Source organism: Hetaerina americana, unplaced genomic scaffold (assembly GCF_022747635.1).
Source record: "Hetaerina americana unplaced genomic scaffold, ioHetAmer1.1.p SCAF_11, whole genome shotgun sequence".
NCBI classification, from domain to species: Eukaryota; Metazoa; Arthropoda; class Insecta; order Odonata; family Calopterygidae; genus Hetaerina; species Hetaerina americana.
This window is the reverse complement of record NW_027286181.1, coordinates 6891682-7035860: the sequence shown is the minus strand read 5'-3', so window position 1 is coordinate 7035860 and position 144179 is coordinate 6891682. Positions and strand designations below refer to the sequence as shown.

The 144179-nt window shown below is 37.4% G+C and overlaps 4 protein-coding genes across 7 annotated transcripts; 1 reads left to right on the top strand and 3 right to left on the bottom strand.

Annotated features, from left to right (window-relative positions):
• Positions 1–8893: 8893 nt before the first annotated feature.
• LOC139700783 (aldehyde dehydrogenase X, mitochondrial-like) lies at positions 8894–22152 on the bottom strand. 2 transcript variants are annotated; one of them, XM_071599203.1, is made up of 11 exons: positions 22024–22152; positions 17269–17373; positions 16921–17022; positions 14950–15115; positions 14317–14507; positions 13995–14211; positions 12217–12401; positions 11884–12048; positions 11232–11389; positions 11034–11108; positions 8894–9334 (listed from the first exon to the last, which is right to left on the bottom strand). In XM_071599203.1, the coding sequence occupies exons 1-11, from the start codon at positions 22057–22059 to the stop codon at positions 9262–9264; spliced, it is 1473 nt and encodes a 490-aa protein (XP_071455304.1). In that variant the 5' UTR covers positions 22060–22152; the 3' UTR covers positions 8894–9261. The 2 variants fall into 2 exon arrangements, with proteins under 2 accessions (XP_071455304.1, XP_071455305.1); XM_071599204.1 differs by lacking the exon at positions 22024–22152 and adding an exon at positions 19048–19170.
• Positions 22153–37935: 15783 nt separating this feature from the next.
• Positions 37936–79255, bottom strand: LOC139701072 (uncharacterized). Its single transcript, XM_071599647.1, has 7 exons — positions 79226–79255; positions 76017–76141; positions 74275–74356; positions 71314–71469; positions 54815–55108; positions 44281–44481; positions 37936–38912 (listed from the first exon to the last, which is right to left on the bottom strand). The coding sequence occupies exons 3-7, from the start codon at positions 74324–74326 to the stop codon at positions 38572–38574; spliced, it is 1044 nt and encodes a 347-aa protein (XP_071455748.1). The 5' UTR covers positions 74327–74356; positions 76017–76141; positions 79226–79255; the 3' UTR covers positions 37936–38571.
• Positions 66169–128538, top strand: LOC139700901 (E3 ubiquitin-protein ligase MARCHF8-like). Of its 3 annotated transcripts, none has more exons than XM_071599350.1 (6): positions 66170–66483; positions 114299–115315; positions 116369–116463; positions 121427–121607; positions 122865–122990; positions 126925–128538. In XM_071599350.1, the coding sequence occupies exons 2-6, from the start codon at positions 115226–115228 to the stop codon at positions 127576–127578; spliced, it is 1146 nt and encodes a 381-aa protein (XP_071455451.1). In that variant the 5' UTR covers positions 66170–66483; positions 114299–115225; the 3' UTR covers positions 127579–128538. The 3 variants fall into 3 exon arrangements, with proteins under 3 accessions (XP_071455453.1, XP_071455451.1, XP_071455452.1); XM_071599351.1 differs by having other exon boundaries at positions 66173–66483; positions 126928–128538; XM_071599352.1 differs by lacking the exon at positions 122865–122990 and having other exon boundaries at positions 66169–66483; positions 126928–128538.
• Cds (CDP-diacylglycerol synthase) lies at positions 101270–114113 on the bottom strand. The gene is made up of 10 exons (XM_071599349.1): positions 113867–114113; positions 113562–113692; positions 113074–113170; positions 111221–111397; positions 110845–111047; positions 110522–110678; positions 108517–108669; positions 106215–106346; positions 105894–106028; positions 101270–105260 (listed from the first exon to the last, which is right to left on the bottom strand). The coding sequence occupies exons 1-10, from the start codon at positions 113936–113938 to the stop codon at positions 105168–105170; spliced, it is 1350 nt and encodes a 449-aa protein (XP_071455450.1). The 5' UTR covers positions 113939–114113; the 3' UTR covers positions 101270–105167.
• Positions 128539–144179: the final 15641 nt, after the last annotated feature.

The following is a 144179-nucleotide window of genomic DNA, read 5'->3' as shown; positions in this document are numbered from 1 at the left end:
AACGACTGTGGTATGTCTTCACTATCTGATTTCTTCATGTTACCAAGCACTCTTTTTGCATCGGAATATAATCTTTCCACAATATCTGCCGGCAACAATTGGTATCAAAAAGATTGTTCTTTCATCTCTTGAGAAAAGAATGTTTTAAAGTGACATTTCACATGTCATAACTCAATTACATCCATTGAAGTTCCCACATCATAAAATAATACCAAAAAAAGGATGAATTTACAGATCATATTTAAACCTGCGGTGTCAATTATTGTTTGTCATTGAAATTTTAAAAATCATACGATTATCGTTTCTTACCCTTAAGTGTAAGGCTCGAAGAAAAAGCAGTGCAGTGCTACAGTTCTACTTCTAGCACGCGCTAACGACTAGCTACATGTATTGCTCAGCACTTTGTATTATGCAGGTGCATTATCACCATGAAAACCTCCTTCGAATACTTAGAGAAAAAATTCAGAGCACGTTTTTAACTGTCTGATATGCTCTATCGCGCCACTATGTTGGAGGTGAATAGAGAAACTGGTCGAAAATGATTCAGGAAATAACGCGCCTGGAATGGCAAAAGGAATCCTGGGCAAGTTGAAATTTGTTAGTGAAAATTGCATTACAAGTTGGATTGGAAAAGTAAAAAAAATAAGATTCTATAGTAATGTTACAGAGCTGTAAAAGTCTGAGAATGTGTTCTTAAGTTGGACGGAAATGGGGCAGAAATTTCCAAGCATTAGCACATTCGCAGCAAATATTTACATCACCGAAATTAAAGCGAGAGTCACGATTCATACCATCGACAGGCATTTAGCTGGAAGGCGAGCTTATTTCATTGTCTGCATTCCAAATCGGTTTTGAACTTGAAAAGCGGAAAATAAAAATGAAATACTTACATTTTAAATAGGGTGAACGCTATTCATTTCTGCATCTACATCTACTTAATACCCCGCAAGCCGCCTCAAGGGTGTGTGGCGGGAGGTGTTAGGGTACCACCCGTAATTAAGAAAAAAACGCATGCAAAATCCACCAATTTATACAGTCCACAAACAAAACATGGTATACATTCATGCAAAAACCCTTACATCCAACATACAAATGCATACACACAAACTACCAAGTAACATACACATGCACCTACAAATATACCTGATGTCTTTGCACCGTTTAACTTTGTCCCGACTTGTAATTAAATGTTTTTAATATTTCTAAAGTAACTACGGTTTCTTACTATTATGATTTCTGATTTTTCGGGGAAATAATGAGTATTTGTATCTATCTGTGCTGGAATATATCTCCCTTATTTTATCTTTGTGGTCTGATCTACCTAAATAGTGTGGGGCCATAGTCATTCCTTCAGTGTCATCGTTAAACTCGTTTGTTCTGAACCTTTCTAAAAGTCTAAGTCTCGCTTGTTCTCTTCGTATTTCAAGTGGCTCCCAGCCTAAATCCCCTAAGAGAACTGTCTCACTTGTGTTCTTATTATAACAATTTTTAACGAATCTGGCAGATTTTCTTTGGATTTTATCTCATTTTTTTCGCCAATTCATTCCCCAGGATCCCAAATACTTTCTGCATATTCAAATGAGGTCTAACTTGAGCAAAATAACACCTCTCTTTAACGTTTTCATTACATTTACCCACCACCCGTTTAACGAAGCCGAGTTTCTTTAAAGCTGATCCGCATATTGTCCTGATATGTGCTCCCCATGAAAGGCGTGGTGTTAGAACAACCCCCAAATACTTAACTTGATTTGCCGTAGTTAGCAATGAATCCTCTATTTCATAGTTTATGCCTTGTTCGTCACTTTCTTTGATCCAACATTTCAAAACTGCGCATTTATCTACAGGTATATTAAGCGTTTATCCCCATTTATTGCACCATTCCGAAATTGTGTCTAAGTCTCTAGAGAGTAGCTCACAATCTAGTTGGATCCTTATTTCCCTGTATACCACCGTGTCGTCTGCAAATAACCTCAGATTGCTACTAATGTGTGCGCTTAAGTCACTAATGTATATTAAGAATAGAAGCGGCCCTATTACACTTCCCTGGGGGATACCTAACACGCGTAACATAATCTAATTGGCTACATGTGGATCAAATTCAACTTTCATCGATTAAGTATATCTATTATATGCCTGTCTTGATTTAAAACTAATTTATACATAACAGGGCTCTTCGGAATCGAAATTTTTATACGTGGATTGAATTACTCCATTATTCTATTAGATGCAATAGACACTTTCATTGCTTGACTTTGGGATGTTCATGTTATGGTAAGCAGTAATAAATCGGCTTTTAATACACTGATTAAACAACTCAGTCAGAGAAATCCATTCGAGAAATGAGGCCGGGATTGGAACTCGCGACCTTCTTGTTAGCCAGCGGCCTTTCATCTCCCGGCGGGCTAACCATAGCCGCTTTCAGTGTGCGCTCTCAGGGAATGCGGGCAAGGGAAAAAAGGTGACCCTAACTCGACACTATCACGTAATGGGCGCCACTAGGAAACCAGGGATCGCTTCGCACCTCCTAAAGAAGACCACATAACCCGTAATATCTGATCGCCTTGTTTTTCCTTAAGATCGTGAAAGACGATTACCTCGGTCCGAGTGCTTAAAGCTCCGAAGGCCGCGGGTTCCGATTCGATTTTAAATATTTTTATTTCCGTTATACAAATTTACAGAGAGATAAACTCTGAAGTAAATAACAATAAGATAACAGAACCCCCGTTTTAGGATAAACTCCACCTCGGGGTAGAAAAGTAACAAAAAGTATAGAGCTAAAAAGAGGTAGCGGTGACGGAAACGCATTGGCTCAGGTATTCACTTCTCTGACCCGTCAGGGATCCGCAGTTATTATACCTGCTGCACGCGGGGCGTCTGGACTAGACTAGAGAGGTTGTCTGCTCCGCCAGGCATGGGAAAAAAAGAACTCGTTCTCCCTCTGCTCGTGTTACAGGGCTTGGGAATGGGGCAGGGGGCGGCGAGGGGGTGTTCGAGTGGAAAATGCGATGGGCATCGTTTGTGGGATTCTCCCTCGGTCGGTTCACCGAGGGAGTGATCCCCTCGAGGCAATAACATTGGGATAGGAATGCAGCTGGAACGACCACGACGTTTAAAAACAAACAAACGAGACACCTGAGGAAACGTTCAGCCACGGCAATATGTAAAATATGCCGTTGTTCTCTTCGGCTTCCGGTTTTCAAAAGCGTAAAGTTACTTGATGCATGCAAGTATTTAAGAGAACCCAAAAACGTTGTTAATTCCACATAAAAACAACTATATTACGGGACTCAAGTTTCGTTACCATGTATTATCTTCAGGTGAGTTACAGAAAAGTATCCACATTACATAGTACCCTGAAAGCCACCGCTCGGGTGTGTGGCAGGGGGTTATTAAAAACCAGACTACCCATGACACAAAAAACCTTTACCACCTACCAAGGTCGGACAACGTTGTTCTAATCCCTTATCGTCCGTGGGAAACATGACATTTGAATCTATCTGTTCTTCATTTCATCTCTCTAATTTTATTAACATGATCTACCCTACTGCAGTACGATAGGGGTAATAATACATTTTCAACATCATTGCTGAAGAGACGTCCTTCCGATTCCCGCAAGAGATTTAATCTGCAATTTAACCTTTGCTCCGTAAGTGATTCCAAGCCTAGCTCTTCTAATATTTTGGATACGCTACTCAGTTTATCATGAAGTTTTACTAATCTAGTTCCTCTACGCTGCACGCGATCTAATTCGGCAATTAATCCAACTTCATCAGGATCCCACATCCTAGCAGAGTTACACGAAAAAGCAACTTTTTGGCTTAGCATATTTAAGCACATCGGGTAATCCAATCTTCTAACCTTACACCAAACATTTTTTGTAGAGTGCCTTTCCCGAATAGGAAAGGCGCGAATGGTAGTTATATATGGTTAGTTACCGTTACCAGCCCACCGTTCCTCAAGTTAAGATAGTAATACAATCGGCACAGTTCTCTCTCTTACGTCATTCAGCCTCTCCCACAAGTCACTGGCTTTATGTTGTCTGCGTGTCTTCAGCTCGGCGGTAGTGTACGCCTGATAGCATTACTGCCGCTGATCCGCGCCATTGACCTTGGGAAGTGCATGGGCAGCTCCCTGCTGTACGCGGAGGCTTCTGGCAATTCTTATCGCATGCGAAATCTAACAGTCGGGTGAGAGACTGAAAACTACTCGAGATGATAGAATACGCACTAAAAACTAAAACTCATTGAACAATGTGCCAACCTGTCTTTCGTTGTAAGGGCACGCCACCATATCACGGTATAATAATTATTTGGCAACATATTTCGAATTCCCTGCTTGTTAGCTTACCAATTGTTTGTTAGGTAACGAACCTTTTGTAGATGCTACAATGATTACGTACCCACCAAATTGAACCAACAGTCCAAGTGCGCAATAATCTGTCCAAATGCTATTGTAATTTTAAATAATTGTTCCTAAGGTCATCTCTCAATTTCAGTTATCTTCCTATTTTTGAAAGAGATTCACCTACTGTTACTCAGTAGTTCTCGCCATGCGTGCATAAAATAAAATGCCTTAATGTACTAAAATCTGGACATTTTGGCAATTTCATAAAAATTCGCACGAACAAAACTTTTACGGAAAAAAATTCAGACAAATGTGGCCAAGAAATGGCAACCCTAGCTGAGGTCCCAGAGAAGATGTTTCTTGAACGACTGACCTTTGTTTTTACAGACTTACTACAAACGCAATTGATCGCGCATTGGCGTTTAAATTTTGTTTCTGCCCCCAATACGGAGGAACCTCTCTTAAATCTCTTTGGCGTTGCATTATAACAATTTTATCAATCAGATGCGTACTCCACTGCTGGTTATCCCAAAGGATAAGCACTTGAAAAGAGAATTTCACATCTACGGTACTTCAGTATCTGAGAGCGACGACCAGGGACGTTTCTTAATACTACAAGTAAATATGTCACCCAAAAACAAATGTAAATATAAAATAAAATTTCCTAATTAACATCCTCCGAAAAGTAGAGTTTGTGCGCAGTTGTTAATATCTTTCGAAGAAACTTATAAGCGAACCTCAAGATGCCACATTTCCTCAATATACTTCTGACACTTACGACTTTTTAAATTATATACATTCATTAGAGTCCCGGAATGTTTCCGCCCAAAAACTGCGGACCTTATACCTGCGGACTCTTCCTAAAAGTGCCCAGACTAGTCATCATTGCTCGGAATGCATCAAACAATTATAATGCACAATGATTTAATCGCAAATTTTTCTATAGCCGTGATGACTAGATAGGAGAAGGTAGATCCGATTAGAGGGTTTGCTAGGAGTAATAGTTGAGATTTACCTTCACCTATCCAGCCAACATTGGTTTCAAGCTGCACGCATGTTGCGGAATTTCCCTCAAGAAATGTCAGCCTTTCTTTCAGGTCCAACTTCTTTTCAGGACAAGTTTCAAGATACGACATTTTCTACCGATGTTCATAAACTGAATAAGTGAAGTGACTCCTTGAAAAAATTGAATAATAATTATCGACTCCATATTAGTTGATATTTTCCCCAATTTTCAACGATCCTCATATAGCGATATCTGGGGAAGATTTCTTATGATCGTAACACCAACGCGCAGTCGAATCTCCTCGTCACCAAGCTCCCCAACACGGAGATGTTGTTTAGACGATTATCTCCATCAAATAGAGAGTTATGTCTATCAAAAGCAAGAACTTTAACAGGCGGCACATTTCAGTTACTTTGCAGTGATAAACATCACTAACTATTGATAAGCCTATGAAGGAGATAAGGGTACATTAATACTCGTACATATACATTAACACTTGTCAGCAGTCGACTTAAAAGAGGTTGTTGAAACAAGTCAATAACATAGTAATGTTCCGAATATATTCAACAAATTCAGGCGAGATGTAGTGGAGGTTCGTAATAATGAGAACAAAAAAATTTTCACTTTTCCACAGATTTAAATTTAAATCCGAGGAAAAGTTCAAATTTTGTTTTTCACATAATAGCAATGTTGCACTCACTACGTTTCATACGCATATGAAAGTGGAACCTTTTAGGCAATAGCCTAACGTTCTACCCACAAAGCTGGTAGTAGAAAGTTGTATCTTAGCTTAATGGACACATACTGCTCCGAAATATTTTCTTTCATGTTTTCAAAATCAAAACCACTACATTATTTGCATTTCATAAATGAGTAACGTAAATGAGCCGTGTAATGCATGAGAATGTATTCTTGAGTTAACTAAATTTTACCCAGAACCATGTACAATTAAATCTGACCAAAATATTTAGAACAATGATTCATTTGAAGAGTGGAAACAAGCAGTTTTTCAGTCTGCAGCTAAAAACTTCTCTATGGGCCTACATTTAGGTAATTTTTGCTTAAGTGAATATTTTCCTTTAACTTAAACAGCTTCTTTTTCTCATGAATGTAGTATTTCTATAGATTCATTTTGGGATTGTATGGACCTCAGGACCTAGAATTCCATAAATTATTGCTGTGATATTCTGATTCGTCTTTGCATCCTAACCGCTACAGTTTTTGGTTTTGAAGGAATTCGTATACATCCCTAAGTGCATGCAACTAACTTATGTTTAATATTTGTGTATAAAAATCGTGGACTTTCATTCTAGAAAAATACAAGAATGTATGCATTAAATTGTACCTATTTGCTTAAATCTGTAATTATTCTTAAGTCTACTGCAAAACTGGTGTCCTGCTAGTAGGTCAAAGAGTGGCATTAGACTTGGGAGATACCCAGCATGGGCACTTTGAAGGACAAAAAATTGCTGAAATAGAATGCTATGAACTTATATGGGGCATAAGTCTCATTTAAGAAGACTGTTTTTGAGAAGGTTTGCCTTTTGCCTCCAAAATTATAACACAATCCATTCTCCGCAACCATGACGACAGGAATCACCCTTTTCAAACTTCCAGCAATGGTTCAAATTAACAGTCACTTTGCGGGTGTGAACGAAGGACTCCAAATGGGCATTGGGGTAGGAAAGCGATGAATCTACTACACTTCACCAATGATCTGGTTTGCATTGCTTCGTTAACTGTCCCCATCGCATCTCTGTACAATAATCCTATGGAATTGAATACAGGTACCATTAAATTTCTCTTTGGCAGGTGCAAGAACTTAGAACTATGGGTTAACTCATAAGAGTCACCCAGTTACATGACATGGTCACAATACCTTCAGGAAGGTGATACTGGCTATTATTCATACTTATTGATATTAATTAGCTGCAATAATTAGCACAAAAATATTTCATGAGACAAGCATTCATCCCCTGCTAATACCTGTAATGGGAACTTGAAAATAAACCCCTAAGATTTGACGAGGGGAACACACTAATTCCCTGTTGATGTGATATTAAAGTTGAAAGACATTAAATCCGTAACACATCTAGGAGAAAGTTCATTTCCATCAACTCCCTTTCTAATAAGCAAACATCTTCCAATGAGTATCTTCAGGTCACATTGCTACAGCAGATCAAAAACACCACATTCTGTATCCACTTCATTATTAGAAATTTTTAAAAGAGAACTATTTTTACATTTGTGAACTTCAATGGCATACATAATGTAACAATATTTCCCCATAAAAAAATCCCAATAACCAAACATTAGCAAATCACTGTCAAAGCATTAATAGTTAAGGGGTTCCTCACATACAGGGTTCGTCCGGAAAATAAGTGTACTGATTTTTTCCCGCCGCTCCAGGCGCGCCCAGCACCGCTCTGACGGGCTGCGATTGGAGGGGGTTATGTTGGCAAGCGACGCTGAAAAAGGCAGTCGGCTCTGAGCTGTGACGTAGTGAGGAGCTCTGTTAACGCGAACCTCCACGCTCGACCCACGTCACGGAACGCGATGCCGAAGCAGCGTTATTCCATCAAATTTGCGGTAAAGCTTGGGAAATCGTCTACCGAAACTGTCGGTATGATTAACCTGGCTTACGGGGAGTCAGCCATGTCCAGAAACAAGATCTTTCGGTGGCACAAGATGTTCGTGGAGGGCAGAGAAGAGGTCGACAACGAACCACGGCCTGGACGCCCATCAACGACACTCACCGACGAAAATGTGCGAAAAGTTCGCGATGTACTGAACTCTGATCGTCGTCTTAGTGTTCGGATGATAGCAGAGCAGTGTAATGTGCCAAAAACAAGAGTGCACGAAATTAAAAACATCTGGCGAGCGATCAAAAACATCTGGCGGCTGCATCACGACAATGCGCCGTCTCACACCGCGCTTGTCGTGTCGGACTTCTTGGCCAAGCACGGCGTGGCAACGCTGCCTCACCCGCCCTACAGCCCGGACTTGGCACCACCGGACTTCTTTCTGTTCCCGAAGATAAATAGGAGTTTGAAAGGAACGCGATACGGGACTTTGGACGCCGTCAAAGAGGCCGTGACGACGTGTCTTCGAGAGGTTCCCGATGATGCCTTCGCGGGAGCGTTCCAGGAATGGGAACGCCGCTGGAACAAGTGTATCGACTCACAAGGATCCTATTTTGAGGAATATTAGCTTAAGATATGTAAAAGTGTAATACATTTTTTTTCCTGAGCTCAGTACACTTATTTTCCGGACGAACCCTGTACAAGCACTCCAAATACAAATAAGAAATCATCTGTTTCACAAAGAGAGAGTAAAAAAGTAATAATCATTACTAACGTTATTATTTGGCACTCCCATTTTCAGAACCTCAGAGGACTCCATTTTGTATTCCCAGCTTCCAAGTCAACATTTAGTAAATCTGAATTTGCACTCCAGGGTTGTAAACATGTCAGTAGATATATCAACACTTCATCATCAATTTTAAGGAGTATGAAGAATAATAACAACACAGATTCATACATTCACTGGAAATTATTTATTGATGCACAAGATAAATTGTATCCCATGCAACTCTATTCACACATCAAACTGTCCACATTGTAAAATCATAATTCTAAACTAGTTCAGTGATTAGCTTTTACAATATCCTTACAATTGCAAATATGCGAATTATATAAAGAGGTAGATTATTTTAGATGCAGAGCACCAATTAATGAATAAATGTTTATCAAAATACATCATCTCTAAGCCCACGAATGAAGACTGAGACAAAATAATTTTCCCGATCAAGAATAGTTTATGAAAGGTATACCATGTGCTTCCTTTCTTTGTGCATGCTGCAAACGTGGCTCATTGTGCAGTATCATGGAACCTTATTTTGAACCATTAATTTATGAGTTCTTCTGGGGAATACGAATGGTAATGGTCTTCACCTCAAGATATTCTTTCAAACCATCTTCACCCCTGAAAAAAAAGGAAGTTCATCTTTGAGTTAATTTCAATACAATTAAACTTCATGGATACCAACAGTTTTTGGGAAAATGAAAATTTGCCATGGCCTAGATGCCAGTACAGAGAGCAGTTGAATTTATGCATCAATTTACACTACTCCTTGGTTCAAATGCCAACATTAATACTGCATATCCATATATGCAGTGGTCATAGTTATCCACAGTGCTATAAAAAAAGTCAAAAATGTTACCCAGTCATATTATTATATAACTTTATATTGCAGTGATAATCCACATCCAGTGAATATATTCAATCTGTACTTTTTTAAACAAGGTAATACATAGAATCATTGAAAAGTGTGGGGTAAACTTTATCAATAAGCTCAGCTTACACACCAGTATTATTCATATTTCACCATGGGAGAAAATTTCACTTGCTTAAACATATACCTATACATAAATTACATTCTGGGGAAATAATTTTTTTCCTGTGACTTCCTTGGTACCATGAATGTTTTCACAATTATTTATACTGTACACATAGCTATGATTTAGTGCACAGTAGGGAGACACTAAAGTAGTCCTTGGGTTCCTAGAAAATCTAGAATTTACATAAGAATTGCAGGCATTGGCTACAACATGACTGTCTAACAGAACAGATCTCAACCCAACCCATGAAACCCCACAATTCAACCAAGGAGTGGAATGTCAATAATAATGCCAGGACAATTGCCTAATTACAACGAGGTTTATACAATAATAATAACACAGGTTTCCATGAGATTTACAATATATACGTCCAAAGTCTGATAAACTTAAAGAGAAAACAACCTAAAGACTGAATAGGAAATAAAAATAGGAAATCACAATTTTACAACAAGGGTATCCATATGTCAGAACTAAACATCAGTTGTAGCTGTTCAAACGTAATTCATATAGTCACCATAATTTAACATCGAGATTGCAATTGATTCTTGATCTTTAGATGAAATGCTCAAAAACCCAGACAGTGGATCTCAGTACAAAATCCTCTTTTCCTTGTATCCTAACTTCCTATTTTTAACCTCAGTGAATTTGCCATTTGGTTCTTTCAAAGAGTTTTGCGCAAGTATAATTTTGGAAATCAAGTAATGGGTGTTAGAACATAATTTTCCATTTTTGGTTTGTATTTATACGTGATGGAATATAGATAAAATGACCTTATAGTCTCCTAAATAAGTGCAAAAATGTAGTCGTTGAGATTAAAAAAATTATTTGAAATCCCAGGACCAGAGGAGCATGCATGAAATAATTTGTGAATGTGACAGAGAGGCAAAAGAGGCTAGTAAGGTTAGGACAGCATGAAAGAAATTAATGACGAAGTATATTTCCTGAATCAACTTAAAATTACACTTCGCTTAACTCAAAAGAGAGCAACCGGAAGGCTATTCATGTATGTTAAGGCACTAACAAGTGGATTATACTCGTTAAAAGGTCTGATTACTCTTCATATTTCCTTTCTTGTATGTAATGGCATTTTCAAATTCTATATTCTTCTCTTTATTGTACAAGTCTATGCAGGCCGACAAAAGTTTAAATAATTGTGAGAGAATTATCTCAAATTATTCACGACAAGTTATACTGAGCTAAAATTTACTGACTACAATTCAAAAAACCTGACTGATTGATCCCTTTCAACTTGGACAAAATAAAAAAAAACAGGTTCAACTTACATTTCTCGGCCATGCCCAGATTCTTTGTAGCCACCAAATGGTGCCTGCACAACTACAGCATTGTAGCAGTTAACCCTAAAACATATGAGTGTAAAAGATCATGATACTTTAATTTAGAAAAACTTGAAACTTTAACCATGCCAGCGAAGGATTATTAATCACCAATACAAACACACATTCACATTTAATTAAACTTACCAAACAGAACCAGCCTTAACGGAATGAGCAAAGGTAAGTGCAGTGTCCAAATTCTTTGTAACTATTCCAGAAGCAAGACCATAATTAGTTGCATTAGCTCTCTCAATCACTTCCTCTAATGTTTTAAATTTAAAAATTTGTTGAACTGGTCCAAATATCTGTGAAAAAAAACAAAATGAAAAACAACAATGCCTAAATAGCCAGTACATTTATAATTCTGCCATTTTCCAAGGGCATTACAAAACTAAGGAGAAGGGAAGGATATGTTGGGTCACATTCATCCGCAACGGCCTAGAAGACCACAATTACCTCACGAAATCAAGAACTCAATTTTTCGCAATGTATCAATTGGTAAATTTTCATACCAAGTAATGTAGCCACCGAGATCATCAAAGATTGGCATCACTTTTTTTCTTTCACTTTAGACTTTTAAGATATGAGGTGTCTTTTATTTCCAGGGTTAAAAGCTTTGTAAAACAGTAAGTATCCTATTTTGACTCAAACTGTTAAATTGAATTGAAACGTTTGGCCAAAACTGCTTTATATTTTAAATAACTAGAACATGTTGATAATTGTCTTCAAAGAGGACAACAATTAATAGTTAACATTAAAGTATTGGAACTACAAAACAAGACACTCATCATCCACTTACCTCTTCCTTTGCAATTCTCATGTTGTCAGAGACACCAGAGAATACAGTGGGCTTGATGAAGTAACCATCTCCAGGACAAGCTTCTCCACCACACTCGACAACAGCACCCTCTTTCTTGCCACTTTCAATTAGTTCAAGGATCTTCTTGTATTGTACTTCATCAATCTATCGAAAAATAGATAATAACAATGAGTTTTTCATAGAAATAGCACCTTTATTCGGTAAACAAGATCTTCAGTTCACTGAAATACAACAATCAAAAGCCCAAGCATCATCCATTACACAAGGAGTGGTTCATCAGTTCACAAACTTCTCATTTTCCACATTTATTACCTGTGGTCCTTGTATGGTTCCTTCTTCAAATGGGTCCCCAACTTTGCGAGCAGCTGCTACTTCCTTTGCCTTCTTCACAAACGCATCGTAAATTCCTTCTTGCACAAACGTTCTAGTGCCAGCACAGCAACATTGGCCCATGTTCACAAACACTGCATCGGCACACAGTTTCACAGCTTCATCCACTGAAATATATTAATTGATCGTGGTAGGACCAAGTGACTATCTACAGTACAAAGGTATCGACCCAAGGTTTCAAAATTGATCACCTTAAATCAGATATGATACTGGGAAAAATGACTTCCCTAAGCTCAAGGGAAGATCCCTTTAAATTATACTATTTGATATTAGAATGTGCTAATATATATGTTTTTTTAAAAACGAATGAATTGAGTTAACACTATGCAATTATGATGGCACTGAAAAATTTTCATTGGGATATGTTGGCAATTAATTTGCTAGTTAACCCATTACTCAAGAATAGATGCATAAATGTGCAGAGTATATAAATGAATGACAATTTAGCTTGGCAGTAAGACATTAATAGAAATGGTTGTCATAACATGTGCTACACTGCAATAATCATTTTGATTTTTTAAATAATTGTTCACTATAGTGAATTGATTTACAGAATTTTTCCCAACGAATTCATCATTTCTGTATATTTTTATCATGGCAGAAGATTTCATATAATTTAATGTTTAAAAATGTAGCACTCCTGATGCATGAATGCACATGGAACATAGATTCATATGGTATATTTTAATAATGGTAGAAAAGTATTAGATACAGTTCATACAACTGGCCATAAAATCAAAAGATGAACTGTGGAGTCCTCCATCATTTCATATGTACAGAGCCTACACAACTGAGCAGATGTTGCAATTATAATTACAACTATGTCTATTAATCTCAAAATCATTTGCAATCACACACATGCACATTGTTTAGCTTCATTAACTGCCTCTGTAATGGGAAACAGAGAACCAATGGGCCAAAACAACCAAAGTTTATCATATGAGCTTGTGATGAAACCTACACATTCTTACATACGTTGCTACTAGTCCAAATTACTGTTTGCTTTTCTATTTGCAACTATTATTTTGTATCCAAACTCCAATTGCATTTGTACTTGCGCCTGCCTGGAATATTTGCAAGCAATGTGACATGTTCCATGCATGTCTTTTAGGAATCAATAAACATCAAGCAACCAACCAATCAAGTGAATTATCTCTATTTGCAGGTGAAAATTGTACGTAATATTCTGAAGTAATACCATTTCAATGGGTTTTATTGCACTAATAATTACTCTTTTCTATATAACATTTGCATGAGTGGAACACACCTCCATGGTATTGTTCTTATTATGTGCAATAATCACCACAATTTGGCAAGTTTTCTAGCACAGAAAATAAGCAAACAATGATGCTATTATATAGGTATGCCAATTTTATTAAATTTTGATCAATCACTATGAAATTAATAAAAACGAATGTGAAATAAGTGGAAGGATATACCCATTAAGTGCAATTTCTCTGGACACGACTGTTTACACCTATATATTATTTCAAAACAGTCCAGCACATACACAATCCACAATGAGGTTTAAGATTATACGAGTTTCCTTTAATGATTGAACTGCATTTAGAACTCATTGATTCTATAGAATTCAGCCAAAATTTGTAAAGCCGTAACTCTCTTTCCATTGTACACCGATCAAATCTTCTCCAGAACAAAGCAGACTCCATTTAATTCGCTAATTAAAGACAAAAACTTACAGTCTGCATCATCGAAGACAACAAGTGGGCTCTTTCCTCCCAATTCCAGGGAGACTCTCTTGAGGTTGGATGTTCCTGACTGAGATTGGATGAGATGGCCAATCTCCGTGGATCCTGTGAAGGCAACTTTGTTGACATCCATGTGCGAGGCCAATGCAGCACCAGCCGATGGACCATAGCCAGGCACCACATTTATCACTCCAGGTGGGAATCCAGCCTATTTAAGGGACACAGATTGAGGAGCATTGACCACAGTATTAAAAAGTCAATCATGCACACTCAGGTTTAACTCAAATTAAGAAAATGAAAATAAGACATTTACCTCTTTGGCAAGGGCTGCCATGTAAAGGGCAGTCAAGGGAGTCTGCTCAGCTGGTTTGAGCACAACAGTGCAGCCTGTGCAGAGGGCAGGTGCCCACTTCCAAGCGAGCATGAGCAAGGGGTAATTCCAAGGAATGATAGCTCCCACCACACCAACTGGCTCCACACGTGTCATTGTCATGAAGTTTCCATCTGAGGATTGAGTGTACACAAAAAATTAATGGCATTGAATTAAGTTGCTCACTTCTAAAAATTCACAAAAATGTTACATCTAGAAGCCACCCTCCGAAGAAAATAATAAAAAATTTCAAATGCAAAATGGACAAAAATTTGACAAAAGCAAAAGACTTTTGCCACTGGCAGACCAACTTAAATGAACATCCAAAAGGGTGCCATTCAAATGCACTGAAAGCAAAACTAATCACATGATTATCATGTTTAATTAATCTTTCCAAAGGTAAAAAAAATCGTAGTACGTTAAAGGCATGCACTTAGGCGACGGGACCATTTTTTTGCAATGGTATTTTACAATAAAACTGAAATATGATTCACATATTATTCCCCTTAGTGGCATTATTTTTTATAACATAGTGCATCACATTGCTGAATAAAATTGAGAACAATTCCTACATACCAACAGGAATGGTTTTTCCATGGATCTTATCACACCACCCAGCATAGTATCGAAGGGCATGGGCTGAATACTTCAGGTCACCAAATGCATCAGCATAGGGCTTGCCATTATCAAGGGTCTCCAAACTTGCTAAATATTCAGCATCACGATCCATGAGAGAAGCCAGCTAAAAGAGAAGAAATTGCATGTTAAATTATCGAGTTATAATCATGAATTCATTTTTCAAGTACATACTTATATAACTTGTTTTTGTAGAGAAAGGAAGATATTTGTATCTTAATATTTGAGACAAAATTAGAATGAATATAATCATATAGATGCATGAACTTCAGCAAGCTTCAAAGGTATTCCTATATTTAGATCACAATGGTATGGATTGCTCAGTAAAGAAAACTAATCATGGCAGCCTCAAGTGTATATTCAATGAATAATACAATTTTTATTACCTTATTGTTTAATGCTAAGCAAATTCTGACCATGGCTGCATGCAAAATATGCTTGTGCCTCAAGCCTCTGTACCAAAGTGTAGTAACTGATCACAGCTAATATTGTGGAAACAATTTCATGTTAAGGACCACTGGTTGCTTTGCATGGTTTGAGGTCAATTCTTAATGGATAATAGAACAAAATATGCTCTAAAACTGGCTCCTGTAATTCCTTGAATGATTGTCTAGCAAATAAGGAATCCTGGGTAATGCAGTGATTTTTGCATTAACTTTGCCAGCAAAAGGCCTCCAGTTCCAATTTCCAGTCAACAAACACTTTCTGAGATCAATTACATTTGAATGTATGGAGCTGATTTGCTACAATGCAAATGTAGTCTCTTCAATGTAGGTGTACACTTGAATGGTAAATAACTTTTGCTGTTAGATCGTGAAACAAACAGAAGGTAATGGATTTATGGGTTAGTCTCAAATCTAGATTGGTTTACGCTTTATCTGATGGTCTCACTTTCACTCTTATATTCACACGGGTATCTCTTTTCATCACAGATCTTATCCATTAAATGAAAAAATCTAAACTCACCTATGTTAAGGGATTAACACTTCTATACATCATTAAGTTCAAACACAACCGTGCTGAAACCAGATCTACACATGCCTAATCTCATCTTTCATGTTTGATGAGCAAACATCTTACAGGTGCTGAAAAGACCATGAGTAAACTCCCAAGTGAGGAAGTATTGACTGAAGCATTTACAGCAACTTGGCTTGACAAGGTTTGCAAATAAAGTTTAGCTATCTTTCAACTGAAAAATGGCTGACCTAAGCAAGTAAACCTGAGTGCAAATGCCGATTTCTGCACACACAATGCATGGCCACCACTATCTAGGGCGAGATAAGTATATTGCCATATGTTACGGATAAGGTTGGACAAAATATATAATAGTAAACGTATGATTTAACAATAAATTAATTCAAGCGGGAATTGGTATGGTATTCACATGTAGACCTTCATAATCAATCAACTCTAGATCACACCTAATATATAGGAATTGAGGTCTTACCAATGTGATAAATAGACAAGATTTTATTACACATTGTTCAGTAAAAATGACATTCAACATTAAAATAAACCTCTCTTCATTTCTACATGCATACTTCATTCTGTGCAATATGCCAACTCTATTTCCTACCCCTTCCATCTATTTAAATTTTCTTTCAACCTGTTTCAGTAAACTTTTTATGCATACTTTTATGATATTAATAGTGTAAGTAAAAATATTAATTCTCTAATTAAAACCACCACAAGCAGCATTATCTCACATACTCAAATTAATGCAACAATTTCAGAGTGTAAAAATCACTCGCCTTGACTAGGATTCCGGTCAAAGCAAATGATTTCTACACTGAAATTGTTGCATTGAAATGCATAATAGCAGAGGACTCCATTACAAGTTACTGGTGCGGTATCTCCTGCAGTTTCTAGGAATACTCAAATTACACCAGTATTTTAACCATTAAGTCTTACTTTGAGAATCATAGCACCCCTAGCAGATGCATCCATTGTCCGCCAAGGGGATCCAAGTTTAAAGGCATTTCGTGCAGCAGTTACAGCAAGATCAATATCAGCCTGAAAATTTAGAAGTCAGAAGGTTAGAAAAAGTTTATGTCGCCAATTTAGAACTAATTTAACAATAAAAGCAAAGATTTTGAACTATTCGTATTTGATAAAACAAGATCGTTTAAACAGTAACTATACACTATGTCACAGCTGATATGATCAGGGGAGAAATAAAAATTCCATTCTCAAAATTGAATACAATAATACTGGGAAATTTCCTTGAACTTAAAAGTTACCTATAATCAACTAGAATACCTTATCTCCTTCTGAAACATCAGCTATCTTCTTTCCAGTGGATGGATTGAAGGTTGAAAAAGTCTTTCCACTCAAAGAATTGACAAATTCATTATTAATAAAAAGCTGGAAAAAACCACACATCATCATTAATAATATTTCAACAAGACACCAATTGAGAATTTCCAATTCATCACATTGAAATAGATATTTTAATTTCAAAGATTCTAGAAATGCTAAAGTCACCACCTTATCTCAGTCTAAGAAACTGGCTCCCATATCCTGATGCATGCATTTAAAAAAGCCATTGGGCTCAGTGTGCTTAAACTCTTGACTTCACCTATCTTCGGGTTGACAATAGTGGCTATCACAGTTATTCACCTCTATGGCCATTATTCCATTAGAGGGGAATTACTATGCTTGCAGTAATCTGACTGCATGCCAAAATTAACAACTGCCACACCATCACAATCCACCCGTTTGTTTTGATGGGTGAAGGTTGAGCTCATCAAGCCTATGTCATTTGCAATTCACATTCAGGGCATACAGCCCAGTTCCTACCCACATCCCCATTGATTTCCCACAAAGCTCGAGTACCCAGAATATGACAACACTCAAATTTTTTAGATGGGAGAGAGTAGAGGCTTCAACACATGAAGCTAGTGACATTACTCACATGGCGACCACATCACCCAAATTAACTCTTGAAGAAACAACATACCATCTTGAATTTGAACTACCTACATTCATTTAAAACACAGCAAGCCCTAATGTTTGCACAAGATGGGAGAGAATCGACAAAAAGTCTTTGCATAAATTAAAAATACAATGACCATTGGTCTAATTTATTTTATCAAAGCTACTAATAAATGAAATCCTGTTTACATTCTTAGGAGCTAAAAATTAGTAACTATTGAAGAATAACTCATCAAAACATGCAATCAAATATTGTATCCTTTAGTCAACTCAATACTTTATGCACCATATGTTCGTGTCATTTTCTCACCATAGTGTTCCAAAAAGAAATAATTAAGAAGATGAATTACAGAGGAACGCAAGGATGATTTAAGGGGAACACATGATATAGGTTTCAGTGCAAGGAGCTGTGGAAAAAGGAAAAGAATGGTAGGCAACAAGATAGCTTTGAGTGTAGTATGTTCCTAAAATTAAGCTTTAACATCAGACAGCTGAAATATTTTATTTCAATGCAGAGAGATCATAGTATTGAGTTCACCATTAAAAGTGCATGGCAAATAGGAAATGAATGTTCAGCAGAGGGTACACTACACCCCGAGCACTGCAAGTTTATAATGGCGGCAGCACACTGGACTGAGTTACACTTTCTGGACCTCCAACTCAATCTCTTTATCAAGATTTCTTAAATATCTTAGATTGCTAGGTCACAATTGAGGCATTTCTTGTGCTCCCTCTATCATTATGGAGAAGCAATGCTTTTATTAAATCTTATCTCACCATCAACTTATAGTGCACATACTATAGTGTTTTGTACAAAGGATGATTCTCAAATTTCCTCCCCCTCTACAAAAATTTTCCAAATGCAAAAATCATTCACCTTGACCAAATTAAAGCTGAAAGTGGGGTTTGAACTTTTCCTCTCAACTAAAATGAGTTGATAAATCCCAACATACTTCAGGTGAAATTTAGCAACAACCCTTTCCTTTCTCTTCAAAGGAATTATTGAAAAAAGAAAAATTGACAAGACAAATGTTGAGGGTATTTTACAAGAATTAAAGAAAATTTTCCTTTATTATAATTTAAATGCCGTTGATATCAACTTACATCTTTAATGTGCATTTTGGAGCATCAGAAGACCCCATTTCTGATTTCCATTTTGGTGCGACTTGTGCTGGCAACAAATTAGACATTCTTTTCACCTAAGGGGATGTAACACAGCTGAGGAAATGTACACCATCAGGGAGAAGGGGGTAATTTGGAAGAGGTGGGATTTTCAAGGTAAGTGGGAAGGCTGAAGAGAAACCCACTATCAGAATTAGCCAACGTTACGAAAGAGTGCCATCAGGTCCACAATCTAATTCCTCATTTGATGGGAAACTGACACGATTTGCATTGCTTAGGTGGATACAAGCATTGTCACCATGGACTGCATTAACTATTAAATAAATACCATCACAATGTCAGCGTGTAATGCCAACACAATGCGTCCATCACTAAAATTCTCTTTATGACTATTATAACCTTCTTCAGGAAACCCTCAAAGTAACATTTGAGGTTTTGGATGGGATTCCTTTCCTTAATATTAATAATATATGCATTCAAGGGCAGCGCCCATTTTTAAGTATAAATAACAGAAAAAATAAGCATAAATTTCAAAATACAGTTTATAACATGGATGGATGGAGACCAGGGATAATGATTACTTAGGGAATTATCTGTTTGGGTCCAAGAAGGGGAGAGGCACGCATGATGCAATAGCAGTATTGAAGTCACCGCTAGAGATGAATACAATCAGGATTTATTTGTCCAATAAATTGTGAGAAGAGGCTTGATAGGGTGAACTGGGTAAAATTAATGAATGTTTTCGAGGAAATGGGAGTAGATTAATACAATGTTTTGAGGTGTCACTTCATAGGAGCGATTCATATTGGAAAAGAAAATACTTTGTTCTTCTACATATGTATGTGGAAGATCAAAGTATATTTTCTGATAGGAGTATATTGGAGGGATAAGAGACTTATCTGTAATCAATACATTTCTCAGGCTGCTCAGATGTGACTGGTGAATGGAGAGTCAGGCTGGGAAGTATTAAGAAGAGAGCTAAGACAGGGTTACCCATTATCACTTGGGCTATTCAACATATGTGGCAGAAACTTTTTAAAGAGTCATGGGAAGAACTGGTGATAGGAGTGAAATCAGGTAGCAAATTCAAAAAATCAGTTAGGTTTGTGGATCAACATTTAGTTTGGCACTCAGCCAAGGAGTTGCAAGCCTTGCCGAGTAAATTGAAAATGGGTGCAATAAGTATTGGATGAGAACAAAGTAAACTATACCAATGTTATGAAGTTTTTGAGAAAATAGCAGCCAAATTAAACGTTGAAATAGGATTGCAGAAACTAAGCCAGGTGGAATATTTTATCTATCTTTGAATTATTTTTGGCCAAGATGGCCAGTGTAGATGAAATATAAGAAGAATACTTGAATTAGTCTTGGATGCTTTCACAAGGAGGAAGGAATTCATGACAGAGATGCTAATTCAGGATGTTAAGGAAAGACTCCTCAAAACTTTGACAGGGAGCATGATTTTCTACCAGTCTGAAACAGTCACTGAAGCAAGATAATATGCATAGATTGTAGCCTTTGCAGGTGTGGAGAAGGATGGAAAAAATTAAAATGGATGGATAGGAAATCAAACGAAGTATTAGCCATGGTGAGGGAGGAGCAAGTGTTGTTGCGAGAAATCCAAAGTAGGCAGGAAAGATGGTTGTAGAGCAATTAGATTAGAGATGGAATGCTGCAGACTGTGATACAGCAGAGGATATTAAGTTAAGCGGAGTAGGATTAGGAAAAGGATAGGGGGGTTAGATTGAATGAAGGGAGGAAGAAGTATGTGGAATTAAAGATCATTTTGTTTGAGTGAGGTTTCCAGGTTTGTCTTGTTTAGGCGAGGTTAAGAAATGTATGAATGTACAATTGGTGGGCATTCAAAAATCTACGTTAGTCTACCAAAAAAAAAATACAAGTTATGAATAAGTGACATCAAAATGTAAAAAAAATATAATACATGAATTGTTTTGATATTAAATTAGAAGAGGTGTTTAAAACTTATCTTACCAAGGAATTAACTATATTTTCCTATTTTCTCATGTCATCATCAATATACATGCTTTGAATAGACCAACACCTTGAATGTTCTCACTTCGGTATGATGGATGGAATTCACGGTCGTGTATATCCACTGGTGACAGTGAATATTTTTTATGAATAAATGAAAATTTTTACCCTGCAAAAACAGAACCTTAAATTCTGAGGATTGACTTTCGTCTGCAATTGGCAGCGTAGACAAAAGGAGGATTAAGGAAATATGAGGCAAACTACATTAAATTAATGAAGGTATGACAAGCTAGATAAGAAAAATTACGTAGCCTGTCTCGTCCAAATTTTACCAAATACACGTTGGCATTACTGGAACATTCGAATTTTATCCTAAGGAGGCCATCCTTCTACGCTCTATTTATGCCATCGAAGCCTTTTTGTATGTTATCACTTTATCGTGTAAACAAACAAACAATCAGCCAGCAATTGGAGTGACCCCAAGACCGTGAAGCAACTCATGCTATGTACACAATTCACCTGCCTTTGAAGCATGAAATTATAATACACTGGTAGCGCCAGTGTATTTTGAAACAATTCGCCCCTTTTTCGCCTACATCGTGCAATCACGTGAAATGAATGCCGTCATTAACAAATCACGAGGCTGATAGGGCAAAGCGATCGAGGTGATAAAATATTGAATGAAAATTTCTGAACTCCTTTTGTCAGGCGGGATAAAATTAACAGTCGCATTATGATCTAAAACTAACTAACTATCTCACCCGCTTGGAGCTCAAAATGTATTGTGAAATGACTTCATTTAATTTAGTACGATTCCCTACGACATTTGGAAGCAGAACCTGATCTCTACCTTGAAATGACATCGTATTCCTTAGATACTTTTTAACATTTTTCATTGCATATAAAAACAGCTATATTTCCATACCGGCGTGCGAAATAAAGAATAAAAACTACTGAAGGGTTTACCTGAGTGTATTTGACCTCGGGGTTTCGAATAGGCATCGTGAATAATTCAAATCCAATTCCCGGTGGTACACTACACAAACGGTTGGCTGCCGGTAGACGATCGGAGTAGATGTTAATGAAAGAGGATCGGATGAGGCGAACACGACGATTTTATTATTCGACTGGGACAAACTACCGCGCACTCTATGGAGACCGAAGTGAGATATTTATCACAATAAAAATTTTTCGGTGATTGTGGATGTTTTGAATGTATTCGTTTCTGTGGAGCAGAAGTGAGGAATAATGAATGTCCCCATTGAAGAACTTCTCCACAATCATGATGAGTTTTCAAAATGAGGAGGTATTTAGAGTTAAGATTAAACGAAAACATCATCGCCAGAATTAAATCCAAAGCAATTTGGTGGCTTACATTTAGTTACTAGGCGGAGCACAATCGAAGAATAGTATTTATATTCTCCAGGATATTGTATTGTAAATTAATTTATGTAATTTATAATTATTGTTAGCCATTTAATCCCGTATAATCTTCTGGATTTGTTCTTATTTCAAAATGGGAATATTTTCGCTTTATTGTAGCAATATAGGAGAGTACCTACCAGCTGTGCTGTGTGGTGTTAGTGTTTGTAACGTTCATGTCTTTCGAAATCGTTTTAGGTACAGCCCACATGGTTGTGTACCATGTTTATTTTTATCAGCATCATATAGTTTGTTTAGAATGAATGGCATGCTATTACTTTTTCTCTATTGTGTTTAAGTTTTACTATTTCGCATTTAGGTGTCATGTCAGTTTCCTGTAAATAGTAATAGTAATATGGAATTTCTCCGATGGTACGTAGGTGGTTGGGCCAATGTAAACTTCTCTGTGACAATATGCTATAGTTAGTCGGGAGAACTGGGGAATATTATTCCAAAAGATGTTCGTTCATTGGAAGGGCTCAGCATCGCTGTACAACTAACTCTTTTGGGCATAATTTACACGCATTTCCTGGACAAAACACCCTTCCATGAATAAACTTTGATTTTAACTATTTAATGTTGAAAAATGAATTTTCTAATTTTTTCCAAAGTATATTCAATAGGTTTTTGACAGCAAAGTTCTGGAATGTAATAGTTACATCCAAATTAACCAATGTTTCTCTGTGGTCGGAAATTTTACTAATATATGCAAGCCCATTCTTGTAATTATGAATAGTACACTCTGAATATGTCATAGCATTATAACCGATGTCTAGAAATTGGTGTATATGTGCTGAGAAAAAGGCCAAAATAATAGTCAGAATGTTCTACCTTGGTGTACAATTGGTATGTCGTACCCATTTATTTCAACACAGCTAGCATTGTTCCCTCGTAATAATTGCTAGTCATTCTAAATAAGTAGTTTATAAACCTGAATAGAAGTCATTAGATATTATTTACTTATTAAATAAAATTAAACCATCCTAGTTAACCCCATCTTCTAGGTAAACTTTTTCTCCCCCTAAAAATGGTATATTTCATCTTTTCTCTCAAACTCCAGTTTTAGGGAAAAACGGCCTTGCATAACCTTACTTATCTCAGTGATTGGCTTATGAGACAGACAGATTCACTATCTTATCTGTCCCTCCCAATTTCGATGTCATGCATTTTTTCTATGCCTGTGATGTAATCAGAAGGTGTTGTTCAGGTGTCAGTGGGAATAATGATGTTAGCACTTTTGAATGACTTTCCTGGCTGTTTCATGATGCATATGTCCTTTTCTTTATGAATTCATTCATATATAGAGCTCTACCAGTTAATGTAATGAATGATGCTGATATGCATTTGAGGCATAAGAAATGATGAGATAGCATACTGAATAATACAATCGGTTTCCATGTTGCATACATTAGCAGATTTGAATAAATGAACACTTCTACCATGTATTTTTCATCTTTGCCTTGTTGTTTTCAAAGCTGTAAAATTGAAATTATATTTAAAATACTTCGCCTTTCCACATAAACCACTGTAAAAGCTGTAAAAGGTAGTTGCACTTCATTCTGAAAAAATGGTAAACTGTTTAATCTCTTGGTGTCATACTTTAAGAATTAGCTGTTGCCGGAAGGCAGCTGTGTTGTAAAGATGTACAATTGAAAATTTTCATGTTTGTTTGTAGCTATGAGTTATAATCCAAATTTCCTTTTGTTTATAAATGTGCTCTCCTGAAAATTACTCAAAAAAGTTCTCAATATTTTTCAATGTCATATAATATTTCTGCGCAAATATTGATATTCTCTAAGAAAATTGATGCACTTTATTTGATTCATACCCTCTTTATCCTGTGAATTTATTGCCAATTATTGATACAGGTGTTTAAGTGAATGTTTTTGCTACCTTGGTGCTGCTTGTATTTTCAAAGTCAGAGTTGTGAGGTGACAAGATGGAAACAACCTACTTGGAAGCACTCTTAATTGTTTAAAACAGAATAGCACTCTTATTTAATCATTTCTCCTCCTATTTTCCACAGTAGTATAATGGTTTTGGGAAGATTGCTGTGGGACCCTGTTACTACACACCACTGTGTTCCTATGCCCTATCTAACGTGACACAAACTATCCACACCCTTCTTTAGCTCGGCATATTTTCTACCTCACTTAATTCCATTCAAAATGCATACTCCTTTCCTCCCTCTACCTCACTTCCCCTGGATTCTCCCTCATGTCACAGTCTTTAGCATCCCATTGTCTCTCAATTTCTCCTGTGTTCTGCCTTCCAATTTCTCCCTACAACCTTCTCTTTTCCCCTACCATGCGTAGAACTTCATTCTTTGTTTTTATTTTCATCCATTTTATTTGTTATATTCTTTGCTTCACTCACATCTTGAAAGCCTTCAATCTACACGCATCCTCCTGTCTTAATGATCTAGTTCCAGAGCCTTACAAAATGAAGATCCATATCAAAGTTTTCACTGGTCTTTTCTTGATATCTTCCCATGCCGTTCCTGCCATCAACTCCTGCCTCTTTATAAAAGCTTATTTACCTAATGTAATTCGTCTTTTGATATCCAAACTACTCTGTAATCCTGTAAAATGCCTCCTAAATAAATGAACTTTTCTAACTGGTCTAGTTTATTTATCCCGACTTTAATGCTCATCTTAGCCCTATTATTTCTTGAGAATCTCATTTCCTTTGTTTTATAATGATTAATTCTCATCCCATGCAATGCATTAATTATTGACTGTAACTCTTTGCTGTGCTACTAGGTTTCTTCTTTAATCCTGTGGGTTGTGCAGAAGTATTTGGGTCTCCCTTTCCCTCATCCAATTTCATTGGGCACTCCCAGGTTCTCCATCCCATTGGTGACAAGGGAAGTGAAGTGAACCTGGGTTTCTAAATATCTGTCTCCCTTGATATCCAACAATCCATACATTAATTTTTCAAAAACACTACATGTCTTTTAAGTTCTGTGTCTTAAGTTTAGAGTCAGAGTAGGTATATTTAATGAAATTTTACAAACAAAATAAAGGCTGCTCTGTTATGTAGATGTAGGCATATAAGTATGTAAAACCAAACCAACGTTACATAATGAAAATGACAGTTACATAATCATCATTCAGTGGAGACTGGTTATTACATAGACTGATATTATTAGGTGTACATATCTGTCTGTCATAATAACCCGTAGTTTGCTTAATTGCTTAGAACCTTATTTTCATTTTTCTGTTTTTGCTGAATGGATAGTTAGTATCTATAGATTTTTGACTTTTTTCAATAAAACTATTTGCTTTTAACGAAAAATGCCAAGTTAGCTGTTCATGTATCTAAGAGTTTAATTTGGATTAAAAATTGAATGTTATATAAATTGTTTAACAAGTTTAAATATTTAATGTATGGAGTTGTGTCCAAGATTATTAGGCGGCTCTGGTTTTTGACTGAGTGTAATCATAATTAGTGTACTAAAAAAGTTCACATGCACTTGGAAGGCATGCAAATATGCATTTAAAATACACAGTGAAATAATTTAACATTATTTTGGAATAAATCAATTTCTTATATTAATCAGTTTTGTGCTACAAATCAGGATTTTTTATGCATAAAAGTTACTTTCTGTATTTCAGAAATCAAGAGATATGCTATTTATTATCATAATTAATCAAAAGGATTGGTGTAATCTGGAAAGAATATTTTAAGCTCTGGTAGCAAATAATCTTCATATATCCACTTACAACTAGCTAGCTTCAGTCAGTTTATTACCTTTTAACAGGGCAAGAGCTTTTAGCACTAGAGGTCATTAATATACGGCAACTTCCATAGATAAATGCAAATAATTATGGTAATAACTTGTACAGTAGTCCCTCCAACATGCAGAATTCCTCCCTCACCATTTGGTCTCCTGTCTGTACATTTCACCATTGCCATCCATGGTGTTCTAAAAAATCTATCTTGAGTCCATGATTTGAGGTTAACACTTGTGTCAATTTAAAAAAGACAGTGATACATATCATTTTTTGTGACAGTGGTGTATAAGTTAATGATTCTTTTTCGAATTTTCCCTCTGATACTGGTGACCATATTCTGCCAATTATTATTAGCTTCTTGTTCGCACTTCCCTGCCCTCCTCCACCCTTCATTCTTCCATGTTAATTTGCATACTTCTCAATGCAACAATTTCAGAGTGTAAAAATCATTCGCCTTGACTGGGATTCGAACCCAGATCCCTCAATATCCGGTCGAGTGCTTTAGCCACTTAAGCTACCGAGGCGTCCTCTTAAACTCTGAAATTTTGGGGCTTTTAAAGGAACAAGATGTTGTGACGAAATACCGTACATACAATGTCACAGGCATTTGTAGTCGTGCGCGAGGCGCCACAGTCCACAAGGTTAAAGCCAACTTTAAACACTTATGGTGTTTTACTTTGACAAATTCCAAAGAAACTGCAGGAGATGCCGCAACAGTAACTTCTAACGGAGTCATCCGCAACAATTTCAGAGTGTAAAAATCATTCGCCTTGACTGGGATTCGAACCCAGATCCCTCAATATCCAGTCGAGTGCTTTAGCCACTTAAGCTACCGAGGCGTCCTCTTAAACTCTGAAATTTTGGGGCTTTTAAAGGAACAAGATCTTGGATACAAGAACGAGGGATATTGAGGGATCTGGGTTCGAATCCCAGTCAAGGCGAATGATTTTTACACTCTGAAATTGCTGCGGATGACTCCGTTAGAAGTTACTGTTGCGGCATCTCCCGCAGTTTCTTTGGAATTTGTCAAAGTAAAACACCATAAGTGTTTAAAGTTGGCTTTAACCTTGTGGGCTGTGGCGCCTCGCGCACGACTACAAATGCCTGTGACATTGTATGTACGGTATTTCGTCACAACATCTTGTTCCTTTAAAAGCCCCAAAATTTCAGAGTTTAAGAGGACTCCTCGGTAGGTTAAGCGGCTAAAGCACTCGACCGGATATTGAGGGATCTGGGTTCGAATCCCAGTCAAGGCGAATGATTTTTACACTCTGAAATTGTTGCATTGAAATGCACATTAGCGGATGACTCCGTTAAAAGTTACTGTTGCAGCATCTCCCGCAGTTTCTTTGGAATTTGCATACTTCTCTTCATCCTTGACACTATCAGATCCTTGATCTACCATCTTGCATCTCCTTCATCTTGTCTTTCTTTTTTCTTTGATAGGAGAAGTATTGGAGGGTGCACTAAGGGAGGAAGGTAATGGAAATCAGGGAGATCTAGGCTTTAAATTCACATCATTTAGATGAGTGGCAATCTTTTCACTAATTGGCAATGTCTTTTACTTGCTCTAAAGCATCCATTTTTTGTTTTGCCTTTGCAGTTAATGTAATAGTTGAGGTCAGTTTCTTTCAGGTGTTTCGCAATTATTGATATGATGTTTCGTACTTAGAAGTATTTTTCATATTCTTCAGCTTGAATGAAAAAAATCCTCTTCATCTTGAGTAACGGAACTGAACTCACAAGTCATATCGCAGACCACACTCATGCAATCCTTGTCATTGGCATTTTGGTTTTTAGTAAAGATTTTGATAATATTAAGTGGGTGGTCTATAAAGTAAGACTCAGGATGTATCTTTGGGGATTCTGTTGGTATGTATTTGTATCCCATGTATTTTGAATGCCCTTTAGGGGTTTCAGGTTAGTGTCCATCTGGAGAGATTTACTCTACCTGATAGCAAGCTTTTTTTATATATCATGGAATTATGTATTGATAAAATCCTCATTGTTAATCATGATCATTCCGATATTCTAAATTGTTTTCAGTTCATGGCTGAAGTTGGTTTTTTGGAAGTTATTTGGTTGATTAATATTATTAATCTGTGGATCCTTTTGTTGAAGCTTGCTAGTTTATGGGATGAGGGGTCACATGATTTGTGATTTTCAATCCGTTTGTTTTTGCCCTGATTCACATTAAACATGAGAATCAGATGCTGGACCAAAATATTTACACTATAAAGCCAGATCAAATCTGCAGAAGTTTGATTGGTGACTCTTTTTTTTTCAAACGTCTGAATCATGAGGTCAGAATAGAAATTCTAAATTTTATGCTCAATATCATTTTCATATTAATTTTTTATCCCCCTTGAATTCGAAATATTTCAGCAATCAATGTCATGTTTTTGACTGTTGTGGTACGTTTCTAATTCTGTATAGTTTGTTATAGTAAAATCAAGTTTTCCAATTCAAATTCAATATCACTGGTAAAAGCATATAACTTAGAAGTACAAAGTTTGCAATATTTAAGTGCCTACAGATGAGAATCTTCCCTGAGCATGGCTTAAAGTCTAAACCTATCATTCAAATTGGTGTAGTTTCAAACTCTCTTGACTTTTTTGTTAGTAAACCTTGATGAATGATATTTCTTATAGATGAATGTGATTTTCCTGGAAAAAGTGGTCCTCAAAGCTATAGCTGTCTTTGGCTGCAATTATAAACCACTTGCACAGTCTGGGAAAAAATTAATTGTTTGTATATGGTTGCATATGATGTACCAAGGGTTGTATCAAATTGATACATAGGGTGGTTACCCTGTGAGAATTTTGTTAATTCGAACAAATCAACATGCTGCACAGTTTTTAAAACCAGGTTACCAAACCTTAATTCCATATTACTCTAATGAATGTTGATTTATGACTAGGGTTTCCTTTTTTTGCTGCATTGGGTCCATATTTAAGAATGGTCACATCATCAGAAACCCACCATGCTTGAAGTCACTCTGATGTCAATATGAGGATGGGAACTGAATTGCCATGTTTCTTCATGAAATAAAATCTGAAAACCTGTCATAAAGACTGGCAAATTTTTTCTAATTTTTAAAGTTTGGATAAAGTACCTGTGAAGTACATTGCAGAAAGTTAATATATTTTGTTTTTGTAACATCAAAGGAAAAATAATTTTTGATATTCTATAATGTAGTCATTACTTCTTTAAACACATGATGTAAAATATTGAACAGCCATGGGGATGCAATTCAAGGAGTCATAGGCAATTTAAAAAGATAGGAACCACAGAGGAGGTAAAATATGCCAAAATTGCATTTGCCTCTATCACTTGCACTGTTGCTGAAAGGCACTAAGGTACATTATACATATAAATTTTCTTGTTCCATTATTATAATTAGGATTCTGCTATTTAAGTTAAGTTTTGGATGGACACAGACTAAACAACTACAATTTTCTTTGCCTATCGTAACAAAACAGGAATTTAACTAGTGGCACTACATTAAACATGTGCTTTACAAAACCACACTTTATGCCAAAGTTTCAACAAGTATTTTCTTTACATCTTTTCTTAATATCCTTGTCATCATTTCCTTCCTTCTGGTGAAAGCTTCTTTGCCTAAACCAATTCTTCTGATGTCCCTACTGCTATGACTATCTTGATCAAAAGCACTGCCAAGATAGGTAAGATACTCAGCTTGGTCTAATTTTTTCTCTCCTATTGTAATTTTCAACTTGGCCTTCCTTCTCATCCTCATAACTTTTGTTTTGTTTACATTGATTCTCATATCATACCTATCACACTGATTTTGAAATTAGCTCAACAATGTTCGTAACCTCTTGGCTAACTAAAGCTTGATCATATGCAAATGTATCTGATTTTATGAATTCTCCACCAATTTTCATTAAAATCTCAGGTTCTTGCCCTGCCTCTTTTACCAATTTCTACTCATATTAACTGAAAAGCACAGTTGATAATGGACACCTTTCTGTTAATCTTCTCAACTCAGCCCATCCCAACTCTTTACTTGACACTCAAACCTGAGCAGCCTGAAACATGTACAGGTTACAGATGTTACCTATCCTCATGGCTTTATTTGATTTTAATTATCTTATAACCCTTCCCATTTCACAGTCAATTATGCCTGGACCTTGGCTATCTCTATCCATGTCATATTCTTTTCCTATGTCTAAGCTTGCTCATCTAGTATCTTTACCTATATAAAACATGGAATGTGTGGAGGATCGATATGATCCTCTATACATTCTTTCCATCCCTCTTGTATCATTCCTGGTTCAATTAATAATATTCCTGACTTATCTGTGATGGTTTTCAAAGGCTTTCCCTTTTTACCTCCTGACAGTACATTCACTTTGCTGTACAGTGGACAAATTTCACCCTTTTTGTGTAAAGTTCCCATATCCTCACAGTGTTTGCTGCCTCACTTCTTTTGCCTTATTAGTTTCCCCACCTCAGTTTTTATTTATCTATACTATCTTCTACCTCATGCTGTGTTTACATTCTTACATTTCCTTCTGTTATCTATCTTTCCAATCATCTCATCTGCAATCCATAATTTTCTTGTCCTTGTCCTATGTACGTTTCTTATAGTTTTGTTCTTGGGTTTTAATGTCTCATTTTTGATATGCAATAATTTTTATTCTACTGTACCCTTCTTCCTATCCTTACTCAAGATTTTCTCTGCAACCTGCTGATACTCCTTTCTAGTTTTTCTGGTTAATGCTTCTTTATTCCAATTTCTAAACCATCTTCCCTTTTTTACTGCTTTGAATCAGATGCTACACTTAATTAGTGATAAATTATGATCTAAATTTGCATCTGCTCCCAGAAATCTATGAATGATCAATTTGAACCTAGATTTGTGCCTAGCCATAGTATAGTCTGACTGATATCTCTCTGAATTTCTGGGAATTTCCATGTATACCTACATCAGTTGTGCTGTTTAAACCAGGTGCTTTCTATGAGGAAACCCTGTCTCCTGTAAAACACTCTTGTGTTCTCCCTGTGGTCATTTCTTGTTCATAAACTGTAGTCCCCTATCTCCCTTATTCTATCATTTACTTGTAGCTTATGAAATCTGTAGAACAGGGCAAAAAAGAAACTTTGCACTTCCATATAAAGATTCAATACTTCACACCGTTAATACTTCACATTGTGAAGTATTAAATCTTTATGTGGAAGTGCAAAGGTTCTTTTTCTACCTTCATCATGAGGGAGTTCCATAAAGTTAAGTCTGAGACTTTTATGCTTATCTGTAGAACAGATTTGGATATGAAGCCAATGTACATAATACGTAATCCTCCCATTGGTCCAAATTTTCAATTATTCATATTTTTTTTCTTGACCTCTGCCATCATTCATGTCTCACACCCATAGAGAAGATATCTCTTTGTGTGGATCTTTATAAATTGTTTTTTAATTTCATGGCCTAGAGATTTTATCCTTTATTGACTCTATGACCTTGCTTTATTAATTCATGCTCCCAAAATTACAAAGCCAAGCTTCAATTCAAGGTTTTGATTTCCATGTTGTATAGCTGTATACATACCTTTTTGTCTTCCCACCCCTTACACCTATAATATTGATTTAATTTTTTAAAGAAACTCAGGAAAATGCCATAACAGTAACATCAGGAGCATCACCTAACACAATAACACAAGAAATTGCGCTGTGAACAAATCTTTTTAGCTACACCAGGATAAAACTTGGGTCCCAATCTAGGCAAATGGTTTTTATTCAGTATAGTTTCTTTTGTTGTATGTAACTCTTGCTTGTCTTCAGGTTGGATTTATTCCTTGCCATTTTCAGGTCAACAAGCTACGGCATTCTTCTTCAAAACTACAAATATGTCTACAGGATAAGGTATCATGATGATTTTATCTTTTTTGGTTGTCCCCTTCAAAAACAATTTCTTTCATTTCATTCATCTGTTTTGAATAGAGACTTCGAAGATAGTGAATGAGTATGCACATCTTTGCCATACCCACAACTTTATTTTTTGTGTTGCAGACCGCTGCGTTGATAAAATCTTAAATTTGAAACAATAGCAATATTATTTCAAATAATGATATAAATTCATCAAATGTCTTTAGAGGAAAGTATAGGCTACTCCCAGAGATAGCTGTAATATATGAGAACAGCTATCTAATAATTCAGCAGCAATAACAAAATACCATATTTTTAGATATTTGGCATTAGTACAATGAACAAATATCATTGGGGAATAAAATAAATGAAATAAGTTCTGAACTCAATTTCATAAAGTACACTATGCAAATAAAATGCTCTAGAAAGAAACCAACAGTGAAGTACATAATTTCCGGTTGAAAGATTGAAAAAATGCGGTTTTAACATGGTGGGTGGGTTCTTTTTTGTTGATACTATAAACTGTGGCACTGTTAAGATCTCTTTGACTGGGTATCATAAGTTGGTGATAAATTTAAATAATCTGAGTTTTATAATTGTAGAAAATAATGGCGACGAAAATATGGTAGGCTAACTTTAGAGAAGGATTATTTATTAATTTGCTGAGAAATTTTCGAAGTTTCAGTTTATCATTCGCGTAAGAGGAAAATTTCAGCCTTTACTCAGCGGTTGCCTTTAAATCCCTCCTCTGGATATATCCTTCATGGGTTGCCACGATGATTGCCTTTAAAAAGCTTGACCCTAGCGAATTAAGAAAGTGACCTTGGCGTCCACGGTCATTCAAACGATTGAGCTTTGATTTAATGGAACCAAAGCGTGGTCCATTGGCCATCTCAGATCCGCCGCATTCACAGTTTTGTTGTACCTCGTATAAAATAGACTAGTATACTCATTTCGATTGGTTTGTTTTGACTTCATCTATTTTTCTTACAAGGCCATCGTTAAAGTAGGCGGTATCTTTTTAAATTTTTCTAACTGCTATCATGTGTAAAGGTCAATGTACTTGGGGAGTTGGGCCCTGTAATATACTTGCATTTTAATTAGAATGCCTTATCTATAGTTTTTTATAATTATTCGGCGCGAGTGGGAAACGTTTAAATATATGCGAAGTCTATACAAAGTGTCGATTGTTTTTAAATAATATGGTTTTGTTTAGAACGCATGAAACATTTCTTTGAGAGAGAGCCAGCGGATTTCATTATTATTAATTTAAATTAAGCGTTACTCATGAGACTTTAGTTGGACGAAGTTTCTGCATGTCCCAAAATATCTTGATCGATTTTCTATATTTATAAGTGAAATATGGCTTATATACTTATTTCAGTCAGTAGAATATCTCCACGTTATTATTAATTCTGATTCCGAGAAAAGTCATCAAATATATTGCGTTTGAGTAGGATAATTTTGGAATATGTTTTACTGAAAAGTGGTCGTTAATATAATAGAGACGAACACTTGGAATTTTCCACTCAATAAAGAGTTATGTACGGCTATATTCGATGTACTTCATCATTTTCGGGTGAAGGACTCTATAAATTGAAAGCTTCATTTGAAAATGGTGTAGTACATTGAGACTAGTCGAAAATAACTCTTATATTAAGTGGAAAATTTAAGTCTCTGTTATTATGGAACTGCTCCACAACATCGCCCTTGAATCTGTTATTTATATTGATTGTTAATATTTTTGGGAAATAATGCTATATTCTCAGATAGGCCGCTATATTGCCTCTTCTTGCCTTTAAAATTTCGAACGAGGTTGACTCGACTCGACCGATTTGTATTCTTCGGAAACAAGCTAAATGAGTTCCTAATTAAAGTAACTTTTCAACCACCTAGTGTCTTTTTCAACGGTAATGCTATTTTGTAATATATTGTAAATTTAGTGATAAAATCACCGTGCGTAGAACTGAATATATTTTTTGCCTGTTTGTTTTTTATGTGGAGTTCAACGCGAAAGAACAAGAGATGAATATTTTATGAGCTTCAAGAAATCCATGTCGTGTGTGTATTCATTTGTAACTTTCAAATAGTTTTTATACTTTTAATTTATGGCAAATATCTAAAAGCCCTTCATAATTTTTCAGCAACTGAAATTTATATTTGAAAATTGAAACGATTCCATCTACAATATATCAAATTACATATTATAAATGTGGTAGCTCAAATTATATTCTTTAAAATACCGAATGTGGAAATTTAGTTTGAACGAGAAACTGGTGCAGCATTGAGTGAATTTTCGATCCAGCACGAACCATTTTTTGAACGTATCCGTCCTGCCGCCCCTGACATCGTGAGTACCCACATGCTGCACTTTGATACCATGTGCAGTAATATTAAGGGGTAACAAATCGTCCCGGTGTAATGTATTTCTCCTCATCTATTCTGGCTGCATGAATATTAATTATCCGATATTGGCAACAATTTATGCATTGTAAAATTATTCCTTGGGCAATATAGCGTGACCAGGGTCAGCGAGTCAGGTGGGCGAAACTTACTTTAAGGTTTCGGGCGCGAATTCCGTATTGGTCTTAAAGAGGTCTTGGCTTTGAACACGTCTTCGGAACATATTAAAAACCAGTTCAATATGCTTTAGCTTTGGAAAATTAATCATTGTGCCAACTACCGAGAAGATAGAACGGATCTAGTACCCAAATCCTATATTTGTGAGGCCGCGAAGTAATGTTTGTAAAAATTATGCATTTGACTCCACATCCACTGGTTCTGTTTCTGTAACACTTCAAAGTTTTTGAAATATCATTATGAGTAGCAGAAGTAAGATTTCATTTATAATGAAAATCACAATCTCAGATTTGATGTTTTGTAGGCAATTTAATTTAAATTATGTCCGTTTGTGGTTGAATTAGCATCTAAGTTTTTCAGGTATTAAGGAATATTTTCATCTTTGTGCTTGCGAAGGAAGTATGTGTGAAGGTTGAGATTTGACAAATCCACCATGTTCACGCGCCCCTTGAACGTTATATTACAGTCATGTTTGAGAGCCAGAGCAAATCTCTTCGGGTTAATCATCCTGATGATGTCTTCATCAATAATGCAGGGGTAATTGCTTATTTAGAAGCGAAACCCTCTTCCTGAAAGCTACCTGTATCTGCACAAATTCGCATAATTTTTGATGAGTGAGGAATCGCCTCTCTTTGAGATTCATCCAGTTGCCGTCGGAATTTCCTCTCAATTTAAAGGGTATTACATTGTTTATGAGTATGCATCACTGCCTGGTGCGTCTATCATGAGTGCTCGGGCACCAGCTAACCCCTCGTGAGCAGTCAATTATGTATCTCGCCTTCGGCCTGCCTCGGGGGTTGGAACTCATCTCCTTGTCGGAACCTTTTAACCCTGCGCCGCCCCCTTTAACAGGAAGGTCGAGGTCGTTCCCTGTCGGGACCCTAATAGCTTTTGTCGCGTCCACTCATGCGTGCAGGGGATCCGTCCTTTTTGCCCGTCCACTTGGCCGCCTCTTGACTAGTGCTGCCGCCGGGGTGCCAGAACACTTGACGGGAAGTGGGAAACTTGATATGGTATCCTGGAACGGCATTCTTGCCGCATGTTCGTGTCGCGAAGAAGTAGCACCTTCTTTTTTTGTTTTGGCGGAGGCGATAGAGATCCGGGACGTGATCTCCCAACGATCTCAGTATGCAATCCCCGTGCGGCGACTTTTATGCGAATGCGGCGAATGGGAAAATTTGGCAACGTAGACCAATGTGACGTGGTTCGCTTATTGATATTTCTCCCGGACTTGAACCCACTTAGTCATTGATTTCCATTTTAGAAGCCCAATGTGTTAGGTTTGGGAAGTAAGTAGGTTCCGGTAATTCGTCGCTAAATCGATTGCAGTGTGAATGGATGGGAATCTCGTCATCGATTGCAGCTTTTTTTCCCCAAGCAAAATTTCGACTCGAGAATTAGTTCATGTACTGTACTTGGTTTTTATAAGGTGTCCTTCGAGATTCGAAGAGTCGACAGACCATGAGCGCAGGGGAGGCGGGGAGGAGGAGGTCGTTACTTGCCCCGTTACTCGTTAGGTGTCTGGTACTATAAATTAAAGATTCAGGAGTGGTGTGGTGGAACCGTTTCATCATAACCCTTGCAATTTTCCACTTAATAATTATTGAGCGGAAAATTCCAAGATGTTTCGTATCTGTTTCTGGTATTATCATAAATTTAAAAGGTAGATGCTTTTTATTATTTTTTTGGTGCTTTCCTACCACCACTGAGCCTATTTTCAAGGCTCATTGTTTAATCCTATCACCTGACAACTTTGTCAGCTTCTGAAGATGCTCTGGGTAGGTAAACGTCGAATATTTTGAAAATATGCCCAAGCAGAGAATTCCGAAAACAATATATAGCGAAAACACTAATCGATAAAAATCTTCAATCGCAAATACGGTTAATTTTTCTAATGCAATCGATTTTACATAGCAAGAATTTATGTTAGAAAAAACAACACCCCTGGGTAAAAGAGAAGCGGGGTGAAGGCTAGGTTATGATTAAAGATGAATCCTCCACATGATTTCAACTTGCCGGAGCCTATGCGCCATGTTTGGGTGCAGCTGTCAGACATACTATATGTTGCGGACTACTTTTTTATCCATGCAGTCTCCTATGTGTATGTATAAATGTGGCATACAGCAACAGTTGCTGCCACATTCGTTCAATAAATTAACCGAGAAAAAGCAGCGGAATCGTGTCGAGTTATGAGCTCATCAAAACTTACATAGTTTTCTCCTATTGTTCATACTTTGTTTGAGTGCATGCCTGGGACGTATCACATGCTCCATGATTTATTCTATAGAAATTGCTTCATTAGATATGTATTATTATCAGCGGAATGACACGAAATGTTCGGCGACGATAATTAATTTGAGTCATGTGTGCGAGAGAAAGGATGTGAATGCATCTCCGCATACATACGATCCGAAGTCAACCACCTTAAGTTTGTATTCCAGGAGCGTTCTACTTATGATTCGACATTGTCGCTGCGCTGCGCTTTCTTTAGAAGCTTCTTTTATCATGCTACTTATGGTGACTCTGTCATAGGAATTTTAAGTTGATGAGTGATTATTAGTCCGCCCAAGCCCCTTGACCATACCGACGCTCCTTAGATTATTTCTCCGACGGGCTGCAAGATTTTATAAAATGCATTTTCCTTTTATTAATGATGCAATAAAACTGCTTCATTTGAATTCTTCGTCGTTATTTTGGACTTTTTAAATTCTCAAATCTATAAAGTTCATCCTACCATGAAACTTACGGGACTTTGCCAAACCTAAGACGAAGCACTAGGCATGGTGGGCGAGGAGAGGGGTTTGTTGGGAGAAATCCTATGGAGGCAGGGAAAATGGATGAAGGGCGTGTTGACTGGCAGTGGGATGCTGAAAACTGTAATAGAGGGGAGAATGATAGGCAAACGAGGAAAGGGAAGGAGCAGGATAGGGATGTTGGACGGGATGAAGGGAGGATGGAAGCACTCCGAGATGAAGAGGGACCTGATGTAGAGTAGAATGCTGGATTTTGTGTCTTTTTAGGAGTCACAAAATATTTATTTGATAGTTGTGTCCATCCAAAAACCTACCTTAATCGGTAGATTACCTTAAAATAATAATGGGCGTGGATTTGACTGAATGTTGTCGAAGCACTCGAGTCAAGCTGTATCTTAATCATCGAAAAAAAATATGTAAAACAAACTCCAGGAATTATATAAATAATTTATTTTACTTAATGCTATAATAATATTTACATAATTTTTGTCGATAATGTTATGATACATTTGATAATGTAGTGGGATAAAGTTGAGAAATATCCCATCAAAAAAGCTAAGGAATTGATTCATCCTGCGTAATGAAAACTATAATATTTATTTACTAAACTAGTGAAGCGAGACGAGCACTAACACCTTGCGACCACAAGAAGAAGCAAATGAGGGAAAATAATGAGAAGTAAATTTTCATACATTAAATTGTCTTGCTTTTGAGCTTATTTAAGCTTAATTGTGAGATCGCGCAGTGCCTCATTTAGAGCAAGTTAATTGTGGCCGATATCCAAAGGATAGTCAAGTAAATTTAAATACTCCTTGGACAGTTTGGTGCGATTTCCATCTTTTTAGTTCCGCACAAAATATCTCGCTCTTGATTTGCCGAGTTGGCCGCGATTACTCGCATACTTGGAGTTATCTCTTTGTGAAACAACCTATGTTGACCAAAATCTTACTCTTACGCGACCAAACCTCTCTCTTTATTCTTTTTAATCCATGATGTAAGGCAAACTCGGCCTTTCGTCATGTTCCTTTGGGCCCATTGATTTTTCTGCGGCTTTATTTCCCACCAAATTTACGGCCAAGTCTCGTCTCACACGGAGTCGTGGGTTGCGCCGCAGTCAGAAATACACAAATTCTCTAACTGGAGGCTCCTGCACCGATTTCAGAGAGCAGTCTTCGTTCCCTCTCCCACCTCCGGATGGCGTTGCCAGCCGGGCCCTCTCCCTCGGGGCCACTGTCCTCGCAGATGTATCGGAGGCGTGCCCCGCAGTCGGCCCCCTCGTACACGTATCTCCCAGAGGGCCCCGTTGGTTTGAAGGACATCTTGAGACACCTGCCGCCCTTGCCCGGCGCCACAACGCCTCCTCCGTTCCCACCCTGCAGGTCCCCTGGGGACAGCGGGGTGGACACGGGCCGGCCGCTGTGTGACCAGATCCACAGGAGGCCAGGGTTCAGCCCTCCCGTCCAATAGTCAGCGCCTGAGGGTATGATATCCGATGCGTTATTCCGCCATCAATTCCACAACCGTCGGAAATGTGTTTTAAATCGGCGTATCGCACTCAGGAAGGAAAATTGTTTAATATGAGGATACAATTTAAACTTAGTTCGGCAGAGATTTACGAAATAAATCTTAAAAGTCACCCCCGACAACTTCTGTCTTTTACACAAGTGACAGAGGATTGTAATATCGTTACATAGCAACAGTTATCACAAATTGAATGAATCTTGTTTTATCTCTAACGGCGTAAGTATGTAGATTCTGGTAATTTCAGCAAATGGGCGTTTAGAGGCATAGTATTCAATAATTGGCGGCGTGACAGTTCTGGCAATTCTTACCATATTCATATCATTTACTAATAACTTAGGTTAAAGCAACTTACCTGCAGTATCATCATTTTTGTATATCATTTTTTCATATCCAACTATTGACAGAACGATAAGCTAGGTCTGCAGTTCGCCGTATGACTGATAATATGTATATTAAAAATACCTTGGTATTTTTATTTTGCCGTATGACTTAATGTGTATATTTAAAATACATTGGTGTTTTTAGAACCCCCTTGTTGTGAAAAAACTGACTTCAATAAACTTTTGGATATAGGTAAAGAGAAGGTCTTGGAATTTGGATTTTGAATTCCTAATCTCTCTCGTATGCATCTAGCATATACTCGTATAAGCTTAGAAAATTATTATATCTTGCATACGTGTTCTTTCTCCTTGTTGAGTATATTCGTCAAATAACATTTTTTCAGCCGTTTGGTCATTGCCCACTTTTGAATGACATCGGTTTTACTCGTATAAATTCAAGAAAGACTTATACTTGTCTAAATAAAATTGTATTCGAACCTTACATATTTTTCTTAGCTTCAAATACTCATCACTACTGAACGCATCGCGTATGAGTTTGGTTTATGTTGCCAAGGATATGCATCCTTGGCCTAATAATTGTCCTGTTACGTGTTTTAAGGCCGACCACGGGCTGTCCTTCGCTTTGCGCAGGAAGAGTTAAGTTTCCTCCTCTCATTCGTATGAGTTCGCTCTGCCTGTATCCACGCTGAGGACGACGAACTCGATCTAATTAATGGAGGAAAACAGCAAATCGCGGAAGCACTGCTAATCACGGACTCTGGGCGCAAAAACAGCCTCTTCGCGAGGGATTATTCATCTCCGAGAAAGGGAGCATCGGGCGTGTAAAACGGAATGCTGGCACGCTTCGTGACTTGGAAGCGCTGGAACGATTCATAATGGCTCGTAATCTGCTTGATTCTGTGATTACACCTTTTCCCATTGAGTTTCAGATTGTGAATTGGGTCAAAATGATAAATGAAGAGGACGCGTGGTTATAGTCCTGGTGATCGCACCGTTGGCGTACATTAATCGCAAGGATGCCAATAGAACGTTTTAATGCATCCATTAGTGTATTGAATCTGCGTCTCCCGTTCTGTTTCATTCGTGAAATGTTCATCTACATCTACTAAATACCCCGCATTCGCCGCAAGGGGGTGTGGCGGGGTTTTTTAGGAAACCACCCGTAATTAAGACGAAAAACCGTATGTAAAAACCATAAATTTATACCATCCACAAACAAAACATTGTATACATTCATGCAAAAACTCTTTAACCCCACACACATGCAAACACTCAAAACTACAAACTAACATACACATGCACCTACGAATATACATTATGTCTTTGTAATGTTTAATTTTGTTCCTACTTTTAAATTAAATGTTTTTAATATTTCTAAAGTGACTTCGGGTCAGGCACCTTAACCGTTCATAAAGACGTTAAAATTTAAATGAAATGTCTTCCTTCTTAGTGAAGCTGATAGACAAAAGTGTTTTCACACTTAAGTGAGTCGTGACGAAATCATAGAAATTTGATTGGGAAAATGGTAATCTTTGCGCCCAATTCTGAGTTCTTTTTTCTAAGTAAAACAGTAACATGCGTGAGCTCAGTAATCCCGCCAAAATCAGTGACAGTATTATTATTATGGAACTGAGTTAGGAAAAATATGCATGCATTCGTATACTTGTATGTTAGTTACTCTCTGGCATTTTTACGCACTGATTCTCGTGCTACACATAAATTGTCGGGGTAGCCTAATGAGTTAATGGGGTATCCGGGAGTACTAAACCGTGGGATCTAATCCGGGTGATGACTCCGGGAAACCCTCGCCTAAATTTCAACCGATTGTGCGAGTGCGATTTTATGATTACGAGAACTATTTGGAAAGCCTCAGGTGGTACAAATAAGAGGAAGTCGTGGCTTATCCCAAACAGCCTTTACCCTGCGTAAATTTCATACACCAGTGGAATCAGTTCGAAGAGAGCTCCTTTTTTCTGATTTATAAAAGCAATTAAATATTCGTACATGAATAGATATCCTCTAGATTTGGATTGACACAGATCTCTAGAAATGTTTCACTGTCCTCTCTTGAAACGTCGGAATATTTCTTTTGCTGGTTATTTTATTACATATGCTTCATATTTCATCAGATATTACTTATTGGAGTGCAAAGTTTTTATTCCTTATCAAGGTTAATAGAAAACTGAATAATTATAACTTTGATGGTTAAATACAAAATAACTATATTTATCCGTGATAGTTACACCTAGGCTCAACGTATCAGTTGAAGATATTGTCAGCGTACAGTCAATAATGGGCTAATTTTCAGAGCTACGAAAATTCGATTGATTTTCAGTTTTTATAGATGGAAAAAGTTTAGTTTATGTATTATCAGGATGGCATCCTTGCATCCGAAGCACTCCTTGATGTTTGAGAGTATCTCTGCCACGTTAGAACTCTCTATTCTCGTGAAAGGAAACTTCATAGGGTGATTAGAAATTTCCGCTACCTAATTTTGTCAAACGCTGACTAATGAGAATGCCAGAAAATAAGTTAAATAATGCAGTAAATGAGGAAAAAATAGAGACAGTTATAATAACTGCTTAAGACCAGATTAATTCACAGAATAGAGACTTATGTTAGAGGTCATATTTACTATCCGAAAATTCTCATTCCTTTGCGAAATATCTTTAAGACCTGATCAGCAGATTGTATTGTCGTCGGAAGTGAAACATGTACGCATACTCTTACTTTATTTTGGCTCAAGTAATGTGTTTTTGGTTTAATAGATTCTACTATTTAAGTTGGATAGTGATAGCTTTATACTTCAATTTACCCTGGAAGGATCTGTGCCATGAGACATATGGAAGTTTGTGGCAACTTAGTAATCCAGGGAATGATTTAGTGCCGTAAATAATTTTATTGAACCTTTAGCCTACATTTTGTTGCTGGCTGTCCTCTTAATCGTTGTATAATTTTGATTTTAATTACAGCCATGAGCTCCTTTCAGTAATGGCTACCTTTCACGTGAGTCAAGCGGTTCTGCTGGTCACGTGCGCTGTGATCAAGCACCTTCTTCCTAGAGGCATATTAAGGATACGCGTGGGAATATTAATTATCTAACTATGCTAATAAATTATTAATAATACGTTTAAAATAAAAGTATTAATTGGCATGTAGCTAGTCATGGGGTGTTGAAGAACGTGAAAGAGGGGAGAATGTTAGGCGAGGAAGGGCCAGGGATAGGACAGGGGTATTGGACGAAGTGAAAGGAGGAAGTATATGAAGTTGAAGAGGAGCTCCTTTAAGTGTAGAATTATGGGTTTCATTTTAATGGAAGATTTTTGTGGAAATTGTTGCTGTATGTACCGTTTGGTAGCTTGTGTTCCTCCAAGCCTACCCTAACAGGTAGATTACAGATGATAATGACTTAGGTTTGAAAAGTACTACGCGTTATCACTTATTTGTATTTCATTGAGAAAGTTGCTTTCAAAACATTTTGTATAGAAATATTTAATATCCATTACAGGTGATACCAAATGATTAATGTTTTGCTTTGTTGAATCATCATTTAAATCTATTCTTAAAAGAGTCATCTTCGTCAATTCCTCGTTAAAAAGCAGATGGAATGTCAGATGGCACGTATATCTGAAAATGAAATTTATCATCATTATTTGCTTGTGGACTTTGTCTATCAATTTTCTATCGAAATCCGTTGTAGTTTAACGTGATCATTATTTGCAAATCCCATTATGTTAGATTCATGTGGAAAACGACGAGCAGATTGCTATGAATGCAATTCGTTCTCATTTTTGTACAAATAAATAAGATTTTCCTGATGTGCCAACGCTCTCGTGACCCACCCGTGCAGATTCGGATCACTATGGATAGCTGTCATTCTCTTTCCGTGACCGACGGGTAAACGACTCCAAGGAAGCATCTGGTTAATAATGCTAAACGCTTAGCTGTATCCTTTCAACCGAGATCAAGTGAGAGGAGTCTATCGTTGCCATGGGATCTACACCGGCCCTACGGCTCTCGCAAGGCGCCTGTTCTGCCTCACGGATGCCTAGACTCAGACCGCCGTGCCGCATTTTGCGAAGCACTAATAAATTAGCTAATTGATCCCACTCGACGAGTCTATTGTCTCGCTCGCCTTTCACGGGCATTTAGAGAACCAATTGCCTGCTCTCATTGGAGAAGGAGGTAACTGGTGAAGGCTCACTTCTGCTCTTCCCTCCCCCCCTTACTCCTTGATCACTCGTAATGTTCGCTCTGGGTCGTTGATACTGTATTCTTTAAGGTGCCATTATCACCTCATTACATTGCTCTTATGTTAGAGTGCCACTAAACGAATCAATGGACGCAAATCTTTCATGGTGATAACGACCTGCAGATAAACTAGAAAAGGAAGAAAAATTTTAGACTCACTCGACCGTGTACACATTTCCGTGCTGCTTTCGGCACCTATTGTCCCTCTCCTCACTTCTTTCTTCCCCCTCCCTTCCCCCGTGTCGGACCGCGAGGATCCGTTTTCGGCTTTCCATTCACGGTCGCGGAGACGGTCCTGCAATTCCACCGGGAGGCGATCGGAAAGAATCTGAAGACTGAAAAGATTGCATCGGCACGTTTTTATTACGAGGGAGCTTTTGCAGCGCGCTGTTCGGGAAGCACGATCAAACACCGACATTCCCGTTGAGACGAAAGGGAGAAATTCACTTGGCGGTCGACGATTTTCCGTCATTGGTGCATCCGCAGCAACCGGTGAATTCGAGATCGGAGAGGACCCGTTTTCGGTTATCGATTCGATGGGATCGGGTCAAGTGAACGCTATCAGTGAGTGATGCGGAGCGTAGACAGTGTTGTTTTTTCTCTCCCTCTCGCCTATTCTCTCCGTTTTGACTCCTCGCGGGAGGAGGTGGGTGGGCGATAAGGGACCTCCCCGAGCCAGTCCCGTTGAGTATGGCTCTCTGGCCGGAGACCGGTTGACATTCTCACCTCGCAGATCCGTGCGACTGGTGATCGTGGACGCCACAGCGGACCCTTCCTCCGTGGTCTCCAGCTCAGCAGGCAGGGCCCCCGCCTTCCGGCACTCCGTGTTCGCCGACTTCCAGTCCACGGGCCGCCTTCCGAAGAGGTAACAGTTGCGGCCCGCCCGGATGAAACCTTCCCGGCAGGGGGCGACGCCCACGTATGATGCTGCGGAAGAAAAAGGAATAACAGCATGCGGTAAAAATGAAATTCTATCCTCACCCACGTAGCTCCGATCGAGAAATGAATTTCCGTCCCAAAGAGACTCAAGTCCAAACTCTTTCAACCGTTTTTTCCTTTGATAATTGGGTGTTCTGGGTTTAATCCATTTAAAGAGAGTAATATGGGTTTCTGCAATTCGGAAAATCATTTAAGAACTTGCGGATTTCTGTTGATTTCTTGAAATGTCTAATGATCGAATAATGTATGGATTTCTAGGCACGAGAGCCATGTGGAAAGCATTACGTGTAAAAGAGAATGGAACTGGCCCCACTTTCCCGAATGTGTTAATTTCGCGTACCTATGGGTTTAATTGGATTTAATCGTATTTCCACGCTCATTCATCAAAATAAGGTTTATTACTACGGTTTTGGATAAGTTATGACTGAATATTTTAGCTATAAATTAGCACTGTTACATCTAAAAATGCTGATGTTTAAATCAAATTACCATTAATTAAAATAGTCGAAATTCATAAACTTCCTAGATTCCATCTATGAAGCAAGATAGCGTAAAAATTTACTGGCGGAAATCATTACTTCATCAAGTCATAACTTGTGATAAGCAAAAGGTCATTTGCTCACAAATACAAATTATAAGCATGCTACTTGGTGGAAAACTTAATTTGAAAAGTTTCTTCTAGATTATGTTTAGTGAAAATGTGACAGCGCGTTATTTTGAAAAATGCAGCCTCCCAAATGTATTAGCTTCAACTACTTTGACCTAAGAAGCGTAATATGCAAATGATCAGTCGTCAAATGCGTGATTGGCATGCAGAAATTAGAACGAGTAAGAATTTTAATGATGCTGTATTACCAAAATATTTGTATCGTAAGGGTCAACATTAAAAAAAAACATGATTTATTCGTCCTTATTTAGATTCCATTTCAGCGCTAACGAATTTCAAAATAAACTGGAAAGGGATATCATTATTTGATATAACCACGTTTATTTTACGTATCCTTCTTAGAAAGAGGGTGGCGGATGTTTCTTGAGTCTTCTGTTCGAATCGGACGAAGCAAATATTCCCTTGATAGTACACTTAAAGGAAAATTACGCATGCAAATTCTTCGCTTGCCAATAGCAACAATGAGGTTATTCGTAAAATCTTTCGGTAGAAAACTTCGTAATTTTCTTTGACTTGTGGTAATAATTTTGAATGTTTCCTTGCATAGTTCACGCTGAAATGCACAATACCGTGGTACTTAAATTTTGGTATTCCAAGAAAAGGTCTTATAAGTCTCAAAGTCCCTCAGCCATGCATATAAGTGTTGATAACATTGACTTACAAACGAAATCGACTGGGTGAATTTTTTTTCAACCTTCCCGATGAACCTAAACGATACATTTATGAATCATAAAGCTTGCATTTATTCCTCCATGAGAATGATCTCTTTTTTTGTATCTTTTTGAGCTCCCAATATTCTCAAGGGCAAGCTCGAGGTTTTTTGGGGTCCCGGGCGGTCACCGCCCGCCCCTGTGTTCTCCATCCAGGGCCGACGGCGGGCTCGACCGTATTATGGTTGAACTTCTTTTGGCTCCCCTACCCCATCCCTCAAAGTGTCTCCTCAATTTTGCATCAAGGCAGTCACCGCCCTAGATGGCGCCAGGCTCGCCCCTCGCTCTTTGGAGCCATGGACAGTTCCCGACTTCGTCCTTACGGTAGAGTCCAAGTATAATATATAACCATGTGTCGTTCTATTTATTCATATCATTGACTTATTTATTGCTACAGATTTCATGTTATATTTAATGCATATAAACTTTTTTGTGAAAAAGTAATTAGAAATTGTACAACAAAATAAAATTGACGAATTTATAAATTCAATAGATTTATGCATCTTGCGAGAGTGAAAGTAATTCTTCATTTGTCGCTGTACCGTTCGATAGCGGGTGGCCATCAAAAACCTACCTTAACCGGTCCATTATCGATAATAATAAGATACTAATAATATGCGTGTAAGCTGGGTAATCCTAATTTTTTCATTAAGCCGATCCTGAAAATGGTTGGTGATGAGCTCGCCGTGTTAACTCCAACCATTCAGGTACGAAGGGTCTTTTAAGACTCCGCTCCCCCTCCCTAGCGTATGAATGCTTTTTGCCATGCACTGATTTCTGTGTAGTAGGACTTGCACGAACGTTGATATATGATCCAAGGAGTCAAAATTCCCTTTAAAACAATTACAATTCATTGCATGAGCTAAATGCCACTTGCTAAATGCCTTGCTTTATAAAATCCTTTATAAAATTGATGCATCTTATCTCATTTCGACCTTAAATTTACTTCAGTAATGTTAACGATCTATGCTTACTTGCCCAATCGTAACGGCACCAAAATGACTTCTTTGATGAAGTAATTTTGGCGTTGCTTAATATTTTCAGGGACCTTGGAAGTGAAATCTGTGCCCTACGCATGTCATTATTGTAATATAAACCACCAAGGCAGTAATCAATTCGAAGGTCGGTTTTTTAGATGATTGTAGAGTTCACCCAGTACTAAGCCTAACGGCGGGTGAAATTCACACATCTGTGTAGGGGACAGTTCCTTTCCCTGTGTTGGTTTCCCAGGAAGATCTGGTACCCGAAAAATCACATACGTAGCATGGGTGGAGCTGCAGGTGCCCAGATAGGCTTGCCCGGGAGGGAACCCGGGCCCTCCGGTCAGTAGATCAATGCTCTATATGGTAATATATTAATTATAAAATGAATTTTTTTAAATTAGGGATACTTGACTTCGTAAGAGTTAAGATGATCAATTTAAGAAACTCAAGTAATTGATTCTAATTAACTAAGCATTATTTTCAAGCAATTTAAGGAGATGTTGGTAATTTGACATGTGTACATGTTATATACACATACCCTAATACTTTTCGCTGGAATGGGTAACTCTGATTTCGAGTGAGACATAAAGTTAAAGTAAAATCGCCAATTTCAGATGCTGGAATAGCTAGGACGATTTCCAATAAGGAAATGAGTAAGAATAATGTTGGCTATACAAAGGTGCCTTAACTCTATGAAATTCCACTTTAATGTGGAAAGATAAAAATCAGCAAGAACTTTGTTTTGAATGGCGGAAAGTAATATGGAATGTAATTGATGAAATTACACAACTTGTTTCTAAAGTAAAATAAAATTTCCAAAGACTCGAAATTCTCTTGTAGAAGCAAAACTACTCGTAAATTAAAACAAGAAAGCGCTGTGTCTCTACTTATGGAGGTGCTGTTAATTTCTCACTCGTTCGTGTAGTAAATACAGTTTTTGGTGCAGATGGGAAGGAAGATATGATAAATTAAAAAGGCTTTAGTGTCAAGGCCATGGTAATGTGGGAGAAACGTTTGCTAGAATAGGTGCAAATTATCGAGGCTAGGAATGTGATGTAGCGTATTAAAGAATCCTAAGATAAAGAGGGTAATCTCTGTTGAAAAAATGCTGCGGTTCGTTATAAAATAAAAACGGGTAAGAAAACACTGAATTCACAGGAATTAATGCTGAGCGTAGCAGATGACCTATCCCATATTCTTGAAGATAACCCGGAGAACGTCGGAAACTTAATAATATTGTTAAAAAAACTGGTATTTTTAATCTCATAACAGTATAATATTTGAATATGTTTATAGTATTTTTTATGGATACGTCCGATTTCTCTTTAAGTACTAAGGATATGATGCATTCTCTTTGGGCTCTTTAAGTGGTGCGAAATGGCTATTGTTATCGAGGCACCCCCACTGACTCAGATACCTAACTACCGACCTGCAAGCACTTCCAAACGGAATCAGAGAAAAGATGATCGCTGACGTTCCCATGATACTTTTCTTAGTTGTCTTCCACGATTCAAGCGGAAAAAATATCCTCAATTAATAGATGCAAGGACCGAAAATTGATTTAAACTTCGTAAACTACATTTCTACTGCAAGTTATAAATATCAGTGGGTTCATATAAAACTATGAGACTGATTCAATTAATACCAAAGACCAATTTTCATTTTGATTACAAAGTGACAGTTTTAAATATTCAAGATCATCTCGAAAGGCCTTAAAAATATAGGACAGGTAGGCTGACGTGCATTACCTCCATTTAATTTTTCGTCGGCTCCATGAAGATTATTAGGAAGGCAACTTACGTGGGTAAAGCCATTTACCCTCACGCCAAATTTGTATGGTTTTGGAGGTTAAATGGATCCTATAGGGTAAAAAAATCTCTGAAAATTGGAAATTTCTATTTTAATGTTTTAACCCATCTTTGGTCTTGAAGATCGCATCTAAGAAAGCATTGCGTGGATAATAAGAAAAATTTTGAACGGCAAACCTATTCTTCTTTCCCTATATAAATCATGAAAAGGGGACAGAAAACTCTAAAGAGAAATTTTAATTTTGAAAACTTTAGATTTCCGCGATCGCATCGATTAAAACGCATGCAGTTGCTCAAACGAGCTCTGTCACAGCAAAAAATTTAAATTTTTAGCGCTCTTTAGGAAGTCTCACAATGGCAAAGAAGTTAACTAGAGCCACTTAATTTAATATATTGTTTTCTTAGATTGAATGCAATTCCTATTGTTTAAGTTCCTGAGTTTAAAAAATATGTCGCGTAAATAAATTAAAATGTTGAAAAATTAACGTTTTTCTGAAATAAAGCTTTTCCTATGGAGCGAATTATTATTTATTATAAAGTAATCCACCGGTTAAGGTAAGTTTTGGATGGACACAACTATGAAAAAATATTTTGTGACTCCTAAGAAAACACAATCCAGCATCTTACTCTACATCAGGTCCCTCTTCATCTCTGAGTGATTCCATCCTCCCTTCATCCCGTCCAATATCCCTATCCTGTTCCTTCCCTTTCCTCGTTTGCCTAACATTCTCCCCTCTATTACAGTTTTCAGCATCCCACTGCCAGTCAATACCCCCTTCATCCATTTTCCCTGCCTCCACAGGATTTCTCCCAACAAACCCCTCTCTTCGCCCACAATACCAAGTACTTCCTCATTTGTTTTCTTCTCTGTCCATTTCACCTTCTCCATTCTTCTCCAAACCCACATTTTAAAAGCCTCCAGTCTACGTCTATCCTCCTGCTTCAATGACCACGTTTCCGCGCCGTACATAGCTACGCTCCATATCAAAGTTTTGACGTGGCTTTTCTTAATATCCTTACTTAACGTCCCTGTCATCAACTCCCTCCTTGTTAAAGCCTCTTTGCCTAGCGCAGTCCTTCTCCTTACGTCTCTATTACTTTGACCGTGTTGATCCAAAAATATTACCAAAAAATATATCGTGAATAAGGCATTTTATTTTTTTCACGTCTGGCTGTTACCAAAGAGAAGTCAACTTCAAAACTGTTCGCTCTCCGTAAAGAGGATTGGCCCTTCATTTTATTCGAAGCAAAGTATTTGATTCTATAATATGTTTGTATTTATTTATATTTTATGTGTATTTGAAATGCGATGCATATTCTCTTAGAACTTCTTGAAATTTGAGGTGTCCGCAGTGTATCATATATCCATTTCATTCTCATAATGAACCTTTTTCGCTTATCTACCATACCATTTGGCGCTCTTTCGATACATTCGTGAGAATGCGTGAAGAGAAAAATACATGGGTCACAACGATAAAATGAATATTCATTTCAAGACGATAGTGGAGCTCATAGTGGTGTATATTATCAGACATAAGTCAATAATGCTACTCGCGGACATGGCTATACATTTCCCTTCGCTTAAGCTGAATATTATCTGGGTGCTTCAGGTAAATAAATTATACGTACTTATCTTCAAAGCTTAGGTGTTCACTCTGATTTTATTTTGTGTGATAAAGTGGAATTCCATAGTGGTGTGCTTTTTCTTTGTTGCATTGGAAAAGTGAGAAAGTGTCGCTACGCTAACCTGTTTGGCTAAGGAAGATTAGCGATGGAATTTTGACGTGCAAATGAAGAATAGTAAACTTAAATTATGTCATGCCTTATATTTGATGGCATATGAAAAAATTCAATTTTGAAATCTTTTGTACTTAAATTGATCAAAACTTAATGATTTTTACCAGCTGACATTTTACTAATATTCTGTTCTTGGGTTTAGATACTGCATTCAAGGATTTAATATTTTTGAGGTAGTTATTTATGTAACCCATTGAATTCAATGGTTATCAATACTGTAGTTTTGTTGAGTTTGTCCATTATTTACTGTGTCCCCGAGCATTGAGTAATTTGTCGCAGGTGGGGTCATTGCACTCGGAAAAATACGTTGACAACAGCGAATTGAGTCATTTGGTATCGACCGAGATGACATGGGTGATAAAGATAAAAGTGAATTTCGAAATGGGAAATTACCGAAAAACGAACTCCGTTTACTCACTCTCTCGGGAAGGAGAGGTGTGGTGCAGGGAATGCTGGGAGGGATATTAAAGATGGCGGTTAAGGGTGGAAATTTTGAAAGATCGGAAAGCTAACATATACGCGGATTCTCGAGTTCTCACCTCTATATTGGTGGCTGAATCGGGTAGGGATTCTAGGATGCTAAGAGCAAAACACTGGTTATTTTATTTGTGTTCTATTTTGCCGTCCCATTATTATACTGCTCGTGTGAGTGTTTCCGTATTATCTATATATATATATATATATATATATATATATATATATATATATATATATATATATATATATATGTGTATATATATATATATGTGTGTATATATATATATATGTGTGTATATATATATATATATATATATATATATATATATATATATATATATATATATATATATATGGGTCGCGGTAGTCCAGGATTAGAGCGTTGGACTTCTTACCGGAGGGCCCGGGTTCGATTCCAGGGCAAGCCCCTCATGGCACCTGCAGCTATGTGATTTTTCGGGTACCAGATCTTCCTGGGAAACCATAACAGGCACAAGGAAAGGAACTGACCCCCCTACCCTGATTTGTGAATTTCACACGCCGTTGGCGGCGGTGTAGTCATAGTACTGGGTGAACTCCACCATCACCAACTAAACCGGCCATAGGGTTGATTACTGCGTTTATTATTTCATGTATGTATGTATATATATATATATATATATAAATATAAATATAAATATAAATATAAAGGCAGACGGCTGCAATTCGCAATTCACCATTAAAAAAGGCTTTGTCCTAGTGCAACCCACAATTATATTATGATTTTATAACGCTCACTTCGTAGTAATTTAAACGGATTGAAACGTTCAACTGTAGCAGTGGTATTGAATTTTGTACACAATGAGAACGGCCACTATGAAATATGTCTGATGGAAATATTCAAATCCGGATTCAAAGATTCTGTGATACTATTTGAGTTTTCTTGATGATCAGAATAATAAAATCGGGAAAAATGTTCATTTTTACTGAACACTAAATTCGTAAGAGTGTAACCCATAATTAGGTTGTCAGAGAATATAATTGATGCAAAAAACCGCAGTCATTAATAAAAACGGTGAATATTAAATGCATGTAGTGCATAAGACATGTGGGTGGTGTCAAGGATTATCATTATAATAATTCAATCAATCGTAGATAAGGTTTTGATGGATCCAGCATTACACAGTGTGGTGGTTCCCCAAAGAAACAGGCACTGATACACAGTAGTTTGCTTCACATTAGGCACCGTCACAGTTAGCGCTGATCATTTTCAGATCCACCTACATTTCTTCCGCGTTCCTTCTTACCTGCCAGCGTGCCTATTCTCTTCCCCTGCTCACCGAACATCCATCCCCATCCCTCCTGTCATATTCGACGACTTCATCGGAGTATGTGGATCGCCCAGACGGGCTCAACTTGGTGTGCGGAGGGAGGCGTATTTAGCATCATGGTGAACAATCGCCGTAAATGCGATAGTGATAGTGAAGCTGTAAATGGAATTGGCTGGTAACCATGCACGGCTATCAGTGAACTATTAAAAAGATTAGTTGTAAAAATGGTAAGAAGGTTTTTTTTATCTACCAGGCATGGGGATATGCGGCCAAACAAAAATTCCTACTGGTGTGGGTGGCGGTTAAAAAGTGACCCGTGACGCAATGTTTGTGCAGATGCGCGATGCGATGAGGGATATTTATTGTTGTCGGGCGTCAGATAGATTGGAATCTTAATGGCTCTCTTCGGAATTTTTAATTTAACTTTTTTTTATTATTCATTCTGTGCTCCACGTCGTTATATTTCCAAGGCGCTCCGACGGTCGAGGTATTATCGCGGCGTGAACTTATTTCAGGAAGATTCATTACCTGATGGGCATACCATTCCTATCTGAAGGGAATTTCGAAACCCTTGAACTTGGAGCGAATCGGCCTGTGCATTATTCGCGAAAGGTAACCGGTCTATTTGCCGCTAATACGACGTTGATCTACGGAACAATAGCTTTATGAAGTGAATGTTATTTAACCGAAGTTATCACATTGTCTTCCGAATAAAACTATCGGGAATGTAAACTATCGTTTCCAATGCGTAGGATATTATCTCGTCGGAGAATTTATTAGGAAAATAATAATAATCTGATCGACCGAGAATTATGACATCAATGTTTATGAATTTTTCATACTTTTTTGTCTGCGGCGGAATTAGTAATCGAGAGGCCCATTAGTCAACACCAGTAACCCCTTTGTGGAAAAACCTCCGAACTTATGGATTCAGTTTGAATATTATTCATTACTCCTTTGTTTATATCTCGATCTTTTTGCGATCAAGACGAAACTTTCCGTATGATGGAACAATCCGTTAGACACATGCTTATTTCTACGACACATACTTATTTCTCGTATGCTTGATAATGTCGTTACTAGATAGTGATATTGATTTGGACGAGCGCGAAAATTTATTCAGACTGAGATCATTCATGTTTGTTATGAAAAACTTCGTTCCAAAGTATGGAAAACGCATTTGGTAGTCATAATTCAAAACTCTAAATCGATGTATTTTCTGCCCTCAGAAAAAACTTCAAATGACTGAAATTAGCTTTTTTGTTATTATATACCCAGCAGATGTGTAGAATGTTGTTTATCCTGAAGATAGAAAGCAGTTTGAAAAAATGCATAAAAAATATGCGTGGTTCTATAAGGAATTGACTCATGCCAGTGATGCATTTAAGAAACAAGAGATGACATACCAACAAATATCAAATTCAAATGTACTTCTACACGCCCCAATCTAATGGCCGGCCGTACTCATTGCCGGAATTATGTGCCGCTGAGGCCATATTCGGCCGATTAATTTCCGTTGATCAAATGATGTTCATACATGATCGCCATGGAAACATCGTTTTGCTTTAATCGGATTTCAACTCGGACCTCATTATTGCCATTCGGATGAGTTGGTAGTGTAAATCAATCTAACCTTCCATTCAACCGTATTTTTGATTATGGATCCCTATAAATTTAAATAATTTAAAAAATATGTTTTATTTCCCTGCAAGTCATCGCTAGGGTATGTGGCAGAGGGTGAATACGCACAGTACTAATTTTGACTCGAATATTTTTACTCCTTCCACGGTCGGATAGTGTTATTCTGATCCCTTATCTTTCGAGGCAAAAATGAAATCTTAAATCTAGACATCTTAAATCTAGACATCGTAAATCTATCTGTTCTATAATTTATCTCTCTAATTTTATTGGCATGTTCTCTCTTACCGTAGTACGTTGGGGGCAATAATTAATTTCCAACATCACTGATAATGAGACTCCCTTCCAATTTATGCAAGGTTTCAATATATAATTTAACCTTCGCTCCGTGAGTGATTCCCAGCCTAGCTGCTCTAATATTTTGGATACGCTACTAAGTTTATCAAAAGAGCGTTTTACCAGTCTAGCTCCTCCATGCTGTACGCGATCCAACTCTGCAATCAATCCAACTTCGTGAGGATCCCATAATATACCAGCATATTCTAAATGTCACACCAGCGTTGTGTAGCGTATACGTCATCTGCTGCATAGTTTGTGTCATGGCGAGTTCACGCAATTAAGTAAATATACTTGCATAGGAAAGCGCGCCGGCGAATGCTCCGTGTCGGCGTTTCTCTCTGGATTTTCTGAATAAGTGCGTATACGCTTGAGCGCGGCAAGCCGCTATCTTCAAGGCCGCACTCCGAGACCAGTACCGTCTCGCTCTCTTTCTCTTTTACATTTAACTATGTGCGCACACCTCCCTGTCGCTACGCGCGACAATCACTTTTCTCTTAAAGATAAGCCAAATCTCTCTTTCACTCCCCGCTCCGTCTCCAAGTGAGCCCCGCCCCGACGACAGTAGAGCAAGGGCAAGGAACGCTTATCTCACCTTGCGGCTTCTGTTGTCCATCCATGACGTAGTAGAGCGCTTCCTCGGTTCTGAGCAGTCGCTGCTCCAACCTTTCCACCTTCTTGGCGAGCTTCTCGATGGCCCCAAGAAGGTAGAGGTCCGTCTCGGAGACCCCCCCTCCTCCGCCGCCGCTGCCCACAGCCACCTCGCCCTCTCCGCCCCCGGCTGCGAAATTATCGCCGCCGGAGACGATCGCCTGCGTCGGCGGCGCCTCGCCCTTCTTCCTCTGAGGCCCCCACGGTGCCGAGGTCAGCACCCTCTGGACCCGAAGACCTGCGCGGTGAGACGGGGAGTTAATTTCATCTCGCCCATGAGCTCGGCCTCATTCTATGACATTGAATACTTACAGGCGCCATTTCTTAGGCCAAGTTGACATTTTGACGATAGTTACCCTTCGTTTTGTTTCAACCAACCCTACGTTTGGTTGATGATTTCATTTTATCCTTTCTTTTATTACTAATATTCTTCAAAATCGTAACATTAATGTAAAGTTAATGAGAGTAGTGCGAGCTGTAATAGTCATTCAAGTGTTGACACGAAAGGGGAAGGCTAATTTTGCCATACACGGGTTGGTCTCATTCGTATGTTAAGTACGACTTTATAATGGCAGTCGAGGCTTTTTAGTCCTCTTCTGCCAGAACTATCTTCCTTTTGAGGATATTAGCACATAAACTTCTTTTACTCGTTTTTCGATAGCTTTATGACATATGCTAAAGATTAGGGTGGGTAGTTATATTCATTGTTATAATAATATTTTTCAGTTTGTTTCATATAGATGTATGTAAAACCAATAATAATATATGTTAATATAAAGATGAATTCGTCGTAAATTTATGATTTCATGTTTTGTTGAATCTGGAATACTCTCACACACGTAAATAAATAAATTTTATATATATATATATATATATATATATATATATATATATATATATATATATATATATATATATGGTCGCGGTAGTCCAGTGGGTAGAGCGTTGGCTGACCGGAGGGTCCCGGGTTCGATTCCCGGGCAAGGCACTCTGGGCACCTGCAGCTCCACCCAAGCTAAAGTGATATTTCGGGTACCAAGTCTTCCTGGGAAACCATAACCGGCACAGGGAAAGGAACTGGCCCCCCTACCCTGATGTGTGAATTTTCACACGCCGTATAGGGCTTAGTACTGGGTGATCTCTACCATCATCTACTAAACCAACCTTCGGGTTGATTACTGTGTAATGTATGTGTAATGTGTATATATATAATGTGTAATGTGTATATATATATGGGTCGCGGGAGTCGCAAGCCTATTTGGGCACCCTCTCATCTCCTTACAAGCTATGTGCCCTGATATGTGAATTTCCCGCGCCGTCGGGCTTAGTACTGGGTGAACTCTATGAAAATCATCACCTACCAAACCGACCTTCGGGTTTATTAGTGTGTTTATGGTTTTAAATATATAAATACAATTCCCATTTTACTTCAAGGTCATAACGATGTTGAAGCAAAAGGAGAAAACACATTTGACCGTGAACAGGTTTGCCACCAAACTTGGTGATTAAAAATAAAATATCGCTGCAAGTTGCGACAAAGGACTGAAAATTGCTTTAATATCAATCGCCACATAATGCGTCAAACCGGCTTGGTCACACATTCCCTTTATTTGTTTCAAAATGGGTAATTATAGAAAGTTGAGCATTTTCATGTTTCAGCACCAGTTGTTGGACGCCATTTAGCTTAGATGAGATGTTTTTAAGAGCATTGCCAGTGCACTCACATCCAGCAACGATTCGACCAAAATCAAATACCAATACATAGAATGGGAGTGTTCAAATGCGCAATGAAGAGTTCTGTGACACGAAGCAAGCTGAAATGAACAGCCTCTTTTTCAGGTGCCCCTTTCATTGCTTTTGCATATTCATTTTGACATAGGGATTATAAAAATCTTTCTGTGGACAATTTCAATCCACCAAAAAAATTTAAACGAAGGAAGTCATTCAATTTGGTGAAAATTTCTAATCAGTAGAGCTCGTGCATAAAACGCCAGAGATATAGAATCGAAATTATTTGAATATGATAATTTGTAATGAGAACCTATAAGCCATTTTTCACCGTAATATTAGCTATTTTACGAACAATGAACTCTCCGGATGCTTAATGAAATATTTATCAAATATGGTATCACTCGCTTTGTACTACTTATGAAAGACATGTCGGAAAATATTTAAAAGCTTGTTTTTTTAATATTCCTGTTTTCATGGGGTATCTTATCACAAGATATACAGACTTCTCTGGTGACCATCTATCTTGAAAATTTTCTTTTTTTTAATCGATTGAGAGGCTTTCGTGATTAATAGTTTTTTATCACAATTAAAAATGAAGTATGAAAGCATATTCCAACTTGTTCTAATGCCTTAAAGATCATCTTCTTCATAGGAGAGTTATTGCAAAGAACTCTTGCAATATACCAACGACACATAAAAAAGACTTGCATCACTTGAGCTAAGGAAACCTGAGAGGCATGAATTATTAATTCAGAATTGTGACAGAGTTAACGTGTATCTGAAGATGTTTGTTTTTCAAAATGATATTCCTTGATTTTTACATCTGACTCCTCCGTAACTGGTACAATAATATATCATGACTTGGGAATTTGGATATTAGTAGGGACTAAATACAAATATGATTTCGATTCACTTCCTTGCAGTGGATTTTTTTTTCTTGTTTCCACATGTCTCGTTCAGTGGCATCATGGGAGAATTGTGGAGCTTAAATTAAATCATAATGATAGAAGACACTTAAAACATCAAATCCGAAATGTGGGAAGTTTTCCTAGAATGTAACGCAATGTCCTCGAGCTTGCTTCACGACGCCCGCAGTTTCCCCTCAAATAAATTTTCTGAAGCTGCTCCCTTAAGGGATTTAACGTCATTATTCCTGATTAGGAGAATATAACGCACATGATCGTAATGCAACTTGGTTTTCCGAGCCTCAAAACAAGAGCAAGCGAGATTGCCACGAGCTAATTCTTTGGGGTTTCAGATTTTCCTGTTATTTTCGCGCTGAACGTTTCTCTTTGTCCAGGAACGCGACAGGATGATTAATATCGCTCATGGTCACGGTGGAAAGAGTGAGTCAACGAACGCGTTGATAACACTCGGCGTTATCTTGAAGTTTGCCTTGCGTCTTGGAGGCTCACGGTATCATTGTGACCCCTGGTTTCAGGCCGGGAGGAAAACGAGTGAGGAGCTCAATGCTCTGGAATGCACTTCGTCCTTCTAGAGTCCTGTTGTGAGAAACCCTCCATTTGAGATAAAATCCAAAAGCCTGGTCTTAGATCTATTGATTTCGGTAGTCGTGTCTGTCTTGGAGTCTTAATGCAAAACCGAATGATGCCATCGACAGATGTATTTAAATGTAGCACTAAAGGGAAGGATTTACGACAGGGAACGTGTAAGAGAAGGCATCTTAGGATATTTATTTTAAGGATTACAAATAAGTGAGCATATGAAGAGGGTAACAGAGTAAACTGGAGAGCAATACCGGCATTGCCAATCAAAGTAGATCGTTCTGGTAAAGACACACGTGGACCCAACATGAAGACGCGAAGTCATCGAAAGTTACTTGAAGTCACTGATAACACGAGGATTAATTAGGTAACAATAATTAGGATTTATTAGTAGAGTATTGAGTAAATGTGATCAAAAGGTAAAAGAGAAATGTTATCTTTCGCTGGTTAGGACTCATTTAGAATATGCTGCGAGTACGTATATGGGATCCTTACGAAGTTGGATTAATTGCCGAATTGGATAGTGTGGAGGAGCTATATTTGTAAAACGCTATTATGATAAATTTAGTTGCGTATCCAAAAAAATTAGAGCAGCTAGGCTGGGAATCACTCACGGAGCGAAGGTTACATTACAGATTGAAGTTCTAACATAAATTGGATCAGAATAACATACTCAGACCGCGGTAGGGTCATATTCGGGTCAAAATTAGTCTGATGTGTATTCACCCCCTGCCACACACCCTAGTGATGGCTTGCAGGGTACTAAAATATCAAAATTACTTGCATGACCAAACTACTAAACAAACTTAAGTTTTATATTTAACGCTGGCATAAGGGGGATAATAATAGTCCCGCTTAACATTGGTAGGAGAGAATACGACTAGAAGTCAGGGAAAGTGGACTACCGAAAAAAGAGATTTAAGGAATCATCTTTCCCTTTTACAATTTTTGATTATAACAAGGTCATCACCTTCATCAAAACTCAATGCACAATCCGCAAATAAAATAATACCGAATGCTATAAGTTAATTATAGCGCTAATTACTCTCAATATGACACCTGCCGTCACATTTCCTCCCCGGGTATATCGGGGTAAGGTATAAATGTAAACTTATTTATCTAATCTTCCTTTATGACAGGAGTAGCCTCTGCTGTTGCCCATTTCTCAAAACACGATTCATTCGCTGCTGTCATAATTTGAGTTTTTTGGACGCTAAAGAAATACCAAAAAACATGAACAATGCTTATTAAAACAGTTGATTAGAATTTAATCGATTTTACTTTTAGGATGAAGTCACTGAAATTCGGCGTGGTAGCGTGGTGGGTAGAGCATTAGGAGGTTCAACTCAAATCGAGAGGGAGTAGTTCTGTCGTCGAGTGTTGCTACGAGGCATGGAAGCGTAATGAACACTGGGAAGGTCCCCAAAGATTTGTAAAGGGAGTATAAATTCCGTTATTGATCCACCATTAAATGCTCACCCATAGTGGCGTAGCGCCCGATTGATAACGTTACTCGACTGCCAGGTGGCGTCCACCTTGTCCATATTCGATTGTGGGCCCACTCGAAAAAGCCCAAGATTTTACATATCCGCGTGCCTTTCACATTGACGTGGTATGTATTTGCCACACCGTATGACCGAATGTACTGTACCCTGAAGCACACGGAAAGTTGAATGTAATTCGAACTGAGCACCATCCTCTCCTCCCAAGCCGAGGTATGCATGTACATGCAGATTAGCTTAAAAGATATGTGCAAATTTATTTAGGTTATTTCGGGAAAGTTTATTTATGCTACATTGCATAACTCACTCCGTTTATCATCTTAGTATTCTGTTTTCCCATGAGAGAAAAATAGTCATTCTTGAACAATTTTGATGGATTATTTGGAGAATTATCACTTGGTTAGTAAAATGTTATATATATATATATATATATATATATATATATATATATTTATTGTTGATTTTATTGAGTCCCAGCACACACACACACACACACACACACACACACACATATATATATATATATATATATATATATACATATATATACATATATATATTCATATATATATATATATATAATATTATTTTACGTGTACTCCATGCATTATTGAATTTTATTAGTTTCTTGCGATTCTAAATTATCTTTTTTTCTCCGCAACTGTCTTCCATTCGTACATGTGGGCTGGAATAGACAATGTATTCAGAGAGAACATGTACTTATGAGTTCAGTTCGAACCACCGTTAGTAGTGTTACCCAAGAAGATTTGCTCAAAGAGGTAATAAGAGTACAATTAGAGCATATATATGCATCGAAGTTTTCTCGACCGTTGGTAGACTCAGGGTTCTCGTATTTGGGTCGAGCGGGTTTGGTATTAGATAAGATCCGAAACCTAATGGGTGCATTCTTGAGAAGCGGGCACATCAGCAAAAGGGAATCCATGTTCAGTTTCCCCTTTCCGACGAGGTGACCACCTTGGCTAGAAGTTGGGCTATCAGGGCCCCGAGCACAAGGGATGAAAACGTGATCGGTCACCAGTTCTCCGGCTGTCTCGTCTTTGCCCTTTTTTACGAAAGAGGTTCGTGCTCTTCGGAAAATTTTCAGTCACCAACGACAGGTTGAATAGCTTCTCCAACAAAACTTCGATTGCCGGCGAGTTCCCCGACTGATGTTTCGAAAACCCGTCTGGGAAATCTGTTCCACCAACCACACTACATATTCGGGTACCTAATAGTACACAAAAGGACTTGATAGACTGTTCCTAAGTATTGAAACATATCGTACGTGAAAACAGTATTTGAATTGTTACGAATGTTACAAATTCTCAAAATTATTTATGGTATAAGCATTAGAATATTATTTTATAAGGATATACATCTCACGCATAAATTCACACAAACTAATGGATTTTTTGTATTATCAAATAACCAAATCTTATGTTTCTTTCCACTGGTGCCACTCTGGTAAGATTTTTTAATTTTATGGACAAAGTATTGAATAACGTTGGAATCGACTCCGTTTAATGTTCTCTATCTATTTCAGTGAAAAGCATTGCATGTCAAATCTATTCATCTATACGTACTCACTACCCTGCAACTTGCGAGGGCGTGCATTTATTCTTAAGTGAGGGTAGAGTTCACACCTCTTAATAGGCATTGCAGTCTGAAATTCAAATATTCCGGACGCGAGAGGCTAGTTCATTTCACTGAACCGATTGTGGTTTCCATGAAAGCTCTGCTGCCTAGAATATCGGAAGGCTCAAGTTGAAGCTGGAAGCAAAATTCGGGATTTGAATTCGAGGCCTATCAGGAAACAGTCGAATGCACCTCGCGCTATGCTACGCATATACCGTGTCACTCTTTCACGTTGTTAATAAATCCTTCTGGTAAACCGGAATTTACTCCCAGTTTTTCGAGCTTGCCGATCTATGCATAGTTATGCATGTACCTATCTCTTCGAGAAGCGAATAAATTTTCTGTAAATTAAGTGTAGGCATTGAAACTAGTGAATAGCGATATCATGTACACACATCCGGTTAACGCTTTAGTATTTTCATTGACATGGCCAGTTTTTTTAAGTGGACTTTCAGAACAGTGGCGGAGAGATAATGGGAAAAATGGGTAATTCGAGCGTGATACCCGTTGTACAGGTATTTCGGATGTCCATCATAAATTCCGTATCGTGATAAGAGAGCTGGCTTTAAGGGAGAGGCACCGCTTGCTGTTGTATTTGTGTTCGTAATCACTCTTCTTGTCCTCAACTTCGCCCCTCCAAGTGCACGACCGCCCGTCCCTCGTTTGTCCGAGAGGAGGGTGGCGAATCGCGGTTCGCCTTGCCCTCCCGTCCTCCCTTCGCCCTCCATTTCAGCTGTGAGGCTTCCCTCTCGACGGCATAGCAATGCATACGTGACCCATATACTCAGGAGGGCGGAATGCAATTGGAAATATCTGTCCTCCATTCGGTGGTGTTAGGGTTAGGTGACAGAAGCGACTTTGAGGTATAAAATAAATACAAGGAGTTATGAATTTTCAATTTTTGATATTTTCTGACGTGATAATGGAACGTCTTGTGATTAGGTAGGGTGTCCGCGACAACATTTCCTCGTATTCAAATGTCGTCTTTGGGAACAAAGTTAAGGAGAAAGTTCGGTAATGACAATTTTATTATGCAAAAATCTCAGTTGCTCAAAGTGACAGCGGCTAAATTTTTCTTGCATAGGCTTCGTTGGCCAGAGAACAGAGGGATTCAGATGGGATTAATGTATTCCCCTCGTTCGCGGAGTGAATGGAATCAGACGCACGGAATGGAGGTCGTGGCCATTTGTCCTTCAATTCTATGTTCAAAGGTCCTTATTTCAATTATATACTCGTATACTCGAAGATAGATTGCACTAATTGTCATTCACACTATGCAAGATGACCATTTAATTTTCCGTAAGCATGGTTTTTAAATTTTTGAAAATGCGATCATTGAGTGTTTGCATGGATTTGTCGACTGGTCATTTAAAGCCGCATAAATAAGATTCAAAACTGCATTTGCTTTTTCTTGTTCAAATCTATCATTTATTTCCCACCATTTTCGTGATTGTGAATTTTTGTTGAGCGCAAGAGTAATAGTCGGGAACAAAATTCATGTGAGTTGTGAAACGGCTATGGACCACAAGTGTAAATCAAACGGAAATGTTGCTGCACAGAAATATGAAAAAGGCGTCAATTTCATTCATGTTTTCCTAGACCTCATCTGTAATGCCAGTCCTACCAACTTAACGTATCCTCTTATACAATCATAACAATACTGCTAGCACAATAACAGGAAAATATGCTCACTATACTGATAGAATTGAGCTCTTACGGCTAGTAGTATTGAATAAATGAAAACCTCCAATAGCCGTAAATAGTTTACTTTTCAAAACAATATGCAAATGAGATTATTTGGCTAACGCTACACGTCAAAGGGTAAATGGTAAATAAGGAAAGGGAAAAGATCGGCGTTAGCCAAATAATCTCATTTGTATTTTGTTTTGAAAGGTAAACTATTTACGGCTATTGGAGTTTTTCATTTATTCAATTTATGCTAACTATGATTTAGATTACCTCCATTGAAAGGAAATGACATATTACAAGTAATAAGCGTCCATTCATTTAATTTAAATTAATAAATATATTCTTTATATATATATATATATTTATATATATATATATAATTTAATATTATGTATATAAATATATATACACACACATATACATACACCACCCGCTGAATTTAATTTTCTTTTATTTTATTTTATTACTAAAAAGTCGTTTCTCCGAAAGGAACCAACTGGGAAAATTTTTCCCTTCCTTCGCGATACATATATATGAATTCATCAAGATACTCAGGTGATTTGTACGCGAGTATCTTGAAAGATATCAATTTTTTTAAATCGGCAAAAGGTCAGCTGATGTAGAAGTATTGAAATGCGAAATTTGTGAGATTTTACCTTTGAAGTGAGAAAAGCCAAGTAATATTAAAGGTTTATTATATTTATCTTCTGATAAATACACCTCGTTTTATGTTCGCAGGACAATATTGAGATATTGAATGACAAGGTTAAAGACAATATGCATGACTCAAACTGGACTTTCCCTTGTTCACGAAGGGTGAATTATAATCTTGTGCTCATTATTTCTTGGCAATAAGAGATCGCCACATCATAACACATAGCGATGTACCACTCTGGCACTTTTTACTTTATCAATATGTTCTTTGGTGTATAGCGAAGGTAAGTTATACGGTGAAATGTGCCTTTTCCAATAATGAGAATGCACTTTCGAGCATTGTGATAAATATGGTTACAGCTTGGTTGTGGCTGTCCTTCACACACTAAAAAGGAATAGAATTCCACCTTGCAGTCAAAATAAGGCCTTCTATTTTAATCATTTTTCAGTATTTGCTATTACATTAAAATTTAATATTAATGGCTATTTTATACTTCACTGAGGAATGTCATTTAAATATGCGCCGGCGATTAATTTTCGAGGGTGACTATATTGTCAGCGATTGGTTGAAAAGGTGCGCACTACGACTGACTGACAATGATTTCTGGTATTTAAAATATCCCCTTGTATCAGAAAGCGAGAGAAAAAAATCCCGAACTCAACACTGGAAGTCGTACCCTATGTGAGAGTAATGGATGATTTCAAGAAAATTTCGTCGGAAACATTCGGTGGAATATAACTTAGAAAGAATTTAAATAAGCTCCCATACATTCGTTGTGTTCTCATATTCATTATACACGTGCGCGCTCTTCAGAATGCATTTGGCAATGGCCAATCTCACGCTACCTTTTCTCTTTTGGTAAGCTAACCAGGTCCTAGAAGCGGAAGAAGTCGACGGGCCCCGGGAGCATAACAGGTTGCAAAGCAGGAGTCGCGAAGACATTTGGTATTAGCTATTGTTTTCTCCGTTCTCAATTTAAGTGTAAAACCTTGTGACCTCCGCTTTTATCCATAGATGGGGCTATCCCAACATCGAGTTATCGTAATTATCTCTTACTCTATGCCTCTCCATTATTTATTCACTGCCACAGTGGTTTCTAGGATTGAACAGCAGAAAATGTACGGCGGCGCACTTCATAGAAAGGAGAAAGACCAAACGAGCAACGATTACATGAGCGTTGCTACTATGTATTTGTACAGTACTAAGGTGTTACCGACCCGTCGATCCGAAATCTGGGAGAAGACTCTTAGATTGAGCCTCTTTAACGAAGCTAAAATTTGTGAAAAGTGAAGTTGGTCATGCATCGATGAAAAAGCGAAATAAACATTAAAATGGACCCTACGCCGGGTATGCTGCACTAGTTTGGAAGCGATCTTAAAAACATTGATTGAGGAATTGAACACAATGCATAGGTAAGGGGGACCGTGTTGCACAAAACTACCACGAAAGGACACGCCGCATCCATCAATTGCTACGTTATCTGGAAAGGGAGTCTTTGGACCATGAAGACTCAATTTTAACTCAGATTAAAATTCTCAAGGGCATATAGAACATGTGATTTTACTTAAGACATCGAGAAAATCAAGACCTGCGTTATTATATAAAGTAGATAAGTAAATAATGAGATAAATGGATGTACCTGTTGCGGAACAGATAGACTTCGATTTTATCCAACACAACTCAAGACGATAATGCAAAGAGAGTGCCCAGCATCTACAAATTAATCATATCTCACCTTCACAGATGTCCTACACATTATTTTCTCGATTGCTGTACGGACACCCCGTGCGGTGAATTTCGAGTGGCTGATCGAATCATAGAACAATAAGGATGAAGATCATACCGCACTGAAGACTAATGGCTACGTGCGGTGAAAATTTGATTATGAATACCTAAAATTCATGCATTTCACCAAGGATAAACTTAAAATGCATAATAATTCCATTTATCGACGGTAATAAAAAAAATTAATCCCTGATGGCGCGGAAAGTCAAAAATAGTCATCTTGTACTTCTCTTATCCTCTTAACTGATATTTCTTTCGGTTCATGCACTCTTGGGATCTCGATAAGGATCGCTGATCATCGAGTCACCCAAAACATCACCATGCCCGACTCAGACCCGTAGAATTTGAATTAGCACGCATGCTTATTACCCTCTTGGACACGTATTAGCCCTATGGATCACAAGAATTACGAGAAACGTTGATGATAACTGATTAATCTTCTAAAAACGAGGATTTAAACTTGCACCAATACTTCGTTTCTTTTTACGACGAAGTCTTAATCATGAAGAGGCCTTTAAAGTAGTCTCCGAAAAATCAGTTAATTAAGAGGAACGGCACGTGATGAGTTGAAAATCTGGGGCTGACCCCACTTTGCTCATATATTTCGCTGAAATGTGGGAATTTGGCGTATTCGAGACTTAATGTGTGTGTGTGTGTGTGCCTTGCTCTCTCACACTCTCTTCCTCTCCCTCCCAGCTCCGGAAACCGCGGCTGACGTGATGCATAAGAGTGGCGTACGTTGCTGTCGGAGTCTTATTTCGCACCATTGCTGCGTGCCGGTGCGTGGCGCGAGAGATTCCTTCCTACCAATGCCTTCGAGGGCAGTAAGCACTCTTTCTGCCGCATTGTGCGTTGGCGTGAGGCGTTAAAAGTGATCGATCGATCCCCTTGAGCGATCAACATAACTCGATCACTCACTCCAGTGTTTGACGAGCGAATCAACAACTACTTAGAAGGACTCCTCAAGGTGATAAGCGCTCCCATCCCCCTCCATCATTGTTGCACATTCTGGATTCTTATTGAGGCTGAGGCGAGAGCGGGAGATCGTTGATTTCGCGGCTTGAAAGCGTGAGGAAGTGCCTGTAACAGGATCAGGAACAATTTGCACAAGGTCAGTGGTGCTAATTAACGTCTGGAGATAAGTGTGGCGCCAGGGTGATTCATGACTCTATGAAATCCTGCTGTTATAAACTAATGATTTTTGCAACGACAAAAAAGCCTCTGGCATGATGACTTCAACATACCCTAGTGGTTTCAACAAGGATTTAAAAAGTGTCATGTATTCCTTAGCATAGGACTTGCATAGATAGATCAGTGAACTTGGTGGAATTTGCAAAGCGTGCCTCTAATGGGGCGATGTCATCGTGTTTGATTTAGTACAACTCAGGTGTTAAATATGTATGGCTACACATCGAGGCTCCTGAGGTCACCTAACAAATTATAATAATTTAGTTGCTTATTAACGAATTATTCATTGATTAATTTGGTCATTTTGTCGGAGGTCTTAGCTAATATACGTGCGTTTCATTTTTTCTGAACATGCTGCTTTCCTTTGTTGCTAGTTTTATCGCGAACCCTAATTTGGAGAGAAGTATTTGCACACATTAACTTCATAAAAATAATCTCAAGTTTTCCCCGAAAAACGAAATGCTTTGATTATGCTCATGATTCACAGGACACTTCAATGCGTCAGCGGTTTATCTTTGGCCCCAAGCCTCGGGACAATCAGTTTAACTTTTTCTGCCGCGTTATTTTGAGCATCGTAATGAATTGATTCTCGTTAAGGACAGTGAGGTATACTATAATTCAGTTACTTCTTTGTGCTGTTTGAATGACATTGTATAATATTTTATTTCAGTGTTTTATGTGGAGAAGAAATCAAAGAGTAACCATTGGAGATATAGTTAATCATCTATGCATGTATAGCCCGTAATCCAGATCAGTCTCCCTGGCAAACGTTTTTAATGATTTAAAATGGTCATTTTTAAATAAATCTAAAATATTTTACTTTGGACGAATGATTTTAAAATTAAATTATTCAATGCGTAATTTAATCTACTCAAACATTTCTTAGCTCCAATTTTTAAATTTAAAACTTGTAAGTTTCTCTCGACCTTTTTTGATGTCTCAACTCTTTTCAACATTTCAACACGTTCTTGAAATTATAAGGTGATGGATGAGATACTACCAGCGTGTTTTATGATCTAAAACTGTCTTCGCCGTAAAATCGATTCGATGTTCCCTAATGGATCTTATTTTTTTGTTTTCAAGAACAAGATTTTGGTGATCTTTAGGCATTCGTAGTGAATGAAGTGGAACAAATATTTCCAGAGTTTAGGATGACGATTAAGACACAAGCTCCGTCCGCCACTGGTTCATTTCTCTCGTGCGAGCCTTTTCGGGAGCTGCTTCGGTGGGAGTGGCGGAGGACACGAGAAGTCGATGTGACCGGAATATTTCGTGCATGTTGGAAGAATGCCGCGGGTCGTGGAACCGTCAAATTGTATTCTTTCTCCGAAAGCGCACGATGCGACTCAAAACCTTTCCGCTCCGATGTTTTCTTTTGCCACCACCGCAAAGACCGGTCGACAGTTTCCGCCTATAAGGAATAAGGTGGTCGACGAAACTGCCGTCGCTAATTTGACGCAGCATAAAAAGTTTTTTTACTCGAGAAGGTTTTTCAAGACCATTGGAGAGCCACTTCCCGAAGATATGCTAATAGATATCCTTTATTGACCTAAGCGAAAGGAAATCATATATGTTGTTAAAATGTGAAAGTGAAAAAACCAGCCGTTTGATTTCATGACCTTCAGTTTATTTGCTCTTCACTTTAATACCTTCGAAGGTCGGTGCACGAAGAACTACTTCGAAGACCGGAAATTGCTGAAGAGGCTTCTATGGAATGCAAAATGAGGTTAGGTATTAATCTCATAGGGTGAATTTGCAGTCCGACCTTCATTAAAACCACGTCGGCTTCCGTAGAATCCTACTGCGTTCGGCTTATCCTTAAATGAGGATTTACGCACGGTTCTCAAAAGAGAATATGGGACATTTCATTAGAAGCATCTTCGCCCCATGATGTTACAATACATCTAAGTTGCGAATACTTACATAATATCAAGTGTTCATTAGCTAAAAGAGGATGTGAGTGAAAACACCATAGAAGTTATTCTGACGGCATGGCAACCTAATGAGTGCAGTTTTAGGCTGCAGGTATCAACCGGAGGGACCCGAGTTCATGTCCCGCCTGATATCTTTCGAGTGTCTTATAGAAAATCCAAACGGTACGTGTTCTGAATGCTAGAGAGCCAGCGAAATAAGAAAAAATCACTCCCTTACCATGAATTATTGCATTTCATGCATTCTTCGGGGATATCTAACGGCGACATAGTTAATTTTCCCATTATGATAAGATTTTTGGCCGTCTCAAACAACTTTACGACACGTGTTTCCAAAGTAACCACCGGTAGGTCATTAAAAAAACTATATAAAGAAAGAAAAAATGTATCGTACGTAAATTTCATTTTTTCATATAGTCACCATGTTTCTCTAAGAACTTCTGATGTCTATGGATAAGTCTTTTTTTTAAACCTTTTCAGAAAAATCTGCCACCTGAGATTTCAATCAATTCAATACTTCTGCTTTCAACTTCGCACCATTCATGAAAAGGGTCAAGGTTCCTCACAGGGCGAAAGAATGCGTGGAAGTCACTAGCCGCAATGAGCGAAGGGGATTCCAAAAAAACTGCGGTAGATGCCGCAACAGTAACTTTTAACAGAGTCATCCGCTAATACTATATGCCTTTCAATCCAACAATTTCAGAGTGTAAAAATCATTCGCCTTGACCGGGATTCGAACCCGTATCCCTCAATGTCCGGTCGAGTGCTTTTGTTTTTGCACTTTACTATTTCAGAGTTTAAGAGGACGCCTCGATAGCTCAACTGGCTAAAGACCTCGACCAGAAATTGAGGGATCCGGGTTTGAATCCCGGTCAAGGTGAATGATCTTTACACTCTGAAATTGTTGCATTGAGCTATGGGGATGATCAAAAGAGGTCTCATATGAATTTGATTGCCCTAATTTTCTTCTCAACAGTGAAGGGAGCGGGGCGTGGTCGTGCCTCATCACTGCGCGATATTATTGACACATGCATGACAGTATTCCACGTTGCCGGTTCCAAGTTGCAAACTTCAGTTTAGAAAGCTTATTGTAGTACACCGCCGCAGTGAATGTCGCTCCGGGTTCACACCATCTGGCTAACTTCTATATCCCGCAACAAATTTATCAAATCAGTTAATTCTACTTTTTCGGACGTATAAATATATATATATATATATATATATATATATATATATATATATATATATATTTATATAACACAAAAAAGGATCACCCACACGTTATTTCTTGATAATTCCGACGGAATTCTACTCCGTCTTCATCGGAAGATAGAGAGGAGTAGAATTCCGTCGAAATTATCAAGAAATAACGTGTGAGTGATCCTTTTTTTGTGTTTATATATTGTTTGTTACTGTGTTAAGTACTATATATATATATATATATATATATATATATACATATAAATCTGTTGATTATACTTAGCGCTGCTTTTTCCGCACAGGATATCGCACTTCACTATTCGGGATAGGGATCAAAATGAACATTAATATGCCTTCTATTCTAATTTTGTCTTCATAAATTCCACGTAAAATCTCTTTCTTCCATTTCTCCGTAAAATATTTAGTAATTTTACAGGTATTATATTTATTTTTATTTTACCTATGTTTCCGTTAGCACGTTTTCTAACTCAAAACAGTTGAAGCAGAAGTATTAAAATCATACTACATCAAAATTAATTTTCGCGTTGATCACTTTGAAAGCAGTTGTGAGAATAGAACAATTCTGAACGTGATTGTGATGCATCCCTTAAATAAATTTCAAGGACTTTCTTTCTCGGAAAAAGACTTCAAGAAATGAGAATCTGGTGGTAATGAAAAAACTCGAGAATGAATGAATTAATTCACTTGTCTCTAGTTGCTTGGAGCTAAACCGATTTCGATTAACGCAGTTGAAAGGAACTTTAATGAGACTTGCCTGGAGACAGAAACCACGAGATTTGATTTAGGTTGCACTGATGTAATACATTACTACTTACTTAATTTTCTGCGGGAGGTTTAATTCGAGAGTATGAATTGCGTAAAATATTTTATGTTAATCTGAAATGGCTTATGTTTCTCTGATGAAGATTAACCACTCTCACCTCACCGCGTCAATGCATTCAGACTTCACAAAAGAAGCACGAACTCCTCGCAGTTGAATGAATAGTTACCAGTTTCTGAATATTCAAGACCCAGTCAGACAATTATAGACAAGAATTGACTTTTAAATTTTGCATTAGGAACGGTATGCTTGTAATTTAAATGTTTATCTTTCTTGAGCGTTCGGGGCGACATATTTACTGATGCATAATTTGGAGACACTGTTGTTTTTGCGAATTAATGTTTCCCGATGAAGATTTAAGACACATTGATCTGATTAATAGTATTTACTTGCCGTAAGAGAGCTCTAAGAAACATACCATATTTTTTAATCATCCGATTTTCAAACTTAAGGGTTATACATAATTAAAATTGAAAAATTTCATCAAAGTAAATTTAATAAAGATGTGACATCAAAATTTGAAATTTTAGTTGAAACTTAATTATTTAAAAATACTCGCACTTAATATGCCAACATTCTTACCGTATCATTCAAGGTTGAATTCATTATTCAGTTTGTCACTGACGTGCATTTATTTTATGTCTTCTTTTGTATTTTTTAAAAACTTTTGTGAATATCTCTGGATGCTTTGCCATTTTATGCGGAAAATGTCCTTTAAGACTCATGGTTAACCAATGGCATATGTTTAATTAAGTCAGGAGCAGATACATACTATACTCACCGGCCTCATTGGGGTCCATCTCCCAGTCGCCATGTGACCACCCTCCGGAGTTCAATCTCTGGACCATTAGTTTGACCAGAGTTTCATGATGACCCTCCCAGTTATCAGGCACTGTCAGGGTGGCGTTGTCGTATTGTAGTTGCCCCGATATCCTGGCTAATTGTTTTGAGAACGAAAAAATAACTTTTAACATTTCAGAGAAAATAATATTATTTTACCTTGCGGATGCAATTGAGGGTAACATCTAAATCTACATTAAATACCAGGCGATTCGTGGGAAAGATGTGTGGTAGTTTAAATGCATTACAAATAGGTTCATGAATATATATTTAACAATATTCTGCGAAATTGAAAAGAAGATGAAACTTCCAATAATGGAGCGCGAACTTCAATTTCTTCTGGGGGAAATAAGTTGGGAAAGGTCGGGCGATTCTCCTGGGTAGTATTTTGATGGAAAATTGGCATGGTTTTGAAAATAGAGAATGCTTCAAAAAATGAAGAAAATGTATAGGAGAAGGCGAAAAAGCTGAGCCAAATATTTTTTAAGAATCCCGGCGCTTTATGGTTCGGAGATTTGCATACTAAGAGAAACAGAATTGATGTATATTGGAGACTTTTGAGATTTCTGTAAGGGGTTAGTTATAACCTGTAGAGAAGTAAGTTTTTAGGAGCATTGAAAAACATGAGCTGAATAGAGAAAAGCAAATCAAAAAGAGCCAGACGGAGATGAGGAAAAGAGAAAGTCGATGGAGTTAATGTAAAAAGAAAGAAAAGACGAATAAGAAAATAGGTAGCGAGATGGTGGGGTACTGAAGGTTGAGATAAAATTGACCATGCTCCTTGAGAAAGGTTCAGTGTCATAGGAAGTGAAAAAGGATATTGAAAGCTTGGCGATCTATATTATTTAGAGCTGGAGGCGTAGTACTGATGCAGGATTGCAGGATAAAGATTATCGGCAAGACACCTTATTCAACATTTAGTGGACACAGACAAAAACACACAGAAACACACAAAGAGACTCACTATTTTTGTGTGTTTCTGTGTGTTTTTGTCTGTACACACTAGTGCTAAGTGTTATACATTATGATACACGTCCGTGAGACTTTCAAAAAGTGTTATATATAATTATATATATATATATATATATATATATATATATATATACATATACATATTTACATACATATACATACATACATATATATATACATTACACAATTTTCAATTATTTAATAAACAAATAATGGGGTAGCTGTAAATAAAGTACAATTTTTTTACGCATTTTGAACATTCGTGAAAAATCTCATATGGGTATCGTCATGATACGTACCCTATCTGTATTAAGAATGAAAGTCCTCTTAAATGATTGGTTAAAATATACTTCATTACAGCCCAAGAATCGCGATCATCACAAAACATGACAGAACTCTCCAACGCAATCACTTCAATGCTCAGTTTTGTCATAAGACAGGGTTTGATTACATTACAAAAGCTTCTTGAGAAATTAATTAGCGGCATTCTAGCACATCCTTGCTAGCCCTTGAGATGGCTCGCAGGGTACGGTTTTGGGGTATTAAAAAGAAAAGAATTATAATCCTGCCATTTTGCGGCCAGCGAACTATCAGTTATTGCGTAGAGGGAAGGGAAAGGATCATTTCAGAGCACGGCTGCCGAGGTGGCGCCCTCGAAAGGGGGAAGGTCGGAGTGGGGAGGGGAGGAAGGAGCACAGGTGGGAGCGAGGCGACGTTGACTTACGACTGGAGGCGAGGCATCCGACACACATTCCCGAGGAATAGCCTCATTATCAAGACCGCGCGACATGTTTTTCCCCGAAATAACACGCCCCCGCCTCATCTTTTTTTATTTTTCTCCTTCACTTTCCTCGCGAGGAGAAAGCGAGGAAGGCACGAAGTGTGTGACCCGTAATTCATTCACGGACGACGCCGGCTGAGGTGTTTTCCTCTCTCACCATTTGTCACGATTTACTTAACGAAAGTATTAAAGGGATCCTTTTATTTGAAAATACTGCGAGGAGGTGTCGTTCATACTCTTCATATTAAGGAATTGTGTTGATTTGGTATTTTTTTCCATAAGTAAGTGCTCAAAAGTTAAATAGCGTACAAATATTTATGTATACACGCTTTTTCATCACTTACGTGATTATATTGGGAATGCGAGCAAATTAGTGAACAAAGCTACATTGAGACCAAGAATGAAAAAGCTTTGAAAAAATGTGTATGTATTTTTCACATTATTAATATTTTTATCGTACGTATAATCATATAAATAACTAAATACCTAAATGCTGAATCCAATTTTTTCAAAGAATATCATTGTTCCTGGCAGGATTGCAAATGCTTGAATATTAGCTGATTTTTACTACGACGATATTTTCTAAATGCACGAACAAAGTAACCTCCAAAAAATGGTATTATTTTCGTTAGATGCTGGTATATCAGAAGAACACGGGTCCATAAAGAAATATCTTGTCTTAAATTGAAATTAAAACATAATTTTATTTTCCGAAAAAAATGGCATTTAAATGCTAGATAGATAGTTAAAAACCTAATGCACGCTTTTAATTATGTAACTCATAACAAAACGTTTTGAACTATAGTAATTAAATGAATAATTAGTCTAAATATCAGGATTCATGAAAGAAGCTACGAATTAAAATAGTATGCCTCGGCTTAAAAGCTGGCATTTTGGAGATCTCTTTGAGGAGAGCTTTTGTAAAGCTTCTTAGTATGAAGATAATTTGGAATTCTCCGCTGAAAAATCACCGATATTTAATTGGCTTTCGGTGTAATGTGCATGCAAGAAAGTAACCAAGTTAATTTGAGATTGCTTCAAAACGTATCCAATTTGCATTCGGTTGGTGGAACATGAAATTATTTAGTATTCTACATCCATTTTATCGTGCGAACTTATTAGAGCATAAGTCATGCAGCCCGAACTCACCTGTGGAGGCGACAGCGATGAAAGCGAAGGCGGTCACGGACAGCGTCCACATATTTGGGCTGGGTGAAAGCTTCCCAGTCACCTAGAAAGTAGTAGGCCATTATTAAATGCTCAGAAACGAAATCTGCTAAACTGTTAGATTAAAAAAAACAAACTTCCGGCGTTTTGGAAGATGGCAATTGAAACTCTAGGCCATCATTTCCTCCGGCAGCTGAGGGATTTGGAATTCATTTTTTAACGTTTTTAGGTTTTGATTTATTTAAAATTCAATCCTGCTAATTTTAGTTAATCTAAACAATTTTTTTGCACCTCAATGAAGATTTATTAATTTATTTGCAGTTGTGTAATATTTTTATTTATTTTTTCTTCCGAAGGTTTTCTCTACCAATTTAATTTTTTCAATATTGTGCGTGACAAACTAAGAATTGCGATTGTACTACTAATATCATATCGTGAGCTCTCATTTAGGTTTTTGAATTTGAATCATTATTGGGAACATTCAGCGGTTAGTTTTATTGACCATAACCTCGAATAAAATGCATCACAGTCTATAATGGGAAGAGTCAACCCCAGCCGTACTCTTATAAATATATATATGAGAGTACGGCCGGGGTTGAGTCTTCCCATTATACTATATTCATTCGGCCGTAGTTACTGTTCGCTTTGTACATTGCATCACAGTCGTTTCCTTGGAAATAATATATCTAAATAAATAAAATTGGAGTGATTTAATTTCACTTTTCGAATATTGTCTCTCGTATTTTCCCAAAATAGGTCAATGTCGAGCGATGTTGAATGCATTCTTGTTTCTCACTGACGCGATTAAACGTGCTGATCACGAGTTGCTGCTTGAGAAAGCGCAGTCGAGAATCGCTCTCCCCAGGACTCCCGGCCGCACTTGTTACTTCCCCAAGTTCAAGTGAGTTCGTTGTCCGAAGTAGAGGGCGTCTCTTCTCAAGGAGAATGCTATCGAATGGCTTCCTCAAACTCCAAAGGAACAGCCAAGGACTAAGTTGTCATCCACAAGAGAAGAATGTTTATCCAGCTCACATAAGGAATGCTCGACGTAGAGAGAGAAAATAAGGAATGCGAACTTTGATTTGTAAACTAATAACTATATCGATTGATTTTGACAAACGGAACTTTTAACTGCCGTTTATTATTCAGCGAGCGATGCATTTTTTCATTTAAAATTGGAATACAATTCGTTCGCATTGTATTAGTATGATATTAACTCGGTTAACTCAACCAATAAGCTATCCGTCAAATAAGGAAAGATTTAATTTCTCCTCCTAGCCTAATTTATTTAAAATGACAGTCGTAGCGAGACTGCCTTTAGGTTAAGGAGTAACGTATTTCACATGAATATAAAATATTTAATTCGGTGAATCCGAAGACAACAGGTTTAAATTGAGATAATTTTTATCCTCCATGTGTTAAACATTGATCCAAGGTCTCGTAAAAAAGTTCATTTTTTTCTTTGACACTGTATTCACTGAGCGGAAGAAAGCGTGAACCTCGGTATCCGTCCGTGATAAATCTCGTTCCTCTTACACCATCGGACATGCGCGCTCGCCTTGGAACTTCGGGGAATGACCAAGCGAAACACGGGTTGGACCGGGAGATAAAAAAATGCAAAATAATTGCAATCTACACTCCGTTATCCTAACCCCTCGGAGGGGTTTAGTATGTGCACCTTAGGGCATTTTAATTCACAAGATTCCCCCGGGAGTAGCGCTTACCTTGGCGTCAACGGTCGCCGCTGCAGGAGATGCCCCAGTTGGTCGTGTCGTCTGGAGTCCCGCGTGTTTCGACTGCGACCGCCGGGCTCCCACTAAAGCCCGCTTCAGCCTCCTCCATCGCCCCTCTGACAATTAGAGAAAGTTTACTGTTATTCCGAGAAACTCTTTCACGGGAAACCCCAATGACAGCGCCGGGAGGGGTGTAAACCAGATATCGGTCGAAGCAAATGTCAAATCGTTCGTTAATGACAGGTAGACAGATGGGTGCCGCTTTTCAATCTTTGCCAGTTGTTAAACAAAGAGACTGACATGATTCTACAAAGAGTCTTTCGTTCACGCTTTGTCAGAATCCTCTTTTTGGGGGTTTAGATGGCATTTTCTTCATTCTTCAAAGAGTATTTCCAAAGAGTGCTTTTGCGTGTAGTTATGATTTTCCTTTTCCAAGTCAAAGATAAACTCATCGCAATTCAGGAAATGGAAAATGGATCGGCTTCTCTTCTTTGGCGATCAGTGCATTGGTAAATTACATGTGAAGCCTTAGTAATTTTTTCTCAGAAATCATTAGGTAACAATTGCTCCACTTCCTACTCGTACTTCCTACTTCTTCTTGCCTGGCACCCGGAGATCAGCGTTCTTACACCACCGCACATCGTGGTTAGCACTTAGAAACGTGTTTTAGTTTTGGAAAAAGTTTGCTAAAATTTTAATAAATGTACCGATACTGAAACTATTGCTTAAACGTCCCAATAAAAAAATACTTCTAAATAAACTGGAAAAATCATTTAAAATATAATGTTTCGAGTTTATTGAAGGAAAAGAGAAGGGTACACATTTATTTTTTAAAGATCGTTTTGAAATAAAGAAGACTGTACACCTAATAGTATAACTACGCCGTATAAAAAGTACGATATATGATTCACCGAATGCCCTTACTGTTTGCACGCGATTAACCCAGAGTTGTCACCCGTAATAAATGATAATTAATTCTGATACAATTCATTTTATTTTTGCTAGGATTCAGACGGTTTGCATGCATATTATTTTTATTCAGACTCTTAGCATAATTTATCTTTTGCTACTCAAAAGCTTATATTTATATTTTCTTTGGCCCAGTACTTTTGCTTTACCACATTACTGAAGTCATAATCGTCCTCAAGTCGACATCAATGCTAAGAATATCTCTTTCTAGAGCGCTTTTTTTATAAGAGCATATGGAAGCGGGGTGGGTGCAACATCAGAGGTTAACATTAACGATATTGACTCCGAAGTCACGAGTAAGATACGCTTATTTTTCGGAGATGCAGTGGTTTACCGTGATATCCGTGGTCCTGAGGATAGGTAAAGCAGCTTTATCAGATGATCTTAATACCATGCAACGCTGGTGCGACACTTGGAAATTAGAATTAAACTTAAAAAAGTGCGTTGTGATGAATTTTTGGGAAAGTAGTTATTCCCGGGAACACCGAAATGGAATGTATAGACTCAATCAAATACCTAGGCGTCACCCTCACCCGTGAGCTCTCGTGGGTGAAATACATTCGGGGAATAGGTGGAAAAACTAAAAAAAAATGGGATTTATTAGAAGTGTACTGGGTAAATGTGATGACAAGGTCAAAGAGAAACGTTATCTTTCGCTTGTTAGGCCTCATTTAGCATACGCTGCAAGTATACTATGGGATCCCCACGAAGTTGGATTGATTGCCGAATTGGATCGCGTACAGCGTAGAGGAGCTGGATTTGTAAAGCGGTTATGATAAACTGAGTAGCGTATCCAAAATATTAGAGCAGCTAGGCTGGGAATCACTCACGGAGCGATGGTTGATTTACAGATTAAATCTCTCGAATGAATTGGAAGGGCGTCTCTTTAGCAGTGATGTTGAAAATGTATCCCATCTTACTACGGTAGGAGAGATTATGTCAATAGAATTAGAGAGATTAAGTGTAGAACAGATATATTTAAGGTGCCATTTTTCCCACGAGCGATAATGGATCAGGATAACATACTCCGACCGCGGTAGGGTCATGCTCGGGTCAAAATCAGTCTGGTGTATATTCACTCCCTTATATTTGTTATTTTAGTACCGTGAAAGGCACCGCTATGGTGTGTATATACATCAGACTAATTTTAACCTGAATATGACCCTATTGCAGTCGGACAATGTTATTCTGTCCCCTTATCGTTCTTGGGAAAAAAAGACATCTTAAACCTATCTGTTCTACACTTTATCTCTCTAATTATATTGGCCTGATCACTTCTACCGTAGTGCGATGGGGGTAATATTAAAATGCCAACATATCTGCTAAAGAGATACCCTTCCAATTTATGCAAGAGATTTAGTCTTTAATTTAACCTTCGCTCCGTGAGTTATTCCCAATTTAGCTCCTCTAATATTTTAGATATGCCACACACCCTAGCGGTGGCTTGCAGGGTACAAAAATATCTAAACAATATCAAAAATATCTAGAACTTATCTAAAAAAATATATGAATAATTTACCTATTTCTCAAGTGGCGGTAAAAAAAGTTTGTTTCACTCACCCTATGCATTTTGAAGTTTAATTTTATTTTTCGCTCATCCTAAAATGAAAATGCTCCAAAAGTTTGATTTTGAAAAAATAGGTAAAGGAATATAGACCTGAAATGGTTTCATATTGGTGACGTTACTATCAACTGACAATTATCTCCGTCTTTCATCTATCACTCGGACCTTCGCGTATTCAGGTTGGCAGAAGATTTAACTTGCCACAGGAAAACCTCATAGAATTAACCACAGATTTATATTCTATTTTATTGAGTTCAAATATCTGGGACTGGAATTTTTTCTTTGATGGAAGCTACTGTTATAACTACATGAGCTCTTCTCTCACCTATTAAACCGACTTTCGGAGCATATCAAACTTCGTAAATTTGTTTCCCAACAGCATGTAATTGTTCACTCGATAAAATGGTAAAATATACCTAGTTTAGTGGCAATCAACGGATAAAATGTCTACAAAATGCATAGTTACATATTTTAATCGGAAGAAAACCCATAAACTGACATCTATTAGCACTGATCTCACCTTCGCGCTCCAGATGGCGAATGGCGATGGTTTTAAGCGATGATAGGATCATTGAAAACACCACTGTAATCAACTCGAAAATTATTTTAAGAGGTGAGGACAGAAATCATGCGATACTAAGCCAATCATTGGCTGCAATTAACGCACCTGGATACAGTGGGGGGATTTTTCTGGGGTTTGCTTTCACCGTGCCGCCTGCGGTTTCCCAGGGAGATCTGGCTCCCGGAAAAATCACGCTGCTCGGGTAAAGCTGAATCGATTCATATCACGCCGAAAAAAAACTGGTCTTGTGAATTGAGTATTTTTTTGCGAGGTTATAATATTTCTCCCGGTGGGCGCCGCCCGTGGCCTCAGCGGCGCGCTGCGACAGGAGCACCCTCAGAGCACCACCTCCGCCTCTCTTGCGAGCGCGCGTGTCCAACGGCCTTGTCGGCAAGCGACGCCATCCGCGGAGACGCGCCCTCGACGTCGCCTATGATGGCCGGAGGATTGCCGTCCGTTGGTCGGCTGGGCGCTGGCCGTGGGCGGGAAGGAGAGGACCGCAAAGGAAATTCATCCGAGGGAGGAATCGCAAATGAAAATGGCGTATTCGTTTACCTCTTACACGGAAATTGCACCCTCCTCTCCTCCGCTCCACCTACCCCTCAATCTCAGCCCAGTGGGAGAAGAGCACTCTCCCTTCGTCTTCGTCCACGCGCGGCTCCTCCCTGCATCCTGCTTTTACTCCCCGCTGACCTGGTGACCGACTGAGTCGCTCGATATGCGGGGCGAGGTGGTGAAAATGTCTCGGGACAATCGCTTGCCGAGGGCCGGCAAAAGCGTAGGTCGGCGTGAGAAATATAGTAAGCGCTCACGCCACGTGGGATTTGAAGATTTTTCCTCTCGCTACCATTTTCGCTCTGTTCTTGTCACTAGTTTTTGCAGAGCAACCGCTAAATTGCTGAAAAAAGGACTTTCTTCAGCAATTTATGGGGTTTTCCAGTGACTATTTTCCAAGTAAAGCGAACCTTTTTGAACGGTTAAGTCACTAATACCCGCTGTTTTTTCCGCGGCCTTTTCCCCGGTGGATTAATGGACGAAGCATTTAACTTTGTACTTTTTCCTCAGCAATCTGATAGTTAAACTAACACAGCAATTCGTGCCCGTAAACATGGAGTGGTTTGTTTTAATTTATTTCGCGGGTGCGTGAGGGAAAACGGAGACATTTTATCGCACATTTGGACCAAATTGTGTTTAGAAAAGGACGTATCTTGCATCCTTTATAACTTATATATTTATATATACGGGGAATACGTGGATGGGGTAACAAAAATTAGGCTTGGTTGGAAAAGTACTGGGTAAAAGCAATTTGGCTTTAGGAAGAACAGAGGAACGAGGAAAGCTAAACTTTTTCCTCGAATCATGATAGAGAAAACAATACATGTGAACATGCAACTGTATGTGGCATTCGTAGATTTAGAGAAAGCCTTCGATAATGTGGAATGGAACGAGATGTTGGGACTGCTAGAAAAATCTCGGAATAGATTACAACGGCAGAGGAATAATCCATCAGCTATAAAAGAAACAAGTAGCCACAATGCTAATGGGAGATGGAAGCCATATAGAGGCTAATTTTAACAAAGGAGTTAGACAAGGATGCAACCTCTCGCCTACATTGTTCAAGATGTACCTGGAGTAGGCAATAAGAGAAGCACAAGCATTGGATTAAACGGAATTAGGATCAATGAAGAAAAGATAAATACGCTACGCTTCGCCGACGATATTGCCATGATAGCAGAAAACCAGGAGGATCTGCAAAGGTCACTAAATGCATTGGATAAAGTTCTACAAAGATAGAACATGAGTATAAAAAATATGAAGACTAAAATGCTAGAATATAGAAGAGAGAAGCGGAATACAGTACTCCCACTGAAAGGACAAAAATTAGAGCAAGTGGATTCCTTCACCTATCTCGGAAATAGCATCAAATGGGACGAAAGAAGTAATACAGACATCAAGCGAAAAATAGCTCAATCTTAGAGAGCATTCAAAATGAAAAGACAAATGCTGTGTTCAGAGAAGATGGAACTACAGACGAGGAAACAATATGTGAAAACATTGGTATGGAGCGTGGCACTCTATATATTGGATCAGAAGCATGAACCATCGGAAAAGTAAACCAGAAAAGACTAGAAGCCTTCGAAACCTGGTGCTGGAGGAGGATGCTAAAGATCCAATGGACGGATAAAATAAGAAATGAAGAAGTATACAGAAGAATAGGCGAAGAACGGACCTTGTGAAACACCATAAAGAAAAGAAGAACCAGATGGATTGGCCACACCCTGAGGCACAATGGATTCGTGAGGAATATAATAGAAAAATAGAGGAAATAGTCCCAGGCCAAGGGATAAATACATGGAACAAATAAAGAAGAAAGTGTTTTCCAAAAATTACCAGAAAATAAGCCAATTAGCATCTGATAGGGTTGGATGTAGGGCTGCAATTAACCAATCTTAGGATTGAGCGACCAATGATGATGGGTAAATGTGATGAGAAGGTCAAAGAGAAATTTTATATTTCGCTGGTTAGGCATCATTTGGAATATGCTGCTAGTATATGGGATTCTTATGAACTTGGATCGATTGCCAAATTGGATCGCACGCAGCGTAGAGGAGCTAGATTTGTAAAACGTTGTTATGATAAACTTAATAGCGCATCCCAAATATTACTTACGGAGCGAAGGTTAAATTAAAAATTGTATTGTACTTTAAGATGCATGCGCTACTTACAGGGAAGGATTTTTGAAATTCCCTCCTGCTTTTAGTGAATTAAACTGTCTATCTTTAGGATTCGAAGCTGTTTGTTCCACTGAAGTCAGTTTTTCTTATACAAAACACGGCATGTGAAATAGACGTAATTGATTTAGGTCATGTCTTTCCTTATAATGCCGTGGTTTGTGCGACTCTCTAAAGTTCTTAACCCATCAATCAAATTCTCGTGACTCTTTTTTAAAAGATTAATTTCTTTTATTCCGACTCCGATAAAAATGTTTTGCAGTCGTATTGAAAATGAACCGTTTGTTTTTTTGTAAAAACCATAAACTATATGAGATATATAATTTTGGTGAAATAAAACCTGCTAAAAAGGTTGATAATAAATTTGAAAAATAATCTAGTTTAATGTATAAAATTAAAAGATACTCAGGAAGGAACCAACTGGTACCGGTAGGGAACTCATGCTGAATGCTACTCATTATCTCACGGAGATTTCAGAGTTACTCTTTCATGGATTCATGCCTGATTGAATTTTTGCCTGCGCGAGGATAAAATATCCTAATGCGACGGAGAAGGCACTCCAGGGCTGAAGGCGAGGATAATATTTGTCCGGGGCAGATGCTCACGCGGTCGTCGTCGACGTTGGACTACTCCCCCATCTCGGGAATGGCTCGCTCAATTACCTCCCAAACGGCCAATGACCCGATTTACCCCTTGACCCGAATCCCCCTTCCCCCCACCCCCACCTCCGGTCGATTGGGCTGCCCAGGGAGGGGAGGATGCTCCTTTAAAAGCCTCTCGATTGAATTTCCTCAATGTTTTCATCCGAGATAGGATGCAGCCTGTAGCAAGAGTTTTCAGAATCGGAGAGCGGCAAGTAGAGAGGGTGTCGAGATGGGCCTGCGCAAACGGACGAGCAGCGAATGCCTGGAAGAACGAACGCAAAGTTCTCGAAATTTGAGATCTCGAACGCCTGACTCTCGCTGAGGGACGAGGAATCCCTCAGGATGTCCTTCCTTACTAATTGATAAGGTTCTCCGGAATTCCTCTCGGAAAGTTCTATCGCTCGGAGGAATTTGGTCGTTCCTCGTAAAAGTGGGGCGTTTTGGGGGGGCGGGGGGCATTTTAAATTAGTAAGATTCTGAATTCCTTTGCTTCTCAAACTCCCCTCAATTGTAACGGATCCGTTTAGGCCATCAGCAATTCAGAATATTCCCAAAAACACGTAGGCAACACCAAAACAATCAATTGAAAAGTACTAAAATATACCACTGATCCATCTATTACCATATTTATTTCTTTATTTATTCAACCTCTAAATTGAGACAAGATTGAGGCTAAGGCGTTCCTCCGCCGCCACCGGAGCCGGCAATCAATATATACTATTATTCAGGCTATAAAAACATACATACAACCATATAGGGACTAGCTAGTTACTATTAAGTTACTCCAACTGTTTACTCTATGATTTGACCTACCCTTATTAATTCTGCTAGCCTATACACGTACGTTTTTTCTAATTACTATGGTTTCAAAGCCAAAAAACTTTGTCGTTCACTCTCTGAGGATACCTTTGCCTGGTATGGTGAAATTGGCAAAAGATATACCGGTTCAACTGTCATCTGGCATTCAAGATATTCCTTGGAACCGGGCGGGTAATGTAAACAAATTTAATACTAAGATAGTGGTATTTGCCGACGATGCAGTGGTATACAGAGATATTCGTAATCCTGAGGACGCAGCAGCTTTCTCAGATGGTCTTAATGCTACACAACACTGCTGCAGCACTTGGCAATTAAAGTTAAACTTAAAAAAGCGCAATTCGATTAATATTTGGAAAAAAGAGCATTTCCCTTCCGAAATCTTACAGCGTTGGGAACATCGAAATGGATTGTGTAGACTCGATTAAATGCCTAGGCGTTAACCCTCACTCACGACCTCTCCTGGGTGAAACACATACGAGGACAAGCTAACATAAAATTAGGATTTATTGGAAGATTACTGGATGTGATGAAAAGGTCAAAGAGGGACCTTATCTTTCGCTGGTTAAGCCTTATTTAGAATGTGCTGCTGGCATATGTTATCCTAATGAAGTTGAATTAATTGCCTAATCGGATCGTGTGTAATGTAGAGGAGCTAGATTCGTTTAACCTTGTTATGGTTAGCGTATCAAAATTATTAGAGGAGCTAGTTTGGGAAACACTCGCGGAGCGGAGGTTAAATTACAGATTAAATATGTTGCATAAATTGGAGGAATGCCTCTTTAGCAGTGATGCCGAAAATGCATCATTAACCCAATCGTACCACGGTGGGAAATATCATGTAAACAAAGTTAGAGAGGGTGAGTGCAGTACAGATAGGGACCATAATAACGTTGTCCGACCGCGATAGGAGGTAAAGGTGTTTTGGCTCAAACGTAGACTGGAATGTAGACCCCCTGCCACAAACTCTAGCGGTGGCTTACCAGAGGGACCTGTGTTAGTAAAATTGATGATAGAGAAATACTTAATTTGAAAGAAAATCTCTGTATTACCATCACAGTCATCTTTTAGGTGTTCATAAATTTTTAATCTTATTGATTAGCTAGGCAATTGAGAAACATGGTAATTTAATTTATTTAGACAATTAATCGCTACAAATTATTTTCCTAATTTTCTCTCCTAAAAGTTCAAATATACATTCACCATTATAGAATATACTCATTCAGTTTCAACCCCGTGAATGATGGAGGCATTCCGATTGTCAGAGCGAAAGCTCTATTATGATGAGTACGATGCGATTTGCATAGCACTTTCAATCGGTTCCCTTATTATTGGTTTCATTTGGAGAATATGTCATGAGCTAATCTTGGTCGCTGTTGAAATGTTTGGTTTTAGAGATTGCTTGTTTTCTTTGCCCGGTAAATATTTTCCCTCGAACGAGTCCTCGCAGTTTGGTGAGAGGAAGCGTTGTTAGAGGCAACTCTAAAATTATCGCACCTTGGCGACTTGAGTCAGTGCTCAGCGCAGGAGAAGTGAAGACAGGCCGGAGACATGCTTGCCAGTCACGGCGGTGGGAAAGCTCGCCCTAATCGTCAGGGACGCAAACTTCATGGCAAATGGACAATCATGGAAGTTGATGCATATAATGTATTAGTTTGCAGTCATTAGTCGTTCCATATAACTATTAATAAAATGTTCTTGTCCTTATGTCTATATATATATATATTGGATTGGTATACAAATTCTTATAAAGACATTCCTTTTGTTTTAAAACTCCTACAGTTGTCAGATTGCATACTAATATAACTCTAATTATACTCAACATATTAATTATACCCGCAGATAACCTCTTGAGAACTTTATAAATTGAATGCCGATAGATTTCTTAACACAAGAATATTGTCGTTGTTAGCCATGTCAATAATTCATGTTTCAAATCACTTTACACGTTACCAATATGGAATTGATCACTTTCGAACTGGTAATTCATTTCGTTCGTTCGTATCTGAGTATCGAGGTCAAAGTGAGCTCGATCTTCGGTGTATATTCGTTTTTTACTTAACGTAATGTAGTGGTCTCAGATTCAGTCCTCTCTTTCCGCTCCATTTATTTCATTATTTCACTCGCTTCAAATGATTATTGCGACTCGTTCAATGAGAGCGGCATTCTGATATCGGCCGTATGATTACTTTGTTCCAAGGGCCTCGATTTATCAAAGGAAAATCAAATATAAGGTCAAAGAGTTTGTTATTCATCTTTGGGTTGTATCAAAGCGAAGGAATAATCCTGGAATGAGAAACATGACCTAATTATTTTCATGAATCCTCGCACTTTGACCTGCAGAGATGAAAGAGGACGATTTACCCTTGATTTTAAGTCGAGATTTTCTTTCAATTTATTTGTGAAGAATTTAAAACTCTTTATTCATAGTGAGCTACGAAAAATATGTCAGGCATGGAGGCTTTGTTTGACACGGCGGACTCGTGAATGAGTCATCGTAGCAGGTGGACTATGGGAAGTATGTAATGCGTGAGGTATGAAATTTGAGGTACTTGTAAAAAGTACTCTTTACCTGGTAGACCATTCCAGGACGTTTTCGCGGATTGGAGTTAAGTACTCGAACGGCCATTGTTTCCCCATCGCTGTATCATGGAACAGTATTGAAGCCATAAAACAGGTAGTTCAGGAATCGAATTAAACCTCAATTATGTAGAAGCACAGAAAATTGCGGACTTTAAGATAGGTCGAGCGAGGTTTGGAGAAATGTCCCCGGAGTATGCGTGCTACCTAATTTTCTGCTGAAAAATTGATAGTGATAACGGGTCTGTGGTAGGTTTAGCTTACTGGGAATTCTCTTCGGTATTAACTTTTCTTAAAAAAAAGGAACTGGCAAAACAGGAAAAGTACTCGGGTATTTAAATGTTCAGAGCACATGATGTTTGTGCCCTGCTTTGAAAATCCTGGTATCAAATGCTTTTCTGTCCTGGCTCGTCGTGTCCTTCTTTCCCCTAACGTAAGCGATGTATATATTGAATAAATCCCTAAAGAAACAGCGAAGCCTCCCCCGTGTTTACAGACGCATACCACTCACCCACTCGTGCGTCACGAGTAAGGGTTGAGGTTTGTGACTTTCCTCCCTATTCCCTCTAATTATACAGAGGGCTTTACCCCATACCCATCTCCCCAGGCGCGGAGCCAAAATAAGGGAGGTAAACACAGGCGTCAACCGGAATTTGGAGGTTTGGATTCTTCCGAAGTGAGGATGCGGTCCAGCTACACGGAATTTAAATGAAGGATTTTAGAAGGTGACACTTTCCTCGAAGTTCATAATTCGTGAGCCGCATGAACCGCACGCTCCACTTGGAGATGCTATTGCTCTTCTATTCACTTCCACAAATATTTCTAACACTGATATTTCACTATACTCGTACTTTTCTTTTCTCTTCATTGTTTTGATAGTAGGAGACAGAAATTAGTTTTCATCTGTTCCACATTTGATTATAATGGATGCATTCCAAAAGTAATGCAATTTAATTTCCCGCGCCGCTCCTATTAGTTGGAGTGGGATCAAACCACTTGGAGTAGGTGGGCTGAGGGACGCAAAGCTTCGCCGCAAAACTGGTCTCAGTGCTCTCTAAGCTGTGGAAGCGGCAGGACATCACTTATTGTAAACCTCTGCGCGCCGACCGTGTCACGAAAAAAATGGAATCGACGATCGAGCAACGTTACGCGATTACTTAGTTTTGGGCTTAACTGAAAAAATCTCTTGAGGAGGCTAACAAAATGATTCGTGAGGCTTACGGGGACTCTTCTCTGTCCTACTCACATGTTTCAAGGTGGTCAAAGGCCTTTAAGGAGGGCCGGGAAGAAGTTCACGACGAACAACGCTCTGAGCAGCCGTCAACCAGCAAAACCGACAACAATGTGGCTCGTATTCGACAATTGCTGGACTCTGTCCGTCGATTGACTATAAAGATGGTTGCCAATGAACTGAACTTGTCGTCTACTGTTGCGTTTCGCATTGTTACTCGTCCAAAGGGTCATCAGGACGAGAAAAGACATCTCCGCTACCTGGCAACTCCATCACGACCACACCCCTTGCCACAAAACGCTGCGAGTCATGGCAGAATCGCTAAAAAAAAAGTATAGGCCCAAGGACAGTACTTTGAAGAATTTTAAGTGTTTGAACAATTCTGTTCAATAAATTACTTTAAAAAAAATAATTGCAATACTTTTGGAACGCACCCAGAATTTAACGGTAATTTTGTATTAGCATTGGCCACTCTCAAATTGTCAGGTAGCACCTAATTGAGATTACTATTGATATTTATTTATTATATCTACCTCCGGCAATGTACCCTTATCAGCAGTCGAATGATATCCTGAAATAACTTGGTGTCAAATTCATCATTAATTCATTTTGAAATATTTATTTGTAGTCATTGCCCAATACGCTTAATGCGGTTTTATTCTTACATATGAACATAATTGGGCAATTTTGGGCCTCTAGCTTAGGGAATTGGGAGTGCCAGAAAGACTACTTGGCCAGGCCTAATTTCAACTAACGCGTACATTTTTGTTTCCAAATCAATGATAACAAACATGTACGCAACCCTAAAATATGTATCCCCTTTATAGTAAAATTAGCCTATAATATCAAAATTCAATTTACTTACTATTTTTTAATTAATTTCAAATGGCGGGCGATCTCATATTATATTCTTTCAACAAAGACTGATTTAAACCCTCTCAGTTATTATATGAAGCGTGTGGTTCCACAGTAGAGTTTGAGGAATGGGAAGGGGGCGAGAAGTTTTCTGTATCTCCAAAATGTAATCATGAAATATTTTTTCCTCAGCTGTACGAATTTTGTTCCCTTTTCAGTACATATTCATTTTTATGAGCACTAATTTTTTATGAAATTTTGAAGATTTCCTTAGGCACAAAAAAATATTGTCATCACTGTTCTATAGCCTTACGATTGGTACAAAGAATTTATCTTACCTTCCTAACTACTCTTTGCCACGACGTTTTCCAACGCTAATGTTATGGCAATTCTTCCTTGGAGTCTCCCTCCATCAGTCCCGCCTTCATTTTCCCTGGAGCATTCCTTCAGTCCTACCATTACGGTCTTCAGAAAGCCATTTTCTGTCGTACCGGAGCTAATTAATTTTTATTTGCTTGACGATGACAATCTCGGGTTTTTGTTTCTTCGCCTACTCTTTGCGAATCCTTATTGTGGTAATTTTATGAAAGTTTCATTTTCGTTATAATCTTTTCTTGATCCTTTGCATAATTATTATTTTTATTTGTTGGGTTTGCAAACTTTGGGATTATTCCAAAGGGAAGTTTGACTAGAAAAGCTCTACGGACTCTTTGCCTTAACATATTGCGATAACGCTTTAGCGGATGGACAGTCGAGGCGAGGACCAAGAGAGAAAAAAAAGAACTTTTACGTGTAGAGTACCTTTGGCGAAGCGTGTGTTGGTTTTTTTTGCGTCCACCGTTAGGGAAACCCAGGAAGAACTGGACGCAGCGACGCAGGGGGTAGTGTGCCTGCGACGCGTCGAATTTCGAAAACGCGGCGGGAGTAGAGCCAAGTCGGCGTCACCCCGCCCCGCACCCGCCCGCACCCGCCCCGCACTCGCCTTCCCTCCGGGTGCGCATCCGAGCGAATCACGAGGAAAAACTCCCTCCGCCGCCACCGTTCTTTTTAAAGGCGAGCGTCCGAACCGAAGGGGCGAAGGGGGAGAATGGGTGGGAGCGGCGGTCGGGGGGGGGGGCACAGGAAAGGAATGGACGGGGGGCAGGGGGGTGAAGGGGAGGAGGGCGAACTGCACCGTGGCTGTTTCTCATGGGTTACGGAGCGAGGTAAACAAAGTGGGATGGCCGTTGAAAGAATTTTATTCAGATCAATAATAAAATGTGTGGGTATTTGACGGGGTTTGGGATAATATGCCAGGTGGGTATGAAGGGTTGAGAAACTAAGTTGGATCAATGGGAATGATAACGATTAAGTTTTTAACAAGGTGGGATAAGAGAGGAAATTGCGAGTTTAAATGCGAAGGGGGCAAAAATACAGGCAATATTGTGAGGTTGTGAGAGTTTGAAGGCCATGTTAGAAGGGATAGTAGTGTTAGGTGGGCAGGTGGAATAAGGAAAAGAATGTGCTGTTCAAGCGGCATGAATGCTGGTAAAAGGTAGGAAGAACTGAAGAAGGAAAAAATATAGGGCAAGCAAGAGGATGCTCACGCGATGTGTCGTACATATAATAGTAGGTACTGTCCAAAATCTATCTCCAACATGTACCTAATTTGGTTGTGTCTAGAACATTTTGTGCCTCTGTGTCTCTCAAACCCTTGGATGTAATTTACCGCAGGAAAAATTTATTTAAACTGTAAACGATATTTAAATATGAATTCAGCAATGTTTTTTTGCAAGTGAATGTCTTCCCAAACAATGAGTATTTAAACAAATAAAGAAATATTTATCATACATATAATGTATATTAGCATATTGCGGTCTCTTATGGTTTATGTATTAGTATTATGGTCACTCTTCTTTTTGTAATTAGCTAACCGTGGTCATCTTAAAATATCCTGATAAATTAGCCACATGACGGTCCATTCAGCTGATTGTTTTTCTTACCTGAAGAGTGTCCGAAGGAAAGGGGTTGACTACCTTCCCCAGGGGACGCGGCCTCCCCTTTGGGTGCTCTTCCCTCCCTCCCTCCCTATTCCGAGCAGGGGAGATAGTGCGTGGTGGCAGGAGGGAGGGCGTTGGGGGGGGGGGGGGGGGGAGCCTAGCTGCCGTGAGCTACGCACTTCTTTACCGAAGCTTTTGCCCGCCGCGGTTAGGCCAAGTGGGATCAATAACTCCCGAGGTGACAAGAGCCGCTCCGTGGACGGCTAAATCCAAGAGCCTTCTCCTCCCATCCATTCCGCTCTCCCCATAGCAACCGCCGCCACCCCCAATAGCATAGCATCTCCAGATCCCGCTCTCTTTCTCCACCGATGGTCTCATATAATGAGGGGGAGACTGGAAAGGGGGGCTTCAGTGGTGGGGGAAATTCTCTTCGAAAGCGCAAGGGTGAAAGAGAAGGAGGAATGCGAAGCGAAGGGGATGGGGGCTTTGAGCGTAAATTCCAATGTGACGGGGGTGGATAAGAGGGTTGGATTAGCGGAATAATCGAGTCATATCTTTGGTGTTGCCGGGGAAAATTAGGGCCGACGGGATTTTTTCGGAAAATATGGATTAATCCATGCACAGTTTTCCCAAAAAATGTTTGTGTTTGTAAACATCTCAATGTGTTCATCAATCTGAAAACATTTTCGAAAGTTTTACAGTGAACGTGGGACATATATTTCATTTATACAAAGTGCTAAAGTATGTGCCAATTACAGTTTATTTTTTCTTTTTATTTATTTTTATCATTGGGTTATATAAAGTGGATGGTATGAGTCTTTCTTCTATTCTGTGTATGAATTTAATTTCCCTATTCTCCTAATTCACTAGCAAGTGGATGCAATTAAAACGAATTCAACAGGTTTTGATTAAATTTTTGGATGTCAAAGAGCATTGGAAAAATAATGAGGAATGTGCTGTCGAAAACAGAATGCCCGTCAATTTTCTACAGAAGATGTTCTTACTTCATGTCGTTGTAAACTAAATATTTACGCGTAAGTCTTCGGCATTTTTTTCATAAAACTGATATGAGCTCTTAGTCACGTTCAGGTGGGGTTGAGTTGATGGTGGGTGGTATTTTAATGCCATGGAATATTACAATTTGAAGGTTGGTGAAAGAATTTAAAAGTTGACTAGAGCTTTTTTTTTAGCTTTCAAAATCATTGGTGACGTAATAGTCGTATATTGAGGAATCCATCGGTGCCATTCGTGAAAACAGACTAATCGAGAGCCGGGAGTTGGGTCCAGTTCTCTCATCTATTATCCCTCTTATTTGATTAAACCATTTGTAATAATCCATGTGACTAATCCAAATGGAAGATACAAATTTAGATAATACGCATATAAATATGCATTATAAATCCCACATTTTTAAGTGAATCTTAGTAGTTTTCTGAATTGAAAAAAAATAATGGTGAAGGAAAAATTTTCGTGTCGGTCCACCCGCTCATCCGTGAAGGCCACACCACATTCGAGGCAGTTCAATAACGCAATAAAATTGAAATTTAATACCAAATCTCATATTGGTGAGTAAACTTGCCATAAAAAAGAAGCTAGTTGATTTTGCACCTATGCAGCAATGCTAATGTAAAATTGGCGCAACATTTCTCCTGAATATTGATTTCCCGTTGAGTGGGTTCAAGAGTGAAATTTTGTAACTCCGACTTTCAGATACATCGGTGAAAGTGAGCTGTAAAAATACTTATCAGCAATATTCTACTTATCCGTTATGGATGTTTTTTGATTGACATAGGAATTAAGAACTGTTTTACACTTCTAAGCCCTGCCTATCACTACATTTACCTTAAAAACGCAAAATTCAACACACCATTTTTCAACTCAACATCATCTCTGCCAGTTCTCGTTCCGACAAATATACCCAAATTTACTTCCAATTTTTCAGGCCAAGCTATAAGGAATGTCTCCATATTCCAAGGAATTATAAAAAACTTCGCAATACCCAAATTCACAATTTATTATTCCTTCCTACCTATTCTATCCTATCCAGCATTTTCCCTTTTAATCGCAGTCTATAACATTCAATTCCGATCCAGTACACTCTTTTCCTGCCTTCTTTACACTTTTTTAAATCAACCTTCTTTCTTCCACTAACATACCCAGGAATCCGTTGGTTTCCTCCCTGACAGTATTTTAAAATATTCATCGATATATTTTTTTAATAGATTGACCTTCGTCAGTCTCTGGAAAATAACCATGCACTTTTAAAATATTGGCCAACCGATGACGTAATAAAAAGGCTACTGTTATCGCCAACTCTCTTGGCGGCTCGATGGCCGTGGAGTCTCAAATGCACAGTCTTCCTCATTTTCTGCGGACGTGATGGTCGGGGACGAATGGAGATATATAAAACCGCCAGGCGCGTACGTGAGGTGAGTTACGAGAATAAATTCGTGCAATACATTCTAGAGATGACGCATGATGAGACTGTTTCCGTCAGAGAAGGAATGTCCTCGAAAAGTCATTTGCAATGCTGTTTGCCTGAACTATCGTCGGAAATTAATTATAAGGGCATCACCTGTGCTGCAAATGTATTATTGAGCAGTGGAGGATCAAGTCATTCATTCCAAATGTTAAGAGATATTCAGAAAATCTGTCCGATGGACAAGTACGTAAATAGGATTCTCTACGAAGGTTTATAACCTTAAAAAAAAACGAATGTTTTTCGTTGTGAAAAGGTTGCGCTACGTCATGATTATGAAATCATAAAATTAATCTGATAGCGTTAAGACAACTTCTTTTATTTGCAAAAAGAAGTAAACAGAGCGATATGTTTACTTGTTTTTAATGTTATAATCACCTTTTTATTATTTTTTACCTTATTTTTGATTTTGACTCGAGGGTAACTTCCACTTAGCTAAAATTGCATTCCAAATTGAATCAAAAGCGCGGCTGTTTCGTCGAGGAAACTCAGTACTTCATGCCAATTGTATGTTACCTCTATGGGTGCAGCGTAAGGGTAAGAAGCATATACGTGAAACCTACCCACTCTTCCTCCATGGGGAACTTCGAATCGAATACCAGTTACATCGAATAGAAGCTGATATTAATGTCAGTTGAAGGCTAAATTTTCAATTTATTTTCATTACAAATAGTTTTCAGATTGACATCCGGGAGAGCACAGGCATTTCACGCAATGATTCCTCCCACAATCCTAAGAAGTTCTCCTTACTTAAATCTTGTTTGATATATTTTTTTTACTTATAATATTCGGCAAGTATAAAATATCTCTGTAGGCTGATTGGAAGTGCCGTTAGATAGGCTCAGCATAACATGTTTTCAAGCTGCTTCTTTATTGCCATAATTTTATGTGTTTAAAGTTCGAATTAATATTCTTTAAATTTCGACCCTCACGTTGGACGATTTCTTTGCGTAATCGGGAAAAGACGTAATTCGTTCATCCTTCATTTACTTAACTTAGGCTAGAAAAATTAGTAAAATGCATAATTCGGCTAATTACGCCATTTCTTATCATCCAATAATTTTGCAATATCAAAATAGTGAAATTTTTAACCTATGGAAATGTATTCATTGAATTGGTAATCGGCTCATTACTTTTCGTTATAATTTCTAACTGGCGGACGTTATTACATATACTGAAAGCTGCCATAGGAAACAGCTATCTCTCCTTGTGATTTCAATGTGATTAAGTGCTTAATTTTATATTTGTCGTAGATGCAAATATAAAAATAATATGCCAACTTTTTGCAATTTTTTACACGGTAAGGAGATTTTTAAAATATCTTTTAGTGCCCTGCAAGCCACCGCTAGGGTGTGTGACAAGGCTAATTTTACCCGAATATGACTCTGCCGCGGACGGACGCAGTATTCTGTTCCCTTGTCGTTTGTGGAAAAAATTACATCTTAAGTCTATCTGTTCTACGCTTAACCTCTCTAATTTTATGGACATAACTCTCCTGCCGTATCGTACGATACACACGCTTTGGGCGATCGTACTCTTCCAATCGATATCCGGTCATATACGGCTGCCCTGTTTTCCGTCCAATCGCATTGTGCGTGCACGCCTGTCGACTGGTTGTCGAGTTGGCTGTAAGGGTCCAGTTGAGTATCAAGTAGTCGACCGCAGGCTGCGGCCAGTGGGGCGGGCGCTTGCGATGCTTTGTCATCAGACCGAGGCGCCATGCGTCGTTAGGACGCAATTGTAGCGAGGAGAGGCGAGCGACAGCTGACGTCATTTGCGCCGTCAGGGATAGGTAAATTGACAGGGATAGGATGTTCAGGGAATGGGGGAAGAAGGGTGGAAAGAAAACCGGCGTACGAATCAGCCGATTCCTAACGAAAGGCGCCAAGTTGTCCCAATTCAACGTCCCATCCGACGGACCCGTTTAGAGTGCTCTCCACAGAGCACCCCGAGTAGGGATCGGGATAATTAAACTGAAAAATCCTGCTATTATCGGGATATCAGCGTGAGAAGCCAGTAAACACCCACCTCACCAATCCCATCCCCATTTATAATGTTCTCATTATTTTCCTTCCTACTGTGAGTAATGCAACCTAATAATGAGTAAATCCGTAGTTTGTGGCACATACTATTTATTGGTTTCAAAAATACTTTGAAAATAAAAGAATTCAGATGTCATCAACTGTACTTACAAGCCTATCAAAATGAAGAACGATTCGAGTGTGCCATTGCCCGAGGGTCATACCTAGTAATGCTTCAAAAAAGTTGACCTTTGCTCTAGAAACGTTTTACATATCATGTAAGAAGGTTCTAAGTATATTACTGATCTTCATATGCGATAGGGGGATATTCATTTTTTTAAATTGGATTGCCTATCAAAAAATAGTTGATGGAGAATTTGAAATCAATAATTGATGCTGACCGTCGTGGTGCCAATCGCGAATGTGGTGTTCATTTCTTGAAATTTCAATATATATTTTTGACTAAATTATTTTCTATTGAAAATGTTTTCGATGAAGAAAAAATTACAACAATATGGAATAAAGGAAAACATGCTGATGGAATATGCTTGGGTAAAATTTAAAAAATACGTTTTCCACTGCCTACTGAAGGTCATTCTCTTCGTGTCAATATAAATTAATCACAGGTATTTGCCCCTGTGGGTAGGCGACCAGAATTAATTATTACAATGGTTGGTCACATTCGCAAGGGGCAGCCAATGGAACGACTAAGGTTGGAGATGCTTGCGGAAATGGAGAGTCACATTCCCATTAAAGTCACTAATAACACTCGTAAACCCTGAGATGAAGTCTTCACTAGATTTCTGGGTCCTGTTTTGGTATTGAGTTGGAGAATATTTTTAACTTTTTGAAGATATTCGTCCACAACGTTCTTTTAAAATTTTGAGGAGAATGCTTTTTGAAAAAAAGTATTTTTTGAGTCAAGAATAAACAAGCATCCGGAAACCTAGCTTTCGTAAGTTCAATCCGCACGGGAAACGATTGCACCTCGTAGAAATGTTTTACAGAATAAATGCGTACAATTCACCCAAACTCCTCTTTTCACCAAATTTGCAGTTTGTCCATCCTTGAGGGTTAATGCTGAGGAAATGATGTCGACAGACATTTGGGGTGAAATTTGATCAAAACTTTGACCTTTGAACCCATCGGCGTCCACTTTTACGACTTAGAAGTGAGGCCGCATAATCCTCTCGGTGGAGTGTGTATTTAGAAAGGGAGAGAAAGGAAAATAAATTAGGAGGGAGTAGGAGAACAAGGCGAAGCGAATGGGAAAAGGCGGGATACAGTATGTAAAGACAAAGGAAAAGCTGTGGGAACTATCGAGGAGGGTGAGCTACACAGAGATGCGGCCACACCGTGCAACGTCTTGCATAGTGGCTGCGGTCTACCATCGATTTTCTGAGAATACGTAACTATTTTCAAAATATCGAAATTTCTGGGACCGTAGGTATGCACCCTAAAAATATCTAATTCCTGGAAACGCTGTTAAGATGAATTGATTTTGTTTTGCCGGAACTTTTTATGAAGCTTCAGGAATTTCATGGAATTACATATCCTTTTTCGTATAATATTAGTTTGACAAGATACGCGCTTCGAGATTATTATTGATTAGCCAAAAGTTCTAGATTTGAAGAAATGGTTTTCAGTAAATTTTAACCCGAGAGCACGAGGTTTTACTTCATAGAATGAAAGGTTGAATTTTAATCGATTTCATCGTCTCCTGTACTAGTATTAGTAGATTTAGGGGATATGGCCGACTGCTGAGGTCATTTACGACATGAGAGATGAATGGGAAAGGAGGAAGGGTGGAGAGAAACTCAGCGTCGGCATTAGCCTACTCTTAACGAAAGGCGCCGAGGGGTCCGCAGTTTAACGTCCCCTCCGACGGACGGCGTACTCACTCAAAGTGCTCTCCACGAAGCACTTCAAGTAGGGATCGGGATACCACCCGAAAAAGATCGGCCGTCTCAAGGATTCAAATCCGGGCCCTCTGAATAAGTAGCCACTCTCATTTCCTGTAAGTTTAATGCATATTAAAGTTTACTGAAATCGATTGCCCATAGAGTTCATTGCACTATATTGTAAATTAACTTTTGTCCATCTGTGATTTAAGGTTTTCGCGACGATAAATGTTTTCTCAATGTAAATTTATCTCGAATTTTCAAAACTCGACGTTTCCGCCTTCCTACTGAGGAAATCTTCGGGAGATAACTCATCAAGAAGGAGGAGCAAAACGTTCAATATTTAAAAAAACGCTCAATGCGTAGCGGAACATGTGAAAAAAATGTGTAGAGATACCGTTTCTTCAGTTTTGAGTTGCAAATAGAATGCCAACCAACGAACTCGTACTGGATCTGCACCATATATTTCATATCATTCTTGAGAATTAATCTTCCGAGAATAATGACAAGCTTTGCAACGACGGAAGCTCAAGATGAAAGCTATTTCAGCTCTCCGGTTTTCCTTCATCGAATCATGCGGAGACCATCAGAGAGAATGCGGGATCTCACGAAGGCCGTCATCTCATTCGGAGGGTTTGCCCCAGGGAAGTGGGAGGGATGGATGCAGGCTATTTAGAGTAACGCCAACCTCTCCGCATCAACAGTAAACATAATGTCACTAATCGGGAATCTCTTACACCTCCCCCCATTCCATCGGCCCGGCAAGAGACATTTGGACGCCCTGGCCGGAAAATTCTCCACCCACCCTTCTTTAATTCATACTCAATAGCATCTCCTTCACCCTATAGCGAGAATTAGTAAGGTACTGCCCTTTAATTTGGTTTGAAATTCCAAGACTAATTATCATAGGATTCGTTGAATTTAGAAGCATACTGGATCATTAGCAAGAGTATCGCAATAAATTCACATAGGTAGTTCCCGAGAGTACCTATTTGTTTCTCGTACCTGATTTCACGTAGAATTTTTCGGGAGGTATTTATTATTTTAAAGATTTAAGGCCGGTATAAAACTGTATCCTTCACTTTTAATTTAAAAAATGGAAGATGGAGCTTTGAGGACGGCGGCCCGATCGGCCACAGCTGACGAATCCCTGTTCTTTCTGAACCTCTTGGTGAGGTTGTTTCGTAAACGAACTTGGGACATTGGCGACTGCTCTCATACTAAGGAACCGAGCATAAACAAAGTCATGGTATTAGCAAAGATTCTAATGAAGCAGTTAATAATTTGCTATGGATATTTCTCTCTGTGTGACGTTTGAGTCCCGTAAATGTTTTTTTGCTCTCCTAGAAGACGATGCTTCGGAATTCGACCCTGGCCCCGAAACAATGAGATGAAAAAATTGAAGAAGATCACCTCGATACTCATTGATGTTTTCCTTGTACCAGTACTTAGCGACAAAATTTAATTTTCAATTGTAACCAATTGTTAATCAAGTACTTTAAGATGAATGTTTCGGCGATCCTCCGCTGCATTTATTTTCAGCGTTAAAATAATTTCTTAGAGTGAGTGAACTTTGTGCGTATGTCCAGCATTAATTTTTACGGTATAGCTTGGTAAAATATTCTAGAAAAAAGGGAGATATTCAAAAAGACAGTTTTCGCTTATAATGTCTGCTTTCGCGCTAAGAAAGGTGTAAATTGTCCGTAGACTGAACGCAAACTTTTCTTCCTGAGCCAAGGCTCTCATAGAGGTTTTATCAAGGCTTATACCAATCTATTCGTAAGAATAGAAAAAAACACTGGCTACTCCAAAAGGTAGACCTAAGCTCTTGAGAGAAGAGGGATTCAATTAATAGCGAGTGGGGTTCTTTCATTCAGCAAGTATTTTATTAGAAACTGTCGCGAATAGCATCAGAAGGAAAAATATGGAGAAACCTGTGGAGGTGTAGTAGACACATCTTAAAAGTTCAGTGTGAGGGTTAGATTTCGTTTCGAGTAACCTGCCCTATGTGAGTAATTCACATTTAGAGTGTAATTAGCTTTTGAAGGGAGATTTTATTTTTCCTCTCCATTTCCCATAATCCCAAGTGATTCAGTTATTCATATACCGACATTTGACGAAAACTGGCAGTTACTTAACTATGAGGTGGCGGTTGGTTTTTGAAAGTTAACAAGTTACAAAAAACCGTTGGTTACAAAAAACCGTTAAGGTGCCTGCAGTGAAATTTGTTGTAAATGCAAGAAACAGATTACGAAAATTAGTGATTATTTTTTTCGACAAATTTTTGATCTTGATTCGCTGTAATATTTGTTATTTTTATTGCGATTGTATTGAACATTCGAAATTTCAATTTATTTAAATTGTTAGGCTGTAATACTCGCCTAAACTTTTTATGATCCACCCAAAATCTTTCGTGAGCTGGAGAACAAATTTGCATGTAAGTAAAAGGTGTAGATGTAGATTTTTTGCGCTAAATTCAGGATTCTTAATTCGGTCACCTATTGGATACATATCCTATGAAGTCATATGGGCAATCCCTAAAAAGTTTGGATCCCCATAGACCCTTGTTTATGCAGCCCGTTCCACAAAATTATTTGAAATTGTCCCCAATTATGTAGCTAAATATATGATAAATAAAAAACTTGGAATTTTCCATCAATGAATCTGAAATACCTAGAGGCGAATTTAAATGGATTTTATGTCTACGGTCCACAAACTTCTTAAAACTGGACATTTCTCTTTCTTCGATCGCTAGTGCCCTGTTCGCTGTTCGAGATGCACGTATATACATCCTCTCTCTCACTGTGGTCATTGGTGATAGTATAATAAATTGATATGAAAGTATTCTGCAATTGAACTATTGATAACTAAATGTTAATGTCAACAGTTTGGACCGCCCTAGTATATGGTACAGAGGAATTGGGAAAAGAGGAGGAATTCCATGCAGCGCACTGTGCACTTAACTTGATGAAGCATAAAATAATCGTGAAAAAGTGACTTCCAGCCGGAAGCTGGTTTGACAAGCGACGGTAAAAACGAGTTCCCCTTGTAATCAGCCCAATGGCGCGGTCACGAATCCAGGATAAGGGTCCCTTCTATTGAGTCGCCCATGTTTTTCCCAGGAGTGTTTTGGATCGACTTTCTCCTTCCATTTTTCTGTTGTCCTCTGATAATCTAAAGTGAGAACAGAGAAAAGATTTATACCTGTTTACCCATCAACTATCATAAGACAAAGGACCAGTGTAATTGCCATTAAGCTGGTAACTTTTCGCACAAAAGACGGTGCATATTAAATAATCTGTATTTAAAATAATACTTGATACTAATTCTGCTGATGATTTTGTGGCGTACCCCTCGATAAAAAATCAACTATAAACTATCAGCAATCGAATTTTCGGTGAAATAAATTGGAAAAAGATGAACTTTGAAAGAAGAATGGCAAATTCCTAACAAAGAATGATTTTTTGTCGGTAGGTCTGGCAAAATTAGGAATAGAACTGGAGTATACCCTGTTTCATGTATTAGGACAACACAGAGCTTTATTTTTGGACTCATTTATTAATTTTCTGCAATAAAATAACGTATGAAAACCTGAAGAAAGAATTTCCACAAACAATGAACATGTCAGGCTAATTTTTCAGCGGTGAATTTAAAAATATGGTGGGGGAAGTATTGTTAAGGTAAAAAGAGTCATAAAAATGCCCTGGTTACCGATCGATGTCATCAATACTATGTATTTAATGAATAGGTGATTGAACTTATTTATGAAAACAAATTTTAATCTACTACTATACACATTTGGGATTAACTAGGACTTTCCTTAAATACTTTAAATGTTTAGCTCCTCTTACTTGGAACCTCGCCATGAAAATGATAGAAAAACATATATTCACACTATATATAGGCCAATGTCCCTACGATCGTTGCTTAATTATTCGGGGATTAAAAATAACATACCCTTGACAAATTTTTGGTTTCTAAGACATGGGCCCGAAAACTCTTAAAAATCACAATTCTTTAGAGTAAGACTTCACAATGTAAAGAAGTTCTTGCCTTTTCCATTGACTTTTTTCTAGTCATAATATCCTGACTAAAACCCCCTTATTCCTTCATAAGGAAATCAAAGTACCGTATTTTCCCATCGATAACGCGCATCCAGAACTTTGTAGTTATCGTGAATTTGTATAGATATCGCGCGCTCAGGGCTTCATAGTTATCTTGAACGTGTTAATATGCCGCGCATCTGTATATCTATATATATGCGCGTAAAAATTATATATATAGTGTGTAAAAAAAAGTCTGCTTGGATTTTTTCATTTTCATTACATAACGCGCATCGTCATTTTTTCGATCATCTGAACATTTTTGCATACATAACGCGCGCGTTATCGATGGGAAAATACGGTAATAGAAAGTACATTATTTTCCTGATGAGGCAGCATATTCAATTGATATGATTACTCTCAGGTGATAAAAAGCTTGCAAAGTTCTGTTAACTAAGTTTATACACAGGCTGAAACATCGCTTTATTATAAGCTAATTGGCTCCACATGTTCTCATTTTCTGGTCCTTGATATTACTACAAACACAATAACCTATGTAATTTTTCCGTAACCCAAATTTAATTCAAAGACACTACCGTTGCAGTCAGTACTCTTAGTTAATGGTGTATAATGATGATGGTGGCTATTTGACTTATTTCTACTGACCAAAACATTCAGGTGACTTATTAGTAATATAATACTTTATAATAACTCTATTCCAGATCACACTTAGTGGGAAAACGTATGTTTGTAGTACGTAAAATGTGGACAATTCAATGTATACAAAAACCCAATAAGACTTCTGGATTTAAAATGTCATAAAAATATCAAAAGACATAACTACAATGGTTGAAATAAAATCCCAGAGCAATTTCTATATTGTTTACTTCAGAATCTTAAATAAAACAAAATATAGAAATGTTAACAATGATATTTTACACAACACTCAAAAACATAATCCAGCATCAACATTAACTCAGTCATCTACACATATAACAATCAGTGCATTAAAATATTTTACCATCCAATTACATACGTTAACTCTGTAAAAGAGGATTAACTAAATTTCACACTGAACTCCAAGTAAAATTATCCATGGAATATTCATCAATGACATTTATATGATAGAACTTCAGAACAGATTTGCAAGTTTTAAATGGCCAGGGAGGACATAAGATAACAGTAAAATTCTTAAACTTTTAATAAACCAACATCGTGCATTGCTCACAGTAATTAGCACATTACAATACACTTATGATCACCGCTATCATATGAGATGATGTTTCACAACAAAATCTAGTACTTATGCTCTCACAACCAAATTAGCTTCAAATTTCTACCGCAGCAGTTACAATGACATCAAGGACTCGCCATTTTGTAGGTTATTTGTCAACATCATTATTTCGAAGAAATGACATAACCTTAGAGATTAAGAAAACTGAGCATTGGTAAAATACGCCCATAAATATTCCTTCCAAGATGAGACGCCTCCTCTCGTTTGAAAAAAAATTGCTCATATGCTGTAGCAGATGTTAAACAACAACATTGACTGTCATTTTCAACAGCCTCATCATAAAGACAAATCTATTATATTTTAAACAAATTCATTATAACATCAAGATTATATTATTTTTGTTAGAGGATGCTACTTTAATATCACATGCACTGACTACATAAAATGTAAATTATCATTTAACTCCTATCACACAACTGGGCAACAAATCATACTGACTAGCAAGTTGGTTACACTTTGACTGTAAATAATGATAGAGTGCTATTTAGGGTACACAACATCAACTCTGATGGTTAAAATGACTACAAGAAATGCCTTGGTTAGAGACTTGACCAATAACATAAAAAATAAACCTGATTTTACTTATGCAAAGAAATTGAATATAGCATTATTCTAAAAATAAAAAAAGTCTATAAGACATCATACAAAATCACCTGACAGTACACTGCATACTAAGATTTCACCAAATAGTTGTCACGCTCCTGCCACATTTGTCACACCAAGGAATTAAAATATTAATTTGGAAATTCTTACAAATCACATTTTAATAGATAAGCTAATTAAACTATTTGCTCCAATCCCCATCAACTTCCACAAGTACATTCAAGGATACATTTTTTGTGTTATCCATTAAAAAGATTTTACTCTAAAAAATGTGGATCTAAACAATGAAGGCATTTAAACAGATTCAATGAGGCAGCCCAGATGAACTAAGAGTATGCTCTATGAAATCCATGGCAGCGTTATGTTAGATAAAAAGAATCCAATAATACTGAACATTTTACAAAGTAAAATACTGCAGACACAACAGGGAAATATTATGAGATGGAATGTTTTGCGCTTACTCATTGGTCTTTCATGCACACTAAAAATGAAATAGCAAAATAGAGTATCAATCTTGAAATCTTAAAATGGCATTAATCAAACCAAAAAAAAATTGAACTCTAGGCGATAGTGGTTAACACATTTTGAAGAAATAGGGTTATTAATACAGTTATATTATCTGATCATAAAAAATATTTTACCAGCCCTTTTTCCTTGAAATAGATTAAAAGTACTCTAGTAGCCTTTAAATAAATAACTTAGACAGTTCTTATGTTCTTTCCAGCACTCTTTCCGAAGGTGTGAATTGAAATTTTTAAATATTTTATCAAGTGGAAACTCTTTCAAATATGGTAACGTACTGGCTCTTACCTCAGTATTAACTTTCCCAAAACTTTAACAATACTTGATGAAGAAAATTTATTGAGCCAAGAAAAACACATTTAAAAGTCTATTTATTTAAAGGACAACAATTGGGACAGTTCCATTTGAATATGGAACATTTTATAGTTCGCACATTAGTAAAACAAGACTGAAGACTGCACATACAGATAGATGTAACTACTTTAATGATAGTTCAATTATATTTAAGAGATATCACATACATCAAAATATGTGGCACAATAGCATGGGAGATGAAAAAAATTGGTAGTGAAAAAAGTAATTGATTGGCAAAAAATAATTCTATTTACATAAGGACAAGATAGATATATATCGTTCCAGGACTATTATAGAAAATTTTTCCCCTTCTCTGCGTCAAATTAATTTTTGCTCCAACATTGTGCCTTCTATTCAGGATGGACCACCAGCAAGTGACCAACATAGGATGCAAAACTTTGGAGAAAAAACAAATCAAACCAGGAAAGCTAAAAAATATTCTATAATGAATATATCCTTTGAAATTCTAAAAAAAAGGAATTTAAAAATCTTCACTGACCAACAGTTTCCCACAGATTTAGACAAAATTTGAAAAAAATGGATAACAGGAAAACCGGAGTTATTTGAGAGGTTAATGAAAATTAATGAGCAAAAATCAAATCTGTTGATTATTTTGGTTTCCTATTAAGGCTAAAATGAAAGATGGTTAATTTGAAACTCTACAAAAAGAGGATGGAGTGCTACTTTCCAAAATAACATATTTTGACTGAAATATGGGCAACTTTTAAAAACAGACTTTTTAAAACAGCCAGCCATTTCAGTACTTCACAGATGATAGAGAGAAAGGGAAATGTTTGCATCTCGACAATTAGCATATAATACAGAAGAACACAACCATTATTAATAAATTATAAAACTGCACTTGCAAATCAAAGTGAATTACGGTATTATGAATTTGACACACTTTGAGACTCATAACTATAGAAGATGACTTTAACATAGATTAGAAACTATTTTAAATGGGTAAACAGCTTTCAAAAGGCAGGTATGCCTCAGGTGTGATGAAAAAGCTAACTCGCAAACACAATGGCGAATTTTTTTATCACATTTAACTTATCAATTATGGGTTTTAACAACTACCAAATATTTTCAGAACAAAAAGGACATTGAAACCAACAAATTTTTAACATAGTTTGGGTTATAGCACAAACAAAGGAGAAAAATAATGTGGTAACTACCTTATGGTGAGTAGCCAGAACCTAATAAGGCTGCTAACATTAAAAGAAATTGCTCATGGAAAAAAATACATTAAAAAGTATATAAAAACACCAAAACAGTGCTTAAAACATGTAATGGCAGAAAGGTCAGCTAATTCAATTAACACCCATTAACGTGACCATGAGATCCATTATCATGGAGAGCAAAAACTACCAAACAGCTGTAGAGGAGCAGTTATGAATAGGTGAATGATATTCACAGCCAATGTGTAAAATTTGAACCATCTACCATGCAGATCTATAGTGTTTGAAATATATGACAAATTTTGACTTCTGGTAGTCTAGCAATAGCTTAAAGCTCTCACTGAACCGGCAAAATGGAAGTTACTGCAACAAACAAGACTAAAGGAACATATTGTAGACAGCTAAATCTTCTAGAAATTTTCCCCCGGTTTTGAAACACATTTGTATTGTATTGCAACATATGTCTGCCTTCCGTGCAGCCTTGAACAAACATAGCAACTTTGACTTAACGGATAATATAACACATATATTAGCTTTTCATTGAACAATTTATGGATACAACATAGAAAATTGCATGTGAAAAGCAAAAAAGCACCAAGTAGTCAATTAAAGGACTTCTGCCCGTGGAATAGCACTGCAGCATGAATATTTAGGTGTATGCAGTAAAGAAATAATGAATCATAAATATATTAAAAATGGCAAGTTTTCCTTAGGCATACCTCACAAATGTATATTTACTTCAACATAAACTAAGGATAAACATGAAATAACATCACTGTATGTTAAAATAACAGCTATGCAAAGAACATCCTCTACGGTCCTATGGTTAGATAACCGTTGTTTTGAAGATGATCACGCAATGTGCCATAGAGTAGAAGTTGCTCCTCCGGCTTCAAACTATACACCTGAAAAAACAGTAGAAAATATAGCTTTAATTCTATAATAATAGTGAGGAATGGTGTTAGAGACAAGCATAACAATTTGAATGGATGAATTTTTAACAGCTAATTTAATTTTATACTTTTTGTTAATATCTAAGTTTTGATTTATCACTAAAAAGTCAATGAATTCCATTAATGGAGTAGAGCCTATGTTCTGAGAGTAAAAACACCCAAGGTGGGTGGAAAACAATAACATTAATAGAGGAAGATCTTTATTATAGGTGCAGTACAAAGTAAATGAAATACTATATCATCATTCTCTCCTTATTAAATTAATTGCCATTTTCAAAACTATTTCCCCCAGGCATCATCCTACCAGTATGCATGATTTCAGCTTTAATTGTCAGTAGAAATAGTTTATCAGTGCATGTTTTATTGGATAAGTTAAGCAAATGGATATGACATAGTTTTAACCATTGCTAGGTTGAATTTCTTCATTTCACATATAATAGAAACACAGTGATTCCATAATTAATTGTGGAATTGCTGCGTTTCTGTTCTCTGAATAAGCAATTGGATTTGATTCATAATATCAATGAACTTATTATCATTCACAAATCACAGTCTAAGACTTTTCACTAAAAAATAATTCAGTACCTGTTGAAGTATTCTTTGAGGAGATAATGTGTGAATGAAACTGGAGATGTAAACATTTACAAAAGTGGCCATCAGGTACTGGCAATCAAATCGATCCATAATACCACCATGTCCTGGGATTATGTCACCAAAATCCTGTTGAATAATTGTAAAAAGAGTTATACAAAATTTTTCCAACTCAATATGTAAATTTATTCCACATTAAATTACAGCAAAAACCTCTTGCTAAATTTAGTTCTGTAAGTTAGTAAATTACTGAAGCGAACATAAGCTACTTGGGAATACTTATTTTAAGGTAATATATTAGGGATAAAAACACACCTTTATTTTGAATGCCCTTTTAAAACCACTGGCAAAGAATCCTCCAAATGGTCCAATTACACTGCTGAACAATGACATTGAGAGAGAGTGCAGGAGGAATGGCTGGAAAGTCACCGTCTTCTTCAAGGAAAACTATTGAACGCATTTGTTAATCAATCCAGAAAACAAGCAGAAATAGATATCTCATATTAAACTCAGTAAAATAAACACTCAAATGGTATGATGTATACAGAAAATGCACAAGAGAGATTTAGGAGTTATGTCATTCCTGAGCATACACAATTAATTCAATTTATAAATTGTTCAACGTTGATTAGATTGTAAAATAAGTAGAATCTAAAAATAAAGATCATATAATAATTGCTTTAACTTTTTCTCCAAAATATATTGCTTATCTTTGAATCAGTTATACATTATGCCCACATATGATAATTTCATTTAAAAGTGTTACCATCTCCAAATCAGCAATTTTCATGTACGTACAATTTATTTTATAAGCAATGATGAACATATGATTATAAAAAGTATATCAATTACAGTAATCTCTCTTTATCGCAGAGTTATTTTTATGGAAATACACTATTGCAAAACTGGTCGAGACCGAAGTCTCATATTAAAATAAAGATAAGAAAATCCCCACAGTTGCAAATCGCTAATCTGGACCATTTATATTTATTTTTGATGTTTACATATAGCACCACATTACCTAAGATCATCAGTCTATTTGCTTAGAAATGGCAGAGCCCTATCTGCCAAAATGGAATGACACTAAAAACAAACAGCAACAGGGATCTTACTCGATTTTGGCATGTATAATACTGCTCTATATAAATACATACATAATTTAAATTACTAGGGGCATTTGTACCGCAAACTCTTTATTATCCAGAAGGAAAGGGTAATGATTTCCTAGATAATGGAAATTCACTCTCCTTGAACAATGTAGGCATGACACATTGCATTATAGCGGATATTTCTTTGTAGCCTGCAGATAACTTGTTCATTATAATTCACATTAAGACACTATTTACGAACACAACTCAGGTGTGAACTGGCTTGTGAACTTTCTGCTCTTCAATCTTATGGAGATATGAGCATTTATCAAATATTGTACCCATACAAATTATGAAAAGGAATGCTTTTGGGTTTGCCTGTAAATGGAATTCCTGCTAAATATTGGCATAGGAGTATACTGAGTAGAAGCTTGGGTTATTTTGTGATCAAATCAGACAGAGTTGATTAAAATGTGTAAGTACCTCAGACTCTTTTGGACAAGTATTTACATTGGCTGTTATCTACTATACTTATGGGTAATGAATAAGATGTTTTTATGAGTGAAAAACATAATGTAAAATGATTATATACACCTCTATGACACACGAACAGGGTGGAGGAAACTACGTGAGCTTGACTGTTTTTACGCATTATTTTTCAGCAGAGGCCTTCTCTGATTCCAAATTTTAAGGTATTTTTGCTGAATAAGCTATTCTTGTGGCATCCTGCTTAATAGAAAATCTGAGTCAATGTATGTCCAATAGGCTACACAGAGATTACAAACCTATCCTCCGAATTACTAATTATTACTGACCTTACCAATAAATCACTAATAACATAATGAAATCAATTGTTAGAGTAAGTGGAATTTTCTGCATCTTATTCCTGGAATTAAAAAAGTGAACTCTACCAGAAGAGGAAGCATGAATTTAGCATAGAATCATGAGTCCCTTAAAATGATCATAAATACTTATTTTTCGAGGCGATTGAAAAATACTTTTGCCATTTAATGGATGAATGGGAGATGATGCATATTTTCACAGGCAATTTTAGGAAAAAGTACAGAGAGCTTAGAGTTAATTCAACAGCAAATAGAGCTATCTATTAAGAAGTCCTTTTATTTGGTTTACATTCAAAACAAAGGATGATGAGTTTATGATACACATTGACATAGACAAATGCTACATTTGACATGTTGGCATTAATATTTCAAGTTTTAATAAAATCTATACTTAAATATTTATACCAAGAATGAAGCTGGTGATTCAAAATCATCACCTATTCCAACTATCCACGCCAACATATTTGGATATTTTGCATTTTTTTATTCATTTGTCACACTTGTATAATGAGGTTGATATATATTTTATAAGTGAAATATTAATAAAACTTAATTTCAGATAGTGTATACTTAATTTTAAAGGCTGCAATTATACATTGCAACTTGTAGGACCTGAATATGGACAGGTCATCGTGATAATGATTATATGAATAATAATCTATCTATGATGGTTTTCCTTCAACTTACCAAGCTTGCTAGACTAGCAAGAGATTCTGGTAGAGTGTATTCCTGAGGGCGGAACAGGTATGATGGTTCACAATCCATGGTCATTCTACCCAAAGCTTCATTGAAACTGATTGGGCATACGAAGTATGGATACTGTACCATAGCATATGACATCTGTAAAAGAGAAGTTATATGAACAGCTCAATCAATAGAGAACTCAGAACAAAAAGATCACATCATTTCATTAATGGAAATGGGGGCAATGGTATAGCAAAAGCTATCAATTGTTTTCTTTTGCATCAGTCATTATATCAATCCATAATTTATTCTTTTGCCTATCCAGGAAGTCATTACTCTTTACCCTTCGTATTTTATCTCAAAATTGCAACAAAGGTGACCTTTTAGGAAATAGGAATGGACGAAAGTTAGTTTCAGATTTCTTGAATTACAACAATAATAGCAATCAAATGTTGTCTCACTCAAGTAAAATCAACTCGATGCATCCAATCTGCAAGATGTTCCTGCTTTAATAGTTTTAATTATTCATTACATTTAAAATCATTGCATAAAACATCAGTTCAAAAATTAAAACAGTTTATTCATAAATTTTGATGCTCAAGGCACTAATTGCCTTAAATTTTGGTGCTGCTTTAGTGAAAACCTTTTTCCATCGATGCTTTTGGTGCTGCTTGGGTTAAAACCTTTTTATAGTGATGCCCATTTTGAGTATTTCATGCATACATTTGTTGTGGAAGCGCCAATATTGATTACTGAGACTTTTTATATTATAAGCGGGGAAATACATTTTTATAATTTTCCCACTAAAGTTTTTAAGTAATGATCTAATACTTTCAACATTATAGTGAGTTGAACTGATGGGTATCACAATATGAGACCATGACAAAGTTGAATGATAAGTACAGTCAAAAGACATGAGGACGAAAAAATATTAAGCTCAGGCTATTCCGATGTCTAATTCCATGCATGCCATTGGTGGTATTTCATGAAGAGATTATTTGATTGGATTATATTTTAGCCTTCTTGTAAATCATGCCAATATCTGCCAAGCAATGATAGATTATCTAAGCGAGTAATTAAGAGTAATGCTTGATTTAGCATCCCACCAAGTTGCACCCAAAGCACAACTAAGCTACAGGGGTAAACACTATGGAATGCTATGAAATGATGGATGCATGAATTCTCCTTAGGTGTACATGAAATTACACTTCGAAATACACGAAAATCATCACGGCCAACACTTCTGCTTGAAGATTAATTTTGTACATGAGATCCAAAGTTATACTGTTTGTGAAATTCACACATTGAGAACATGGGGGCGTCATTTTCATGTGCTACTGGTGGTTTTCCACAAGGTTCTGGTACAACAAAAGCACACACTTTAAGGTTAGTTTAACGTATTCAAAGGACTAACTGAAATTTCAATCCAGGATCCTAATGCAGGTGACCTAATACTTTATTCAATATGATATTATGCAATCAATCAATGAAATTGTAAATTTACTTAGAATTTTCAATTGTGTGTATTACAAAAGTTTTTTTACTCACCTCTTGAGCCAATTATTTACAGATTTAGATCTCCTATATCGTGGGCCAATACCAGTTCACCTTGAGTTAATGTTCATGCGAATTTCTACTTGCACAGTCAGATTTTTGCTTCACATTTTAGTATAATTATTAAATAAATATGCCTAGTCTAATAGTATTAACGGCACAAAACTCTGAACCTAGTATATACGACTTCACTTATAGAAGAAGCAGCTAAAATTAAAATTTCACAATCAATAAAATTTCTCCCACATTAAATAATATGATATTTGATGTAAATTGATGTGACAAGACCAGTGACATGACTTTCTTACAATTTGGTAACTTGGATTGCCGGCCAAGAATGATTACTTATTCTGGAAAACCTTTAATCTAATTTCTCAAAATAGTGTACCATCTAATTCTCTTTTTATCAAAATAGAAAAATAAGACAAAAATAATTTGGGAGTGAACTGCTTACCATTAGCCCAAAAATCACTGTTGAGAATCCACCTCCAATAAAACCTTCCCAAGTTTTCTTGGGAGATAATTGAATAAGGGGAGTTCGACCGAAGAAGAACCCAAAGAGATATGCCATCACATCATTGCAGACAATCATTGACACAGGAACAATAAACCTGCAGAAATATTATGATTATTATCGTTATGGTTCTACAATCTAGGACAGCATAATGGATAGCTAAACACATACAGTAGTATACAATATAATTCATTGTTAACTCAATGACTGTGACCATTTGTATCAACACAAAGATACAAAATGAACGTGGAATACATTCTTACCAAATTAATCCTTCAAAGATGTTCTGAATGATGAGGTAGCTCTGTGTCACTACAATCAGCAGTGCAACATGAGTCCATGCAAAAAGTGAGAACTGCTTCATGTAATAACGCTTAACTAGCGAAAGAACGAACCACACAAATCCCAATATGTAAAGACAGAATGAAATGAATCGGTGGTAAGTCACCAGGACTCTCAGGTAATCCTGAAAAGGGGAAGGGAGGAAATGGAATGTAATGAAAATTTGAAATTCTTTATCCCATGGAGATGTAGAGGGTTTGTAAAGAAGGATACAGATGACTCATTTATTAATTCAAAATAGGAAACACAACTATCTTCAGATAACAAAATTGAAGCAATTAAATCAAGAAAACTCACCGTTCGATTAACCAGTACTCCGAAGTAGTCCACGAGACTTTCTCCGTAAAAAAAATAATTGGAAGTGATAAGAAAATACCAAGATAATGAACGGAACCATGGCAGACCATGGATACGGTAGACTGCATATCCTATGTTAATTATCTCAGAAAAACACTTCACTTGAACAATCAGAGTCTGTAAAATAAGAAGCTAGTTCAATACCATGGAAAAAATTTTAATCCTGAAGATAATCCTACAAGACATTAAGAACCTTTTTAATCACTAATTCTGCTCAAAACATGCAATTAGTGCAGAAAAAAAATTAAGTTCACAACATTGTTTCAAAAGATCATTTTTGTCATCTAGGAAAACATTCACAGTTATATAACTGGATTCATTCTTTAAATATGGAATCCATAATTTACTTTTCATATTTCGGCCATAAATTGAAAATTGCATTTGGCACTCAAATAAATTTTATCAGATAACATGAATCAAATGAAATTCATCAAGACTATGTCTAGTGGTTAGCAATGAAAGCTAAGATATTTCTACTTCTGCAAGGCTAAAATGAAAGATTGATTTTTCATACAAAACAGAACCTGCACAGGTCAATTTTAACTTACTTTAAGTAATAATGGGATTTCACTCAATATGATTTAGACTGCCCAGCACATATTACATGCATCAGCTGAAAAGCATGCTACAAAAACATTTAGAAAAATTTCGGCCACCAATGCATATGTTAATAGCACTGACAATGAGTTTCCCACTGAAATAACCTATTCCTTTAACCCATTTCCAACTTTCACCCACGTTCATATGTTGAGCCATACCTAATGAGATATTTAACTAATATTGTGTGACAAATTATAACCAAAAGAAAATAGCCACACACCCTACTATATTCCACTGCTCCCTGGGATTTTAAATTTCAGCATATGATTTCTTTTAATGTGATTTCCAGTTCATCAAAGCTCTACCATAAGGGAGAGTCTGCATAGATGATATGACAGTATGAGTGTCATTCTTCAAGGATGGCATAATTATAAATTTTCAAACTATTTAAGATTAGTTGCTGCACTATGTCAATCATGAAAACGTTGATTTAGTAATATTTAAACTAGAAAACAAAGATCTTGAACCATGCAAAATAAACACCAACTATTGGAAATTAAACGTAAATCCTTTTATATTGGCCATAAGAATCACACTCTTGGATAATATGTATTTCAATGTTAGTATCGGTGATTTAAAATGATAAATAAGTTGTAATTTATAATTATGTAATCTAATGACATACTGTAATTTCTTTAAATGTGATTATAGACCTAAGTATTGGAATATATGTATCTGAAAACACTTTTAACATGACATATACTCAGTAAATATACATTCCAAGCTTCTTCCTTAAACCATACAGAGCTAAGATAACTGGGCAATAAAATTGTAGGATGTAAAATAAAATTGGCATAATGATAGATGAAGTTAGTGGGCAGCCATAAGTGAGTTTGACAGCTTATATGAAGTCCCACTAAGGCATCACCAATATGACATTTCTAAGGCTGCTCTGAACAAACATCTCCTGCCAGGTGCTGCCAGCTATAGCTTTATTTCCAAATATTGCCACTATACCATCAAAAACTACACACGAATCAAACATATTTGCTAAGATATAAAGACCAAGTATTCAAAAAATACAAAAATATTCCCGAATGTATTTACCAATTTAAGTTAGTTCTCTACACGACATAATAACACTATATCATTCATTTATTCAAAGAAAAACTCAGAAGCCGGACAGCAAATCGTAAATGACCCTCGAAACGTACTAACTACTGCTATCTATAAAGTTTTGAAAAAATACTCACTGTAACCATAAGTGCCAGTGGTCCACCATAAATGATAAGGCAAAAACCACCAATCATAAGCCATGTAAATATTCCTCTAATGACCCAATTTCTCCATCTAAAATTTAATTCAATAGACAATGGGGTAGAGCACCATCCATCACACATGAGGTCTTTTGTTGACAAATATTATGGCAAGGTATAATAACATGGGTTCCATGCATAATCAAGGATCTAAACATGGCTTCCACTCTGTGAACCATTGAAATTGACCATGAAACCTCTTACAATATGACAAGTATTACTGATGTCACTGATATATTAGGAAAACCAACATTGCAGACCAGATACTGCTCATTTTTATTCACTCGTGTAAACTTGTATGGCATGCAGTGGAGCTATTTCCCGAGCAAATAATGACATTTGATGAATGAGCAATGTTTCGGCATCACATCTTTCAGATAATTTTAAGAAAAATACACAATATGTAATATTATTAAATTGATTACCTGGCATCAAGACCTTTCAACGCAGAATCAAGAACCTCTGGAGTTTTATCAGTCCCTTGAGGAACTGCCGTAGCTATTTCTTCAACATATTTTTCATCTGGAGTTTTGTCATCTTCAGAGTCAAATTCTTTCTATCGATAAAAACATAAATGGCAATCTTATTGCAAAACCACCTGCTTCATCTCAGTTGAAGCCTTTTTCTACATAAAAAGCTGCGCAGTACCAAATTTGATGAAAATGCAACTGACATATAAATTCCTGCGCTAATTCCAAACAATAATGATACTTATAAATGAAATACATACTGGATCGCTCTCGACTTCTTTACCCTTGTCAGATTCTTCACCCTCCCCTCTTCTCCTTCGTATCTCTGACATCTTTACTGCACGACTATTTGAAAGACACAGACAATAGAACTATCCCTTCAACAATTTTTAATCACTTCCAACGGTATTACTCTTTGCCACTTCTTAGATTCATGTCTTCCCATAATTAGTAAACACTACGTAGTTTCCCTCCTGAAATGCGAGAGGACACTGATATTGAGTAACTTGAGTAACAAACTTCGCATAAACGAACAGACTCGCATCCGATAAACATTTATTTTAGAATTTCTCATTTAAATTACATTAACCTCTATTTTAGTGCTGCAAAGTAACTATTGTATTTTATTACACCTTTTAAATTATTTCCCTTCTTCATTCAACTTATTCTTTGATTTTCTATTTATTTTATAGTTGGTGAACCTATGTTGGACTTCCAGATGTCACCGGCTGCAGATAATAAACAGCTGATTGGCTCAAGTCTTAGCCAGTAGGACCACGCCCACTGAGTTAAAATGCGCAATCTTCGTGTCATTTAGAAAATGGAGGAAATTTTGCTAGGTTTTTAAGAAAAAAACGTTCTTATTTTGTATTTGAGGTCGACTTCCGAAAATTTTTCATATAACCTCTGGTAAATATCCAATCGGAAACCATCGAATGGGAGTACAGTGAAAATTCGTATTTTTGAGTGACGCTACTAGTCGTGGTTTAAATAGTAATTTCTTCTCTAACAATTGCTCTGATGAGAAGAAATATGCCAAAGAAAGCTCACTATTTCTTTTTTAACGTGTGAGATTTTATAATTTTGCCTTTTTTGAGTGAGCACTTAATGTTTACTCTTCTAAGCAGGATTAAGTAATGTGTCAGAAATAGCAATTGGCTGAGATGAGAGCCTGCTCGTTGTTAGACAGCTGCAGTGCGAACACCTCTGAAATTCTTTTCTGACATACTAGCAGACCTTTCAAGTTAGTTCAACCTTGAAGTGCTACGAGTTATATTCCAAGGAATTCGAAACAAACAGTCGACCTTGCAATTATAGCCACGATTGCCTTGGATAATACTACAAAGTGATTAAATGGTAGAAAGTTTGTTTGTGAAGACAACAATGGTTTCAATTTGTGCCATTCAATAGAGACATTATTTTTCTTGAATTTGGAAGATGTTTCATCGGGTTTAATCGCAGAATTTATTTTTGGGCGGGTAGTCAAAATTGTGATGCTTGTAATTCGTTGGACTGTACCTATTCGCACGAGTTCATGAAAGGTTGTTGTTTCATATATACTGCCATGGGTTAGTGAGACCATCCGAACTGTTGTGTGGAAATACGAAGCCGAGGCAAGTATGCCGATACAGCAAATTAGTGTATCACCTCTGGATTGGGGAAAAGACAACATCAACAATGCCAACCAAGATCAAGACTGGAAGATGCAGGTCAGTGCTACATGCCATAAGGAGTGGATTATCTTGTGTATTTTGACGAAAAAGTGAAATAGTGATCACTTATTTGAAGCATATCCATTAAAATGTAAAAAAATAATGTTACGCGTCACTCATTACGAGCATAATCAAAGAATATAACCCATACACTTTTTCGGGCTTATTCAAGGGACATCTCCTTCCCATTATTATTATGCCGCCTTACATTAAAATGTTTTGCAGAAGTTTTGCATAATAATTCCAATATTTTTAATACTAAGTCTCCTATCAAATTTCAATTTAGTGTAAACTCAGCATAATTCCTTGTAGGTATTATTTATATGATAAAATCAACTGCTTTTCTTTGTCTAATAAATCAGATTCGTGATATTTTGGCCAAGTCAACGGTAACTGTTTTTTATTTGCAGTGATAAAGTGACACTATCTATCTCTTAATACCATGCGAATTTATATTCACACATTTTACTATACAGTTGAGTACATTGTTCTTGTCAGTTGCTGCTTGATAATAAATTCGTGATTTGTGAAATGTGTTAATTAAATCAAACGTTATCTGCTTTCCTTTATCGTTTTTTGCTTCGCAGACTATGTATCTTTTCAATGAGCTGTGAGTGTATTTTATGATTTCCATATAACGGTATACATTATGACTGACTAATGGTTAGAGCAAATGACTTCATCTCTCGGAACTGACTTAGATCAGTAGGAAACACAATTACCTCTCTCTCTCTCTCTCTCTCAAACTTTGGTAATTAAGACTAATAAACCCACTGTCGCAAAGGCAAAAGAACTTGTTAGTGTAATTTGACCTACTTTCTACCTAATTTTTGACACACGCTTTTCAAATTCGTATTTTAATGAAATATAATGTGGTGTTGATTTTCATGTATTTGCTTTTAATGCCATTTTATGGCCTCAAATTATTTAAATACGTGACGGTTACCGATTGAACTATCCTATATACAGCCTGTAAAGAACAATATCACGAGTAAATTCACTATGCCTAAATTTAAATGTAATCGTTAATTTGTCCCTATTGCAATCTAGGAGCCTGTGTACACACCATCCCAGCAGCAGCCTCCAGGCCACGAAAGGTGTGCCTCGCAAGCATCAACACTGTCCACCAATCATGAAATTTGTAGGTCAGTAGAAATTTTTTTTTTTAGTGTGAGCTGTGTTATGGTGCGCACTGCACTATGCATTACTTAAGGAGACAAATACCTACATTGGTGGGTGCTATTGTAATCTTATTTATTTTATGCCAAGGGCCCAGTTTGACTCCATCAAATTACTACTAATGAATTTAGCTTAGCATAATATTCTATTATTTTCTAGTTTTCAAAGCTAAATGCGGTGGGAATTAAAATGATAATATATTCAAATATCGGTGATAAATAAACTAGTGTACTAATTTTGTGTAGTTACTCATCTTCTTAAAAAGCTCCCCACTTTTCTTACAGTTTTACATCCTTGCTTGATGCAGAGCAATTTTTTAAAGTAATTTTTTGTATGTTCATAAGCCAATGAATGCAATCAACTTGTGATTTTTTATGTGGTCGCAAATAAATTATTGGCTCAGTTAGAATCCTGAGGGTACAAGGTTGGTTATGTTAGAGAGAGGACTCATCCTGGATTATGCCCCTGGGCATGTGGTATTCAGATACACTGAATAGGAGAGCCAGTTTATTATTTTTAGCCATCTGGAATCTACATTTAAGTATTAGTGTAAGAAAGAAAACAAACTGCTTTGAGTTTAGAATGGTTGTCCTATGACATCAACTTGGATTTTGGACCTTCAGCCCATCCAGTCAGTGGCTGCCTTCGCTACTGACTAGGCTCCCATGCTATCATTATAAATATGAAGACCCAGCAAAAATTAGTATTACGTGTGGCTACATTTTCAAAATATGAGTGTGCATGCCCTTAGATGTGCATTAATGTTTTTAGTGATATGATTATAGACCATTATCAGCTGTTTTCTTATGACTGTAAAATAATTCAAACTTTCATTGTAACCTGATGATTATGAGTTAATATATATATAATGATATGGAAACCATATAAAACCATATTGAATATATCTATGTGAATAGTGAATTAACAGAAGCATAATTGTTTTGTTCAAGGTATCCTACCTTTGAAAGTCAGTTTTGGAGGGTTCTTAATGACTTATTTTATACATACTGTGATCACAAGAACTCCTTTTGTTAGCCCTATATTATTTCCATATTCATTTCATCATAACTCATACTTACTTTCATGGTGTGTAAAAAGTCTCTCATCCTCTCTCCTATTCCCAGCATGCTGAAAATTCTCCCTTTCATTGCAGCTTCCACGTCCCACCAACTTCAGTATTTTCTCAGTCCACTTTTTCTGCCTTTTTCAGATTTCCTCTGCTAGCTTCATTTCTTTGCCCACCATGTGTAAAACTGAAATCATTTGCCTTCAGCTTCATTCGGCTTACTTTCTTTATTCTTCTCCAAACCTGCATTTATTTGAGCTACATTCGCCTTCTTCCATCAATGACCAGGTTTCTGATCCATTCAGCATCACTCAACACATTCAAGTCTTAACATCTTGGTGTACCTGTCATCAATTTTCTTCTAGTTAATGCTTATTTTCCCAATATGCGAAGATATCATCTTTCAATATTCACAAGACAATTCACTTATCTGTATCAGGTTAATGGAATGTTGTTTTTTTTACAGATCACAAGTTTAAAGTAATTATGAAGCTGTAATGAACTTGGGATTTCTAGTGTGGGATAGATGAATGTTGACTATGAAAAACATTATGGATTTGAAATATAAGTAAACCAGTCACCAGTCTTTGCTCATGAATTTATCACTAGATAGCAGAGGAAAATAGGAAGGGGGTCCTTGATTCATTGGATGGAATTAGACTTTGGAAAAACAAGGGTTTGTCATTCTGAGCAGGAAGGGTTGAACAAATTGAAGGGACCAACACTCTCAGGCCACTTTATCTTTTGGGCGCATTGCCAGAGATTGGCGTTAACTGAATGCAGCCTATGATGGAAACACGCAGAGATAAACCATATAAAAAAGTTTTTAATTTTCCCCAGACTTAATAATTGTTATTTATTAATTATTTCCTTTGTCAGATAAGTCTGTGGAAAATTACTAACTCTTTTAATATGGGCATCAAACAATTTCATGAAGTGAAGCCTGAAAGTTTTAAGTATATACATGCAGTGATAAGTTTTGCTTTTTAATGCTCTCTGTGCATGCTTAAGACTCAAGTTGTGTGTGTGATCTCTTTTGTGTAATGCTTGTGGTGTGATAATTCAACTCTCTTCCCTTACAATACGTTAACTACAGTTTGAGTCTATTTCAATTACTTTATTACCCAATAAATTAACCAGAAATCCTACAGGGAAAAATTCACCAAATTTACTTTTCCACTGTAAAAAGTTCAGTTAGTGAAGTAGGGGGAGAAAATGTTGTGAAACCTGAGACATTCTACGACAAAACCTTGAATGTCATCATAGACAAAGAAGCTTTTAAGTGTTTGAGAAGAAAGCAAAGCTAATATTAGCACAAATCAATGCCAAATTATTTTTTATTGATGTGCATTTAAAAGTTAGTCCTAAAATGTGTACATCTTAGTTTATTAATTAAAAATACTAATTGATGCTTGATCAGCTAATTTTGGACTTAACTTTCAACTCCAAATTATATCAATAATTATTTAAATGCATTTCTGTCAAAGTGCCTTTTTTTCCTTGCAAATGTTGGAACTTAAAGCACTTTCTCTTGAGGTAGCACGTGGAGGCAGGAATATTTGTTCACAAAAACAAAAATAATTACTCTCATCTGTTGAATATTGGTCTTGCAAAAAAATTTGGGTGCCTGTTCTCATTTTCAAACAATTTTTGTCCCGGAAATAGCATCATCAATCAGAAAAATCCTAGTTGAGCACATACCGTTTCAAGGACAAATTACACGGACTAGTTTGGAAGGTTCACTTATTAAAACTATCAATGGCTGTTTAAAGAGGATTGAATGCTCATAATATCTGGGAGTTTTCAAGTTGGGGAAAGAACCACTCTGAGGAGAGGAAATGATTTTTATGAGGAAGTTTAAGAGTTAGGGTTTTCTTTTTTTCATGATAAGCTAAAGTGAAAATAAGAGAGGAGAAAACATGTAGCTTGTTTCCTTTTTTTTCAGAAATATGTATTCGGTTTTAACCCATCTTGATGATAAGCCTAATTATATCAAGCCCTGGGATGTAAATTGTCAACTACTGAGAAGGATCTTAATGAGGATCATGTAAACATTTTTCAAATAGTGATTTGTACCCCCTTTCCTTCAATAATTTGAGGGTACTATCAGTCCCTAGTTATATTTTGCAAGTATGCATATATGGAAGGTGTCATATTGCCATAAGCATAATCGTACGTATAAAACCATAAGAATCAACCTAAAGGCTGATTTGGTAGGTTAGGGTAGAGCCGCCTCCTAATAAGTCCTCTATGCCATATTTAATTCCAAATTAATGGCTGAGGGTGATCTATTTCCAATTCTACCTGCAATTCCCTAGGATGTTCTGGTATATAAATGATTAGTGTCCACAGGAAACACATTTAAAACCAGGTCCTGCATTCATTAACTGAATACCCTCCACACACCTCATATACTATATGTCAGCTTTATTGATCGGCCATATCAACACCGTTAAATGATAAAATCAGCCATCAATTCATTAATTTGATTCCATTGGGCTCAGCTGGAATGCATGCCATCATTCTGTTTTTATATCTATGTCCTTGTTTAGATTGAGAAAAAACTTGAATGATCCCTCCTTGCTTCATTGACTTATCCGCTGATGCTTTCATTTTACTAATTTGATTGATAGCGATAATGAAAGGTCTAACTTATGGAATTCATTCTCATTGGTAAACTGTCTTAGCAATCTGAAGAGATCTCAAAATGTTTATGGATTGATATTAGCTGGTAAATGTCAAGGGCAGAAAATTTAAGCCGTGCTCCGTAATCATTAGGCACAATTCCTGTGTGAAAGTGATGACCGAAAATTGGTTGAGCTTAGATGGATAATTTATTGTTTTACAGTGCTTTTCCAAATACAATACATTTAATTGTTTCATTTACCAAATGCTCAAAAAATATTGAGAGTCACCGTTCATAAGAAATATTCCAGGGGTTGAGTCTAACAAAATCTACTTTTAGACCTGATTTAGCTGTAAAAAAAATTGTTCCTGTGTATGTGAGGGCTAGTTAGACCATTGTCTTGCAATACCTGGAGAATATAGTGCTTGTGTGTGCTCAGACTCTGTGTATGTGCCAATGTGTCTGTATGTAGTTTATATATGATGATGGAATTTCAGTCATTCTATCCATTATATCAACTGTCATCCCATCCCACCTCATATATCAAGTTGATTAATTGGAAAATATAATATGTCTCATCCCTATACTCTAAATACAATGGAGAAATTACCATTATTATTATTATTACTTTTTATTTGCCCAGAGATCACCATACAAAAATACCAGGTCTATGTACATGATATAAGGCACGTCAAAGAGGAGCAAAGACACAGGCTCAATTAAGATATATAAAAGAAATGATGCTCATAGTTTCATAAATGTTTGGTGCAAATCCATGAACATTGGCTGTACATTGGCATTATTAGTGAATATTGATGCAAAAAGTGTTGGACTGACATTGGACCATTTCTCAAAAGTAACAGTGGTATCGGAGGTTTTCATGCATGCAGATAAAATTTATAAATTTGGCTCATGTATATTTTCAGCCTATTAAAAATTCTTGAATAATTAAATTTCATCTTGCATAAAAATAACGTACTACTTATATGCCATTACATTCCAAGATTTAGATCTTGTGAATATAACACTTTCAAGTCATTTAATTTTAAATGCTTGAAAACAAGTGCCAATGAAATGAAATTGGTCTTCTTCATCCATCACAGTTATTTAGTATTATATATATAAATAAATATATATGTGTAATAAGGTTATTCCAATTAATGATTTAATATAGATATAATAAGGTGATATCATCATTGAAAGATTTTGAAGATGGTACCAATTTGAACATTTATAGGATATGCCATTGTGAGGGAGACAGTGAAGCACCACTCATTGCCCCCTGTTACTGCTCAGGATCATTGCGGTATGTTCATGAAGCATGCCTTCAGCAGTGGATCAAGTCATCGGACATTCGGTCGTGCGAGCTATGCAAATTCCAATTTGTCATGCAGAGCAAAAGCAAACCATTTGGTCAGGTATGTGCTATTGGTTTGACTTAGTTTGATTGGATTAGTGTGTGTTAGACTAATTCGCAAATATCTATTTGACCTTAATCATCAATTTTGCAGGGTAGTAGTGGTATTTAGGCCAGGCGAACGACAGCTAAGGTCATTTGTGCCATTAGGGATGGACAGGAAAGGATGAAGGGTGGAGGGAAACCCGATGTCGGCATTAGCCTACTCTTTACAAAAGGTGCCCAGGGGTCTGCAGCTTAAGTCACATCCAACGGACGGCATACTTAACTCAAAGTGCCACCCACAAAGCCCCTCAAGTAGGGATCGATATACCACTGAAAAATATGCGATGACACAGGCATTTGAACCTGGGCCCTCTGGGTGGGAAGCCAGTACAATAGTTACTGCACTATCTTGATCCTCATTTTGCTGGGATTGGTAATTATTTTAGTGCCATCTGTTGAATTCTGGATCCTTGGGTGTTACTAGTTAAGAATAGACTAAAGCTCATTTTTCTCTCCACCCTTCCTCTCCCCAGAAGATCCTACCTCTCAAAAATGACTGTGGCTATCCATTGCCTTCCCTTGTTACTTATACTTGATGACCTACTGTAAATGAGTTTAATGAGTTGTATAATGGATTGACTCAGAAATAGCTAATGCACTGAATGGCAACCTCTCCATGGTGAAGTTATTGAGACAATGCTTTTATGCAGGAGATGGGAAGGATTTCTTTCACAATTGACTCAGAAGTTGTCAAATGAGAATGAAACACGATGGGTGTAAATTGTTTTGTTGATGAACTTTGAAGATGTTTGGCAAAAAATTGTGTCAATTTATGGGTAGATTAGGGTTTATAGTTAAATGGGAATGGGTGAGGTTAGCAAAGAGAAGAAAGGGTGTTACAAGTATATGTGTAGGATCTTTTTCGATGCCATGGCATTTTCATTGAGCTGTATATTCTCTTTTGTCCAAAATTCTTGAGTTATATTGAAAGCCGCAAATTAAAATCAGAGGAGTAGTGAGAGATGAGACTTACTAAAAGAACCATTTTTGAAACTGCAAACACCATCTTTTGGATTTTATAAGGAATGATAGAGTGATCCACGGATGATGAGATATTATTGACATAGTTGCTAGGTATATTGAGAGCATTCCTCTTGCAATAAGTTTGATCATATGATTTCAGAGTGTAGATGTATGCTTAGTGAATGTTTTTGTTACCTTACATGTTATGTATGCAATTGTTTTCATTTTATGTGGACCCTAATCATTGAAGTGGGAGAAGTTGGAGATGTCCTCACTTGAGAGAAGAAAGCTTGCTTGCAGCGTCACATTTTATGGAATAGCCTTGGCGTGCGTAGGCTGGTCCCTTTACGTACTGATTGACCGTATTGCTGAGGAGGTAAAGTTCTTCTCCCTGATCTTCTTTTAAGTGATATACTGATGTTAAATAATGCCCAAAGCAATAGGATTACCTTGATAGCTGAGGGTAGAGCACACCTAATACTTATAGCTAAATGCAGCCAGTTGACTTCCATGTGTTCCTTTCTGCTTGGAATTCACTTTCACATGTGCAGAGTCAACATTCTAGATATGGGAAGAATCAGCATGTATCATTTCCATTAATTGTGGGAAAGCTGCAGAAAACACTTTCATGGATGAAGGCAATGGTCATCCGCTAATAATTTGTCCAACTAAAAAGTTTAAAACATTGAAATCTTGAATTCCTGTAAAGTGGCAAGTGAAGAAATGTGTAAAATCAAAGTTAAGAATTAAATAAATTTGGGAAAAAAAGCATTTTGAAATATGGTTTGATTTTTATAAATTAAACATCTATTGGGATTATAATAAAGTTAAAAGTATAAGGCCCATCAATTTTTTTATGCTGATAGGTACCATAAATGTAAACAAAAAATCTGTACAGTAAACTGTATGACTTCTCATACAGGAATGAGAAATATTTAATAAAATTATATAAAATAGCTATACTTATTGTTACTATCGTGCTATATATCTAAATAGCTATTGGTTCATCATTAAGTTCATTGCACCCCCTAAGGAAACAAGGAAAATGTTTTACTTTTTCATTGTCATCTTTATTTTTATCATATGTCAAGCATTTAACCCATTGGCTTATCATTTTTGTTACGACCCACTCCCTCAGAAATACTATTTATTTTGAGAAAATATTCTATTAATAAATATGCTATAAATTGTAAATTTTATTATTTATTCCATTGAAGTTTTATATATATCTAAGTTAATACTTGACAATAAAAATATTTCGTTTTTAGTCCCTAATTTTTTTAATTGAACACTATTATTAACAATTTTAAAAATTTTGCAGAATTAAAAATAATTTTTCTGTGTGCATATTTTATGAATTTATTTTAATTTTTTATTGCATTCCTATTTTAAACTATGTCTTTCATTATCGAAAGTTGAAATGTAATTGAATGCCTTCTAGGGTTCTGGATATATTTTATAATATATCTGAAGAAAAAGTTTTTACTGTAATTGCTATTTTATCACAAACTTGAATAGCTTCCTTCAAAATTTTTTTATTTTTATAAAATTTCATTTAACCTCTATTCTTATTATGGGAAACTATATGGCAATGTTATGTAATTGCAATTTTTTTATGAAAAAATTGTAAGTTTTACCTTAAGGTTAAAGCCTTATTTTGACCCCCCCGGACAAATACTGCCTTCATTTTTGCTGGAAAATTCTCTCTTCACTTCTCACAGTTTCTGAATAATCAGAAATATCGGTGTCACTTCCTTCACTGTTATCACTAACACTGATGTCATTATCAAAAAAACTTTTCTTCATCATTGCCCGTAAATATCTTGCCTTTTTTGCTGGCTATTGCTTCGGGGGTAGCATGAGGATACACGGCCTCGAGTTTGAGCATCCGTGGCTGTGACAGCAGGATTACTGGCTGCGAACTAATGTGTATTATCAGAATGCCACTACTTCATTCAGTAATTCCATCTTCTTTGTTGATGTAGCAGCGAATTGGAAAAGATGAAAGGGAAATTTTGTGTGGCTGCAGGAAAGATTCTATCATCTTTAGCACAATATCAAGTTCACTGAAGAAGATATTGGGTTTTTTTCATTATTGCTCAGCAGATGGCACTCATCAAGTTTACAAATTGAAATATTGCGTCTTTCATCTTATGTTGGCTATAAATAGGTGCTTAAACAATACTTGATCAAATAGGAGGAGGATATGAAAGAAAGGAGACGAAAGAAGATATGAAAATATGTAAATCTCAATTATGTAAGCATTTTTTCCTAGTTTTTCTTTGGAACTCACTCTCTTCTGCTGTGCTAAGATTGAAAGTTTAGCATTAAACTTCCTCTCAAGTTTCCTATACTGACATTTAATTTGGCTGAATATTATGCCAATATGGTCATAATTATATCAAAGAATGGTAAATAAATGTCTACAATTCACAATTTTATTCATCATGCGATCATGATTTTGCTACCATCAGGGGATGCAGTATGGCAGCAAAACCATGTTACATTAAAAATACATTGTGAATTGTTGAATTGCAGAGGTTTTTTACCAGTCCTTGGGATATGAAGAAACGCTATATGTGTGGTTAATCCTTAGAGAGTGTCCTATATTTGATTTCAACCATTTATAGCAGTACATATCTATATTAATATTAATTAATGTCGTAAGCTAAGGTCAGTTCACTGCTATGAATTTTTTATTTTTGCTGATTTTCAAAACTGTATCTGTTCAAGGAGTGGCTAGATTTAGCATTGATTCCAGGAACAAATTTTTGGAGATTTATTGTTGGATTTATTTGTTTGGAGATTGGTCTAGAACATAAAAAATGATGTAAATTTGGGATACCTAAATTTGAGGTTTCAATGCAAGTCATAATTTGAGATCATGCAAAAAAGGATTAGAATTATTACTATATTGACTTGAACCCACTCTTGATTTTAGAGTCCATTCTATGGGTAGTTGCTTCTCTGTCTTGGGTAATGTAGAATGCATACCTGAAGTCAGCCTGAGTTGCAGGGACTTATTCTGACTTTAAGATTGTGTGCAATATTTTTTTTACTATTATTATTTATATATCTTGTTGCAATTAGGCAATTGTCCTGGTGGCAAGTCTGGTCAACGATCACTCTATGATTTCACATGCGTACATACACAAGAAGAACAGATAGGAGGCAAAATGCCTTTATGTACAATGACACTTTAAGATTACCAACCACACCTTTACCATCACACAAGGGCTAGGCTCACAGCATACCTACAACGCTCTGTCCGTCGCTGCACTCCATCCGTAATCATCCACTCTTCTATTTCATGTATCGTTCAAAATCACCCACCATTAACGCATCATTCACATTCAATACATAGTTTAATTATAATAAGTTGGTGAATTGCCTATAAAACAAGACTTCTTTCAAGAAATTCAACAGAGAATGAAAACTTTTTTGATCAAATTTTCCACTTAACAGCAAGTGAGCATATTAAAGGTGAAAGTGTTTAATGCTCCTCCTTTAAACGAGTCAAAGATACAAATGCATTAATTAGTACAAAATCTTTAAAAATCACGTTAGTGCCCTCTTTGCTACATTTTTCTCAGCACCAAAATGCTTAGTATTGACTAAAATTGAAGCACTGAACTTCATTTATTTACTGTGTGTATCCATATTTTATGCATATGTGCAATGCCACAAATAATGAACTTTCTATCAGCATTAAAAATTGTGATAATATTCATCCATATTTATGTACAACTGTTATGGTTCTTTTATGGGGGTATGAAATCAATTATTTTTTAGTTAACATTTGTTGCCTTAAATAATACACATTTTATTGGAGGAATATTTTTACAATGGCCTGCCGAATAATACTCGTCTTACATCTCATCTCTATCTGTAGCAATACAATTTGTAGGTAAGTGTGCACTTTGCTGCAAATGTCATAATTTGTCTTCATTAACAAAGATATTGCCATTTGTATGAACCCTTCAGCCCCAGCATACATAGACACATATTATCATTGCTCCTGCCAGCATAATTCCAGGGATCATTAGAACACACAAGCCCATTTATCACGTGAAGATTGTAATAATACAGATTTCAATCAGAAAAAAAGTTTCCTGAACTGGGTATTGAAAAAGTAAAGTTGCCAAAAAAACAAGATTCAGAATGACTTTCAATTGGTTTTGATTAATTAAAAGGAAGTGATAAAATTTAAGGGATGCATTAAAGAGTTGATAGAAGATGGTGTTTAAGTAGTAAGGTTTAATTAGCCAAAGATAAATCTTATGATCATTTTAATGTTTTTTTTGCATTAGCAGATGCAGCGTGACTTCCTGAAGTGGCCATTTTGGACGAAACTGGTAGTGGTTGCAGTAGGGTTCACAGGAGGTCTGTTCTTCATGCATGTTCAGTGCAAGGCCTACCTTGGCCTCCTCCGTAGATGGCGTGCCTTCAATCGAATCATCTGTGTTCAAAATGCTCCCGATCGACCCTCTTTGTCGAGGTCCACAAGTGCCAGGGCTCCCTCGAACAAATCAGAGGCCCTGCCTGATGTCCACCACTCAAGGTCTCCCCTATCCGAGGAGGCCATCTCACAAGCTGCCATGAGGTCCTCGACAGAGAAGACGGTGGAGGAGGGGCCAATTGGCATGGACACGGTTGTTGTGGTTGAGGAGGAGAGTGCCAGGTGGAAGGGTGTTGGGGGGGCGTCGAGAGCATATGAGGCAGGGGAGGCGACGGAGGTGGATGAGCTGAGTGGCCTCCTGTCCAGTGTGGGGACTGTGCCTGATGGGCCAGATGCAAAGGGTGCGGGGCAGGTGGCGCCGGAGGATGGCCAGTGCTCCCAACCAGCAGCAGTGGTTGTTTCTGTGCTGGGCAGTGGAGAGCACCTCGGGGACAGGTCATCTCTCTCCCTGGGCTCCCGGTCACCCCTCCTCCCATGGGACAGGGGCAGTCTGCAAGATAACTGAACTCCTCTGGAGCCACAGCCATTGAGGAATGGCTCACTTTATTCCCACCTGGCCTTTTAAGGAAGAATAAGATTTCTTTTTCACCTCTTTACTCCATTCGTGATAACAAAAGAGCTACGTGTGTAACAGACTTTAAAAAAATTATATAAACGAGTGATAAATGCTGGACTCGATAGAATTTTGAGCCCAAATAAGTGACTTTGTGATGTTTGAAAGGTTTTTATATTCAAATAACTTCATGTATCTATATAAACAATATATATATATACACACACACACACATTTGAAGGGACATCAAATGTAGCTCATTTTGACAAAGAACTTCTCATGCCAGTTTAGGCTTGAAGATCTGATTAGGGTTTGGAAAATGAACTATCTATGAATTGTTGTGGCAATGAGGCTGTGTGCTGCTGGGAATTTTTTCAGTAAAAAAATAACTTAAGTTTTTACTATAAAATGTAACATTTCCATAGAGCATGAAGTGAGATTTTTAAACAAAAAAATGAGCATCCATTTCAGCTGTAATTTTATCTTACTGACACGCATTACTTCATTAATTAGGCATTTATTTAGGTGAGTGAATTATTTGGTTTTTATAAGCAGTCTATTTCATCTGCAATTTTAGTCATGAAAAACCTTTTATCAAATTTTTGGCATTAGGCAAAAAATCTTTTCTCTATTCAGGAGAAGTAGTTGTGCTATACTAACTGCAGCTATTCCTTATTCATGGTTTTCTGAAATGTTGTAAGAACATCTTAGAAGATTGACTGACTGCAACATAGTGGAGGGGATGTATGTTTTAATTAATTAATTATTATTATAAGGACACTGTTTCTGGCTAAGGCCTGGTGCTTCAATAGGGACAGTGCAATGCTCATTCGATTCCCATGTTATGGGATGTCTTAATGAGATACCTTATGTGATGTTTTACTTTATTAAACCTGAAGGTGCCAACTTTAATTTTGAACAAAAAGTCTTTTAGATCTGATTTTTAGATAATAGTTGACTAGGGACTCTGTTGCCTAATTTATAAATATCACTTTGGCTTGCCAAAGGTGAGTTCAAGCTTATTGATTTTAGTATCTAGCGTGTGATATTGGGTTTTACCAAAATGATGGATTGAAATATGTTTGTCGTGTTTCTGTTGGCAATTTTAATCAAATCTGTATTTTGAAATAGGTTTCATTTGACCTTCTTACAATCAGGGCAATTTCCATGGCTGTACCTCTACCAAATCAATTGCCACAGCATATTTCAATTAACTTAATTATCGGTGAAATTATTTTTTATATCATTTATAACTTTGAAATTTGGCTGTAAATAATTTATAATTGTACTTAAAATCTTTTTTGTACCTGGTGCCGTGAGAAAATGTGATATGTTCACAGGTGAATATTTTGTTACCTAGATCTGATCTGTAAATTGCTTCTGTTATAATTGCAATGAAATGGAGCCTGAAGTGTGTGAGATTTGACCATACTATATGTACTGAATAAAGTGAATTATCATTTAATTATTGGCACATAGGTAGTTGGATTAAACTCCTATTAAGTGCTTCCTTAACTTTCATTATTTAGCCATTCATTGGTATACTAAACTTAAAGCTTTTCTATGTAATTTATCCAGCTCAGAGAGAAATAATTTTGTATTGTGAAGTAGGAATGTGCATCGCGTGGTTTCAATTAGAATTTTTATATTAATTTGTATGCACTGTTATGGTCTTCTTTAATTAATTGGAACCAATAAGTTCCATGGTGTTTTGTTATTTATCACTAAAAGTTTGTACTCATTGCATGCTGCTTACCACTATTTTCTGTAATTGTAATCAAATTAGAGAATATGATGCTGGAAGTTTTGGGAAGATATTTACTGAGTCTATTGTCGTAATCTTCTTACATTTAAATCCATTTGAGAACTGAATTTTTAGTGATGAATTTATTAGAAAATGCATTTTAAACCTTAAATTAGTTTCCTTACCCATTAGTCGGGTTCTTTAATGTATTAACCTAAATTCATGAATGCCCTTCTATCCCTAGGATGTCGATTGTCTTGAGAGCCTCATTAACCACATTCACCTCAGTGTTTCCCTTGCTTTCGAATTGTTTACTCCTCTTGTATTCATTAATTAATTCGATTCAGCCATTCTCTCCATACAACCAAACTATGAAAATCCCAGAAGTACCCAACCAAACAAAGAAAAAACAAATACTTTGGAAAAAAATGTATTTATTTTTCAACAAAATCCCCTTTCAGCTCAATACACTTTTCCCAGCAGTGTTCAATAAGTTTGATACCCTTTTTACAAAAAGAACTGTCTTGTTCTTCAAAAAAACCATTAACTGTCAACATCACTGCTTCACTGTTGGAAAATCTTTGACCACAAGGCCATTTTTTCAAGTTTGCTAACAAAACATAATCCAAGGTGGCTAAATCTGGCGTTTACGGTGCATGAGGTAGCAATTCGAACTTTAAATCATGAATTTTGGTCATTGCAGTAATGAATTTGTGAGCTGGTGCATTTTCTTGATGAAATTTCACTTTCATCTTAGCCAAACGTGGTCGCTTTTGCTTGATTTCTTCACTCAAACATTGCAATAAGTTTGTATAATACTTGCTATTGATAGTTTTTCTTTTTTCACCATTGTTAATGAAAATTATCCCAACGGCATCTCAAAAAACCGACGCCATGACCTTGCCTGCAGATGAAACGGTCTTTGCCTTCTTTGGAGTTGGTTATCCCTTTTGAATCCATTGTTTTGATCTTTTGTCTTGGGTGTGAAGTAATGGATCCATGTTTCAACCATGAAGCAGCACAAAAATTCTGCTTTGTTGCTGTGAAACGTTACTAAACACTCAATTGAAACGTCTTCATGACAAGTTTTTCTGGAGTGTGAGCTAACGTGGCACCCATCTTGCACACGGCTCTCTCATGCCCAAATTTTCAATTAATATGCGATGTACCACACTTTTTGAAATGTCTACAATGGAGCTCATAGCTCATGCACTTTCAGTCGATGATCATCTAGTATCACTTCTTGGATTTTCTTCACCGTTTCTGGAGCCGTCACCTCATTTGGTCTACCAATGCAATGCTCATCTTGACAGCTCTTAGGGCCTCGTTTAAACTCAGCTACCCAAAATTTAACTGTTGTAAACGAAGGAGCAGACTCACCCAGAGTAGAATCCAGTTCAGCTTTTATACTGGGTGGGCTGAGGCCTTTCAAATAAAAGTATTGTATCACATATTGATGACCAATTTTCTCCATTTTCTTAAATTGGCTGAAATCACTATTGATGGCTGCCAAACAAATCTAAACAACATGGCATCTTCAAACTTGAAAAATATGCTTTAAAGTTTGGGTACTTTCTAATACAGTGATGTTTTTCAAACAACTTCCGCCATCTCTATGTCAGGCTGGGTACTTATGGGACCACCCTCATAGGCATTTGCACTTCCTTCAAATTGGGCAATACCGTTGTGTCCAATCCACATCATTTCATGAGCCACTCATTTCTCACTCCTATTTTTACAGTCACTCCTCAAATACTCCATCCCGGTAGCATTTCAATCAAACTATAATGTGTTTACCATGGCAGAACCGAATTTCTTTTCAATTCGGTATTGTGAGGACTACATTTTGGTGCTCGGCCATTTGTGCTATCTTAGATACGCATTCATTTTTGGACTTACTACACATGCTCTCAATACTTTTCTGCAGGAATTCATATTTTAATTTTTTTATTTATCCCATTGTAAAATGCAAACATTCTGCCAAGATCCACCCTGTAAAACTCAATTCAGTATTTTGACAACATAGTAAGGGAACCAAAAGAATAATCATAGTTGATTAAGAAGTATTTTCAAATGAAAAAGATTTCATGATGAAGAACAAGTGAGATATTAAGAAACGATGATGATGACTTGAGCATGTAGCATTATTTTGTACATGTCTGAAACTTGATCATTGAGGCAAGAGGATAAGTGAAAATTGGGAGGATTTAGAGATGTGAGTTTGATGAGGAAAATAAAAATGGTCAGAAAGGAAAGCAAACAAATAAAGGATGTATATGATGGAGGAAGAGAGAAGATTATTGGGAGGAATTCAAAAGGGACAGAAAGAGAGTATGTATGGTTCATTGGGTGAATCTTATATTGAAGAATGTGGCAGAAGAGAGAATCTTGTGTGGTGAGGCTGATGGAGGGAAAGATTATGCCTGATAAATGGAATGGTGGGATATAAGAGGTGGATGGAAGTAGAAAATGGTTTTTATTGTAGCCTGGGGTGTCAAGATTTTTAGCATCATATTAGTTGAGTTTTTTTGAGAGTAGCAGTGCTTAGTAGGTTCTATCTTTCTTGATACATCTAGGTTGATTTCTTTTAATAATCACCTTTAGTTAACAGCATTACTGTTGACATTTTTCTGGAAGTCCATCATTGAATAATAATTATTCCTTAAATGTTGGAGATGGATTGGAATAACTCTTGCCTGTCCATTGTGTTACCAGTGATGACGTGTGATTCATGATACCCATTGATTGCACTCAATGCTTCCTTAGTTGAAAGTTCAAGTTATTATTGTTTGCTTAGTAAAAATTAGCCAGCTAGTATCCATATAAATAGTATAACAATTGGTCCTTATTCCATATGAGAAGTTAAAATACTGTAATTTCTCGCCTATGTTGAATTTTTATTCCCTAGGAATATCTCCTCTCCACCTCAGTGGGGTGAATGTTTTCATTTGAATGTTCCTTTGCACTGTCAGAATGTGATGTCCTCAATTTGTCATTGCCAGAATGGTTATTAAATGAAAGTTGCCTTTAGAATAAATACTTTGAGGCGCATTATTAAACATTGATGGTTAAATACTGTCATTTTTGCATGCATGATGAGTTTTTCACTACTGAATCAGAAGATTCTTGGATTATATTGATTGAAAGTAATTTTTTTAATTAATCCAAATGATCAAACTAATATGATAAGTGCCGCTGATTAACCAAGAGAAATAAAGGGGTCGGTGACCCTTTCTCAACCATCCTACTATGATGGGGTATCTGATGGTCCTCCTATTTGCTATCTTAAATCAGGAGTTGCAATAATTTTATGGAAATGAGGTCGTGCACCGCAGCTAAATCGCTGAACCATGTGAAATTATGGAAATTTGGCAAAATGTAGGAAGAGATTATCTTTGTCCCCTTAAAGACTGGCCACTCGCTTGGGTTTTCTCCGACCCCCACCACTCAGCTACGGCTTTTTGCGCCTAAATACTATAAGCACAAAAGCGGAATAGGAAGGGAAAATTGGAATACATCCAACAGTTGCAACTTATATACTACGATTAGGAGCATGGGGTAGTTTTTGCATTTTCGGGGGTGTTTTTAAGGGGACAGAGTCGGAAAATGAAGGGACGGGGTTGCTCCTTCTAGAGAACGAGCCGAGAGTTGCACGAACTTATCCACAGAACCCCCCCAACCAGTAACAGATTCTTGGCGTTGTTGGAAAGCGGCGCGGCAGTCTCGGGTTGCCTCTTCGGATCTCGTTGGGTGGTGGTCAAGGATGAAATGTCAGGAATGTACAGGTCCAGACTTGTATTCAGTCCTTAGCTCAGAAGGAGTGTGTTATCGATATGGCGGACTCATGGTTTGGACCAATCAGGTGTAACTAAGGTGACGCTCAAGAGAAAGGACTGCTCCAAGCAATTAGCCTGCTGTTGATGGAGCATTTACCAAAGATGCATCCATTGGATGGAGGATATTATGAGCTCCCTGCGAATATTTGACTCCGAGGTCGAACTTGTTTGAGGAATAGTGGGCGTTCGTTTATTTGCCTGCGGTATTTTCGCCCCTACTGTTCGCACTGAAGGGTAAGGAGGATGGCCTTATTTCTCAGAATGTATAGTTCCTACCAAGGGATTGCGTGTTGGCTTCGTTGTCCCATTGTCGCAAATGAGGTCGTTCAGAGTGTAAGCCTGAATAGGTATTGACGTTTCTGGTGTTCACTACTCTGCCGAAGGCTAGAGGCATGTTGCGTGAGGAATATGCAATCATCTTAAGATTTCTTAGACAAGATTTAAGAAGGTGTTTTTACCAGTTAGGGGGCTAGGCAGGAGAGTTATAAAATGGCAAGAAGTGTTAGCACCGAAACAGAGCGAACATGAAGGGTTGGAACTACGTAAGGGTACGCATAAGAATCATCTTGTAAAACTCATTGTGATAATGAATATTCAGTGTTACAGTCATTTCTGTCGGCGGAGAATTCATAATTCGAGTCAATATTGCAGATGATCAAGCTTTAGTGAGCTAGTCAGCCAACAATTTACAATAAATGCTGAGCGCATTAAAAATCAATGTAATACAGGTTGCGGCAACATAACTTTCGTTTTTTATAAAGCAAAACCCCTTTAAAAATGGAAGTTATTTTGCCGATCCCTGTATATATGGGATGATAAACAATGGAAACAAAGCAAAGGTTGAGGTTTTCAAGAGGATTCCTAACTTAAGCGTTAAAATAGAATACTAAAAACTACAGCAGGTGGAGCTATGTACTGACTCAGTCAATAGTTTGGACCAAGAAGGTCAAAGTACTAGGGACTTCAGGTGATGAAAAGGTCAAAGAGAAATGTTATCTTTAGCTCGTTAGGCCTCATTTAGAATGTACTGCAAGTATAATGGATCCATTTGAAGTTGGATTAATTGCCGAATCGGAGTGCGTACAGCGTAGAGGAGCTAGATTCGTGAAACGTTGCTAAGACAAGCTGAGGAGCGTGTGCAAAATATTAGAGCAGCTAGGCTGGGAATCATTCATGGAGAGAAGGTTATATTAAACATTAAATCTCGTGCATAAATTGGAAGCATGTCTCTTTAGCAATGATGTTGAAAATGTATTATTACCCCCATCGCACTACGGTATGAGAAATCATATCGTTAAATTAGAGAGATCAAGATTAGAACAGATAGATTTAAGATGTCATTTTTTCCACGAACGATAAGGGATCAGAATAGCATTGTCCGACTACGGTAGGGGGAGAAAATATTTCGGATCAAAATTAGTCTGGCGTGTAATCATCCCTGCCACATACCCCAGCAGTGGCTTGCCGGGTATTAAAAAACTAAACTAAACTAACAATTGTATTTGGCAAAGAAGCTTCCGAAAGGAAAAGGGAATTGAAGAGAGGGATGCTGGTAAGGTTAGTGAAAGTTGTGGTACGGAGCATGGTTTTGCAGGACGCGGAAACATGGTCTTCGAATCAAGATGATAGATGCAGATTAAAGGCTTTTGAAATGAGAGTGCGGGGAAGAATGGAAAAGGTGAAATGGGAAGAAAGGAAAATAAACGACATATTGTTCTAGTTATGTTTGGGAAAAAGAGGGGATTTTTGGGAGAAATCAAAAGGAGGCAGGAAAGACGGATGGAGTGTATTTTGATAGGCGATGGGATGCAAAAGATTGTTGTAGAGGAGAAAACAGTAGGCAAGCGAGGAAGGGGCAGGAGTAGGATACGGATATTGATCGGAACGGAAGGTGGAAGGAAGTGTATGGGGATGAAGAAGGGTTTATTGTAGTTTCAGGTCAGTTTGTGTTTTCTTAGGAGAGGCTAAGCAGTTTGTGTATTTTTTTATTAAAACATTATTTTAGTACCCCGCGAACCACCGCTAGGGTGTGTGGTCTTGAGTTTGGGTCCATCCAAAACCTACCATGGACGGTAGAGTACCTAATAATAGTTATTGTGGTGCAATAAAGAACGGATAACAACAATTTTCTGCTAGATAAGACTTATTGTACGACCGGGTATCGATGTATTGCGCCATCTTCAGCTATAAATCTTATCCAATGGAAAATTGCTACTATCCATCCTTAATTATGTTCGAATTCCGCCACATCACACGTGAAACTGCTCAATTTAAATGTGAAGTGTCCATTTATTAAAGCATTTCAATTTTTGTGAAATTCCGTTTGCGATTAATTTGCCTTTATCGTACAATATCAATCTGGAGAATTGGTAGCAGCTGTCCTTTTACTTACTTGTCACTTCTCTTCACTCTTTCATAGCTCCCGTTAAATATTCTTCTCGTAACTCAATCTTGACTTTTCGCTGCTGTTCTCACATAGGCTTACCTAATTGAGAAATGTATTTCGAGGCTGCATTTTGTTTACAAATGCTGCTTTTCCCAGCACGAGTTGAGTTAACTCCGATGAGAACTCGAGGAAATGACCCCGAAAAACAATTTTGAGGGTTGAATGCCAGCATTAATTATCGTTGCCATAATTAATTTATCTGTGAAGTTTATAATATTCCGCACATATGTCGGGTGCAAAGAACACGCCGTACATTTCCGTTGCAAATAGCGTTGAAAAAGGATGCGGCCATATGGTAATTTGGTTCCTGCCATTACGACTTTCAGGAAGCTATTGTGCCTTACAACGTTACCTCTTTTTTGCGTATTAACTCATGTTGCTTGTTTGTATGAAAACTGCATAGTTTACGGGCATCATCTTATATCTGCAATAATTGTCATGTCTGACCTCATGACTGACGTTATTTGCCGTTCGCTTTGGACTCCTGTAATATCAATGTCCACTCAATGTTTTCTTTGCTTATTACATCCAAGTTGTTTTTTTATCACTCTGTATTCTCATGTCAAAATTAACAGATTTTTTCCACGAAACCGTTTCCTGTGAAAATTGAGTTTTCTCGAAAATATGACATTACCCTTATATTGCGATTGTTTATTTTGAGGCTGCACTGCACTAAGAATAAAAACCTCAATGGCGTGAGTACCCAGAAATGAGAAGCGCTTTGAATGGGAAAGTGGCTCAGGGAAGAAGTTCTTTAGCATCTCCTAAGGGAATTAGTGATTGGTGCTCTCTGATGTTGACGACGGACGAATGACATCCCTTTGTGGAGAACTCCGCGTCTCCATGGTGATGGGGAAGACGGAGAGTGTTTCACATTGCCTTGCCTTGACTTGTGATTTCCCGCGCGTTGTTTTTCGTTTATTTCAATTACTCGACTTGTAGTTCACTGCTCAGAGTCGAAGTCAAACCTCATTTTCTTTAAGAAATTGAATATTTTTGCTTATATTTATTTTGTATTTATTTAGTTGAATATATTTATATTTAACGACTAGTTAGGCATTAAAAAAACTGTGCTTATCAGCGGATGGCTAATTCAATTCTACATTAGTAGACAGAAAACGTGTTTATTTGCTAGTAATGGTTTATTTTGTCATGATACTAACAAAATTAACATTGAAACATGCATAAAATTTAAATGAACCGGGTATTTATTACGCTGAGCACAGGCCGCCAAAACAATGTTTCAGAATGTACGAGACGTAAAAGACAGAATTGGACGACATTGCGTTGTGCTTGCATGAAGGTGAAAACTTGGAAATGAAAGTATAAGCATAGACTTCGAATAAATGGAGTCAGCCTGAGGTATTGGGGAATCCTTTGTGGTAATCATTATGATAGTAGGGAGTAACGATAAAAAGTTAATGTTCCGGCAGTAGATGAGCATGGAAGGAGAGCGTTTTTGTTGTTTGGTTTAGATATATGAATTGGATGGGGTACGAGTTGATAAACAGGCACATGAGAGAAGAATGATTTAGGAGGAATCAATAGACCAAGAAAGTATTTGGTCGATGCGATCGTGAGCCTCTCAAGGGATATTAGGATGAGGACGTTAGGAGCACAAAAGCAATGTAACAATGTATGAAAGAGGTGAAAATAAGCCAGAGTGGAATTGCCATACATGAATTGGGCAACGTAGATGTAGTAATAGAGAATCAGTTTCAAGTGTTATTATAAAAAAATGTTAAGGGTGTAGGAGTGATCACGTCAATGAAATTTGAGAGATGTATATAGAACAGATATATTTAAGATGTCATTGTTTCCACGAACAATAAGGGATCGCAACAACATTGTCCGGCCGCGGAGCGTCATATTCGGGTCAAAATTAATCTTGTGTGTATTCAAACCCCTGCCACACACCCTACCGGCGGCTTGCAGGGTACCAAAATATCAAGTATCAAGGGTGAAGATAGAATTATACCGGTAGAACTATAGCAAGAGGGCCAATTTAATAAAATGTGCCGTTGCAACGTGAATGAATTCGATAGTTTTCGTTAGTTAGATATGATTAGGAGGTGTTAAGTTGAGATGTGCGCGACCAGTACGATGTCGTTTCAAAGTATTTACTCCTAAAAATTCCAGCAACAACGTTAGTTCAGTATATGTGCGAAGATATGTGGTAAAATAGTTTTATCCGACCGGTCTCTGGCAAGGGATCTTTAAAGGTTAAGCTATTCAAAAAAAGTTAAACTCTTAAGAATGACTCCTTGCAATATTCTCTCATGACATTACTCTCGACTAATGGTATTGCGATGTCCGGATCATCTCTTTATGATATCTAAATATTAATTATATGCATATTTAAATCAGACTTTCTCTTATAATTTACTGATAACCTGATAGGTGTGATTTACAGGGTTCTAAACATCCCTTCCAATGGGCAGCATTTTATTGAGTCGGATAAATCTGATAGCATAAAAACATTAAACATTGGTAACAATGCTCAATGTTTTTATGCTATCAGATTTATTTTATCTATATTGTTAAAAAATTTAAAGGCAATAAAAATTAAAATAAAAAAAAGACAAAGACGTTTTATTTATACTTTTGGTATCACATAGATTTGTTTCATTTCCCCCATTCTCTTTTGGAGAAATGAAACGAATCTGTGTTATTTAAAAATTCTTAAGAAAAGATTTTTCGCTGCATAGATTAGTAGACTTCCATAAAATTTTACTGCTGAAATTCCTCAATTTATTTTAATCTCTTACCGCAAAAACATTTTCCAATAAAAGTTTTTAAAGGTATATTCGCAGTACCCAATTTAATTCTCCTTTCTCAGGAACAAGGTCGTAACGAATGAGGCATTACTGTATTCGTACTTTACCTTTATGATGTAATGCTTACTAACCGCCCTTTGGTCTATTTACAATTCTTCGTTTTTAATATAAAGGGGAATATATTTCCCTAGTGTTAAAGTTTATCAGTAAACCAATGCAATAAAATTGACTTCTAGTGCGCCGAAGACCAAAGAATCTTAAAGACCAATAAAATTTGGGATCACCACCGAGAGCCCCTCTCTTTTCTTCGCTCGCCGATAGCAGGATTACGCAGGATTTACACAGTCTTGAGGAAAGGTCCTTGTGGGCGTAGTTGACCAAGACCCTGTTTGCGTGTATATTTTCCATGTATTACGCGGTCTTTTCCTTTTTAACGCTAGCGGTTCGTTTCTCCTCCAGTATCCGAATTTCATGAATTACCCCATAATTTTGAAAGTTTTAACGTATGCCTAAATACTCAGCCGTTAGCGACTGACTGTCCTTTGAGTTTTTTTTCTTAGGGCATCTCTTGGTATCTCATTTTAACTTGTTTCCAGACGTCTGGGAACTCTTGTAGAAGATATTTTAACTCTACTGCATTTCCTTATCAAGCATATGATATGAAAAATGAACTGAAAAAATACCAGAATCCGTAATGCCTAATATTATATCTGTCTTTATTCCTGTGGCTCCTTTTATGGGGTAAAGGACACAAATATGATAGCGGTATCAGTCGCGGAAGGTCATTCTAAGAGCACTTGCACGAGTCGTGGCGGTGCCTCATCATAAAGTATGCAGCGAAATGCCAGCGGGCATAGGGCAGGCTGTGCGGGAGTTACGCTTACTCAGGGGGGGGGGAGGGGGGAACTAATAAACTCGCGCCATCGCTCATGAAAGCTATCGCGGTTGCCTTCCCTGTCCATCACACTTAAGGAAAAGAGGGCGCTAGGCAGATGAGCCGTATTGGGGAGCGGCCCTCACGTACGCAGACTGAAGGCGTCACGCACGTCTCCTGCCTCCTCGGAGCAGTATCGGCAAGTCAAAGTCGACACCTTGAGGAAACGTCAATAATAATGACGCAGCGTGGTCATAAAGCTTTGCTCTCGCACTTCAGTAGCCGAGTTCTCTCTTCCAAGCAAGAAGTACTAGTAGACTACTGCAGCTTATTTTCCCGACGCCTGAATTGTCGAAGACATGCAATTTTCGATATTCCGTCCTCTGTTGACCTTAAGATTATCATCCGACAGAAGTATTTCGCATATAGGCCGTCCTTTTGCAATGGCAGTCTCAAATTTAATAGCAAACATAAAATATTACCAGAGAGAGATAAGTGATAATTTTGATTGGGAAATCATCACTTCCCATCGCTCATTAATTGCATTTATTTCACTAATTATATTATCTCCGACCTATCTAAACGGTTCAATTTAACAGTTTGAGCTTTAATATTGATGTAATTATGATTTATCCTAATTTTTTCAGATATATTTGTTTGCCCTACCGTACTCGAGTTTTAGCTCATGTACATATGAAATCACTAATGACGACGACTATATTTTTCTTAAAGAGTCCTTCTAATTATGGCGTACCTAAGTTGAAAAACGAGTATATTATCAATAGATTGAATTACTGATTCAGTAATTTGCATTGACAATATTTTTTGCTCTATCCAACATTATAGTAATTCGAACATGGAGAAAAATTATAATTTTTATCACTGAAACAAATAATGAGACAAATTTTGCAGAAATAGCTCAAGTAAATATGCAGTACTTTAATTTTCAAAGAAATACAATGTGCGAAATTCCATTGTTCAAACTGAATGATTTTCGCAGCTTTATCGATTCATGTAAAATGAAGAAACAGTATAGAATATAGTAAATATATCCATATTAAGAATTGAACGTCCAAAAACGGTGAAAGATATTGTATTTCTGAATATAATTGCTGAATTCCAGTTACAAAAAAATCGGAAACAGCGATGTATGGTAGCGAATAATTAGCATGTGAAATTCTAACTAAAAAGTCCAACTTCCAAAAAACTGTAGCCGCTAAAGAGGGAAATAAATGTACCAATAAAAGCCTCATCATACCTATAGAGAATATTTTAACTGCAAAAGCTGACTCATAGCCAGAGCTTAGTTTTATAAAAATCAAAATGAGGAATAAGAACCTCATCATGAAGTTTGCTGATCACTTAGCCTCATTGAATATAAAAAGAATTATTGCAATAATTTTCCAGTATAAATTTATAGCCTTGGTGCTGTAAAAGTACCTGGTTTGGTTTTTAAAATTTTTCATTCCTAATTTCCGCATTATTTATAATAAACACCCTGAAAAATAGTCCATGTTTGTTATTTTTATCGAAGGTTGGGAATGTCACCTTTCACTGGTTAGGCCTCATTTAAAATATGCTGCTGCCAGTATATGAGATCTTTTATGAATTTGGATTGATCGCCAAATTGGATCGCGTGCAATGTAGAAGAGCTAGATTTGTAAATCGCTGTAATGACAAACTGCGTAGCGCATCAAAATTATTAGAGGAACTAAGCAGAGAATCGCTCTCGGCGCGAAGGTCAAATTACAAATGAAATCTCTGGTATAAATTGAAAGTTTGTCTATTTAGCAATGGCGTTGAAAATGTATTTTTAGCCATCATATTACGATAGGAGAGATCATATCAATAACATTCGAAGGGTTAATTGTAGAACTCATAGATTTAAGACAAAATTTTTCCCACGAACGATAATGGATCGAATAATTTGATCCAACTGCCTTGGGAAAGCTATATTTGATAAAAAGTTGTCCCTACCACACACCCTAGCAGTGACTTGCAGGGTATATTTTAAATAAATTAATACAATAAAAAAACTGCTGCCCTGCCTTAGTCAACCCACGTTTAATAAATCCCTTTCGACCTCCCATCTGACGGTTCAACCAACTTCCACCAAAGTTGTGTTCATGGGCGTGGACCGGTAGGGGGAACAAAGAGGGAATAGATGGAGGACCAAGACACGTTTCTTCTGAGTCCCCTGGGTACGTCGCGGCATTAGCAGAAACGAAAGGGCTGACGTAGCGGCGAACTGGCGTTGACTTCTCCCTTGTGCCTTCAGCTGATTTGAAGGCCATGCTGTGGAAATAAGCCCCGAGGCATGGTGTGAATCGCGGCCGACGCGACGGTGGCCGGCGACAAGCCGTGCGCTTTAAGCCCTTGTCATCCGCGTGACCTTCCTCGGTCCGAAATAGTGGTAGGGAGGAAGTTGCAATCACTCGCTTGAGAATAGGGTACACTGCCCTGACCCACTCGCTCCTCTTCGCAGATGCAAAGCCCTCCCACCCTGATGTGAGTGTGATCGTTGAGTGACCGTGAAACACCTACTGTCGTAGCGTTTGAAGTCCGTGCATCTTAAGGTGAAGCCTAGATTGCATCTTGACCATAAAAAATATTGCGTAACAAATAACGAAAACGGATAGCAAAAACAAATGGGAGTATTATTTCTATTTTTTTCAATAGAAACGGTCCATTTGCTACTTTTGTGATGTAAGTACCGATGGAGATCACAATTTCGGCATTTTGGTACTCGACACAAAATGCGATAGCAATGATTTCCTTTTGGTCATATTACCCTCAAGCAGTAAATAATCATGTAACTGATCGTGTTCGTGCAAGACAACTTTAGTATATACGCTTCGCGTTCTTCTACTCTTACTCCTCCCAAGAAGAACTGCACGAAAATCCTAGTTAAAAGAGATTTTGCGATTGAAATAGAAAATGACTGAGAGTTTATTAGCGATCGACGAATGCTTTTATAAATAGAGATTGAGGATTCAGCTGATGAGATCAGTAGATAATTCTTCAGACTTTTTGAACATCTTTTATCTCGAATTCAGATGCAGTACAGTTCCTCAAAACTTTCTTTAAGGGGAAGACATTCTCGAGTGGACTTTACCCGACGCATTTTTCCAGAACAAAATATTTCTGAATGAGTTCGCGTAGCTTATCCTTGGTGCAATCATTTACAGTAAAATAATTTCACTTAAAATATGTAGAATAGGCATTAATATACTTTACCCACGAACGGTAAGGGGTCAGAATAAAGTAACGTCTGTCCGACCGGGCTAGGAGGGAAGGGTAATTTGGGTCAAGGGTAGCCTGGTTTGTAATCACCCACTACTTCACATCCTAGTGGTGACTCGTAGGGTACTAAGTAAAACTAAAATGAAACTCATAAAGCTTGGTGTTGGTTGCAGTTACTTCAACTGTTGCTGAAAGGTCATTACTGAATCCGAAAGTCACGATTAGTTCCTAAAATGGCGGATTGTTTAAGAACCCCTGGAAATATATTTGACTTGCTCGAATCTCATTAAACAGAGAATAGTTTGTGGAGTCAAATCTTAACCTAGCTTTGATTTCCGGGGTAAAAAGGAGATGATCTCTGAAGTTTGCTAAGTTTTATTTATATGAATTGTAATGACAAAATTCATCAGTCATTATTATAAAACTAAAAAACACCAGGATGTCTTACTCCCTTTAAGTCACAGAATTAATGTTTAATTGAGGAATTTCAATATGCTTCATTCACTTTGTTTCATTGTGAATGTTTACCAAGGGGCAGGTCCCTTAGAGTTAGATTACCCTTCAGGTATTTCCATAGAAAATGACTCTCCCGCTTCAGAAAAGGTTCCTGTTCCTTTGATGACTGATTGACTAGTTTTTTAAAGAAACCTAACCCTTAAAACTACTGGGACGATATGAAATACATATATCCTATGGACGCATATTGTTATTTTAATAATGAGGAGTCAAGCTTTAGTAGTGCAACTTTTGTTCCGATCGTCAGCGGTGGGTGGGAATTAACGGTAGTTTCTCCTGTCGTGTTGCTGCGATTAGAGCTCCTGAGTAGCAGCGAGCATCTTTAAGAGGATAGTCGTTTTGCCGCTTATTTCTTCGTCATTTCTACTTCCTTGGTTGCGATGATTTTTTCGCCATATGACCACGAGGGAAAAAGAAGGAGGAGGATCCATCGAGAATGAACAGCATCAACCAGGTCATAAAGTTCACGACAGAAATTCAAAGGGATGTGTTCATTGACGAACTGGTGAATAAGGAGCCAAACAGAATTCATTGTATTTTATTCAGCGTATTGGGATTCCACCCACACGGATAGCATAGCTACACTACTCCCGAAATAAAGTGGCCGTCAATAAAGATCCATACATTTTGAGCGGAAGAGGTGTCAGATCCTGAATAGATCCCGGCAGGGAAGAAGGGATTTTAAAAATAACGCTAACGGAGACGCCTTCATCAAAAGAGCCCTTGGGAAAACGAACCAAGAGAGACAGCGGTCGCAACAATACCGTTCGTGAAAGAAACAACTTACACCTTGTCCAACTACTGAGGAAGAGGAATTACTTGACATGAATTATCACAGTGCCTATGCGAGATGGAAGAAAAATGGAATCGAGATAATAAATTGGAAGTATAGTCTCTTTAGCAATGACGTTGAAGATGTATTATTAGCCTCATCGTACTACGGTAGGGGAGACCGTACCAATAAAATCAAAGGGATTAAGTGTAGAACAGGTAGATTTAAGATGCCATTTTTTCCCGCGAACGATAAGGGATTAGGATAACTTGATCCTACCGTGCTAGAGGGGAGAAGTATTTTGTGTCAAATGTAGTGTGTTATGTGTCTGTAAATGATGTCCTG

What these genes read in the sequence shown, in the direction of transcription:
- LOC139700783 (XM_071599203.1), bottom strand. Translation starts at nt 22,059, where the DNA reads ATGCCTATTCGAAACCCCGAGGTCAAATACACTCAG. An exon ending in TGGAAAAACCATTCCTGTTG is followed by an intron (nt 14,508 to 14,949) that starts GTATGTAGGAAT and finishes CTCAATCCTCAG; the next exon opens with ATGGAAACTTCATGACAATG. An exon ending in GTTAAGGCTGGTTCTGTTTG is followed by an intron (nt 11,109 to 11,231) that starts GTAAGTTTAATT and finishes CATATGTTTTAG; the next exon opens with GGTTAACTGCTACAATGCTG.
- LOC139701072 (XM_071599647.1), bottom strand. Translation starts at nt 74,326, where the DNA reads ATGTGGACGCTGTCCGTGACCGCCTTCGCTTTCATCGCTGTCGCCTCC. An exon ending in CATCGCTGTCGCCTCCACAG is followed by an intron (nt 71,470 to 74,274) that starts GTGAGTTCGGGC and finishes CAAAACAATTAG; the next exon opens with CCAGGATATCGGGGCAACTA. An exon ending in GATGGACCCCAATGAGGCCG is followed by an intron (nt 55,109 to 71,313) that starts GTGAGTATAGTA and finishes CTCACCGCGCAG; the next exon opens with GTCTTCGGGTCCAGAGGGTG.
- Cds (XM_071599349.1), bottom strand. Translation starts at nt 113,938, where the DNA reads ATGTCAGAGATACGAAGGAGAAGAGGGGAGGGTGAAGAATCTGACAAG. An exon ending in GAGTACTGGTTAATCGAACG is followed by an intron (nt 111,048 to 111,220) that starts GTGAGTTTTCTT and finishes TCCCCTTTTCAG; the next exon opens with GATTACCTGAGAGTCCTGGT. An exon ending in CTCAAAGAATACTTCAACAG is followed by an intron (nt 105,261 to 105,893) that starts GTACTGAATTAT and finishes CTGTTTTTTCAG; the next exon opens with GTGTATAGTTTGAAGCCGGA.
- LOC139700901 (XM_071599350.1), top strand. Translation starts at nt 115,226, where the DNA reads ATGCCGATACAGCAAATTAGTGTATCACCTCTGGATTGGGGAAAAGAC. An exon ending in ACCAATCATGAAATTTGTAG is followed by an intron (nt 116,464 to 121,426) that starts GTCAGTAGAAAT and finishes GAACATTTATAG; the next exon opens with GATATGCCATTGTGAGGGAG. An exon ending in TTGACCGTATTGCTGAGGAG is followed by an intron (nt 122,991 to 126,924) that starts GTAAAGTTCTTC and finishes TTTTTGCATTAG; the next exon opens with CAGATGCAGCGTGACTTCCT.